Below are 144179 nucleotides of genomic sequence, written 5' to 3' on the forward strand. Positions count from 1 at the left end.
AAATCTTGGAAACAACATATGAAGGCACGAAACTTGTTAAATCTGCCAAACTTCAAATGTTGATTTCAAGATTTGAAGAAATTAAGATGTACTCCAAGATGAGTGACCTGAGGAACTCCATGGTGAGTCTTGGGAAACCAATCTCGAATGTAAAACTCATCCGAAAGATTCTAAGATCTTTGCCCGAACGTTTCAGAATCAAGGTGACCACCATTGAAAAAAGCAAAGATCTTGAGGAGATGAAGATTGAAGAGCTGGTGGGATGTCTTCAAACATATGAGCTGTCTCTGCCCCCGGTCAAGAAGTTGAAGACCATTGCTCTAAAGGCCTCCAAGAAGAAGGTAGAAGCATCATCTGAAGATGACTCTGAGGATGAAGAAAAGGATGTGGTTATGTTAGCCAAAAATTTTAGAAGACTGATGAAAGATGATCGGTTCAAAAAAAAGTTTTCTGAAAGAGTAAAGAAATCTCCCAGAGAAGCTGAACCTGAGGAAGAAGATAAGAAAGATCCCAGAGGACTCCGATGTTTTGAATACTCAGGCTTTGGGCATATCTGGGCCGATTGCGGGAATCTTAAAAAGGGCAAAGGGAAAGCATACAATGTGACTCTCAGTGATGAGTCAAAAGAAGAAGCTCCAAAGTCTGAAAAATTTCTACTCTTTGTAGCCCCATATGTTGAAGAAGAAGACTCGTATTACTCGGAGCATAGCGATAATGAGGAAGAGCTCAAGGAGGCCTACAAGACACTCAACATAGAGTATGAGAAGCTGAGGGAAGGCCGAAAGCAGCACCTTAATGATCTGAATAGTTTGCAGACCGAGAAGAGTTCATTGCTGTTCAAAGTACAAGAGCTCAAGGAAAAGCTACTAGAGACGCAGCTCCAGCTAGAGATAGTCACTAATGAGAAGCTGACTCATATGCTGTCTATCCAGAAGAGCCTAAATGACAAAACTGGCCGCCGTGTATATTAGTCAAAAAAGGGGGCTTTCATGGGTCCGATGGCTCTTTGACTGGTGTGCCTGAAAATGTTCCTTCTTCCTCAAAGATTGTGTTTGTGAAACCTACAGTCCCAGAGCCTCCTCCCACTGTTGAAGATAAAAATAAGGAAAAGGTCAACGATGATGTTCCAGGCACTCAGGAGCCTCATTCCATCAGAAGACCTCCCATTTACCATCACTGTGGTCTCAATGGGCATGTTCGCCCTCAGTGCTCCCTCCTGCAAGCACAAAAGGCTAAAGCCAAGAAAAAGTGCCCAGACAAGCTCATTATGGAACTAGACCTGTAGTCCAGCATCAGACTCCATAGCATCAGGCGTCTTACCAAGCACCATAGGGACAAGCACCAAGGCATCAGTATCAAGCCCCTTGGTCTCATGCTCCTTAGCATCAGCGGCCTCAGCAGCGGTTTGTACCAGCCAATCACAGTGGCACCTACAAGAGCAAACCCAAGCAGTTTAGAAGGCCTCAGAAGATGAAAAAAGAGCAATACTCCAGTGAGCCTCCTATCTGGAAGCAGAACATGATGGAATGGATGATGCAGTCTTGCCAGCAACCACCCACTGGAAGGCAGGCTTGGGTCGAGAAGGACAGTCACCCCATGAGGGGGACCCGACACACCTAGCAGATTCAGGTGTTTATTCCTAGGATTTGGTTTGTGATCCTATGGCATCAGGTTTGATTGCTTATCTTAACTTGATACATCTTTATATGCAATCTAGGAACCAGTTGTGTTTGCCCCCTATGTCTCTTGAGAGAACTTTGCATGTATATTTTGGGGAAGACAGAAAAAGCAGGTCGAACGACTGTTTTTCTGTATTGGCATCATCGAGCTTCCATAGGTTTGATCTTGCCATTGCATATGATGTCATTTCCATATTTCTTGTTGTTTTTGTTTTAAATAAAAAAAAAATGGGGAGAATTTGCAAGATATTTTTTCTCTTGGCTTATCAGATATCTCAATTCTGTAAGCATTAATCTACCCTGCTTAGATATAATTGAAAGTTTATGACTATATCGGCCAAGTGTTTTTCCTGTTTTTGCAAAAGTAGGATAGCTTCTTTCCTCACGCGATGAAAAAGTGCACTATCCCGGGCTCCCCTAAAGGTACATCTTTCCTTCTCTGACCTTTTGCTTTTAGAAATTTTGGATAAGAGAAGAAGTCCTTGATAAGATGACCAAATTGACCTCATGCTAGTTGAACCTAGAGCCTAAAAACTCTGGCACTCCCTACAGTTTGCAGCACCATAAGAAACAAGCAGTTAATCATATTTATTCTATGCCCTAAAAAATATATTCACTGCTTATGTGCTACATTTGCTTTATGCCTTGCCCTCTGCGTGCAAGTAAAACATTTACGTTGTCCTTCATGGTTCAAGTAAATCACTTAGGTGCTGCATCTCAAGGGGAGTGTATCTGATGAGGGTGGGTAGGCCCTAGCAAGTTATAAGGTTTGACTTTTGGCTAATCTGTCACTGATTTTCTCTCTTGTCTAGAAAATCTAGTTGTTCTATGTCATGTCATCAAAAGTCATACCTTGTGGGAAAAGAGTCTTCACACACACACATGCATTGAGTGAGTTGAGTTGTGTATTTGAATTTTCTATGACCAAGAAAAATATTTGTGCTAATTGAAATCTCAACTCTCTTTTATATCTCTGTTTAGTTTTGAGATGCTCTATGATTGTGTTATCAGTTGATTATACATGCATGTTTTGACACTGACTTGAGAAAATTTGATCTCTGTCAAATTTTACTAAGTTTTTTTCTAGTGTTTCAGTGTGGAACGTCCGGACAGTCTCTCTTGGAGTCCGGACGGGTGGAGTTCTGCAGTTCGGATGGTGCCCTTTTTGGAGTCCAAACGGACGGCGTTTTATCGTCCGGATAGGATCTGTTCCACGTCCGGACATGAGCTGTCACCTTCGGGCATACAAGTAATTTAATTCGTCCGAACGAGCGTAACCATTTTGCACATTTTCGAGGCAGCACGCATCCAGACGGGGACCCCACAGAGGTTATAAATAGCCCAGATCGCCGCTCTCACTCCACCATACCCCACAAAATCCCTTCTTTTGACATTTTGTGAGTGACTGATTTTGGTGCTTTTTAGAGTGATCTCATCCCTATTTTTTTGTGTGTACATTCTCACATTCCAGGTATATTTTTTAGTCTCTTCCCTTTTCAGTTTATTTTGCAACTGTTAGATTTTTTTTTTTGGAATATTTTTGGGATGCATATATCTGCCATGCTGAAATTCTTTGGACTTAATTGTGATATTCTTTGTCTTTATATTTACAAAAGTCCTTTTTACTGCTGTTATTCTGCCAAATTTTTGTTACCCTAACAAGAATATTGTTTTTGGATTATTTTTTGGCAAAAATTCTTGTTGGTTCTTTTGCAGAATCATGTCTGCTATCAGCTTCCAGCGCAGGGTCCGCTAGAGGACAGAGGAAGAGCAGAGTGCATTCCAAGCCAAAATCATGGACCGCAATGTCCTCGCTGAGCGGAAAGTGGTTCGTGCTGACATCATGGTGCCTCCATTGGATAGCATTTATGAGACTATCCAGACCTACAATTGGGGGTATCTCTACAAGTGTGCCTGCATCGTCTTCACCAAGCTAGTCAGGCTCTTCTATGCCAACCTTGAGGTGGCTCAGGATGATGAGCGTGGGATGGTACTGCAGTCCACTGTTGACAGACACATCATCACTGTAGATCCCCAAATCATGAGTCAGTTCATCGGAGTACCAGTCCTTGATCTACTTGCCAGTCCTTACAATGAGGTGGTGCTTCCTCCCTCTATGGACGATCTCCGAGAGTTCTTCCATGCCATTCCACAGGGTGTAGGGCGTCATACCAACATCAGGATTGGTACACTTGCTCCGGCTCATCGTATGTTGGCCAAAATTGTTCAGTACAATCTCTGGCCAATTGCCAGGCGCAGTGTTCTGATACTAAAGAGGGCCCAGTTTGTTTATGTTGTTCATCTTCGCTTGCCTTTCTGTCTTTGCAAGTATATTCTGGGAGTCATGCTCGAGGCTCGTGATGAGAGCAATACCGGTCTCCCCTTTGGCTGCCTAATCACTCAAATCATCCTTCAGTCGAGTATCAATGTTGATGGAGAGCCTAGGATGAAGATCCAGCAGCCCCTCAGCAAACAGACATTGATGAAGTCGAATGCGCAGCTGCGATGAGATGATTCTGATGATGACATGCCTGCTGCTATGCATGTTGCTTTTCCAGACGTGGCTTCATCCTCTCATACCATCCAGCCATCTGAGCTAAAGGCAAATTATTCTCAGATCATGGAGGCCTTAGCCACCATTAAGGGAGGAATGACCACCATGCAGCAGTCCATCTCCTCCTTGTAGCTAAAGGTGTGAGCTATCAACAAGCAGGTGGAGCAGACTCATTGTGATCTTCAGGAGTGCCTTCGAGTCCATCACCCTAGCAGCTGTGATGATGAGGATGATGCAGCTCGGACTATCCACATGCCAGAGGATGTTTGATTTTATTTCCCTCTGTTTTTATTTTGAGACTTGTTGTTATTTTCTACTATTTTGTTAAACACTTAAACTAATATTACTCTGTTTCTCGATTCCTTCTGAGATCGTTAGGGAGAGTAATTTCTATTACAATTGGTTTTTATTACTCTGTTTGACCCTTTGTCCCTTTGTGACAAAAAGGGGGATTAATTTTTATTTTTGGACCGGGAATGTATTTCCAAACCAGTCAAGTGATTTTTGTCACAGAATGGCCAAAGGGGGAGTTTGTTAGTATTTTGGCCTCATTCTGTGTTTGGACAAAATCACTTAGGTGTAAAGATGCTGTAAACAAGGATTCCACCTGTCAGAGCATTTTCAGAAGACTCTGCACTGCGAAAAAGATAGAAGATTTTAGATTCCCTGTCAGCCGTCCGGACGACATGTTATCTCGTCCGGACGCCCATCTGTCCATTGCTCCATTCGTCCGGACGATGTGTCATACCGTCTGGACGCCAGACAGACCAGTATCATCCGTCTGGACGACGTATCTTTTCGTCTGAACCCTCCACTGTATCGAGAAGCTTCTGTTCCAGCATGCATTTGTCCGGACCTCTCAGCATCCCGTCCGGACGTCCATCAGTGATCGATCAGCTTCAGATTCTTTCCAAGTTCAGATATGGGAAGATTGATACACCGTCCGAACGACGTGGTTTCCCATCCGGATGCACTCATACATAAGGCAAGAATCGCAATTCAAATATCACTGTCCGAACGTCAGTCAGCATTAGTCCGGACGTGCGCTCATCAGTTAAGGAAATTGCCGACTCGACTTCAACCATCCGGACGCCTGCCTCTCATGGTCCGGACGCACGCATAGCATATATGGAAATTGCGTGTTGAAGAATTGCCGTCCGGACGTTCATCCCCCTTGGTCCGGAGGCGCGAAGCCTTATATGGAAATTACTTGCAGCGGACGTGCGACCGTCTGGACGTCAGTGTCTCACTGTCCGGACGCAACTCTTAAACAGGAAAGATTTTCAGGGAAATTTTTGGAAAATCCTGTCGCACAGTTGTTCGTCCGGACGGCAGAGGTTCACCGTCCGGACGACGTTCGTACATATTACAGCAATCGCCCATTCTGCACCTCAGCCTATAAATAGAGGCCCATGGGCATAGAGAAATGCAAGAATTCGGTTTGAATTCCACAAGAGCTCAGAGAAGTTCAAGATCCCCCTGAAGCCGTTTCAAGTGTACTGCGCTACATCTGAAGTCTATCTTAGAGGTCGACTCTAAGGTAAAGGATTCCATTGAAGACCCCTTCAGGTAGGAGACCTGGTTGGGAAGCATTCGTGTTGGGTTACGCGTCAGAGAGTAAGGTACGACCATTGCATCCGGTTAATGTGAGTGTTACTATCTTGTATCTAGCTTTGTCTTCTGAATAGTGGAATTCCTGGGTTTGGTTGCCCCGGAGTAGTTTTTCTCTTGATTGAGTTTCCACTTCATCAACAAAAATCTGTGAGTCTTTTATTTTCCGCTGTGTTTAATTTTCGTTGACACTTGTGCACACACTTTACTTTTAGAAGTCAATTTCGATTTTCAGGACGGATAACTGTGCAATTGGCTTTCTATATTCGCTTGAAATTCTTTCTTGAATAGGGCTACGTCTAGATGTTGTTGCCTTATTATCCGGACGGTTGCACTTCAGCTACATGCAATTTGCATATTAAAGCTTGAGCATCTAGACCATGTAGTCTGACGTCCGGACGATTGAACTTCTTCTGCATGACTTGCCTTATCAAGGATAGCGTCCGGACGGAATGGCCATGTCATCTAGACGGTTCCAGCTATCTTCCCATATCTATGTTTTCGAAAGAAATCTTTTGACTTGTCGAACACTGAAAGGCGTCAGGACGTATTACTGAGACGTTTGAATGGATGCAATCGAGAGTAGTTCGAAGCTTCTTGACACAGAGGAGCGTCAAGACATAAAGTTCTCGTTGTTCGGATGGACGATGGTTGACAAATGAGCGTCCAGATGGAAAACCACATTGTCCGGACGGATGTAAGGGAACTGAACTACACTGTTTAGAATCTTGGACAGAGTCTTCTTGAAGCTCATAACTGAAGTATAGACTTTGAGCAAGCATCATTATATAGAAGTGATCTTATCCAACAGAATGCAACCAATCACAAACTAATAGTAACGATAGGCATGAGGTTCTGTTTTCAAGTTGAGTTTCTCAACCATGGTTGTAGACACCACATTCTCACAACTTTTCCCATCAATGATGACATTACACACCTTGCCACTAGAGGTGCACTTGGTGTGGAAAATGTTGTTCCGAATCAAATCTTCTTCAGCGTAAGTGGATTTCATGATCCACATATGTCAAGTCTTCCTCGGACTCTTCATCAACTAGTTCATCCTCAACATCGTCTTCCAAGTCTTCCTCAACAAGTGAAAGAATCTGGCGATTCAGACAATCAAAAGCAATATGTCCAAAACCATGACATTTAAAGCATTTTCTACTTGAGTTAGAAATATTGGAGTGATTTGAACCTCTTGGAGCTTCACTCTTGATTGGTGGTTTGGCTTCACCCTTAGCTAGTTTAGCAACTGCAACCTTGGGATATGGAGTGGCCTTAGTAGTAGAACTAGTCCCTCGGTTGGTGATTCCTTCTTGATTGAAAGGTCGATAGGTATTCCTGCGCTCTTCCTTTCATTTTTTTTCCACCTTAACTACTAGCTTACAAACATCATTGTAAGTTCAATAAGGTTGTAATTGTACAACATTTTCGACTTCGAAACGTAACCCTCTAAGGTAACGAGCTACCATTTGCTCTTCTGGTTCTACAATATCATAACACATCATAGAATGATCAAATTCTGTTATGTTTCCTCCACAGAAAGCTCGTTTTGTCGAAAGCATCTTGCCGATAATGATCTGGTAAATACTTCTTGAAAGCCTTCTTTCATCTTTGCCCACTTCACAATGCGGTTTTTGCTTTCATGTTCCTGTTGTTTCTTAAGGTCCTCCCACCAAATAGAATCATGCTCCCTCAACTTGACGGCAACAAGCTTCACCTTGTGATGTTGTGGAATATCTTCGTAATCAAATTTTTGCTCAATGGTGTTTAGCCAATCAATGAATTCATCGGGCTGCATTCTTCCTTCAAATACTGGAATCTCCACCTTAACATCATAATAGTGTTGGACACCATGAATTGGAGTGCTATCACTCGAGGCGTGACTACGAGCCTAGTGAAAAGGATTAACAGTCTCTCCATCGTCGCTGGAAGCTTGAACATTCAAACCATGAGGAAAGGCATCATGCTCAGAGGCTTCATAACGTTCTAAACGTTCTTGGAGCTGTTATATTTGTCTTCTCAAGTCGTCCATTTCGATATCTCGCGGGTGTCTTTCTAGAGCTGCTAGGATTTTGTTAGCCTGAGCACGACAACCATGAACAACCATAGAAATCAAAACTTTGAGCAACCTTGGCTCTGATACAAATTTGATACCGGACAGAAATGGAGATGGAACCAACTACACAAACTCACACTCAAAATGAAAGATAGAAGTTCACCACCCGAGAGATAACACCAAAGGGATATAGAATATCAACATCCAAAGGAATACAACAAGGGATACAGAACTTTTAGAAACTCACCACTCTAAGGTTGGTGTTTAAAACAAAACTCTAGTCTGCTTTACACTTGCACACACAAGTATTATATAAGCTTTGAACAACCATCTAAGCATAGGATAAGCATCTAATGTAGATAAACAAGTAATAATGACAAAAAACAATCATCAATTAGTGTAGAAGATAAAGGGACAAACAACCACCTTAAGGCATATTCCCGAGAAGCTTGACCACTCCACGTAAAACAGTCATAACTTTCGGTGTGCAACTCCAAATGGACTGAAACCTTTTTTGTTGGAAAGGTAAGTGAAAAGTTAAGTTAAATTGACTCCTAATTTAACCGTGTGTTTGTGCAACAAGTAACAAAAAATAAAAAGTACGGAATTAAAAGAGACAGATATTTTATTAACGAAGTGGAAACTCAATTAAGAGAAAAACCACTTCGGGGCAGCAAAACCCAGGAAATCCACTATCATAAGACAAAGCTAGTACAAAGACAGTAAAACTCACATACCTGATGCAACGATCGTATCTTGCACTCTGACATGTAACCCAAAGTGAACACGTCCCAATCAAGTCACCTATTTGAAGGGGTCTTCTATGGATTCTTTACCTTAGGGCTCCTCCCTAGATAGACTTTAAACACGAGCACAGCAACAGAACAACGGCAACAGCTTGAGAGCTAGCGGATCATCACAATATCTCCCTAAACGCCCTCTCTAAGCTATAAAGAATTCAATACCGAATTCTATAAATAATACATGCCTAGAGGTCTCTATTTATAGTCTATAGAAGACCTAAATCGACTCTGAATATGATTTCTCTAGGCCATGTTTGAACAGAAGCATAGAGTGTCCGTACGGTCAACTGTGCACCCGCCTTTCCATAATCCGCTTCACGCTTTCCATATTAAGTCTGCATCCGGACAGTGTTACCCTGACGTCCGGACGGTTGCAATTCTTCTCTACGTATTGCCTTATTAAAGACCTCGTCTGGATTGTGTTGCCCTATTGTCTTGACAGATGCAACTGACTTCCCATATATGTGTTTGTAAAGGAAAACCTAATTCTTCTCGAATCCTGAAGTGTGTCCGGATGTGTTGCCATGACTTCCAAACGGATGCAACCTTGAGCTATTTGGCTTTTTGACACAGATAGGCATCCGGATGCATGACTAGGCTGTCCAAACGGAATCTTGGGATTCAACTTCTTTGAGTTTGAATATGAATAGAATCTTCCTTGAACATCTTGAAACATTTTTCTGAAATGAAGACAATGAAAGATATGGCATCCTTGAAAATGACAGCAACATTACATGATAGTGATTTTGTCAACAAAATGCAGCCAACACAAACTAACAAACTCCCCATTTGGCCATTCTGGGACAAAATCACTTGACCGGTTCAAAAATACATTCTTGGTCGAAAACAAAAAATACACCTCATTTTTTTTCAAAAGGACAAAGGGTAAATATAGTATATTAAATCAACAGACAATAAGTTCTAAAATCCAAAAATAATAGGGATAACAGAGAAGTGTCAACAAGTAGCCCAAATAATCAGAAGTATGTAAAATAACTGATAGAGGAAGGAGCAAGAATCCTCCATGTACCAAATCTTATTGATCCATTGAAAGCAAGTGATGGAAAGAGATCTGTAGAATAAGCTGGATTTGTGCTACTTTGGCTTCTAGCTCCTGAAGTCGGGAACCATAGACTGAAAAACCTTCGGTTGCTTGGTTTTCCAAAGCCTGAAACTGGTTATCTGCCAAATGAAATCTTTTAAGCAACTGGTCTGCAAGATAAGTGATGAGATTCACCACTGAACCTCTAACTGGTGCATATCTGGAGGAAGATTCTACGAAAGGCTTTGCATGAGATGAGGAACAAGCTCATCTATATCCTGAGACCTTTGTGTTAGTTTGTGATTGACTACATTCTGTTGGACAAAATCTCTTCTATGTAAAGTTGCTTTTTAATTAGGGATGGTGTTTGTTAGTATTTTATGTTGGCAACATTCTGGATGACAAAAATACTTTATGTAACTGTTGCATTTTAAACAGGCATATTGATTTATTCAAAGTCTTCATGTTATATGGACAGTGTTCGTTTCAAGCCATGTGACTTGTCACAAAGCTCTAGAAGATGTCCCTAAAGACTCCATGCATTTTTAAAGTCAGATCAACCGGTTCCTGTGCAACTGTCCCGACAAGCCTTTGAAGGCGTCCGGATGCCCCTCAGTGTCTAGAAGCTTTAGCATTGAAGACATCCGGACGTTAGAGCAACACTGTTTAGATGATAGGTCAAGTTTCTCCAATTTCTACACGAAGTTGGATTTCAGTCGACACTATTTGGGAAGTTTCTGCAAGACATCTAGACGACGTGGCAACATGTCTGGACGCTACCCAGCGTTCCAGAATATTTTGGGTTTCCTTTAGGAACCCGAAAAGGAGTGGCACTGAAGACCGTCCTGACGCTCGGCCAAGCAGTTCGGACGTGGTCCTATTATGGGAAGAATCATGCTGTTCTGAAAAGGCGGTCGCAGTAGACCGTTTAGATGAGGCTAACTTCCGTCTGGACGCTCCACAACTAGAGTCTGAATTTGTCTAGAATTAGGTTTTCTGAAGCCTATAAATAGATGGATATAGGCTTGTTATTTGTAAGAATTCAGTATAGAATTCCATAGTGCTTAGAGAAGATGTTTAGGGAGATTTGAAGATCTGCTAGCTCTCTAGCCGTTGCTGGTGTGTGCTCAACAGTTCGTGTGAATTCTATCTTAGGTGTTGGCCCTAAGGCAAAGGATTCCATCAAAGACCCCCTTCAAGTAGGAGACTTGGTTGGGAAGCGTTCACGATGGGCTTCGTGCTATTGTTAAAGGTATGACTACTGCAATAGGTTTTTTGAGTACGAGTGCTTTGTAACTTGCTTTGTCTTTGGATAGTGAATTTCCTAGGTTTGGCTACCCCGTAGTGGTTTTTCTCTTCATAGAGTTTCCACTTCGTCAACAAATATCTTGTCTCTTTTATTTTCCACATTTAAGATACTTTGTTGCACACTAACACACACTTAGTATTTAGAAGTCATATATTTATCTTTTCAATTCGTATCAGAGCTTGGTATACTCTGTTTAAGATTTATTTCTTAAGTGTGATCTTTTTGACTTCTATTCTTTTATAAATGCCTCACTCTCTTCATTGCATTCCTGCCATTGATGACACGAATTATGGGTATTGGAAAGCTCGTATGTGCTTCTTTTTAAAATCTATTGATGTTTGGGAAACTGTAGAAACTGGTTGGATTAAACTAGAGACTACAATTGCTGAACTATCTCTTGCTCAAAATAGTGCACGACTTTCCAATGATAAAGCCCTCCATGCTCTATGTCAAGCGCTTTCCCCAACTGAATTCGCAAGAATTTCAAATTTTGAATCCGCAAAAGAAGCATGGCAAATCTTAGAAACAACATATGAGGGCACCAAACTTGTTAAATCTGTCAAGCTCCAGATGTTGATTTCTAGATTTGAAGAAATTAAGATGTTAGAGAATGAGACATTTGGTGATTTTTACACCATGATCAACGACTTGAGAAACTCGATGGTGAGTCTTGGGAAGAGGGTCTCTAATGTAAAGCTCATCAAAAAGATACTAAGGTCTTTACCAAAGCGTTTCAGGATCAAAGTGACTTCAATTGAAGAAAGCAAGGACTTAGATTCTATGAAGATTGAAGAGTTGGTGGGATCTCTTCAAACTTATGAGTATTCCCTACCCCCAGTCAAGAAAGCAAAGGGGATGGCCTTCAAAATGACCAAAAGCAGAGTCTCTTCTGATGAAGACTCAGACAATGAAGAAGAAGATGAATTAGCCATGATCACTCCCAGTGAAACCAAGCCAAAAAAAGAAAAGACAGAGGATCCTAGAGTTCATAGATGTTGTGAGTGCTCCTATTTTGGGCACATGAGAACTGAAAGTGCAAATCTTAATGAGGCTAAGGGGACGACATACATTGTAACTCTCAGCGATGAGTTTGAGAAAGAAGAAGAATCTCTTGAGAATTTTCTAGCCTGTGTGGCACCACATGAAGACCAGGATGATCTTCACTACTCTGAGCACAGTGATGAAAAACTAAAAGAGGAATATTGTGTCTTGTACATGGAACTCATAAAGCTGAGAGAGTCCAATCAGAAGAAGGTGATGAAGATGAACACTATAAAGATGGAAAGAAACACATTACTTTAGAAAATCACGGACTAGGAAGATAAACTGATGGATGCATAGTTACAGTTGGAGAAGTTCTCAGACAACAAGCTAGCTCAGATGTTGACAGGTCAGAAGTGCGCATCTGACAAAACTGATCTCGGGTATGTAGCTACTGATTCCTCCAACATTGCTTCTACTTCTAGAACTGTGTTTGTGAATCCCTCAGGTTCAAAGCCTCAGAATGACAAAGGTAAAGCTATTATGGTTTCTTGTGAGAATGATACTACTACACCTGCGAAATCTAAGCATTCTACAGAGAGAAGCCTACCTACATGTCATCATTGTGGGATGGTGGGACATATTAGACCAAATTGTGGTTAGTTAAAATTCCCAAGAACTTAGAATAAGAAGAATGGTCCTAAGAAGGAAAACGTTGTTGAAGAACATTCCAAGATAAAATATGTTCCTCCACATAGGAGACAACTTACTCAAAAGTTTGTCCCTATTTGCCATCATTGTGGGTTAAGTGGTCACATCCGACCCAAGTGCCCACACTCACTTTTTAAAAGGTCTAAAGTGAAGAAGGAGTTGCCAAAGAAAGATCCTACTAGCACTAGACCTCCTAGGAAGCATCAGGCTCAAAGGAAACTATCAAGGTATGCTCCACCAGTGCACAAAACTCCCATATGTCACCAATGTGGAGTAAATAGTCATGTCAGACCCAGGGATCCTCAGCCTCCGAAAGACCCACCTAGAAAGTCTGGACCTCAAGCAAGATATCCTTCTCCAAGACATTAGCGACAAGAGTACAGGTTTGTTTCTATAAAACAGGCCTGGTTGCCAGAGAAGAACAAATCTCAGCATCATGAGGAAAAGCCGTAGACGCCTAAAAAGGATTTGTCCAGTGAAGAATTGTCAATTACTGGCAGTTTTATGCAGAGCTTGATCAGATATATAGAACTGCAATCGAAGGATGGAGGACAGGATAGACACACTCACTTCCCAAGGGGGAACGGACCCACCTAGTAGGTGAGGCCACATATGCCTAGGATTGTGGTTCCTAAATCCTAGTGCATGTCAGATACACTTGCATTCCATCTTTTATATTGTCATATCCTATGCATGCTTTGCATATTTGTCTATCCCTATATAGTTTCTCTTGTTGTCTTGAGAAATTTCTATTGGTGTTTCATAGGGATGACAAAAGCACGTCAGGCGACTGTTTTTCTGTCTTGTTACAGGTAAACCTCTCTCCTTGAGGTCAGGTTTGCCCCTAACCTACATGCTTGGACTAATTGTCTTTTCTTTTCCTTTTATGCATGTTGATTTTTTTTTCATTTTTTTAAAAAAAGAAAAAAAGAAGAGGGGGGATTTGATGCAAGGTTTCTTCTAAAGGTTTCAGCTCTCTCAGGTATATTTATCTATTTTCACAGTTCTCTATGCTTTGATAGAATATACATTCATATGCTTAAGTTTCTACGTCAAATATGAGCTGAGTTTTCCTGCAGCATCTTTACTAGATAGCTGTTTTCCTCATGCAATGAAAATGTGCACTATCCAAGGCTCCCCTAAGGTACATTTTTTTTTTGTATCTCTGATTTTCTGCTTCTGGAAATTCTTTTAGAGATATTTTTTATGTACTAAGATTGTCAAATTGACAAACTCGCTAGTTGAACCTAGCCCCAGAAATTCTGGCTTCCTCTCTAAGTTTTAGCACCTCAAAGAAACAAGCAGTTATACTTCTAAGCTTATTGTTACATGAATAAATTCACTGCTTCTATACTGATTTAGCTATATATCTTGTCCTTCATGGTACAAGTAAAATTGAAAATATTGCTGCTTCTTAGGGGGAGAGTATCAGATGAGGGTGATTAGGCCTTAATAAGATAAGGTTTGACTTTTAACTTATCTAACTATGAAATTCTCTTTTTAGAAAATTCAGTTGCTTTAAATCTTATCAGCGAAGATCATACCTTATTGAGAAAGTCTTCACACACACACACATTGCATGAGTTAAGTTGACTATTGAATTATCTCTACCTGCGAGAAATTTATGCTTATTGAGTACTCAACTCTTTTCCATATGCTTGTGTATTTTTGACCAGCTATCTGACTATTTTCACAAGTTTGGATACATGTGTGTGTTGATTTCTTGTTGAAGACCAAACCTTGTTCTATTCTCTTGTTTTTGTTTTGATTTGTGGTTATGGTTTTTCTCTTATTGTAATACCTGGAAAACATCATGCTTAGGATAACGATATTTTCATGCATGTACATAGGTATAAGACCTAATTATTTCTAGTTATAGATTAAATAGAATTGCGAAATATGATAAGTAAAATATATTATTAACCAAAGTCAATCGAGTGACTTTGGAAGTGAAGTTGATCGATCAAATATTAAATCGATCGAGCGACTTAATAATTGCAGGTAAATAGGATCGATCAAGCGATTCTAGGTCGAATTCGATCGACCAACCGAAGAGTCGATCGAGCGACTTAATTATCCAGTGCGATGCAGTTTACGTGTAAGCTGCAAGTGTCAATTTTTCTACCTTTGATTCTTAAACCCACAGCATGCCTTTGGTTCCAGATGATTATATCCCCATCTAGTTAGTCTAGTTAGCCCAATTTGGTTCAATACCTACTAGATTTTATATATATCAAGCAATCATTACCTATAGATTTGAAAATAGTATCCTAGGGGATTTGGGCTACAATTTTGGGGGATTATTTGGCTTCAATCTGACCATTGAAGGGGATTGTACTGGTTTAATCTCTACCATCCAAGATTGCTATATAAGGAATGCATGGATGACCAATTTTCATGAAAGAAGAACCAAATTCCAGCAAACACTCTCATGTAAACCTGCTGTCTCTCTTTTCTTTTAGTGCAGAAACTCTACGCTTGGAAATCTCATTGTTTCATCAAGTTTTTAAGCACCTTGTAATCCAAAACTAAGCCCTAATTGCCCACTTTTTACCTCAAAATCAGTAGAAAACAAGTTAGAATAAACCCTTGTCTTCAGACCAAAAAAAAAAAAAACAGAGTATATGTAGTAGAGTTTCTGGTTTGGACAACAACTCTTAATCACCATTTGGGTCACTTTGAAGGAGCTTCAGTAAGTGAATTCTCCCTTCAACTCCTCAGATAATTAGTCTTTTTCTGTTTAAAACCATGGCTTGTTCTTCCTTTTTTGAAGAAACTAGAAAAAGTTGTATATGTATGAATATTCATAAGCCTCTTTTGTTGTTAACAGAAAATTTCCAAACAACAACCAGCAAGCAAATCAGTAAGTTGAAGCTTGTTTAAGACATGGGTGTGCTGGGAAGATTGTGAATTTATTAGCTTAAGATCAAGTACCTATATATATAAAGTGTTTGTGTGTAAGTATGTGAGTTAGTTTAATATGTATATATATATATATAGATATACTAGTTGGAACTAATAGTTAATGAAAAGAAGATGTTTGATTATAATTATAGTAGTGTCATTTCAATACTCAAATAATTTAAAATGACATTCAATATCCTAGTAAAGAGAACAAAATGTCAATACCGTTATGTCATTCATTTTTATAAATGGAAGTATTAGTATAATTTAAAGTGACTCACTTCAGTATTTTGGGTTGTTGTCTTCTCTCTGTATCATGTGCTAAATCAGATTATGACGAGAAAGAATATCAGGACTATTCAGACCCTTAGATGGATCTTGATACTAGTATTTGAGGCTAGACTTCCTCTTTTTTGCGTACTACTGTGATGTAATTCATTAACCTAATTTCAGAAACAATATTTATATTTCTATCGTTATATAATTGTTAAACTCTAGATATTTGGTTTGTATAATTATATATGCCCTGTGAGGCATGACTACTACTTTTGTATAATTATGTTAACATACTTTATATAACTATTTGGAGGTATTTCAATAGAAGCTCTGAAGTGTTATTTAATCTCAAGTCTGTATTGTATAAATATATATATTCCGTTGCCAATATTTAACTCTGATGAGATCATAATATCACGTGAAAATTCAAAAAATTTCACTTACGCTTTTTGTAAAAGCGGAGCGTTACACTTGTACTCTGTTTACCCTTTGTCCTTTCGTGACAAAAAGGGGGAGTCCTTTTTGTTGTTTTTGGACCGAGAATGTATTTCCAAACTGGTCAAGTGTCTTTTGTCCCAAAATAGCCAAAGGGGGAATTTGTTAGTATTTTATGTTGGCAACATTTTGGATGACAAAAACACTTTATGTAATGGTTACATTTTAAACAGGCTTATCGGTTTATTCAAAGTCTTCAAGTTATATGGACAGTGTTCGTTTCAAGCCATGTGACTAGTCACAAAGTTCTAGAAGATGTCCAGGAAGACTCCATGCATTTTCCAAGTCAGATCAACCATTTCCTGTGCAACCATCAGGATAGACCTTTGAATGCTTTTGGACGCCCATCAGTGTCTAGAAGCTTCAGCGTTTGAAAAATAAAATAATGACTACTAAATTAACCAAGTGTGTGTTTGTATGCAACAAAATATGTTAAATGCAGAATTTAAAGAAGACAGGATATTTGTTAACGAAGTGGAAACTCTGTGAAGAGAAAAACTACTCCGGGGCAACCAAACCCAAGATATCCACTATACGGAAAACAAAGCTAGTTATAAGACACTCGTACACACATACCCTTATGCAGTAGTCATACCTTTAACTCTGACACGAAGCCCAACGTGAATGCTTCCTAACCAAGTCTCCTACTTGAAGGGGTCTTCAATGGATTCCTTGACCTTAGGGCTGATCCCTAATCTAGACTTCACAGGAACTGTTGAGTACACACCGACAACGGCTTGAGAGCTAGTTGATCTTTGATTCTCCCTAAACACCCTCTCTAAGCACTATGGATTTCGATACAGAATTCGTACAATTTACAAGCCTAAGGCCCTCTATTTATAGGCTTAAAGAACCCCAAAATATGCACAAATTAGGACTTTGACTGTCGAATGTCCAAACAAAAGTTAGCTTCGTCTCGATGGTCTTCTGCGACCGTGACTGAAAAGGAATTCCAAAATTTCTCAAATTTCTGCAGGCCGTCCGGATGCTACTCTCTTTCTGTCTGGAAGGTGGGCTGTCCAGACATTTCTATTTGCCATCTAGATGTTTAAGTTGTAGCATTTTTTCTTAGCTTTCCAACGACAATAATTTTGTCTCAATCCGATACTCGAGCAGAGAGTTATGATAAAAACTCTGAGACGTGTGTAGAAATGTTCTTGGAAGCCTGAAATGCGTCCAGATGGTGTTTCCCTTCCGTCTTGCTGTTTCCCGATCCGTGTCTGATCATGAAATTCAACTCAGTGTAGAAACTAGAAAAGCTTGACCTAGCGTCCGGACGGTGTAGTCCGGACACCTTCAAAGGCCCATCCGGAAGGTTGCACAGGAACCGATTGTTCTAACTTTGAAATTGCATGGAATCTTCGTGGACATCTTCTAGAAACTTGTGACCATACACATGGCATGAAATGAACACAGTTCAAATTACATGAAGACTCTGAATAGAAACTAATCATCCTGTTTAAATTGTAACCATTACATAAAGTGTTTTTATCATCCAAAATGTAGCCAACATAAAATACTAACAGCATTGAAGACATCTGAATGTCAAAGCAACATCGTCTGGGTCAACCTTCACCAAATTCTACACGTAGTTGGATTTCAGTCGACAGTATTTGGAAAGTTTTTGCAAGACGTCCGGACGACGTGGCAACACGTCCAGACGCTACCCAATGTTCCGAAATATTTTGGGTTTACTTTATGAATGCGAAAAGGAGTGACGATGAAGACCATTCGGACGCTCGGCCAAGCGGTCCGGTCGTGGTCCTATTATGGAAAGAATCCAGCTATTTTGGAAAGGCGGTCACAAAAGACCGACCAAACGCTCCATAGCCAAAGTCTGAATTTGTCTAGAATTAGGTTTTCTGAAGCATATAAATAGATGGCTCTAGGCTTGTTATATGTAAGAATTCAGTGTATAATTCCATAGTGCTTAAAGAGGGTGTTTATGGAGATTTGAAGATCCTCTAGCTCCCTAGCCATTGCCGATGTGTGCTCAACAGTTCGTGTGAAGTCTTAGGGGTCGGGCCTAAGTTAAAGGATTCCATCAAAGACCCCTTCAAGTAAGAGACTTGGTTAGGAAGTGTTCACGATGGGCTTTGTGTTATAGCTAAAAGTATGACTATTGCAATAGGTTTTAAGAGTACGAGGGCTTTGTAACTTGCTTTGTCTTTGGATAGTGGATTTCCTAGGTTTGGCTGCCCTAGAGTGGTTTTTCTCTTCACAGAGTTTCCACTTCATCAACAAATATCTTGTCTCTTTTATTTTCCACATTTAAGATATTTTGTTGCACACGAACACACACTTGGTATTTAAAAGTCATATATTTATTTTTTCACTGTTTATATTTAGAGTCTACTTGTCAGTTATATGCTTCAAGAAGATTCTGTGCGGATTTCGAGACTGAGAAGTTGAATTCCTTGCATCAGTTCAGACATCCCTGTCAACCCTTCGGACACTCATCAGTCAAGCAACATTCGTCAGGACGACTATGTTAGACTCCGATCAATGTCCAGAAGCTTCGAACTGTTCAAGGTTGCATCCGTTCGAACGTCTTAGCAACAGATCCGGACGCGATTCAGTGTTTGACAAGTAAAAGGATTTCCTTCTCAGACACAGATATGGGAAGACAGCTGCAACAGTCTGGATGACAGGTCTACACCGTCCGGGCGCTATCCTTGATAAGGCAAGCTGTGGAGCAGATTTGCAACTATCTGGATGTGAGGGCAACACCGTCCGGACGCCAGTCGTTACTAAGAAAATTGCGTGCAGCTGAAGTGCAACCGTCCGGATGCTAGGGTAACAACGTCCAGACGAGGCTCTATTCAGGATAGAATATCAATGATTTTGGAAAGCCGGTTGCACAGTTGGCTGTCTGGATGCTCTCAGCTACCGTCCAAACGACGCCTAGAGAAAATCATTCTAGACTCGATTTAGGTCTTTTGTAGCCTATATATAGAGGCCTCTAGGCATGTAATTTGTAAGAATTCTATATTGAATTCCTTAAAGCTTAGAGATTATAAATTAGGAGTTATTGTACGGATCGTTTTGCTCTCAAGCCGTTACTGAAGTGCTGTTGTTGTGCTCATGTTGAAGTCTATCTTAGGGAGATGACCTAAGGTAAAGGATTCTATTGAATACCCCTTCAAGTAGGTGACTTAGTTGGGAGGAGTTCATGTTGGGTTATGCGTCAGAGTTCAAGGTACAACCACTGCATCAGGGGTATGTGAGTGCTACTGCTTTGTAACTAGCTTTGTCTTCTAAATAGTGGAAATCCTGGGTTTGGCTGCCTTGGAGTGGTTTTTCTCTAAATTGGGTTTCCACTTCGTTAACAAAATATCTATCTCATTAATATTCCACATTTTTATATTTTGTTACACGTTGCGCATACACAATTAAATTAGAAGTCTCTTTATTTTTCAATTGGTATCAGAGCTTGTTACACTCTGAGAAGATTTATAGCTTGAGTGTGATTCTGTTTGACTTCTAATATTTTTATCATGTCTATCAATCTTAAATTGATGGAAAAAGGTGAACTCCAAAGGATGTGTGTCGAATTGTTTAAACAATTTGATTTTAAAAATTCTAGCATTGAGCATTTATAAAGACTTAAAAATTTTGAAATTGAAAAAGATGTGTTTATTGAAAAAATTAAGTCTTTGGAAGATGCTCTAATGAATTCAAAACTTCCTTTGGACAAACCTTTTTATTCTAGATTGAGTATTGATAGTGTTGCATCTATGTCACATGCTATGTCTGCTCATAGAACTATGTTTGTTAAACCTAGCATGTCTCAACAACATACTCAATCTACTTGTGGGGATAAAGGGAAAAATATTAAAGGTGCTAGTCGTAAAATTTTTAATTCTATCCCTACTTGTCATCCCTATGGCATTAGTGGTCATATCTACTCTAATTGCTTTCAAATTCATTCTCATAAACCTTGGAATAAACTGCATGTACCTAGGGAAGGTAAACCAGGTATTGAGAATCAAGTCAAGAATTTGAGTGATCAGGTTAAACTCATTAGTGAAAAGCTAGGAAGCCTAACTCCTAATTGTTAGTTTGTGATTGGCTGCACTCTGTTTTACAAAATCACTTCTACGAAATGATGCTTTTTATATAGGGATACTGATACATTCAGAGTCTACACTTCGTTTATGTGCTTTAAGAAGACTCTGTGCAGAATTCAAGACAGTGGAGTTCAAGTCCTTTGCATCCGTAAGGAAGATGTGGTATTCCGTCTGGACGCTCATCTGTTAAGCATCATCCATCCGGATGACAAGAACTTTTCGTTCAAACCCCCATCAGTGTCTAGAAGCTTCAAACTATTCCAAGTTGCATCCGTCCGGACATTTCAGCAACATGTACGAATGTCCTTCATTATTCCTTTCCAAACACATATATAGGAAGATAGCTGCAACCGTCCAGACGACGTGATTATTCCGTCCAGGCGCTATCCATGATAAGGCAAGTCGTACAAAAGACGTTCAACCATCCGGACGTTAGTCTACACTGTCTGGACGCTCAAACCTTATTATGGAAACTGCATGCAGCGGAAGTGCAACTGTCAGGACGCTAGGGCAACACCGTTCGGACGCGGCCCAATTCAGGAATAAATAATTAGTGAATTTGGAAAGCCGGACGCCGCCTAGGGAAATCATTTCAGACTCGGATTAGGTCTTCTATAGCCTATAAATAAAGGCCTCTAGGCATGTAATTTGTAAGAATTCGGTAGTGAATTCCATAGTGCTTAGAGAGAATATTTGAGGAGTTGTTGTGCTGATTCTCTCACTATCAAGCCGTTGCCATTGTGCGTTGCTGTTGTGCTGAAATTGAAGTCTATCTTAGGGAGGTGCCCTAAGGTAAAGGACTCCATTGAAGACCCCTTCAAGTAGGTGACTTGGTTGAGAGGCGTTCTTGTTGGGTTACACGTCAGAGTTCAAGGTACGACCACTGCATAAGGGTATGTGAGTGCTACTGCTTTGTAACTAGCTTTGTCTTCTGAATAGTGGATATCATGGGTTTGGCTGCCCCGGAGTGGTTTTCTCTTAAATGAGTTTCTAGTTCGTTAACAAAATATTTGTGTCACTTAAATTCTATTTTTATAATATTTTGTTACACGATACACACACACACATTAAATTAGAAGTCATTTATTTTTCAATTGGTATCAAAACTTGGTACACTCTGTTTAGATTTAATTCTTGGGTGTTATCTTTCCTGTTGACTTCTATTTTTATTTCACTGTCTCAAAATCTTACATATATTCCTGCCTTTGATGGCACGAACTATGGCTATTGGAAAACTCGTATGCGTTTCTTTTTAAAATCCATTGATTGTTGAAAAACTATTGAAACTGGTTGGATTGAGCTAGCAGTTGCAAGTATTGAGCTTGCAAATGAACGAAACACACAATTGTCCAATGATAAAGCCGTCCATGCTCTATGTCAAGCACTTTCATCGTCTGAATTTACTAAAATTTCAAACTGAGGAACTGCTCAAGAAGCATGACAAATCTTAGAAACAACATATGAAGGCACAAAACTTGTTAAATCTGCTAAACTTCAAATGTTGATTTCTGGATTGGAAGAAATTAAGATGATGGATGATGAGACATTCGGAGAGTTTTACTCGGAGATGAGCGACCTAAGAAACTCAATGATGAGTCTTGGGAAGACCGTCTCTAATGTAAAACTCATTCGTAAAATTCTTAGATCTTTGCCTGACCGTTTCAGAATCAAGGTAACTATCATTGAAGAAAGCAATGACTTAGAAGAGATGAAGATTGAAGAGTTGGTCGGATCTCTTCAAACCTATCAGCTGTCCCTGCCCTAGTCAAAAAGGTGAAGATTATTGCCCCCAAAGCATCTAAAAAGAAAGCCAAAGTCTAATTTGAAGAAGACTCTGAGAAAGAAGAAAATGTTGTCGCTATGTTGGCCAAGAATTTTCGAAGATTAATGTGGAATGATCGGTTCAAAATGAAATTCTCCAAAAGATTGAAGAAGGCTCCCAGAGAGTTTGAACCTGAAGAAGCTGAAAAGAAAGACCCCAGAGGCCCAAGATATTTTAAATGCTCAAGCTTTGGGAATATACAGGCTGATTGTGGGAATCTCAAGCAGGGAAAAGGGAAGGCATATAATGCGACTCTCAGTGATGAGTCTGAAGAAGAAGAATCTCCTGATCAAGATAAATTTCTAGCCTTTGTGGCTCCACCTATAGAAGAGGAGGATTCTTACTACTCAGAGCACAGTGATGAAGACGGGGAAGAACTCAATGAGGCATATAAAATCCTCTATGTAAAGTTCAAGAAGCTGAGGGAGATTCTCAAGTAGCATATCCATGAGCTGAATAGTGTACAGAAAGAGAATACTTCATTGTTGCTTAAAATACAAGACCTAGAGGAGAAGCTACTAGAGACACAGCTTCAATTGGAGAGGGTCATCGATGAAAAGCTTACTCATATGCTGTCAATCCAGAAGAGCCCAACAGACAAGACCGGAATCGAGTATGTAGCTCCTCCCTCTAACATTCCCTCTACTTCTAGGACTGTCTTTGTCAAGCCCACAGTCCCCGAGCCTCCATTCACAGTTGCTGACAAAGGGAATGACATTATCAGTGGAGATATTCCTGTCACTCAGAAGCTCCCCACCACTAGACGACCTCCCATATGCCATCACTGCAGCCTAAGTGGGCATACTCGACCCCAATGTTCCCTTCTCAAGGCTCAAAGATCAAAGGTCAAGAAAAAGATGCCCAGACAAGCAAATTTTTGCACAAGACCTCTAGCCCATCATAAGGCTCCAAGGCATCAGGCCACCCAGTATCAAGCTCCATGGCATCAAGCTCCAAGACATCATGCCCCACGGTGCCAGGCTCCCCAGCATCAGTAGCCTCAGCAAAGATTTGTTCCTGCCAATCAGAATGGCAAACCCAAGGCTAACAAATCAACGCACTTGATGAAGAAGCCGCAAAAGATGGAGGACAATCAATTCTATAAGGAGCTGCCTATTTGGATGCAGAGCATGATACAATGGATAGATCATTAGATGAAGTCCTGTCAACAACCACCAAAAGGAAGGCAGGCATGGGTCAGAAAGGAGGTAAACATTCACCTCTTGAGGGGGAATGGACTCACCTAGTTGGTGAGAGTATACATGCCTAGGATTTGGTTCCTAATCCTAGAGCATCAGGTTTAATTGCATTGCATGATTTTCTACTTGTTATATCTTTGTTTGCTTTGCAATTTAGGAACCACTGTCAATTGCCCCCTATTTCTCTTATTGCTCTTGAGAGAACTTTGCAGGTACTATTTGGGGAAGATAGAAAAAGCATGTCGGGCGACAGCTTTTCTTTATTGGGAATTTTGATCTTGCCTTACATGCTAGTCTCATGGTTGTTTACCTTTATAGCATGTTTTTATTGTTTTTTCATAAAAATAAATAAATAAAATTAGGGGAGAAAATGCAGAATTTTATTTTGTTTTCTTTTGATAGCTTTTCAGATATTGCATGTATTTTTGCTTGATATCACAATTCATTGTGCATTGATTAAATATGCTTATATATTATTGAAAGTCTATGCCTGAAGTCTACAAGGTTTCCTGTGCATTTTAATGCTAGATAGTTGCTTTTCTGATTCAATGAAAAATGTGCACTATCCAACGCTCCCCTAATGTACATTTTTTTCTCTCTTACTTTAGCTTTTGAAAATTCTGATGAGAGAGATTTTTTTTTTTTTTTTTTTGCTAAGATGGTCAAATTGACCAATTTGCTAGTTGAACCTAGAACCTAAAAATTCTAGCATTCTCTCTAGGCTGCAGCACCAAGTGATAAAAAGCATGGTATTAAGAAATAAATATGAATAAATAAAAAGATCCACTACTTTTGTGCTATAAATCTATTCTTGAACTTGTCCCTAAAGAAACAATCAGTGACCAAATCATTACGGAAACAAGCGGTCACTAAAGGACTAAGTAAAAGAAAAGTGCTGGATCTTAGGGGGAGTGTATCAGATGAGGGTTGCTAGGCCCTAGTAATAAATAAGGTTTGACTTTTGACTGATCTAACATTGATTTTTTCTCTTATGTAGAAAATCCGATTGCTTTAAATCATATCAACAAACATCATACCTTATTGAGAAAGCTTTCACACACACATGCATTGCATGAGTTGAGTAATCTATTTAAAATTTCTATCTGCAGGAAAATTTGTGCTTATTGAATACTTGACTCTCAATTATATCTTTGCATATTTTTGATTTGCTATTTGACTGTCTTATCAGTTATTCATACATGCATGTTCTGAAGCTAACTTTAGGGAAAATTATTTTTTCTGCAAATTTTCCTCTGTTTTCAACTTTTCAAGGTGAAGTGTCCGGACGGACTTAGCTTAGAGTCCGGACGCAGGTAGTCCTGTCAGTTGCTAGTCTATCAAGTGAACCGTCCATACGCATTAGTATCACGTCGTGACGCAAACCTTATAGGTTTTAATCCGTCTCTTTGCTTTCTCTACCATCCGCACACCACTGCATTTGTATTGATTTATCATGCCATGTTGTGTGTTTTTCTCAAGGATTTCTCCTTAGATTTTGGCATTCTTTGCATATCTCTTCTCATTCCATGGTATTTGCTGTGTCTTCCTTTGTTCTTTTAAGTTTTTGTGCTTTTTAAGAATATTGGAATAATTGTTAATTGGAATATTTTCTTGAGATATAGTGCATGAAAATCCTTTTCTGTCTGTGTCTTAGGTTGATATTGATATATCTGGGTCATTTGGATTGCGATATTTTCTTTTATAATTCTTGCGCATCCAAATTGCAAGTTTTCATAATACCACATTCTTTTAAGAACTAACAGGAACTAATATTTCTTTGTGGTATTATTTTTGGATAGATTTCTGTTAAATCTTTTCAGGAATATGTTGTCCAGTAGCTCCCAGCACAATATCTGATAAATGGATCCTTTGGAAACTAACTGTTGTTGAAGTCGTATGTTCAAATTCCAAAGGTCTCAGGATTTAGATGAGCTTTTTCCCCAGCTCATGCAAAGTCTTCTGTAACCTCTTCCCCCAGATCTGCACCAGCTAGAGTTTCAGTGGTGAATCTTCTTTATCACCTTGCATACCAGTTATTTAGAGGATTTCATTCTGTGGATGATCGGTTTCAGGCTAGAAGACTCAAGTGATTGAAAATTTTCAGTCTATGGTTTCCTAGATTTAGGAGCAAGAAGCTGAAGTGGCTCAATTTCAAAAGATTTGGTGTCTTGAGGTTTTGTTTTCCTCTTTTGGTTATTTAAGTGTCTGTTGAGACACTTTACTATTATCCTTGTTGTTTTGGATTTTAGTAATTGTGCTTTTTCTATATGTACTATGTTTACCCTTTGTCCTTTCGAGACAAAAAGGGAGCGTATTTGTAATATTTGGACCGGAATTGTATTTTTAGCCGGTCAAGTGTTTTTTGTCCCAAAATGGCTAAAGGGGGAGTTTGTTAGTTTGTGATTGGCTGCATTTTATTGGACAAAATCATTTCTATGTAATGAAGCATTTTATATAGGGATGTTGATACATTCAGAATCTACACTTCATTTATGCGGTTCAAGAAGACTGTGCAAAATTCAAGACAGTGAAGTTCAAGTCCCTTGCATCCGTCCGGTTGATGTGGTATTCCTTCTGGTCACTCATTTGTTAAGCATTATCAGTCCGGACGACAAGAACTTTCCGTCTGGACCCCCATCAGTGTCCAGAAGCTTCGACCTGTTCCTAGTTCCATCTGTCCAGATGTTTCAGCAATATGTCCAGACGCCCTTCAGTATTCGACAAGTAAAAGGATTTCCTTTCCAAACACAGATATGGGAAGACAGCTGCAACCGTCCGGATGACGTGATTATTCCGTTCAGATGCTATCCTTGATAAGGCAAGTTGTGCAGAAGATGTTCAACCGTCCATATGTCAGTCTACACTGTCCAAAACGCTAGGGCAACACAGTCCGGACGTGGCCCTAATCAAGAAAGAATAATTAGCGAATTTGGAAAGCCGATTGCACAGTTGTCCGTCCAGATGCCGCCTAGGAAAATCGTATCAAACTTGATTTAGGTCTTCTATTGCCAATAAATAGAGGCCTCTAGGCATGTAATTTGTAAGAATTCGGTATTGAATTCCTTAGAGCTTAAAGAGTATATTTTAGGAGTTGTTGTGTTGATCAGCTCGCTCTCAAGCCATTGCTGTTGTGTGTTGTTAATGTGCTACAATTGAATTCTAACTTAGGGAGGAGCCCTAAGGTAAATGATTCCATTGAAGACCCCTTCAAGTAGGTGACTTGGTTGGGAGGCGTTCGAATTGGGTTATGCATCAGAGTTCAAGGTACGACCACTACATCAGGGGTATGTGAGTGCTACTACTTTGTCACTAGCTTTATCTTCTAAATAGTGGATTTCCTGGGTTTAGCTACCTCGGAGTGGTTTCTCTTCATTGAATTTCCACTTTGTTAACAAAATACTTGTGTCATTTAAATCTCACTTTTACATTATTTTGTTACAAATTGTGCACACACACATGGTTAATTAGAAGTCATCTATTTTTCAAACTGAGTTTTTTTGCTAAGGCGAGTGATGTCAAGAGTGCTTTCTATACAAAATAGCCTATATTTGTACTCTTGTACAAAGAGGCATCTTTTAATACTAATAAACTTGACGAATCATTGCCTAGTGTTGTTGTCTCTTTGTTGCAAGAATATGAGGACATGTTTCCTAACGATGTGCCTAATGGATTGCCACCTATTAGAGGAATAAAGCATCAAATTTATTTTGTGACAGGTGCGTCAATTCGTAACCAACCAGCCTATACGAGTAATCCGAGGGAGACAAAGGAACTTTAGAGGCAAGTTGAGGAGTTGATGGCCAAAGGACACGTGAGGGCTAGCATGAGTCCGCGCGCGGTACCGGTGCTACTTGTCCTTAAGAAGGATGGAACTTGAAGAATGTGTATTGATTGCAGAGCTATCAACAACATTACGATAAAGTATAGACATTCCATTCCTAGGCTAGATGACATGTTGGATGAATTGCATGGGTCATGTATTTTCACAAAAATTGATTTGAAAAGTGGGTATCATCAAATTCAAATGAAAGACGTTGATGAATGGAAAATCACCTTTAAAACTAAATATGGATTGTGTGAGTGGTTGGTAATGCCTTTTGGTCTAACTAATGCACCAAGTACATTCATGAAGTTAATGAATCATGCATTGCATGTGTTTATAGGCAGATTTGTTGTGGTCTTTTTTTTTTATGATATCTTGGTGTATAACAAGAGCTCAGATTAGCATATTGATCATTTTCATTGTGTGCTTGATGTTTTGAGAAAAGAAAAACTATATGCCAAAGATAGGGTTGGCCATGGGGCGGGGGGGGATTGCGGTTTTCCCCCTTGGCACCGCCCATGGCCACAGGTTAAAGAGTGTATCCTTATGGTTGCGGTTTGTGCGATGTGGGGTTGTGCAGGTGTGGGTTATACGGGTATCCCCGATTCAGGCCAAGTGAAGAAGACTTCGTCAACGATGAACTGTAACCAAAAACCAAAGCTTTCGAAAACATTAATCACTGCTAAAGAGGGAGTGACATTTTGTTTTATTTGTGCTTTTTTTTCGAATTATTTTCTCCGGAAACAAATGGAGAGTGAAAGAAAGAGCTGACCTTTTGCTTTTTGCTCATTTGGGATGCCATTTTCGGGGATTTCAAGCGTGGGTGAGATCTAAGAGCAAGGTGGTAGGTAGCTCTACAATTTGTAAACCCTATTCATGGAGGAAGCGAGAAGAAGCGAAGAGAAGGGAAGAAGAGAATGGAAGAAGATAGACAAAGAGAAGAAAACGAAGCGAAGAAGAAGAGAAATGGAGGCTGGAGGCGCTAGGTTAGAAAAGTAGAAAAGGAAGTATCTAGAAGACAAGTCATTAGGTTTCGTTTTGTTTCTTTTTTTTGTCATACGGGGCGGGTAGGTGCGGGTGGGCGGGTTTTTGCCCACCCTTAGCGAAAGAAATGTTCCTTTTGCTTGGACAAAGTTGTGTTTCTTGGTTATGTTGTTAGCGCAAAAGGAATTGCGGTGGATGAGGAAAAGGTGAAGGCTATCAAGGAATGGCCCACACCTAAGTCAATCACGGAGGTCAAGAAGTTTTCTGGGTTTGGCTAGTTTTTATCCGCGATTTGTCAAAGATTTCAGTACACTAGCTGCACCATTCACTGAAATTGCTAAAAAAATCTATGGGTTTTAAATAGGGTAGTGTGCAAGATCATGCATTTATTGAGATTAAAGAAAGGTTATATAGTGCTCCTTTATTAGCATTACCTGATTTTTCTAAAACTTTTTAAGATTGAGTGTGATGCCTCAGGAATAGGTATTGGAGTTATTTTAATACAGGAGAAGTGGTCAACAACCTATTTTAGTGAAAAGCTAAATAAGGAAGCTTTGAACTACCCGACATATGACAACGAGCTTTATGCATTGGTGAGAACATTGGAGAGTTGGCAACATTACCTTTGGAATTTGTCAAAGCACTTGAAATGAGAACTTAATAAAAGAACTTGTTTGGATGGTAAAAAAAAAGCTGAGATGGTGAAGAAACTCAATGAAAGTGTACGACAACACAAAAGAGAAAAATGAGCAATATGCAACCAAAGCCAACAAAGGCCGTAGACAAGTCATCTTTGAACCGGGTGATTGGAATTGGGTGCATATGAGAAAGGAAAAAAATTTCAGCCCGTAGGCGGTCCAAGCTACATCCTAGAGGGGATGGTCCATTTCAAGTCCTTGAGATAATCAATGATAATGCTTACAAGTTGGATCTTCTAGGTGAGTATAACATTAGTGCTACATTTAATGTTTCTAATCTTTCTCTTTTTGATATAGGTGACAATTCGAGGTCGAATCCTTTTGAAGAGAGGGGGAATGAAGAGAATCCACAAGCACCATTAAAGGATTCATTGCATGTTCTAGTTGAGCCTATTACTAGAACAAGATCCAAGAAGATCAAAGAAGCACTTAATGGGCTGATTCAAGAGATTTAGAGTGATTCTAAAATGGGCATTCCAAGCTTGGCCCAAAGTGAAAAATAGATGACTTCTAATTTAACCGTGTGCGGGTACAACGTTTAACAAATTAATGTAAATGCAGAATTTGAAGAACACAATTATTTTGTTAATGAAGTGGAAACTCAATTAAGAAGAAAACCGCTTCGAGGCAGCCAAACCCAAGAAAATCCACTATCAGAAGACAAAGCTAGTACATAGACGTAACACTCACATACCCGATGCAGCAATCGTATCTAATACTCTGACTCGTAATCCAACGTGAATGCCTCCCAACCATGTCTCTTACTTGAAGGGGTCTTCTATAGATTCCTTTACCTCAGGGCTCCTCCCTAAGATAAACTTCAATAAATGAGCAATAACACAACGGCAATGGCTTGAGAGCTAACGATTCAACACAATATCTCCTATAATATACTCTCTAAGCTCTAAAGAATTCAATACCAGATTTTGTAAAGAATACATGCCTATAGGCCTCTATTTATAGGATCAGCAGACCAAAATTGAGTCTGGAACAGATTTTTCTAGGTGGCGTCCAGACGGTAGCTAAAAGCGTCTAGACGGACAACTATGCAACTGGCTTTCCATTATGCGCTTCACGTAATACCATATCAGGGCTGCGTCCGAACGGTGTTTCCCTAGCTTCCGAACGATTGTACTTCTGCTGCACGCAATTTCCATAATAAGGACTGCCATCTGAACGGTTGCAAGTCTTCTCCACGTCTTACCTTATCAAGGATAGCGTCCGGATGGTGTAGACTCAACATCCGGACGTATGCAGCTGTCTTTCCAAATCTATGTCTATGAAGGAAATCCTTTTTGCTTGTCGAACATTGAATGGCGTTTGGATGGTATTGCCACATCGTCCAGATGGATGCACTTGAACGCTGGATTCTTCTCAATCTCAGAAGAGCGTCCGGACGTGTTGCTGAGACGTCCAGACAGATGCAAGCTTATAAATTAGACATTGATAGGCGTCTGGACCCATGTATGGATCGTCCGAATGGAAGCTTGGGATCCGACTTCTCTGACTTGGAATCTACACAGAATCTTCTTTGAATCTCTTGAAGCACATTTCTGAAATGAAGACTTTAAAATAAACGATATCCCTAATAATGTAGCAACAATACATAAAAGTGATTTTGTCAAACAGAATGCAGCCAATCAGAAACTAGCAAACTCCCCCTTTGGCCATTCTGGGACAAAAATCACTTGACCGGTTTAAAAATATATTCCCCTGTCCAAAACCAAAAAATACTTCCCCTTAAAGTCTCAGCAGGACAAGGGTAAACAGAGTATAAATAAAATCCAGAGTTATAAATGTTTTACAATAATCCAAAAAAAAATTGTCTCAAAATAAGTCAAAAACACCAAAAACAAACAAAATAATGAATCCTCATCAGGATGATGGTGCTTGAGACATTCCTGGATATCAAGCTGGCACTGCTCAACTCGAGTGGTGATAGAGCGAACCTCCCACTAAATAGACCTGATCTCTCCCTGCATGGAACTAAATGCAACCAATAGCTGAGCATACCCTACATCATACTGTAGAGGAGAAGCAGCCTGAGAAGATAAGGCTCCTGTAGGTATCTCAACCTGGACTGGTGGAGGCTGAGGAACTTCATTTTGATCTTCAATCCTCAATTAGGCATTTGACTTCATGAGAGACTGATTGCCAAGAGGGTCCTGAATCCTCATCTTGGACTCTGCAGACACATCTATCCCAACCTGAAGGATGATCTTCGTGATCAAGCATGCAAATGGAAGCCCTATAGAATGATCATCTCTGGACTCGAGAATGATAGAGAGAATATGCTTGCATAAACAAAAAAGGCAATCTCATGACCAAGGCATAAAGCAGTTGGGCCCTCTTCAAAATCAGCTCATTCCTGTGGACAGTAGGCCAGAAATTGTGGAAGACAATTTTTTTTCGAGCAGACATTGCGGGGGAGAAAAAGCACGTATCTTGATGTAAGCATGTGCCCAATCCTTAGGCTGTGGATGGGCATTAAAGAAGTCGCTGAGCTCTTTTAAGGTGGGAGGTTCCACAACCTTTGTGAAGGGACTGGCAGGAATAGGCAGTACAGGAACATCAAGGATATCATTGATGTTAGTATTTTGGCCTCATTCTGTGTTTTGGACAAATCACTTGTGTGTAAAGATGCTTCACAGGGATTCTACTATTCAGAAATGCTTCAGAGTCAGAAGATTTTCAGTTCCCTGTCAGCCATCCAGACGATCGAGCCATCCCGTCCGGATGCCCATCTGTCACTATTCCATCCGTCAAGATGACATGCCATACCGTCCTGATTCTAGACAGACCAAGCATCATCCGTCCAGACGACGTGTCTCTCCGTCCGGACCCTCCACTGTGTCGAGAAGGTTCTATCCAGCTTGCATCCGTCCGGACGTTTTAGCAACACGTCCAGACGCCTCTCAGTACTCGAACAGTCTTAGATTCTTTCCAAGTTCCAATAAAGGGAAGATCGATCAACCGTCCGGATGATGTGGTATCCCGTCCAGACGCGTGTCTCCTTAAGGCAAGAATCGCAATTCAAATATCACCGTCCGAACGTCTGACAGTTGTGGTCCAGACCGCGTTCATCAAAGAAGGAAATTGTCGATTCAACTTCAACCGTCCGGACGACTGTCTTTCATGGTCCGGACACATGCACATCAGATATGGAAATTGCGTGTTGAAGTTCAGCCGTCCGAACGCTCATCCCCCATGGTCCGGACGCTCGAAACCTTATAAGGAAATTACTTGCTGAGGACGTGCGACTGTCCGGACGATGTGCCATCCCGTCCAGACGAGGCTCTTAAATAGGAAAGATTTCCTTACGAAATTTTCAGAAAATCTTGTCGCACAGTTGTCCGTCCGGATGGCCCATGTCCACCATCCGGACGGCGCCCAAGTATATTTGGCTGACACTCATTTGAGCCCCAGACTTATAAATAGAGGCCCCTGGGCTTTGAGAACTGCAAGAATTCGGTATTGAATTCCACAAGAGCTCAGAGAAGTTTAAGATCCCTCTGAAGCCGTTTCAAGTGTGCTGCGCTACAATTGAAGTCTATCTTAGAGGTCGGCTCTAAGGTAAGGAATTCCATTGAAGACCCCTTCAGGTAGGAGACCTGGTTGGGAAGCGTTCATGTTGGGTTACACGTCAGAGAGCAAGGTACGACCACTGCATCGGTACATGTGAGTGTTACTATCTTGTATTTAGCCTCGTCTTCTAAATAGTGGAATTCCTAGGTTTGGCTGCCTCGAAGTGGTTTTTCTCTTAATTGAGTTTCCACTTCGTCAACAAAAACTATGTGTCTTTTATTTTTCGCTGTGCTTGATTTTTGTTGACACTTGTTGCACACACTTTATTTAGAAGTCAATTTAAGTTTTCAACTGATAACCTGGGGATCAATCTGAATGACATGCCCCTGAACATTAGTTTGAAAGATGATCCCAAGGTCCTCATCTTAAACCATCTCCAGATATCCATAGAACTCTCTCACTAGCCTAGGATAAACTATGCAAGCACAGTTATACAGATATCCCCAATGATTGTCCCTGATGATCTCAGCAATGAAATCTAAGGGAGCCACACTAACGTCTGCTCTAAGCACATTCCTCACTAGAATAGCCTGCATGTTCTCCACTTTTGCTAAAGTGGCATTTATAGCATCCTCTGTCTGACGGACTCTGCACTGAGAGTTGTTGGCAGACATAGTTCTGCAAAAGAATATCAAAAAATTTGCCAATAAATATCACCAATGAAATTAGATACTATTAGTCCCCAAAAATTTCAACATTATGACAGCAGAAAAATTGGACTTCCCAAAAATAACAAACACAATAAATTTCTCAAAACAATCCAAAAATCTGACAGAAACAAATATCCAAATCTCAATAGCATAAAATAAAGACAGATCAATGCATTTTGTCTTTCTTATCTCAACATCATCCCAAAATATACCTTAAAACAACAGTTAAAAAGAACTGAAAAAACAATAAAGGGCATAGCAAAATATCTGGAAATGAGATAGAATGTAGAAAAGGACAAAATATGATGAAAACTCGTGAGATAGCATGAGAAAAAGCAAGCCAAAATACCAAAACTCAAGGAAAAAATTGAGAGAAGGAAAGAGGTATGCAGCGGCTAGGGAGAAAGAGATGCGATTTAAAACCTGTAGGTTAACCATCCGGACGCATTACTTATCCCATCATGACACGGGCTACCATGTCATCCTTTGGCAGAACCGCGTGCATTCGGGCATGTCACTTGACCGTCCGGTCGTCTGAATCACACCCGTCCGGATGCAAGAGAATACCGTTCGGACACTTCTCATTGAAAATCTGAAACTTGAGGAAAACTTGCAGAAAAATATATTTTCCAAAAAATAGCTTCAGAACACGCATGTATAATCAACTGATAAAACAGTCAAATAGCATTTCAAAAATATGCAAAGACATAATTGAGAGTTAAGAGTTCAATTAGCACAAATTTTGCTGCAAATAGAAATTTTAAATAGATTACTCAACTTATGCAATGCGCGTGTGTGCGAAGACTTTCTCAATAAGGTATGTAGTTCACTAAGATGACTTAAAGCAACTGAATTTTCTAAACAAGAGAGAAAATCAATGATAAATCAGTCAAAAGTCAAACCTTATTTTACTAGGGCCTAGCCACCCTCATCTGATACACTCCCCCTAAAATGTAACACTTTTCTTTTACTTAATCATTTAATGACCGTCTATTTCCGCAATGATTTGGTCACCAACTTTTTCTATAGGGACAAGTTCAAGAACAAATTTATAGCACAATAAGTAGTGGATCTTTTTACTTATCCATATTTATTGATTTTTGAATGCTTTTTATCACTTGGTGCTGCAACCTAGAAAGAATGCCAGAATTTTTGGTCCTAGATTCAACTAGCGAGTTGGTCAATTTGACCATCTTAGCAAAAAAAAAATCACTCTTATCAGAATTTCTAGAAGGTAAAAGTCAAAGAGAAAAAAATGTACCTTAGGGAAGCCTTCGATAGTGCACAAAATCATCGCATGAGAAAAGTAACTATCTAGCATTAAGATGCACAGGAAAACTTAGCAGATATCAGACATAAACTCTCAATCATATCTAAGCATATTCAATCAATGCACAATGAACTGAGTTATCAGGCAAAAATACATACAATATCTGCGAAGTTATTTAAAAGAAAGAATAAAAATCTGCATCGTCTACCCCAATTTTTATTTTAATGGAAAACAACAAAAACATGCTTCAACGGTAAAGAAAATAAAACTAAACCTAGCATGTGTGGCAAGAACAAACCTGTCCTCCAGGAGAAATGATCAAAATTACCAATACAGAAAAACAGCCGCCCCACATGTTTTTTCTGTCATCCCCAAATAGTACCTGCAATATTTTCTCAAAAACAACAAGAGAAATAGGGGAAAAAAATAATGATGGTTCAAGGCTTGCAAAGTAAATAAAGACATGTCAGGTAGAGAATAATGCAATGCAATCAAATCTGATGCTCTAGGATTATGAACCAAATCCTAGGCATATGTACTCTCACCAACTAGGTGAGTCCATTCCCCCTCAAGGAGTGAATGTCTTCCTCCTTTTTGACCCATGCCTACCTTTCCTGTGGTGGTTGTTGACAGGACTTATAGCGCCCCAGATTTTAAGTCATATAATAAAATGTCTTCAATTAGAATTTAAGACTGAATAAAATTGACAAGTCTAGAATTGACGTTCAATCCACAAGACTCAACACTCGAACGGCTTAATATTGTAGGAAACAGTATTCACATCCAGCAGTTAATAAAATACATGGCTTTAAACACAATATTATTATCCCCGATAAATAATAAGGAATATATGAATATTTATAAAAATAAATATTCATTAGTCTTATTATTTATAAACCATGATTTTATAAATAAAGAATAATATTATTAAACTCTAATAATATTACAGGATTAATAAATAGACAGACTGAATTATTCAATGGACTAATTGATTTAATAATATTGATGAATAAAATTATTGTGTAATATATATATATATATATTTGGTGTTATAATATTATTAAGATAATAATATTTGCAATGAAATGAACTAGACTCAAAACGGACTTATATTATAATGAGTTAGATTAAAATGGTAAAATTTTGATGTGAAAATATCTATGGTAAAAATGTAATTAGTAAGTTCTAAAGAAATATCTATAAATTAACTCAGGTTAAATTAACTAAAATAAAACTTAACTATTGGTCAATCATAATATCTCAGGATATTTTATCATTAACTCAGATTAATCTAACTGAGATAAAAACTAACCCTGAGTTACAAAATATCTATTGATATTTTATTAAACTTAATGACTAAGCTTTAGTGAAATAATATCTTAATTCTATATAATCCGAACCACTCTCTGTTCAGTAATTCTCACACTTGGCTCCTCCTTTTTATTTCTTCTTTTTCCTTTTCTTTCTTCTTTACTTTTCACTTCGTTTTTGTTCTTGTTTGCCCGAGAGACACAGAGAGAGTCAAGAGGGAGAGAGAAATCAGAGAGAGAGAGAGAAAGAGGCTAAGAAGAGTGGATCCGTGAGGAGAGACCCGAGAACCCGTGACCTGATCATCGGTGGCCGATCCTCCATGAGCCGATTTTTGGTGGTTCAACAACGGGTTGAGGCAGTGGCGAAGTCCGGTGGTCGGAGGATGCAAAATCCGACGAGGCAGAGCCGACTCCTAATGGCTTGAAGGCTGGTTTTCCGGCGAGTTTTTCAGCGAAATTATAGACGATTTCCGGTGGATTTTCTAGGAAAAATCCTCTAGGTAATTTCTGGTTAATTTCTAGTTGTTATTTTGTTGATTATGTGTTGATTGAAAAATGGACTATTGTGGTTCTTGTTTGTTGTCTATTCGGTTGGGTTCTGTATGGCTGATTGTGATAATGAGTTTTCTAATTTAGTATTTGTTGAACCATGATTATGTGTTTGATGTTTTCTGATTTGGGGATTATTGTAGTTTTGAATTTTTGAAACCCCTGTTTTGATGGTGGCCGATTGTTGATGAATTTCAGTGGGCTTGTGTGTGTTGTTCCGGCCAGTGGATTGTTTTGTGTGTTTTGGCCGAGAAATGTTTCAAGTGTGTTGATGATTTTTGGCCATTCCACCATGACTGAATCTAACCGAATGTTCCCTGTTTTAATAGTTTTTCCTGATTTGTGATTGTTTTGTGTTGTTAGTTTTGATGAGATTCTTGGTTAAAGAGCTCATTGGGTATTATGCTATTAAGACCATGTATTAAAGGCAGATTAGGTATTAAGTTCTTAATCTTTTAATGTTTATAGTTTTAGTGGATTTATTAAGTTTTGGCCATGTACTTTATTTTGGATTTACTAATTTTGAATGAGAGTGAGGTTGTTTTCAAAACTAGTAAAACATGACTATACGATATATTTGTGTTTTATTAACTGAATTAGAAATGATTTTTAAGATGGGATTTCCCTATGTTGGTTGTTTGATGTTTTGGGTATTCTAGGAATTATAAATAATGTTGGTTGTTGTTTGGTTAAACCCGTATGGGCATGTTTCCTGTTTTGGCTAAAGTTAAGTGTATTATGGATTATGTTAACTTTTGGAGCTAGAATTATCCCCTGTTTTTAACTTAATGATTATGAAAATTGGGTATACTGTTTTGCGGTGATTTCTTTAATATTATGTTGGTTGAAATAATTGTTAGTTTTAATATGTTTTAAAATAGATGTTTTTGTTAGAAATGTTGGTATTTTTACAGAAAATGGGTTTAGGTATTATTGTTGAAAAATAATATTGGGACTTAACCATGTTATGTTAAGTGTTAGTAAATGTAAATGATTTTCCAATTAATAGATAATTGTTTCTATGTATGTATATATGTGTGATTAAGTTCATGTTTAGGCATGAATTTCTGAAAGTAATGATATTGACCTTGTATGCACATATATATGTATTTGATGCAGATGATGAACTGAGACTGCACAAAAGGACTATGAGTATAAAATACTTATTGTGGGTAGGACTGATTTCAATAGTGTTATGTTTATGTTTTATTTTAATTGGATGCGTGTGAATGATTATTGCATACTGTGAATAATAATCCTATTAATATTGGGAGTAACGTCTCCCAAAGGTTCAGGATAGGAATAGTGCCTGAACCGAAAACCATAATAATCATATTGGTTGGAACGGCTCTCAAAGTACTAGAGGAGGGAGGTCTCTGATAGTATGAAAATATGTTAATAAAAAGTAATATAGGGGAAACGGCCCGGAGGATAGCCACTAATCGAGAAACGGCCCATGCGAGTGGAGTGAAAGAACTAAATTGAACTGCTTAAGACTCTGCATATAAAACTGTCATCCCATTATTATGTTATCTCTTTCCTTAAATAAAGCATAATACGTTATATTGTTGAATGACGGTTAACTCACTTATGGAAATATGGGGTTGTGGTAATAACCACCATCTCATAGATGATTGCGCAGGTTTTGAAGATTATGAATTGGATTAACTGCTAGCTTAAGAGTTATAAAGCTAATGTAGTTCGGTTCCATTACTTTGTAATTATTAATGTTTGTGCTATTTTATATGTAATATGTTTAGGGATTTACTTGTATGTAGTAAGTTTCCATGTATGCTTTCGTGTCATACATGACACGTGTTTCATTGTAATCATTGTAAATGACTTTTAATGAATGTCTATAGGAGTTTCAGTCAACTTTATGTATTGTGTTATGATTCCCAAGTCTTTATGTAAAAATTATATTCCACTGCTATTTTTATAACTCAGATGACGTCATAACGTCAGGGGTAAAATCAAAATTTTCACTTACGCCTTTTTACAAAAGGCGGGTCATTATAGGACTTCATCTGGTGATCCATCCACCATATCATACTCTACATCCATATAGGCAACTCCCTATAGAATTGATCATCCTCAAGCTTCTACAGCTTCTTCATGTAGTGCCTTGATTTGTTAGTCTTGGGTTTGCCATTCTGATTGGCAGGAACAAATCGTTGCTTATGCCAGTGATGCTGAGGAGCCTGATGCCGGGCAGCCTGATGCCATGAAGCCTGATACTGGGGAGCCTGATGCTGGGCCAAAGGTCTAGTGCTGAATGTAGCTTATCTTGGCAACTCTTTCTTGACCTGTGATCTCTGAGCTTTGAGAAGGGAGCACTGGGGTCGAATGTGACCGTTTAAACCACAGTGGTGGCATATAGGAGGCCGTCTAATTGTAGGGAGCTACTGAGTGGCCTTTGCAGTAGTTGGAATATCTCCACCAATAACTTCATTTCGTTTATCCATGACGGTGGTTGGAGGCTTAAGGACTGTGGGCTTGACAAATAAAGTCCTAGAAGTAGAGGGGATATCAGAGGGAGAAGCTACATACTCGAGTCCGGTCTTGTCTGTTAGGCTTTTTTGGATTGACAGCATATGGGTTAGCTTCTCATCAATGACCCTCTCCAACTGTAGCTGTGTTTTCAGTCACTTCTTCTCTAGATCCTGTATCTTGAGCAGCAAGGAACTCTTCTCAGTCAGTAAACTATTCAGCTCATGGATGTGCTGCTAGCGAGTCTCTCTCAACTTCTCGAACTCTGCATAGAGGATTTTATAGACCCCTTTGAGTTCTTCCCCATCTTCATCACTGTGCTCAGAGTAGTAGAATTGAGAATCCTCTTAGACTTCATGTGGAGCCACAAAGGCTAGAAATTTATTTTGAGCAAGAGTTTCTTCTTCTTCGGACTCATCACTGAGAGTCGCATTGTAGGCCTTCCCTTTACTCTGCTTGAGATTTCCACAATCAGCCAGTACATGCCCAAAGCCTGAGCATTCAAAATATCTGGGGCCTTCTTCAATCTTTCAGAGAATTTCCTCTTGAATTTATCATTCTTCATTAATCTCCCTTAATTTTTGGCCAGCATTACCACAGCATCTTCTTCATTATCAAAGTCTTCTTTAGATGAGACTCTCGCCTTTTTCTTGGATGCCTTGTGGGCAATAGTCTTGACCTTCTTGACTAGAGGCAGGGAAAGATCATATGTTTGTAGAGATCCCACCAACTCTTCAATCTTCATTTCTTCTAGATCCTTACTTTCTTCAATGGTAGTTACCTTAATTCTAAAATACTCAAGCAAAGATCTTAGAATTTTTTGGATGAGCTTTACATCCTAGACGGTCTTCCCGAGACTCACCATCGAATTTTTCAGGTCGCTCATCTTAGTATAAAACTCTCAGAATGTCTCATCTTCAAGAATCTTAATTTCTTCAAATCTAGACATAAACATTTGGAGTTTGGCAGATTTAACAAGTTTTGTGCCCTCATATGTTGTTTCTAAAATTTGCCATGCTTCTTAAGCAATTTCACAGTTTAAAATTTTTGCAAATTCAGACGGTGAAATAACTTGACAAAGAGCATGGAGGGCTTTATCGTTAGCAAGTTGTGCATTTCTTGCAGGAACTAGTTCCAAAGTTGTATCATTTGGCTTAGTCCAACCAGTTTCAACAATTTGCCAACAATCAATAGATTTTAAAAAGAAATGCATGCGAGCTTTCCAATAGCCATAGTTCGTACCATCAAAGGCAGGAACAATATTAAGATTTTGAGACATAGCAAAATAAAATAGAAGTCAAAAAGGAAAACACACAAGAATCAAATCTAAATAGAGTGTACCAAGCTCTGATACCAATTGAAAAATAGATGATTTCTAATTTAACTGTGTGTGTCTGCAACATGTAACAAAATAATGTAAATGCGGAATTTAAATAACACAATTATTTTGTTAACAAAGTAGAAACTCAATTAAGAGAAAAACCATTTCGGGGCAACCAAACCCAGGAAATCCACTATCAAAAGACAAAGCTAGTACATAGACAGTAACACTCACATACCCGATGCAGCGATCGTATCTAGTACTCTGATACATAATCCAACGTTAACGTCTCCCAACCAAGTCTCCTACTTGAAGGGATCTTCTATGGATTCTTTTATCTTTGGGCTCCTCCCAAATATAGACTTCAATAAACGAGCACAGCAATAGTACAATGGCAACGACTTGAGAGCTAACGGTTCAACACAATATCTCATAAAATATACTCTCTAAGCTCTAAAGAATTCAATACCGAATTTTGTAAAGAATACATGCCTAGAGGGCCTCTATTTATAGGCACAGCAGACCAAAATCGAGTTTGGAACAGATTTCTCTAGGCGGCGTCCAGACTGTAGCTGAAAGCGTCCAGACAATTGCGCAACTAGCTTTCCATAACACGCTTGACACAATACCATATCAAGGCCACGTCCGAAAGATGTTGCCCTAGCGTCCAAACGGTTGCACTTCTACTGCACACAATTTCCATAATAAGGACTGGCGTCCGGACAGTGTTGCCCTGACATCTGGATGGTTGCAATTCTTCTCCATGTCTTGCCTTATCAAGGATAAGGTCCGGACGGTGTAGACCTAACGTCCGAACGTATGCAACTGTCTTCCCATATCTGTGTCTGCAAAGGAAATCATTTTACTTGTCGAACACTGAATTGGGTCCAAACGGTATTACGACGTCGTACGGATGGATGCACTACCTAGATATCCAAGAGCCTCCATCTGTCGACCTAGATAAAAGAAAGGAAGGAATTGGTGGGGAAATTCTGGTTAATGCAAAGGCTCCTCAAAAGCTTCTCCTCACTAGAAGATCTCCTATATGCCACCACTGTGGTCTAAAAGGGCACATCCGACCCAAGTACTCCCTTCTCAAAGTTTAGAGATCAAAGGTTGAGAAAGAGTTGCCAAGACAAGCTACATTCGACACTAGACCTATGGCCTGGCATCAGGCTCCCCAGTATCAGGACCCACCGCATTAGGATTTTCAGCATCAACAACATCAGCAGCAATTTGTTCCTGCCAATCAGAATTGCAAACCCAAGAAAAACAAATCAAGGCACTACATAAATAAGCCGCAGAAGCTTGAGGATGATTAATTCTATAGGGAGCTGCCTATGTGGATGCAGAGTATGATACGGTGGATGGATCACCAAATGAATGCCTATCAACAACCACCACCAAGAAGGCAGGCATGGGTCAGAATTGATTAAGCCTTTCACCCCTTGAGGGGGAATAGACACACCTAGATAGTGAGGTTACATATGCCTAGGATTTGGTTCCTAATCCTAGAGTATCAAGTGTGATTGCATTGCATTGTTTTCTTTGACATATTTTTGCTTGCTTTGCAATCTAAGAACCATTATTATTTTTCCCCACTATTTCTCTTATTGTTCTTGAGAAAATTCTGCAGGTACTATTTGGGGATGACAGAAAAAGCACGTCAGGTGGCTGCTTTTCTGTATTGATAATTTGATTCTTTCTCCTTGAGGATAGGTTTGATTGTGCCACACATGTTAGGTTTAATTTTGTTTCTGAAAAATTAAAATGACTTTTAATATAAACAAGTGTGTGTGGAAAAATGTGTGCAACAAAATATCAAAATGCAGAATTAAAGGAGACAGATATTTTGTTAACGAAGTGGAAACTCAGTCAAGAGAAAAATCACTCTGGGGCAGACAAACCCAGGATATCTACTATTCAAAAGACAAGACTAGTTACAAAGTAGTAGCACTCACATAACCTTATGTAATGGTCGTACCTTGAACTCTAATGCGTAACCCAACACGAACGCCTTCCAACCAAGTCTCCTACTTGAAGGGGTCTTCAATGGAATCCTTTACCCTAGGGCCAACCTCTAAAATAGACTTCAGATCAATGCAGTAACAACACATGTTGACAACGGCAACGGCTTGAGAGAGATTAACTCAGCACAATAACTCTAAAATATAACTCTCTAAGCACTAAGGAATTCAATACCGAATTCTTGCAGTTCTCAAGCCTAGGGACCTCTATTTATAGGCTACAGGTTCAAATGAGTGTCTGGCTTGATAAACCTAGGCTTCGTCCGGACGGTAGACATAAGGCGTTCGAACAGACAACTGTGCGATCGGCTTTCTAAAATTTCGCTGAAATTCTTTCCTGATTTGAGCCGCGTCCGGACGGTGTTGCCTTGTCGTCTAGATGGTCGCACCATAGCTGCACGCAATTTTCATATTAATGCTTCGTGCATCTGGACCATAGGGATGATCATCCGGACGGTTGATCTGATGCACGCAATTTCCATATATATAGCTTGGGCGTCCGGACCATGAAGTCTAAATGCGCTACTTGCCTTATAGATGAGAGCGTCCAGATGGGAATCCACATCATTCGAACGTTTACAGCGATCTTTCCATATCTGTGTTTTTGGAAAGAAATCCCACAGCTGATCGAACACTAAGTGGCGTCGAAACATGCTGCTGAAACGTCCGGATGGATACAAGCTAGAGCAGTTCGAAGCTTCTCAACACAGAGGAAGGTCCAGACGAAAATTTCTCATCATCCGGACGGATGATGCTTTGGATAGTTGGGCGTCTGGACGGTATATCACGTCGTCCGGACGGTTGCAAAGGATCTGATTTCTCTTACTTGTAGATTGTGCAGAATCTTCTAGAAGACCACTGAATAGCTAAATCCCTGTTTAAATGCATCATTACATAGAAGTGATTTTGTCCAACAGAATGCAACCAATTACAGACTAACAGTTTCTTTACCTTTGAAGCATGTTTTTATTGTTTTTTTTTTCAAAAAAAAAAAAAAAAAAAAAAAAAAAAAAAAAAAAAAAAAAAAAAAATTGGGGAAGAAGATGCAAAATTTTATTTTTTTCTTTTAATAGCTTTTCAGATATTGCGTGTTTTTGCCTGATATCTTAGTTCATTGTGCATTGATTGCCTATGCTTGTATATAATTGAGAGTCTATGCCTGATATCTGCTAAGTTTTCCTGTGCATGTTAATGCTAGATAGTTACTTTTCTCATGCAATGATTTTCTCAAATTGACCAACTCGCTAGCTGAACCTAAAACCTATAAATTTTGACATTCTTTTTAGGTTATAGCACCAAGTGATAAAAAGCATTAAAAATCAATAAATATGGATAAATAAAAAGATCCACTGCTTATTGTGCTATAAATCTGTTCTTAAACTTGTCCCTAAAGAAACAGTCAGTGACCAAATCATTGCTAAAATTGACAGTCACTAAAGGACTAAGCAAAAGAAAAAGTGTTGCAGCTTAGAGGGAGTGTATCAGATGAAAGTGGCTAGGCCCTAGTAAAATAAGGTTTGACTTTTGACTGATCTATCATTAATTTTCTCTCTTACTTAGAAAATTTAGTTGGTTTAAGCCATATTAGTGAACTTCATAGCTTATTGAGAAAGTCTTCACACATACACGCATTGCATGAGTCGAGTAATCTATTTAAAATTTCTATCTATAGGGAAATTTATGCTAATTGAACTCTTAACTCTCAATTATATCTTTGCATATTTTTGAAATGCTATTTGACTGTTTTATAAGTTGATTATACATGCATGTTCTAAAGCAAACTTTAGGGAACATAATTTTTCTGCAAATTTTCCTTCAGTTTTTGTTTTTCAGTGTGAAGCATCCGGACAGTATTCTCTTGAGTCTAGACGAGTGCAGATCAGACGACGGACGGTCAAGTGGCACGTCCGGACGCGCGTGATTCTGCCAAGTGCTGATCTGGTAGTGGACGTCCAAACAGGTAAGTTGCGCGTCCGGACAGGTGCCCTACAGAGTTAAGTATCGCATTTCTCCCTAACCACCACATACCCCACTTCATTCTCTCAATTTTTCTTGAGTTTTTTGTGCATTTTGCTTGCCTTTTCTCATGCTATCTCACAAGTTCTCAACCTATTTTGTCTTTTCCTTCTTTTTTTTTGACTTCATTCCAGGTACCTTGATATTTTTCTTATATTCTTTTCAGTTTTATTAACTGTTAGAATATTATTTTTGTGGAATATGTTTCAGATAAATATTGCATAAATTGTTTGTTTTCTCTGCTGCTGAGATTGAGATTTTTGTTCTGTTAGTTATTTGGACTGTTTTTGGGATATTGATTATGTATGCAATTTTTGGGAAGTCCATTTTACTGCCATCATAATGCCGAAATTTTTTGTGGGACTACAAAAATTTCATTGGTATTATTTTTTTTTTTTTTGCATCTTTGTGGATATTTGTTTTGCAGAACCATGTCTGCAGGCAGTTCTCAGCGCATGGTTCGACCAAGGACAGAAGAAGTTCGAGCTGCCTCCTTAGCAAAAATGGAGAACAGGCAGGCTATTCCAGAGAGGAATGTACTTAGACCAGATGTTATGGTAGTTCCCCTGGATTACATTGTTGAGATCATTCGAGACAATCACTGGGGATATCTTTACAACTGTGCGTGCACAGTATATCCCAGGTTGGTGAGAGAGTTTTATGGGTACCTGGAGGTGATTTAGGATGAGGACCATGGGATCATACTTCAGACTTTAGTTTAAGGGCACGTTATTCAGATTGATCCTTAGGACATCAATGCCATCATTGATGTTCCAGTTCTACCTGTTTTTGCCAGGCCCTTCAACGAGGTAGTAGAGCCTCCTTCATTAGAACAGCTGAGGGATTTCTTTCATGCCCATCCATAGGGCCATGAGCGAGCTCATGCTTTTATTAAGATAGGTGTCTTTTCTCCCCTGTATCGACTACTTGCAAAAATTGTTTTACATAATCTCTGGCCCAGAGCTCGTAGAAGTGAGCTTGTGTTGAAAAAGGCTCAGTTTTGTATGCTTTGTGTATGAGGATGCCCTAATGCTTATGTAAGCACATCCTCAACCTTATTCAAGAGATGAGAGATGAACACTCTATAGGGCTTCCTTTTGCATGCTTGATCACAAAGCTCATTGTTCAGTCTCAGATTGATGTCTCTGTAGAGCCCATGATGAGAATACAGGACTCCCTTAGCAGTTAGACTCTCATAAAGTCCAATGCCTAGCTGAGGTAAAAAGGTCAAGATGAAGCTCATCAACCTCCACCTGTTCAGTTTGAGCTACCTACAGGAGCTTCCTCTTCTCAGACTGCTCCTCAGCCTTCTCATTATGATGTTGGATATGCTCAGATTATGGCTGCATTGAGCTCTATTCAGCGGGAGGTCTATTCTATCAGTACTCGAGTTGAGAAGTGCCAGCTCGATATCCAGGAGTGTCTCAAGCACCATCATCCCGATGAGGATTGATTGTTTTTCTTTTTCATGTTTTGTTGATTTATTTTGAGACATTTTATAGTTTTGGATATTTGTAAAACTTTTATAATTCTGGATTTTATTTACTCTGTTTACCCTTGTCCAACTGAGACATTAAGGGGAAGTAATTTTTTAGTTGGTTTTTTCTATACTCTACTTTTTTTTTACCCTTTGTCCTTTTGAGACAAAAAGGGAGAGTATTTTTTATTTTGGACCGGTAATGTATTTTTAAACCAGTCATATGATTTTTGTCCCAGAATGGCCAAAGTGGGAGTTTGTTAGTTTGTGATTGGTTGCATTCTGTTTGACAAAATCACTATTATGTAATGTTGCTACATAATCAGGGATGTCGTTTATTTCAGAGTCTTCATTTCAGAAAAGTGCTTCAAGATGCTCAAAGATGATTCTTTGCAGATTCCAAGTTAGAAAAGCCGAATCCCAAGCTTCAGTCTAAACAGTCATGCATCCGGATGCCCATCAGTGTCAGAAGTTTTGAACAGTTCAAGGTTACATCTGTTCGGACGTAGAGGCAAAGCATGTTCGACAAGAAATTAGATTTCCTTCTCAGACACAGATATGGGAAGACAACTGCATCCGTCCAGACGACAGGGCGACACTGTTCAGACACTATCCTTGATAAGGCAAGACGTGGAGAAGAATTGCAACCGTCCGGACATGAAGGCAACATCATCCGGATGCAGTCCTTATTATGCTTTTTACGTGTAGCAAAAGTACGACCGTCCGTACGCTAGGGCAACATTGTCCGAACGTGGCCCTGATATGGTATTGGGTGAATCGAATTATGGAAAGTCGGTTGCACAGTTGTTTGTCCGATCAACCTCAGCTTGCTTCTAGAAGCCGCCTAGAGAAAACCGAATCAGTGTCTATTTAAGTCTTCTGTAGCTTATAAATAGAGGCCTCTAAGCATGTACAATTTATAGAAAATCGGTATTGAATTCTTCATAGCTTAAAGAGTATATTTTAGGGAGAAATTGTGAAGATCCGCTATCTCTCAAGCCGTTGTCATTGTGTGCTATTGTTGTTCTCGTTATTGAAGTCTATCTTAGGGAGGAGCCCTAAGATAAATGAATCCATAGAAGACCCCTTCAAATAGAAGACTTGGTTGGGAGGCATTCACGTTGGGTTACATGTCAAAGTGCTAGATACGATTACTGCATCGGGTATGTGAGTGTTACTGTCTATGTACTAGCTTTGTCTTCTGATAGTTGATTTCTTGGGTTTGGCTGTCCCGGAGTGGTTTTTCTCTTAATTAAGTTTCCATTTCGTTAACAAAATAACTGTGTTCTTTAAATTTCGCATTTACATTAGAAGTCATTAAATTTTTCAGTTCACACTCGAGAATTTAATCTAAACAGAGTGTACCAAGCTTTGAGACCAATTGAAAAATAAAGACTTCTAATTTGTCGTATGTGTGATTAAATGTTCAACAAAATATTAAATGTGAAATTTAAAGAATACAAATATTTTGTTGACGAAGTGGTAATTCAATTAAGAGAAAAATCACTCCGGGCCAGCCAAACCCAAGATATCCACTATTCATAAAATAAAGCTAGTAACAAAGCAATAACACTCACATACCCCTGATGTAGCGATCGTACCTTACACTCTAACACGTAACCCAACGTGAACGCTTCCCAACCAGGTCTCCTACCTGAAGGGGTTTTCGATGGAATCCTTTAGCTTAGGGCTCCTCCCTAAGCTAGACTTCACACGATCAAATCACACAACAGACAACTCTTAGAGAACTAGCACATCTCCTCTAAGCTCAAAAGAATTCAATACTAAATTCTGTAAATAGTACAAGCCTAGAGACCTCTATTTATATGCTTTTGAAAACTTAATTCAACACTGATTTGGAGTTCTCTGGGCGGCGTCTAGATGTAAGCATAGAGCGTCTAGACGTAGGCATAGAGCGTCCAGACGACAAATTGCAACTGACTTCCATAACCCGCTTCACGCATTTCCATATTAAGGACTGCGTATGGATGGTGTTGCCCTAGCATCCATACTGTTGCAAACTGTCTTCACCAATCCATGTCTACTATGTAGTTCAGAATCTTCTCAAACACTAAGTAACATCCGGATGGTGTTGCCCTATAGTCCGAACAGATCATGCTGTCTATGCCGAGCTGTTTAGAAACTTCTCAAACTGAAGGGCATCCAGACTCTTCATTGGGCCATCTGGATGGTCAACTGAGGATCTGACTTTTGCTGAGTTGTAAACTGTGCAGAATCTTACAAGAGTCTGGAAATTGCCTTCTTGATGCTTGTGACACTGATATTTGTCATATGAAGGCCTTTCCATAGTTGAGATTTAAACTCTGAATAATCTGGAAAACTCTGGATAAAATACAGCATCCCTGTTTCAACAGCACACTTACATGGTAGTGATTTTGTGAATAGAATATAGCCAATAAAACTAACACGACCCTCGACCGAGACCATTCACCTCTATATCAGGCATGCAGATTTGAGTTTTCTGAGCTATACAAAGTGTGTTTTGAGGCTAGGGTTTCATTATATGCGTCCTCAACCCCAAGAACGACCTAGCAGCACTTGGACAGAGAAAATAGATGGAGTAGAAAAAATGGAAGGGAAGATGAGATTTTGAGAGGAGATTAAGAGAAGGAAGTGTGCTTGGAACATGAAGACTTAGAGAAAGCTTCATGGGTAAGATTCTAACAACATCCCCTTTCAATTTATTGAGGTTTCTACTGATTAATGGAACTTATGTTTACTATTTCATTATTTAAGAGATATGATGGGTATGTGTTGGGTTAATGGGTTTGTTGTTTTAGATTTCTAGGATGAATCTTAGGGTGATTGATGTTGTTTATTAAGTGGGTAGGTTATATTTTTGTTAAGCATATGTTATTTCATTATGTTATCATGATTAATCAACTGTTTAGAGAGATTAAACTTAGAACCATGTGTTTTAGAGAGGTATTATGATAGATTTGTTGTTGGGTTAGTAGGTCTAAGTATACAAGTTAGATATTATGAGTTTGATGTTGCTTTATGAGAATATTAATGATGCGTTAGAGATTAGATGTTTATGCATAGACATTGATATGTATGAAATTTATATTTGGGCTTAGAATCGTTCGGATGGTCATGTTAGGATGGGTTAAGCTACGACCTTTCAGAAATTGGGGTTTTCCTAGACTGACCAAACGTTCGACACAAGTACCAAAAGTTCGATGTCGATCATTCGACACAATTATCGAACGTTTGAGGTCATGCAGTATCATCATTTTGCCCTCAAAATAGGTTTAAGAGTATTTTAACTTAGATTAAGACTGATGATAGACCCTTTCACAGGTTTGGATGTTGTGGACTGTCAGGGGATTTACCCAGTGGAAAATCACAACTAAAGTGAGTAAAACTCACATGGATACTTATTATTATTATTTTTCCGCTTAGCACTAATATTTTTTATTTTAAAACATGCATGTTTACAATTCACATGAAAAGTCATTTGTATTACTGTAAACCCTATTTTGTGAAAATGTGTGATTAATGAAAAGATAATTAAATTATGAGATTATGAAAGCATGCATGTAAAATACTGTGAAGACTAAATTGCATCGTATGACATGGTACATTATTCCGTGGAGAAAAATGGCCATGGGCTTATAATAAGTGACAAATATTATATATTTGGACCCCTTAATTCATATTTGTTAAACCTTTAGCTTTGTTATTTTCTAATGTTTTTTGTTAGTTTTTGTATTTTGGTATTTTACAGATCATGGAGAGAAAACAGTAGTTTTAAAGTGAAAAATGCAAAGTTTGGAGAGAAAACAATAGTATTAAATTTATGTTCTTCTTTTTCTTCTTCGCTTTTATTATGATTTCATTTCAAGAGTTGTTGGTGTTTCTAGTCAAGAGAGGCTAAAATCCTCAACTAAGGTTGAGGATGAAACCTCATCAATGATAACACCTATGCTCTTGTCATGATATTCATAAATTCAATATTCTTATATATATTCAAATTCCATGTCAATTTATTGAATCATATTCTTTAGATTGATGATTTTTATTTGATGTTTGTTGTAATTTAATCGATGGATACATCGATTGATTTCTTTGCGATTGGGGTATCTATTGTGATTTCCGGATACAATAGATGATTTCGATTAAAAAATGGATAATCGTTGTGATTTGTTTGAGTTGAATTCTTCAAATATTTTCATACTTTGTTACTCAAGAATTTGAATATCGAGCTTATTGATTTGAATTTATGAATAAAATGCAAGAGTAGGGTGTTTGATTTGATTTGGTGAATTCTGATACCTTAGTGATTTTATAAATTGTTTTTATTCAGTTTTATTTTTGTTTATTATTTTGCTTGACAAATCTTTCAAATATTTGGCTCTATGTTAAAATAAAGTTAATTTAAATAGAAATTGATTTTTATTCTTCACACACACTTCCCTGCGGATTCGACCTCGCATTTCCATGTACTATGCTACATATGATTCGTGCGCTTGCGTGTTAAATAAATTTGCACATCAGCTTACTATTATATGGATTGTTCTTTATGGTCAAAAGTTTATAATGTGTTATGATGAGCCTTGGATCTAATGGTTGTTTGTGACCGGCATACCATGGTTGAATGGGGTCATGATTATAGACACTATTAGCGGCGTGGACCACCCGAGGTCAGACTGTGGATGATGGACGATAGCTTACGTATTCAAGGCACTAGTGTTCTATTATAAGTCCCTTGGGATAGCAGAAACCTTGCCGGGAAGGGGTTAATATCCTGGGTAAACCATATGAAATTGAACTATGACATGTTTCTCTTATTATAGCATATATTATATCTATATTGCATCCATGATCATTTTGTTAAAAGAAGAACTATAATTTACACTATTGTATGTGATATATAAATTACACAGTTCACCACATGATAACCTATCACCATGCGTATTATTACTCACTAAGTCATGGACTTATGCTTGTATCTTTTTCACCTATGATATTGGATTCGAGATTGACCTCGAAGCAGATGCGGTCGTTTGGCATAATGATATCAATTTGGTTGATGCTCAAGGACTTATTTGAGGAGTTTGAAGGCCGCTCACGATAATTTGTACTTTTGGGTGATGTGTAAGCTTAGTATTTAATGCTAAATTGTGTATTAGGGTTTAGTTTTGATTGATGATATGTATAGTGTGATTTCAGTTAATGTAATGACTCTTAGTAGATGTTTTGGTTGTAACTAATGTTGATAAAATATTTTTATGTTTCTGCTACGTAGTATTCTCTTCTTGAGGAGTAGTAGATCCCTGAGTCTTATTCCTTGTGGAATAGGATTGGGAGATGAACCGTGGAGTTAATTACAAGTTAATTAATTTATCTGGGCAATACAATTTGTGTCGCCATGCTTGTTGGCGACACTATTTTGTACAATAAAGGTGGAAGTGATCTCATGGCTCTGCGGCACACTAGATTGGATCCAACGTAAAAGTGCGATGGAACGTCCCAATAATGGCCGTTCGATCAAAAATTTAATTCCAAAGTCAAATACGTAAAAATGCGATTTTTGAAAGAAATTAAGAATCATATTTGAAATACTAGTTTTTGGTAAAATTTACAAGTGGCGTGTGACTTTTGAAGGACATATTTTTGCATGTTTAAGGGCTGCCTGATTCTATGATATTGTGAGAGAGATTTTAGTAAAATTTAATTTAAATTTTGAATTTTGAAAATTAAATTTTAATTGTTTGTTTCATTAAAGGAGATTTTCTTTCCATTTTAGTTTTGTTTTGAAATTTAAAAAATTCAAGAGTTAGTTTTTTTTTAAAACAAAAATATCTTTAGGGTAATTAAGGAGAGTGGGATGATTATAAAACATTTAATAAAAAATTTGAAATTTTGTTAGAAAGAATGAAATCATAGTTTTTAGGTGAATTTGGCCGATCCCATTAAACCGTTCCGATATATGTTACTATATTTATCAAGATCCTTTCTAATCATAACATTCCAATTTAAGATCAAATAATATTTGTAATCAATAATACATTAAATTTGTATTTGATCTTCTTATGAACTTGAACTTTTAATTCTAAAATACACTTGTGTTTAATCTAGTGATCTAATTGGCTGGACTATAATAGTAGTTAATATGTTACTCGTATAATTTCGGATTATATGAATCACATTGTCATTGTTACATATATAATATATTCATACATATATTAAGGAACCATATATTTACATGACATTATGTGCCTATGATGATCATATTATCCAGTAATTATATGAACATATGACATAATGTTAAATCATATGATCATGTGATCCAAATTCGAATGATAATATTTAATTTGTGATCATCACAAACACATTGTTGACTTCAATACGAATCACTTAATCTGAGAATATTTGAATCACATTGTCATTGTTACATATATAATATATTCATACATATATTAAAGAACTATATATTGTATTCGTATGAATTTGTATACATGTGTGACATTATGTGGATATAATATTATACTTATAATTATGAATTATGAATCATATCATATCATATGAGATTATCTATAATAAATAAGAGAGGTAATATTTACCTTTTTCTCTCATGAATTACCAGTCACGTCAACATGCCATCATAAATTGACACTCTCACGACTCGACCACATCGAACTACCATTTAGTTACCAAAACACCCCGCCATTATGGGATCTCATTAAATCGGATGTGATATTCTCTTTTTAGACATTAAATTTTGTTTAAAGACAGAAATATCCTAAAAAAATAACTTAATAAAATATATCAATATTAAAAACATTGAAAATTCAAATATATAAAACCTCAAAGTTTAAATTTTTTTTTTTTTAAAAAAAAAAAAAAAAAAAAAAAAAAAAAAAAAAGAAGAAAAGAAAGAAAGAAAGATAGGGGGTGGCTGCCACTGTGGGGTAGGTGGCCGCGCGATCCCCTCCCCCCTCCCTAGGCTTGACAATTTTTGACACGACCCGCGAACCTGGCACAAACACGATATAAAAAAATAGGGTTTGGGTTTGGCCTTATCGGGTTCGGGTCATAATCGGGTTAACCCAATTATGACCCGATTGTTATTCTTTTTATTTTTTTATTTTTAAAACTCGTTTTGGTCCAAGGCAAAACCGCAAAACCCTACCCGCATCACTTTACCCACATCACTTTCCTTTTCAGTGTTTTCACTTCACCATCTTCACGCCGCACGCCTCCCCTCCTCGGCTCCTTCCACACTTTCAGTCTTCCACCATCACTTTTCTTTTCACTTCACCGTCTTGACTCTTCACAGGCACAGCCGCATAGCTTCACCTTCAGATCAGACGTACTCACGAGTTTACACTCACGGCTTCACGCGGCCTTCACTTCCGGGTTCACTGTTCACACTCACGGCTTCACGCCGTCTGACGTTCAACGGCTCAGTACTGTGTCTTCTCGAGTTTTCAGTTTGCAAACTTGGGGGCCCTAGATTTGGCGCTTGTTGGTTGTGAACACAGTTTCCCGTGCGATCTGGGTTTGGAAACCATGGTTGGATTGTGTTGTTTGGTTCTTTTCTCCTATCTTGTGACTGCAATACGGTCAGTGCAGATTGGGGTTGTGGGGTGGGCATGGGTTCATCGGGTTCGTGTCGTGTAACCCAGTTCCCAATTGGGTCGTGTCCGGGTTACACATTTTGACCAGATTAATAATCGAGTCGGGTTCATGTTGAACCCGATTGTGTAATCGAGTCAATTAGGTCGACACGAACCCGACCTGCAAACCCGAATTGCCAAGCCTACCCCTCCCCCCTTGGCCCCATCTGAGGCAGCTCGCTGGAAACCCTATTGCAAGCTTGGGTGGCCGCACGAGCCACCCAAGAGTGGCTGGCACCACTTCTGGGGTGCCTCGTAGGCTACTATGTGCTCTAGGGTCTCCTGCGAGCCACCCCATATGGGGTTGAGGGTGGCACGCGACCACTCGCCATCGCCTTCGAGACACCCTAGCAGCCACCCCTTTTTTTTTTTCTTTTTTTAAATAAATTGTTTATAATGTTAGGGTATTTGTGTCATTTCAAGTTTTTTAATGACTGATGGAAAGAAGGTTTTGGTAAGTAAAAGGTAGTTCGATGCAATAGGGTGGTGAGTGTGTCAATTCATGGGGGCAAGTTGACGGAGACTAGTTGTTCATGGGGGAAAAATATAATTACCACTAAATAAGAAGTATGACAATAATGTATCATATTTAAAACAACTCATAAGTGTCTAATGATAATACTTAGATGAGATCATATGAACTAAGTATTATTATATGATCGCACAATTCATTTGATCTTATATCTTAAATCATGTGATCTAATGATTCATAAATATCTAATAATAATACTTAAATCATATGTTCATATTCATATGATAATGATATAATGATTAAATAGGGTAATATAAATATAAATACTGAGTAACCTATATAAATATAATATACACTCCTTAATTATTAATATACATACTTATATCTAGATATGAGCAAGGGAGTCGGGTTGAGTCGAGCTTTATACAAGCTAAGTTTACGAGCCCTAAACAAGTCGGTCGAGTATTAAATGAGCTAGGCTCGTAAGCCCCAATTGAGTTTTTTAAAGCGAGTCGGGTATGTATTACTTACTAATCGAGCGGATTTCTACAAAGGTAAGCGAGTTTCTACAGTACCAAGCTTGATTTCGAATCGGGTTTTTACGATGCGGATTGTCGAACGGACCGATTTATTTATGGCCCCTATCTTTTAACCCTTATAATTTATTATTCATAGGGTGTTGGATCATCTAGAGATGCTTTTCTAAATAGTCCTAATAAGCAATATTGTTGGGGCGTAACAATTGAAGCACGGAAATTAAAGAAAGAGGAAAGTAGGGAAAAAAGATATTGAGCTTGGAAAACCAATCTTATATATCAATAGTTCCAATAGTGGGAATTGTATTTTATTTCAGGTAACATAAAAGCCAAACCACTTTATTTAATCAACACTACTTTATAGCATAAAACGTGATAGATGATCACATCCATTTGTATTATGAGACGACTTTGATGAATGCGTCATGAATTTTTAGACCTCCCTTCCATTTCCCGCTCCACACTTCATACAAACTGAAGTAGAGCGTATTATCAGCTTCAGATTGGCCCTAGGGACATGTGATCTTCAGTGCCGTTGTTGATTAGGAATTTCATGTGGTTCCCCTTTATCCGATAATGTTTCTCTTTTCCAAGTGTACCTTTCCTTTTTCCCAAACTTAGCCATCACATAAATAGGACACCCATTCCAACCAAACGCGTTTGCTGTCAGGAATACCTTGAACCCAACTTCATATGTCTTCTTAGCATCCTGCTCCAAGGCCTGTGGGATTTCAACAAATAACAATTTGGCCTAATATGACCAATCTTCCCACAATTATAACACTTAGGAATAAACTTACCTTGTATTCCTGATTTTTTAGAGTTAGGCATCACATAATTAGTTAAGCAAGAATTATCTAAACAAGATGTGTCTTCTATCACAGGATTAATATCAATAAAATCTAATTCAGAATCAGATGCATGTGAAGTAAAAGTACTTAAATCATTAATAATTAAATCAGGCTTGTTAGAAATATCTGTATGAATACAAAGCATGCTTTTCAAATTATTACTAGAGAATTTTTTCAAGAGATCCTCTGATTCTTTTAATTTATTCTCTAGTGCATCAATAGTATCAAAAAGCATGGTATTCTCGGATTTCAAAAAGTCAATCAAAATATGTGATTCAGATAATTGTAAAATCAAAGACTTTTTTTCTTGCTTAATCTTCTTGAGTTCTTTATTGGATTTCTTAAAGAGTTTACCTATCAAACGGGTATCATTAGAGAAATCATAAAAATCATCTTCAGAGAACTTAGGAAGATTTATGTTAAAAGAAGTCATGGATCAAACTTAAGAAATAAATCCAAACAGAGTGTACCAGGCTTTGATACCAATTGAAACATAAAATAATGACTTCTAAAAGAACCAAGTGTGTGTTTGTATGCAACAAAATATCTTAAATGTGGAATTTAAAGAAGACAAAATATTTGTTGACGAAGTGGAAACTCTGTGAAGAGAAAAACCACTCCGAGGCAGCCAAAGCCAGGAGCTCCACTATCCAAAAACAAAGCAAGTTACAAAGCACTCGTACTCACAAAACTCATTGCAGTAGTCATACCTTTAACTATAACACAAAGCTCATCGTAAACGCTTCCCAACCAAGTCTCCTACTTGAAGGGGTCTTTGATGGATTCATTTACCTTAAGGCTGACCCCTAAGATAGACTTCATACGAACTGTTGAGCACACACCGGCAACGGCTAAAGAGCTAGCGAATCTTCAATTCTCCATAAACACCCTCTCTAAGCACTAGGAAATTCGATACAGAATTCATACAAATTACAAGCCTAGAGCCCTCTATTTATAGGCTTACAGAAATCCTAAATTTACTCAAATTCGAACTCTGACTATTGAACGTCCAGACGGAAGTTAGCCTCGTCCAGACGATCTTCTGCAACCACCTTCCAGAATAGTGCAATTCTTTCCATAACAGGTCCACGTCTAGACGGTCTTCGCTGTAACTCCTTTCCGTGCTCGAAAAGGAAGTCCGGAATATTCTGAAATAATGGACATCGTCTAGATGTCTTGCAGAGACTTCCCAAACAATGTCAACTAAAATCCAATTCCGTGTAGAAATTGGAGAAGCTTGACCTAGCATCCGGACGGTGTTGCTCTGACGTCCGGACGTCTTTAACGCTGAAGCTTCTAGACACTGTAGGGCGTCCAAACGCTTTCAAAGGGTCGTCCGAACGGTTGCACAGGAACCAGCTATTTTGACTTGGAAACTACATGGAATCTTCATGGACATCTTCTAGAAACTTATGACCAATCACATGACTTGAAATGAACACTGTTCATATTACATGAAGATTCTGAATAAGAACCGATCAACCCCCGTAAAATTGCAACCATTACATAAAGTGTTTTTGTCATCCAGAATGTAGCCAACATAAAATACTAACAACTTGTATAAAACTATCACCATCATTGCTTTATAGATATATATATGTTCAATCTATGAATATGAATCGTGATCATAGACATTAATTGCATATACATATAGATATAAAGTTATATTGAATTGTGCTTTTCCTTTTCTAAATAATCTATAAGCATCATATTATTGGAGACAGTTGACTCACACAAATACAGTATGGGATTGTGGAAGTATCCGCAATCATATATTCATTGGTGCAGGTTCTAAAGATGAAGGATTGGATTATGCTAGCATTAAAGATTTATAACTAATGACAATGTAGCTGATTATATTTCTATGTAATCATTAATATTTGTATTCCTTTGGTATGTAACATGTTTAGAATGTTTGTATTTAGTAGGTTTTTCATGTATGCTTTTCATGTAATGCTTATGTGTCACTGTTGACACATGTTGTGATGTAATTAGTTAAATAAACTCATATTAAATGTATAGAAGTATTTCAGTTAGCTTAACGTGTTATAGTACAAATTCCTAAGTCATTAAGTTGAAAAATATATTCCACTGCTAAATTTTAATTCTGATGAGGTCGTAATATCACGTGAGAATTCGAAATTTTCACTTATGCCTTTTTGAAAAAGGCGGGGCGTTACACAGGTTGTAGAACTGACTGATTTATTTACAGCCCCTGTTTTTAACCCTTATAATTTATTAAGTCTATTTTATTCCCAAGGTTTTGGATCAACTGGAGATGCTTTCCTCAATAGTCCTAATAAGCAATATTCTTGGGGCGTTACAATTGAAGCACAGAAATCAAAGAAAGAGGAAAGTAGGGAATGAGAAACGCTAGCGATACTTACAAACTCTTACAAAAAAATTTACAAACTGACATGGCATGCATGTGGCATTTTATTAACTAAAAAAGTTAGACACTGAGGATTCCACATCCACACTAAATCTAGGTGGAAGCTTCCCTGGGCAGAGCTTCCATGGACGGCTGGCGATGAGCTTGGGACAGATGGACGGCCATAAGAGGGGAGAGATCCCGAGAGAGGACGGCGTGCGGGCAGCCCTGTGGTCGAGGTCGAGCACACCGGCCGGATCTGAGATCCAACAAATTTTGGCCAGAGATCCGGCCGGAAACCCACGCACACCTGCACAGGTTTCGTTGGTCCGGCTGGAAACCCAAATCTGTCCAGAGATCCTGCGTTCTCGAACCCAGATCCGACCGAGAATCAATCGTCCATTCCTGTACCCAGTTCTGGCCGAGCATTGAGCGTCCATTCCCGAACCCAAATCCGGCCGGAAACCCACCCCTGTCACCGTTCCCTTGCTTCGTCCTCGTTAGCCGTTCTCCATTCTCGCCGGTGAATCTGGGTTCAATCGGATCTACTAGTCGGGCTTCCACCGAGCTGGTCAAGGTCGTGGTAGGCCGATGTGTTGGATTTTCGACGATGTTTGGGTTCAACCGGCCGGCGACTGGAGAGGAGAACGGGCCTGGAACGGAGACTATAAGGGAGAAGGGTATTTTTGTATTTTAACATTTATTCCATGTAGGACACCACATCAGTTTGTAAACTTCTCCTTATAAAGGTTTGTAAGTATGCCTATCATTTCTCATATGGAATAAATATATAAAAGATATTGAGCTTTGAAAACCAATCTTATATCTCAATAATTCCAACAGTGGGAATTGTGTTTTATTTCGGGTAACATAAAAGCCAAACCACTTTATTTAATCAACACATATAGCATAAATACATGATAGATCACATCCATTTGTATTATGTGTCTACTTTTTTGATGAATGCCTCGTGAATTTTCAGACCTCCCTTCCATTTCCCACTCCACACTTCATACAAACCGAAGTAGAGCGTATTTTCAGTATCAGATGTGATCCTCAGTGCCTGTTCAGAAATTTCAAAAGGCATTTTTTCCGCTTTATCCGTTAATTTTGCTCTTTTCCAAATGTACTTACCCTTTTTCCCAAACTTGGCCATCACGTAAACAGGACACCCATTCCAACCAAACGCCTCTGGTGTATAGGATACCTTGAATCCAACTTCATACGTCTTTTTAAGCTCCAACTCATATGAACCGGTTATCTCCAGCCAAGAAACCTGTATCAATTCTGCAAGATCCTCCCTACCAAGAAACAAAAGCAATTATATATTGCAATAATATATATTCTTTTCTTTTTTTTAATTTGTTGTTGTGTCACTACAAAAAATTTGATCACTAGCAGCCAACAAATTTGGCTGCTAAAGAGTGGCCGCTAATAGTCCGACGCTAAAGGCTATTAGCGGCCACTTTTTTTGCTTGCCGCTAATAATTGTTTTATAGCAGCCACCAAGTTCGCCGCTAAAAGTAATTTTATCCGCCGCTAATAATTGTTAACTGAGTCTAAAATCGCCGTTAATACTAGACTATTAGCGGCGACACGTATGTGGCCGCTAATACTATTAAAAAATTGAAATATATATATATATATATATATTTTAAAAAAATTAGGTCCATTTATCTTCACTGCATTAATTAAATCTCTATATACAACTAATATTATTAAAAAATGAAAAAAAAAAATATATATATATATACACACAAATAAAACTAAATACAAATACATCATAAAAAATAAAAAAATAAAAAAACAAAGAAGAAAGTGATGCCGGCTCCTTGCGGTATACCTGAAAACCAAAAAAAAAAAAAAAAAAAACAGAAGAAGAAGAAGAAAGTGCCGCACAACTATAGAAGAAGAAAATTCTATCACCAGTTCATGCCCAAATACAAAGTGACACACATATATTTGAAATCAAATCAAAAAACGCATTTGCTTAAAAAAAATATAAAATAAAAGAAATGAACTTACTCAAGGGCAGAAGAAGGTTTCTCATTCTGCTCGTACAATGCAACCTTCATAACTGAAAAATAAAACAAACCAAACAAAGAAAAGAAAAAAAAAAACAGATAAATATTAAATATTTATTAATTAGCAAACAAAACAAAGTCAGACAAAAATTAAATACGCAACTCAACTAAAAAATCATAAAAAGTATTCTGGAAGAGACCTTTGGTGAGAGCATGAAGAACTACATTTGAGGCTTCTTGGAAGGCTGAAGAGATTTTAGATCTGAGAAAAAGAGATCGGAGAGAGTGAGAGAGATCAGAGAGAGTGAGAGAGCTAGAGAGAGGACCTACCGGTGACGGAGAGCGGTGGCCGACGGTGTCTGTGATAGAGAAAGAGAGAGAGATGAGAGATTTGAGAATGGAGATGAGAGGGAGAGAGTAATGAAAGAGAGAAAGCCAAGAGAGAGGTTCTATCACAAAAAAGAAAAAATGAGAGAAAGAGATAGAAAGGAGAGATAGGGAGACTTCTAGAAAGAAATAAAAATTAAGTAAATAAAAAAAAAATAAAACCAAAAGTTTCTTAGTCTTGGGATATGGCGCGCGCGGGACACGAAAGTTTCGTGTCCCGCCTAGCCCCCCCCCCCCATTTTATTTTGAATATATATTTGTTTACTTTTCTTAATTTTTCATTTTTTTTTTTGTTTGCTTTTTTTAGAAGACAAAAAAAATATTATTATTTTTCGTTTTTTTAATTTAATAGAAAACAGGTTTTTCTTTTATCCTTTTTGTTAAATTGTTTTCATACTTTTCAGTTTTTTTTTTTTTAAAAAAAATATCTTTTTCGTTTTTTAATTTTTATTCTTTATTCTTTAATTTTTTTTAATTTTTTTCAAAAAAATTGGTTTTTTTCATTTTCAGTTAATTTTTTATTTGTTTTTTAAAAAATCATTTTTTTTTCTTGTTTTTTTTTAATTTAATAGAAAACAGCTTTTTCTTTTTTACTTTTTCGTTTGTTTTGTTTTTTTAAAAAAAAAAAAAAAAATTGTTTCCATAATTTCCAGCTATTTTTTTAAAAAAAAAAAAAAAACTTTTTTCGTTTTTCTTTAATGTTTTTAATTTGTTCTTAAAAAATAACTTTTGGTTTTTTTAGTTTTTTTTTGTCGAAAAATTGGTTTTTTTTTACCGGAGTAATACACCAAGATCGATTGGATGATTCTATCGATCATGTTATGATCGACCGCACGTTAAATCGAACTGATAACTGTGTCAAGTTTGATTGATCGGACATTCATGTCACAATAGATCGGACCAATGCCTCAGTACAGAAAGTACCACAATTGTTAGTGGACTCGTACTTATTAGGATTGATTGAACATTCGATCGAACTAATTAATGCATTATGATTGATCAGATGGTCTATTGATCCTATTGTTTTATCACGATCGATCAGATAGGATTGATAGATCGTCCTATCAATCGTGATCGATCTTATGGATCGATAGATCATCCTATCGATCGTGATCGATCCATAGGATCGATAGATCACCCGATCGATCATTAGGATTAATAGATCATTCAATCGATCGTGATTGTATCGATCAATAGTATCGATAGATCATCCCATCGAAAAGTGATAGATCAATAGGATCGATAGATTATCCGATCGATCGTGATCGATCAATAGGATTGTTAGATCATCCGATAGATCGTGATCGGATCGATAAATCATCCGATCGATCGTAATCGATCAATAGGATCGTTAGATCATCCGATCGATCGTGATCGATCAATAGGATCGATAGATCATTCAATCGGTCGTGAAAGATCAACATGATTGATAGATCATCCGATCGATCGTAATCGATCAATATGATCGATAGATCATCTGATCGATCGTGATAGATCAATAGGATCGATAAATCATCTGATCGATTGTGATTGATCAATAGGATCGTTGGATCATCCGATCGATCAATAAGATCGTTAGATCATCCAATTGATCATATCCGATCGATCGTGATAGATCAATAGGATCGATAGATAATCTGATCGATCGATAGGATTGTTAGACCATCCGATCGTTATAGTATCGATCCTATCCGATCGATCGTGATAGATCAATAGGATCGATAGATAATTTGATCGATCGATAGGATTGTTAGACCATCCTATCGATCGTTATAGTATCGATCCTATTCGATCAATCGTGATCGATCAATAGGATTGTTAGATCATCCGATCGATCGTTATAGTATCGATCCTATCTGATCGATCGTGATAGATCAATAGGATCGATCCCATCGATCGTGATCGATCCATAGGATCGATAGATCATCCAATCGATCTTGATAGTATCGATCAAATCGATCAATAGGATTTATAGATCATTCGATCAATCATGGTAGATCATCAATCCTATTGATCTATAGGATCGATAGATCAATAGAATTGATAGATCATTCAATCAATCATGGTAGATCATCAAATCGATCATGATAGATTAATAGGACCGATAGATCATTCGATCGATCATGATAGATCAATAGGATCGATACATCATCCGATCAATCATGGTAAATCATTCAATCGATCATGATAGATCATCCGATCGGATGATCTATCAATCCGATCGATTATGATATATCAATAGGATTGATAGATCATCCGATCAATCATGAAAGTTCAATAGGATTAATAGATCATCCGATCGACCATGATAGATCAATAGGATCGTTAGATCATCCGATCAATCATAGTAGATCATCTGATCGATCATGATAGATCAATAGGATCGATAGATCATCTGATCGATCATGATAGATCCATAGGATTGATTGATCATCCGATCGATTAATAGGATCGATAGATTATCCGATCAATCATAGTAAATCATCTGATCGATCATGATAGATCAATAAGATCGATAGATCATCCGATCAATCATTGTAAATCATCCGCTTGATCGTGATAGATCGATAGATCATCCGATCGATTATGATAGATCATCCAATTGATTGTGATTTATCGATAGGACCGATAGATCATCCGATCAATCCTGATCAATAAATATGACCAATAAATCATCCGATCGATCGTGATCGATCAATATGATCGATAGATTATTCGATCGATTTTGATAGATCAATAGGATTGATAGATCATTTGATCGATTGTGATAGAGGTCGACTGATCAGACTTCACACAATAAAGGTTTGATCAATTAATATGATTGATAAACTATCTGATTGACCATAATGCATTAATTATGAAAACAAATTTTTTAAAAATAAAAATAAAAATGAAAAACTAGTTTTCTATTAAATTTTTTTTAAAAAAAAAACGATTTTTTTTTTTTTTTTGAAAGAAAAACCAAAACTTAACTTTTTTTTATTTATTTAAAAAAAAAAAACCAAATTCTCGAAAAACAAAATTAGTTTTTACAAACAAATTAAAAAAATTAAAGAAAAACAAAAAAAAAATTAAAAAACGAAAAATATTTTTTTTTTGAAAAAAAAAACTGGAAATTTTAAAAAAAAAAAAAAAAAAAAAAAAAACGAAAAAAGAAAAAAGTAAAAATATTATTAGCGGCCACTTTTGGCCGCTAATAGTTTTATTATTAGTGGTTACTAAAGAAAATGATTTTTTTTTAAAAAAATAAAAAATAAAAACTGGAAATTTTGAAAACATAAAAAAAAAATAATAATAATTAAAAAAAAACGAAAAAAGAAAAAAGTAAAAATATTATTAGCGGCCATATAAAAAAGTGGCCGCTAATAATCAATTATTAGCGGCCACTTTTTTGGCCGCTAATAGTTTTATTATGGGATAATTGTACCGTTGGTCCCTGTGGTATACCATAATTATTTTTTACTCCCTATGGTTTAAAAAGTTCATGGGACGTCCTCGTCATATGCAATAATTACAAATCGATCCCTGGCGTCAAATTCTGTTAAAATTTTTAACTGATTCCGTTAAATGCTACGTCAGCGACACGTGTCGCCAATAAGATGGCGACAAGTGTCTACCGTAATAAAAATATATAAATTTATTAATAAATAAATAAAAATACTTTTTTTTTAAAAAAAAAAATTCAAAACAAAAAAAAAACAAAACAAAAAAAAGCTGAAGGAGCCAGCCACCCCCAGTGGCCGCAGGGGTGGCGCGCAGCCACCCCCAAGCCACAGGGGCTGGCCCGAAGGCCACTTCCAGGCCACTGGGGTGGCTCCGCGCCACCCCCGACCACTGGGGGTGGCTGCGCGCCACCCCCTGCGGCCTGGGGGCGGCCAGGCCACCCCCAGAGGGGTGGCCGACCCCTTCAGCTTTTTTTTTTTTTTTTTTGAATTTTTTTTGAATTTTTTTTTTTTTTTAAAATAAGTATTTTTTTTTTTTTAATAAATTTATATTTTTTTATTACGGTGGACACGTGTCTTATTGGCGACACGTATTGCTGACGTGGCATTTGACGGAATCTATTAAAAATTTTAACAGAATTTGACGTCAGGGATCGATTTGTAATTATTGCATATCACGAGGACCTCCCATGAACTTTTTAAACTATTGGGAGTGAATAATAATTATGATATACCACAGGGATCAACGGTGCAATTATCCCTTTTATTATTAGTGGTTACTAATGAAAATGATTTTTTTTTTTTTAAAAAAAAAAAAAACGAAAAAAGTAAAAATATTATTAGCTTTTTTTTGGCCTCTAATAATCCATTATTAGCGGCTATATAAAAAAGTGGCCGCTAATAATCAATTATTAGCGGCCACTTTTCTATATGGCCGCTAATAGTTTTATTATTAGTGGTTATTAATGAAAATGATTTTTTTTTAAAATAAAAACTGAAAATTTTGAAAACACAAAAATAAAAAAAATAAAAAAAAATAAAAAAAAGAAAAAACACGAAAAAAGAAAAAAGTAAAAATATTATTTGCGGCCATTTAAAAAAGTGGCTGCTAATAGCTTCCTCGAAAACTAATTTTTTATTTTATTTTATTTTATTTTTTTAAAAAAAAACAAACGAAAAAAAAAAGAAAAAAGAAAAAAAGAAAAACTAGTTTTCTATTAATCTTTTTTTTTAAAAAAAAAAAAAGAAAAGGGAAAAAGAACAATTTTTTTTTTCGTTGATAGAAAAATCAAAAATTAACTTTTCTTTTTATTATTTTAAAAAAACCAATTTTTTTTAAAATATGTTTTACAAACAAATTAAAAAAATTAAAGAAAAAAAAAATTTAAGAATGAAAAATATATATTTAAAATAAAAACAAAAAAAAAATGAAAATTTTGAAAAAAAAAAAAAAAAAAAAAAAAAAAAAAAAAAAAAGAGTAAAAATATTATTAGCGGCCATATAAAAAAGTGGTCGCCGCTAATAGTTTCCCGAATTTTTCCGCAACTCCCCGCCAAGTTATTAGCGGTCATTTTTAGCGACCACAATTAGGTGGCCGCTAATAGTTTACAAATAACGGCGACTATTAGCGGCTAATTATGTTTGGCCGCTAATAGTGTATTATTAGCGGCCACTATGTATTGGCCGCTAATAATGTGACCGCTAATGATCAAATTTTTTGTAGTGTGTGGAGTACTAAATAGCTAGGTTGGTACCCTTTGAGATTTTAAAACAGAAGTTATCATCCCTACGTATGTACAACTATTAAGAGGCTGTCTGAGATTGCAATAATTAACAAGTTTGGAGAAGTTGGCTATGTTCTACAAGCAACATTCATAATAAGGTGTTCATGGTCTCTATGAGAAGAGAGAGTACGTATTGCTTTTGGAATTAATATTGAAAAAGTCTTCAAAAAAAGATTGTCTATATTCTGTCTTGAATCAAAATGCATTGTTGCTACTTACCAATGAAAAAAGAGATCGATCTAGACTCTAGAGTATGTATAATTATTGTGACAGAATGAACTTAATTACAAGGATCAGTTGAAATCTGAAACTTAAATCACAGGCTATATATATATATATGTTGGCAAAGCTGCCTATTCTTCGTCCTTTTTTGCATTTTAGCTTTTCCTAAGCGGCAATTCTACAAATTTGAATTCCGTATTCGAATGCGGAACATTTATTGAATTCTAAAAATAGATTAAAATAAAATAAAATTTGCAACTTACTTTGGTATGTGCCAGTAGCGGGAGTCTTTGCCCCATACGATATTGAGTCGTCTTGGAGAAAATCTATACCCGTTGGGTACCTGTAGTGATCGAAATATGGTCGTAATATTAGCAAATAAATAATATATGAGTAATGCTACATATCATCTTTTTGTCCTCATTTCATCCTCCCAAAATTGATGTGGCTCTTAAAATCACCATTGAATTTATGATAGATCATTATTAGATTTTGATCCAATAGTGATTTTAAAAGCCACATCAATTTTAGGAGGATGAAAGGAGGACAAATAGATGATATGTAGCATTACTCATAATATATTGTGAGTGCATTTTGTGTAAAAGTTTCGACACTTGGTAGCTTATGCATTTTCTCTCTATTACAAATTTGTATTTTAAACATTCATTTCTACAGTTTATAACAATAGAACTAAGCATACCATAAAACTAAAAGAATGGAAGAAATTATAATATAAATATTTTTTTTAATTAATTTTTAAATATAAGAATGTTGGATTGATGTGAACCAATTAATACAAAACACAGGAATTGATAGGTTGATTGTTTCTGTTAGATATATGGAAGGTTAGAATATATGGAAAATATATTATATTTTCCATATATTCCATATTTGGTTGATATTGTAATATTATCTATTTATGAGTTAATTGTAATCAAATCATAGGGATTTGATTACCATATTTGATGGGGATTTGATTACTTTATGAGAAATGATCCCTACACTCATTTCTCACAACAACTCCACAACAAGCTGACGTGGCTAGTAATATTTTATTATTTTTTTGGTTTTCTTTTCTTTTCTTTTTGTAAAAAAATAATAAAATATTACCAACCACATCAGCTTGTTGTGGGACTGTTGTGAGAAATGAGTGTAACGATCATTTCTCTTACTTTATTTGTATTCACTTTAAAGAGCATAATGTAGCCATCTGAGTGTTGTAAAAAAAAATAATAAAATATTACCAACCACATCAGCTTGTTGTGGGACTGTTGTGAGAAATGAGTGTAACGATCATTTCTCTTACTTTATTTGTATTCACTTTAAAGAGCATAATGTAGCCATCTGAGATTTATTCTATGGATGTAGGTCATAGACCGAACCACGTAAAATTATTTTGTCTTTTTTTTTTATTATTATTATTCCACTATTTGTCTTTAAGTTTTCCATCCTATTCAGTTTTCTTTCAGTTTCGAGTGAGCCAAGAACTCTTAAAAAACACAATGAGACTGTATTTTACTTAACAAAATTCAACATAACATATATTCCATAATCATTCCTTTAAATACATAATAAAGCTAGCAAACTCCCTATAGGAGTGTAACTCTATTCTAGATAGAGTTATCCCATACATTCAGCTAGATAACCTATTGATATTCAAAGATAAAACTTTAAATGAAAACAACTACTATTACTCGTCTTCTCTCACTAGAAGAGATAAGACTCTTATTCAAACTACTACTTCTATTTAGACTAGAAAAGCTATTTAGATAAAGATATAATCCTTACAGATTAGGATTACATAATTCCCTCTCACTAACATTTCCCTTGTCCTCAAGAGAAAAACAAGGAAATTGTGTCCATATTTCTTTTTTCCTTTTTCTAATCCATACAAAAGCTTGTCGTTGCTTTAACTCCCTTGCACCACAGTAAAGAATAAACCCAGGGACTGAATAGTGCAGATTTTCGTCTGAGGGTGATGCTTTTGTTTTATTTGTTGGTAGTACGGGCTGAAGAGATGGCGACATGGGCTTATGGTGCTGCTTTCTAATCCATTGGCAGCATGGGCTGAGGAGATTGTTGCAATGCGGACCCTTGCAGTGTTGTCAGCATTGCTGGCTCCAGTGATGTCTGAATCTGCAACTAGGGTGGGCGGATCTGCGGTTGGTCAAAGTGGTTTGGTTGAACGTCGACTTGGATGGATCTTTGTTGCTTCAGCAACTCTTTTCTTCCTTTTTTGTGATGGTGGCAGCCGGTGGGGTACGCGTTATGGGCAATGATTGGCTTGCTGGAGCGGGTCATGGTGGAGAAAAACTTTCAATTTTTCTCATATGCTCCTCCATCTTTTTGTTGGTTTTTTCTTTCCACAAGAGAAATTCTAATCGCATCTTTTCTATCTTTGTTGGGTCCTCTTCATTCCAGAAAAATTGAAAAGACATGGTGATGGTGTGGGACGAAGAACTCTTGTTCTTTGATTTTCCTATGTTATCTAATATCTGGTTTCTTTTGAGGGAAACCGGTCCTCTTGGGTAAACAATTCTTGCTATTCAAAAGGAAATTGTCTGGCTCTGATTCTAATTGATATGAACCAATTAAAACAGAACATAGGAATGGATAGGTTGGCTGTTTTGAGTGAACCAGGGACTCCCAAAAAACACAGTGAAACTGTATTTTACTTAACAAAATTTAACATAACATTTATTCCATAATACTTCATTTAAATACACAATAAAGCTAGCAAACTCCACATAGGAGTGTAACTTTATTCTAGATAGAGTTATCACATACATTTAGCTAGATAACCTATTGATATTCAAAGATAGAACTGTAAATGAAAATAACTACTATTACTTGTCTTCTCTCACTAGAAGAGATAAGACTCTTTTTCAAACTACTACTTCTATTTAGACTAGATAAGCTATTTAGATAAAGATGTAATCCCTACTGAGTAGAATTACATTATGGGTGTAATCGTGTAAGTGTATAATTAACAACATGCTGACATGCATTATGCATATACAAAAAAAGGATGCTTAATTACCTCTGTTGCAGGCACGGTGAGGTCTGCTTCATAATGAGCTTTTATAGCCATTTGTACAAAAGCTTTTCTTTCTTCGATCTTCTTTTCGCTAGCTAGGGAAGGGATCGTTTGAGAAGGTATGAATATATATATATAGAACGTTTGATATATATATATATTAAGGAAGAAAAGGAATATGTCTGCTTGAGAAGCTTAGGAAGATATTAGCACTGTCTTCCACAAGTACTGAATTAAAAAGTGTAGGAATCAAGTGAATGACAGGCGATGCCTTAGTTGTATGAAAAAGAACATTTCGCATATATACGCTATTCCATCATATCTAAAGGGAAGAATAAAAGAGGAAGAAAAAAAAAAGCCTATCGATCCGGTCTATATCAGAAGACGTGTAGATCGAATTAACGAGTTGCATGTCTAGCTAATCTCTACAATGGGCCTAGCTAGCTGCCACTTGATTAAGTAGTGCCTTTATCAAATCCAAGCTTTTTCTAGAACAATTCAATCGATCTGTACGGATGAATGGTTGATAAATTTCAAAGTCATGAAAACAACTACCGTTTCTGTGAGGGAATTTTGATCTATCTATCAATTGGCTTCAAGAAAGTAAGTAGATCGAATACGTAACTTTATTATCACACGTGCTAACAAGTGGAATATAGGGTTTGTTTGGCAAAGAACAGAACAGTACAGAGTAGTGGATTATTAGTTTTAAAATTAGTAAAAAGTGATGATGTGATATAAAATAAAAAGAATTTGTATAAAAATGTGAAAAATTTTGTATTGTAGTAAATTTTTTTTATTTGAATAATAATAAAAAATTATTGATGTAATATAAAAAGTGAAAAAAGTGAGAATATTTTGATGTTGATTGTTATTGGAAATTTGAAAAAGTGAAAAAAAAAAAAGAAAAAAAAAGTATATCTACAATGACAAGCACTACCCTGTAATGTCCGAGCACTAAACAAACAATAAATACATGCGCGCAATTGCTGAAGTCAGTCCATCTCCTTTTTTATATGCTGCAAATATAATTACTAGCAATCAAATGTTTGCTCCTCTTTTTAGGCGACAACGAAATTAATGAGGCAGACTCTAAATTATTCTCTAAGCAATAAATTAGGGTTTTATAATATATATAACAAGTTGAGCGAGCGAGTCAAGTTTTATACAAGCTAACCTCGCAAGCCCTAAACGAGTTGGGTGAACAAGTTGGGTCGAGTCTTAAATGAGCTAGGCTTGCAAGCCTCAATCGAATTTTGTAAAGCGAGTCGGGTATATATGTATCACTTACTAATCGAACAGATTTTTATAATAATAAGTGAGTTTCTACAGTATCGAGTTTGATTTCAGATTGGCTTTTACCGAGCAAGTTGTCGAATGAACTGATTTATATTTTACGGCCCTTATTTTTAATCCTTATAATTTATTATTCTTAGCGTTTTGGATCAACTCGAGATGCCTTTCTAAATAGTCCTAATAGGCAATATTCTTGGAGCGTTACAATTGAAGCACGGAAATTAAAGAAAGAGGAAAGAAGGGAATAAATATATAAAAGATATTGAGCTTTGAAAACCAATCTTATATCCCAATAATTCCAACAGTGGGAATTGTATTTTATTTGGGGTAACATAAAAGCCAAAACACTTTATTTAATAAACACTTATTGCATAAATACATGATAGATCACATCCATTTGTATTATGGGTTTATTTTTTTTTGATGATTGCCTCGTGAATTTTCAGACCTCCCTTCCATTTCCCGCTCCACACTTCATACAAACCGAAGTAGAGCGTATTTTCAGTTTCAGATTTGATACTCAGTACCTGTTCAGGAATTTGATATTGATCTTCCGCTTTATCCGTTTTTAATGTTGCTCTTTTCCAAGAGTACTTTCCCCTTTTCCCAAACTTGGCCATCACGTAAACAGGACACCCATTCCAACCAAACGCGTCTGGTGTCAGGGATACCTTGAACCCAACTTCATACGTCTTGTTAGCCTCCAACTGCAATGAACCGGTTACCTCCAGCCAACAAACCTGTATCAATTCTGCAGGACCAGTATCCCCCCTACCAAGAAAGAAATTAAAGCAATTATATATATATATATATATATATATATATATATATACTTCTACTTTTTCTTTCTGCTTCTTCTTCTTTTCTTTTCTTTTCTTTTTTTTTTTTTTCAAAAAAAAAAAAAAAATAGTTGTTGTTGTTGTGGTGAGTACTAAATAGGTTAGAACCCTTTGAGATTTTAAAACAAAAGTTATCATCCCTACGTACAACTATTAAGAGCCGGTCTGAGATTGCAATAATTAAGAAGTTTGGAGATGTTGCCTGTGTTCTACAGGTAAAATTCATAATAACGTGTTCGTGGTTAATTTCTATGAGAAGAGCGAGTACGTATTGCTTTTGGAATATTGAAAAACTCTTTAAAAAAATATTGCTTTTGTCTCCCTCTGTTCAAAAAAAATCCAGCCTTCTCTGCTACGCTTAGTGAGGTCCCTCCCTCCTCTTCTGGTTCCCTTCCGGCCTTGGTTCTCTAGAGTTTTTCTTCTTCGCTTAGGTCTTTTACTTTTGGGGTTTTCTTTTGTTGGGTGTAGATCTCAGTGGTTGGGTCTTCTCCGCCCTGCTCATGACCTTGCCGTCTTCTTGATTTTGTGGATGGCCACGCCGCCGTTCTGTGTGGCTGTTTGATTCTTGCGCTTCTTGGGTTGTAGATCTACGGGTTTTGAGGACTCCTCGCCGTGCACGTGCCTCACCGGAGGACTTTCCTTAGTGGTCCGGCTCTTCCCCGCCGTCCACACTAAGCAAGTGGCAGCCACGCGCCGTTCCGGCGTATGTGGCCGTGGGTGTTTCTGAATTTTGGGTGAGATCTGAGGCGTTTGGGTCCTCTCCTCCAACTCAGGCGCCTCTCTGGTGATTTCTCCGGCAATTTTCACTTCCTCCGATGGTCTTTTCGGCTGATTCCGCGCTGGTGCGCGTGGCTCCACGCGCCACCGCCTCTTTTTCTTTCCTTTTTTTTTTTTTTTTTTTTTTTTTTTTTTTTTTTTCTTATAGCTCTGGCTTTTCATTTGTATTTCGTATTTTCTTTGTATTTCAGGTTTGCTTGTATGTTGGGTTTGATTTTCATTTGTATTTTAGGGTTTGGGTTTTTTTTTTTAGGGTTCGAGTTTTCTTGTGGGTTTTGGGGGGATTCGTTGGGTTGAGATGCTTTCGCAGCAGGTTTGGGTGTTTGAAGAGAGCTTTTTCTGTTTTTTTGGCTTTGGGTGTTATGGATGCTCCTTGTGAGTTTCGGGTTTTAGGGTTGATTCTTGTGAGTTTGTTTGGGTTTTTTCTTTTGTGGGCCGGCTTTAAGTGTTCTTGTGTATAATTCCAGTATACTTAAGGTCATCTTACGCTTTTTAATAAAAATTTCTTATTGGCTTATAAATAAAAAAAATAAAAAAATAAAAAATAAAAAAATTGCCTATATTCTCTCTTGAATCAAAATGCATTGTTGCTACTTACCAATGAAAAAAAGAGATCTGGAGTATAATTATAGTGACAGAATGAAGTTAATTACATGGATCAGTTGAAATCTGAAATTTATGAGAAATGATCCCTACACTCATTTCTCACAACAGCTCCACAACAAGCTGACGTGGCTGGTAATATTCTATTATTTTTTTGTTTTCTTTTCTTTTCTTTTTGTAAAAAAATAATAAAATATTACCAGCCACATCAGCTTGTTGTGAGGCTGTTGTGAGAAATGAGTGTAGGAATCATTTCTCGAAATTTAATTCATGTTTTTGGACGATTTTGTTTTTCCAAGAAAAATCACAGGCTACGTTGGAAAAGCTGCTTATTCTTCGTCCTTTTTTGGAATATTCTTAGCTTTCCTAAGCGGCAATTCTACGAATTTGAATTCCATATTCGAATGCGGAACATTTATTGAATTCTAAAAACAAAATAAAAATAAAAACAAAAACAAAAAGCACGCGAACAAAATTTGAAACTTACTTCCCTGCAGGTATGCGCCAGTAGCGGGGGTCATTGCCCCATACGATATTGAGTTGTCTTGGATAAAGTTTATATCCGCCGCCGCCTTCTAACTGTAGTGATCGAAATATATATATGGTCGTAATATTAGCCAAATATAAAAAATAAAAAAATTGTGAATGCATTTTGTTTATCCTTGTGTAAAAGTTTTTGACACTTGGTAGCGTATGTATTTTCTCTCTATTACAAATTTGTATTTTAAACATTCATTAATTTCTATGAGTGTGAGGGATTTTGAGTTCATAACAATAGAAGTAAGCATACCATAAAACCAAAAGAATGGAAGAAATTATAATATAAGTATTTTTTTTTAATTAATTTTTAAATATAAGAATGGTGGGTGTCCACGTGTAAGTGTATAATTAACAACATGCTGACAGGCAGATACAAAAAAAGGATGCTTAATTACCTCTTGTTCTTGCTCGAGGGGGTCTGCATCATAATGAGCTTTTGCAGCCATTTGTACAAAAGCTTTTCTTTCTTCGATCTTCTTTTCGCTAGCTAGGGAAGGGATCGTTTGAGAAGGTATGGATATATATATATATGGAACGTTTGATCTATATATATAGTAAGGAAGAAAAGGAATATGTCTGCTTGAGAAGCTTGGGAAGATATTAGCATTGTCTTCCACAAGTAAAGTACTGAAAAAGTGTAGGAATCAAGTGAATGACAGGCGGTGCCTTAGTTGTATGAAAAAGAACATTTCGCATATATACGCTATTCCATCATATCTAAAGGGGAAGAAAAAAAAAAAAAAAACCCTATCGATCCGGTCTATATCAGAAGACGTGTAGATCGAATTAACGAGTTGCATGTCCAGCTAATCTCTACAATGGGCCTAGCTAGCTGCCACTTGATTAAGTAGTGCCTTTGTCGAATCCAAGCTTTTTCCAGAAGAATTCAATTAAGTGTGCGATAGCTATATAGCCTTCTGTACGAATGCATGGTTGATAAATTTCGAAGTCTTGAAAACAACTACCGTTTCTGTGAGGGAATTTTGATCTATCAATTGGCTTCAAGAAAGTAGGTAGATCGAATATATATAACTTTATTATCAAACGTGCTAACAAGTGGAATATAAATACATGCAATTACTGAAGTCGGTCCATCTCCTTTTTTATATGCTGCAAATATAATTACTAGCAATCAAATCTTTGCTCCTCTTTTTAGGCGACGATGAAATAAGGCAGACTCTAAATTATTCTCTAAGCAATAAATTAGGGTTTTATAATATGCAGAGATCAACAAAACTAATCAAGTTTTCTTATCATATATATATACTACTCCTACCATGATTAGGATTATAGCTCTCTACCTACCGTTTAATAACCACATTTGTGTTAATTTTTTTTCCCTATATACACTACAAAAAATCATGCTATTCGTCACGTGGCTACAGTAGCCGTTATTGTAGTCACGTGGCCATATAACCACGTAGTCTAGTTGGCCACGTAGTTATATGGACACGTGGAATATGTGAACATGGCCACATGGCCACGTGGGATTCAGGCACTTGGCCATTGGGCCATGTGGATTTGGGCACGTGTCCATATTGCCACGTGGAATCCGAACACGTGGCCACATAAAGACGTGCCCAGATTCCACGTGGCCACATGCAGCCACATTTTACTGTGTATGTGGTCGAGTGGCCATGTGCAATAGAACCACATGGATGCATGGCCAAGTGGTCATATTGCCACGTGGAATCTGGGCACGTGTCTATGTGGCCACGTACCCATTTTCCACATGGCCACATGGAGCCACGTTTTACAGGGCATGTGGCCGAGTGGCCACGTGCAAGAGAACCACGTGGCCATCTAGCCATGTGGTATCTGACCACGTCGCCAAATGGCCACGTGTCATATATCCACGTGATTAAATGTGGTAATTTTGTAAAAAATTACAAGGTTTTTTTTTTTGGCCATTAGAAAAAATAATCCAATACTTTACATATGATATATTCTATGGTTTAAAAAACTTGTATTTGATATATTAATACTATGGTTTAAAAGTTGTTTAAATGCAACTTTTAATTAATACTACGTACATATTTTGATATATTCTATGGTTTGAACTATATCCCTAACTTAATATTTATAAAGCATGCATATATACGTATGGCTAAGCTAGGGTTTATATGTATATATATTATATATATAGCACTAATTATATTATAGTGCTATATATAGTATATATACATAGAGTTGTGTACTACACATATAAAACATATACGGCTTGTAATCCATTCCTCCAAGCAAGGCTGGCTCTTCCACTAGGCGACTTAGGCGGTCGCCTAAGGTCCCCAGTTAAAAAAAAGGCCCCAAAAATAGTATTGGATACTCGATCTATGGATATGAAAAAATTAAGATAGTTGTTAAAAAAAAAGAAGCCCAATTATAGTGCACAACAATTTTCCAAAAGAAAGGAAAAAAAGAAAATGCATTAACGACTTTCCTTTGAGAGACTTTAAATCCTATGGAAAACTCAACCGTAAGGCCCAGAAACACAAGATTTTGCCAAAAAAAAATTAATACAGTGATTTTTCTTTTCCTTTAATAAATTAAAGAACTCTCGCATAGATTGAAAAACCAACCGTCAAATGCATTAAGGCCTCTCCTCCACTCCATTAAGCAGTTCTCTCGCACCAGTTAAAGTCGGCAATGTATACTCCACTCCACTCTGGCTCTAAAGAGTAAAGTCGCATTGTTTTCCTGTGCAGAGTTTGATGGCTCTTCTTTTGTTGATAGTCATTAAATGGCCGGCTATAGTCATTTCTAGAGATGAAGACTAAAGATGTGGTTGTTTTTCTTTGTTTCACAGCCATTATATATATATTTTTCTAAACAGTAAGAGAAAGGGGTTACTTATAAAATAGTATTACATTTTTTTTCAACAAAAACTTATATTAATAAACTAATATTTGGCATATCGAACTATGAAAGACGCAGTTTATTATTGTTTGTATAAATTAGTTACTAATTATTAAAAATAAATGTTTTATGCAAATTAAAAGTGTTACATTATTTTATTATAGAGTGCAGTGTCTTTAAAAAATCAGGTTTAATTCTATTTTTTTTAGGTTAGCTTTTTATTAATAATATTTTCAATTATAAATATATGCTAGAAATATGCATTAGTTACAAAAAGCTTTAAATATAGAAGAATATATATATATATATATATATATTAAATATAAAAAAGAGAGCCTCATTGAAAATTGTCGCCTAAGGCCCCACAATATATCGAGCTGGCCCTACCTCCAAGTCCCTAGCCTTGTAGCAAGAACCATACCTGGACTAACACAAGTTAACTGTCTATTGGTCCCACTTGAGTAAGGCTCCTTGCTACGGCCGCTGACTCCCACTATAAGCTGCTGCAAAATGCTAATGGCCATCCTCACCAATCTCAGCTTGTGAGTGCATCTCATGAACGGATGTTATGTGTTGGCTTTGTGGTCCCGATCATTCCAGCGTGAGCACAAAGATAGAAATTTGCATGCCTCTATCGTTATATAGATCCGGTTCAATGTTCAAAACTTGGTTGAATTATGACTCGTTAACTCCATATCTGAATATAATAATCCGACCAGGGCCAATATTTCCTAATCCGGCCTAAACTCTTATAGAAGTTAATCAAAAGCTCCCTAATTAATAAGGGCCTTCATCTCCAGTATCAGACATACGCTTAGATAACGAATCTAGCATTTCAACCCTTTGAGACTGTGTTCGAACAGATGCCTATACTTATATTTCAATGGCCATTGCCTTGAGCTGACCACCGCAGCAATTGATGGTATGTCGGACTATCCTGGAGGGTCTTGTACGAGAAGGAGGGCGAGTTTAATTCCCTTCAACTCTCCACATAGTACACAAATCTCGTATAAGTCATTGTATACTATATACATATGTTAATGGTATATTTTATTGATTGAATCCTACCCCTAGTTTAATGCTAAATATAGTATATATATACGTATAGTTAGGGTTTAGATTTGTGTACTACGTACACATATAAAATATATTCTTCATAAAATATATATGTCAACTTGGGGGTTAATACTATGTATATAATGTATATAGACAACTTATATATCCTAACCCTAGATTTGTACTATATATAGATATATATTTAAACTTTATACTTTAACAAATTAATACTACTTAATTAATTCAACATATATACTTTTTTGTGTATATTTTATTTATTGAACTCTAACCCTAGTTTAGTGCTATATATATAGTATATATACTTAAGGTTAGGGTTTACATCCGTATAATATATATTTCTTTAAGAATATATGCCAATTAACTTTCATGCAATACTATATACATAATATTGTACATATATTATTTATATACCATAACTCTAGATTTGTACTATATATAACATACGTAGGGTTAGGGTTTACATTAATTTGTGTACGTACTATATTAACATTTTTATATTTTATACTTTAACAAATTAATACTATATAGTTTATTTCAACTCTCGACATTTAATCAAATCTCATATAAGTCCTTATTTATCTTAATACATGTGTTAATGGTATATTTTCTTTATTGAACCCTAACTATAGTTTAGTGCTATATACATATCAACATATATATTTTATTTGCATTTTGTAAAATTAATACTACTTTATATATACCAACATATATATACTTTTTTGTTGGTATTTTATTTATATATGTGTATGTATATATAGTTAGAGTTTACTTTGGTGTACTATAAATATATGTGAATTTTTTATTTTTAGGGCTTACGTTTTGGGTTTGAGGTTTAGTGTTATAAATAGTATACTATATAGTATACTTAGGGTTAGGGTTTACATGGGTTTATTATATATATCTTTAATTTGTAATATATAAATTAATCAGTAACGTGGCAAAACGTGGCAAAATGACATGTGGCACAATAGCCACGTGTTTTATCTCACGTCACACAATAGGTGACGTGTATTATATATACACGTCGCCAAGTCTCCACGTGGTCAATTCCACATGGCAAATTGCCCACGTGGCTTACTGCCACGTGGGGAATTTTCGGCCAGATGGCGCGCGCGGGACATTTCCCCGCGTGCCACCTACCCAATAAAAAAGAAAATAAAAAAATCTAAAATTTAAATTTTGAATTTCTTTTTTCCTTTTATAAGCAACGTCATGTTGACACTACTTTATCTCTCTCTCTCTCTCTCTCTCTCTCTCTCTCTCTCTTGCAACACCACCTACTCCCACCACCGCCGCGCGTCCATCCTCCAACTGGCAGAAAAAAAAACCTCCCGACCAGTACTCCCTCTCATTCTCACTCATTTTCTCTCTCTCTCTCTCTCTCTCTCTCTCTCTAACCGGCCAACACATGCCCACCGTCCAGCAAGCACCTCGGCGACACCTCCGGTACGTCTTTCACTCTCTCTCAGTTCCCTCTCTCTCTCTCTCTCTCTCTCTCTCTCTCTCGGTATCCTTTGGCATTTTTAGGGTTCTAAAATTTTCCCTTAATTTTTCCCACATTTTAGGTATATATACTGGCCGAGTGAAGCTTAAGAACATTATAATTTGTTCTCCACCGTCACTGACTCTCCACCGGCCGACCTCTCCCATTGCATGTTTTTTTATTTTTTTTGTGTGTATTTTGTTTTGATAATTTTAGGTTCTGTAAGTATATATATATGTTATTGAGTTTGATTAATGGTATATTTTCTGATGATGGGTACGAAAATTATTGTGTATTTTTTGAATTGTTTTTTGGTTCTGTACGTGTATATATACATGTGTTCTTGGTGTTTTGTTTTTTTTGGTTGAATGTAGGAAAATCTGTAGTGTGTTATTAGGGTTTATGAATAACTCTGTAATTTTTTTCCACTAATTTTTTCAGATTTTTCCTTGTTCTGTGTATTTCTGTTCATGATGTTATCATTTTTTAATTTTTTTTTTTGTATAAATCTGTTTATGTTTCTAAACAAAATTTGGAAAAAAAAAAAAACAAATTTTATATACATTCCAAATTTACAACAATATTCGCAATCAACATTTCATTCCACAAACATTAAAATTAAACATACAGTGACAACCACAAGAGAATTTATTTTTTAAGTTTAATTGTTGATGTGAAAATAATATTTGCAAGAAACAATAAAAAAAAAATATTAAATCTGTTCACAAGAGCGACGACCATGTTTTAATTTTTATTTTTTAGTTTGATTGTAGATGTGAGAGACTATAGATTTTTTATGGTGCTATGAATAAATATGGGTTTCGGTATTTTTGAAAAAATAAATAAATAAATAAACCAAATAGATCTGCCCTAATTTGAAATTTACAATGAAAAAAATGTTCAACAATTTTTAACAAACTTCAAATTTAAACACGAGCGACGACCACGTGTTTAATTGTTGGTGTGAGAAAATTATAGATTTTTAAGGGTGCTATGAATATATATATGAGTTTCGGTATTTTTTTAAAAAAAAAAAAAAAAAAAAAAAAAAAAAAAAAAAGAAAGAAAGAAAGAAAGAAAGAAAGAAAAAAGAAAAAAAAGGTGGTCAAATAGATTTGCCCTAATTTGAAATTTACAATAAAAAAAAAAAATGTTCAACAATTTAAAACAAACTTCAAATTTAAACACGAGCGACGACCACGTTTTGAACATTATTTTTTAGTTTAATTGTTTATTTGAGAAGATTATAGATTTTTTAGGGTGTTTTGAAATGTATGAGTTTTGGTAATTTTGAACAAAAATTAATCTTTAAAAAATAAGACGAAATAAATTTGCCCTAATTTTAGGGTGATATGAATATATATGAGTTTTGGTAATTTTGAACAAATAATAATAAAAAAAAAAATCAAATCAATGAGGTAAAATTATATCTATAAAGATTATATGAGTTTTGGGATTTACAATAATATCGGTGTCTAAAACAATTTAATATGAATATATGATATGGAAAATATAACTATTATTTATGCATTCCCATTAAAAAAAAAAAATAGAAACTACAGCTAAACTTACGGAGCGGAATTTTACTTGCCCAAATTTAAGACTAATTTTTGGACAAAGTTTAAAATTTCCATGCGATTTTATTCAATTTAAGCGCTTTAATTGTTTAAATTAAAGATCTTAATTTGTTTCGGTATGTTGATTCGCGTACAGACAAATATAGCCAAGTCCTGGATGTCAGCACGTAGGAGTACGACACGGTATAATGACGGGTGTAGAGCGTTTGTAAAATTTGTCGTTTGTAACTGTACGGCCGCCGATGGTAAAATTTATTGTCTATGTAAGTACTGTCGAAATAACCAGTGTCACCCCCTTGATTGCGTTCTTACCCACCTGACAGGGGGTAGGGGAATGTCCCCTGGATACATTTTGTGGTATATGCACGGTGAGACCGCGATTAGCAGACCTGTTCCTGGCCGGTATCGAATCCTGTGGCCGCAGATGCGATGGCTGGTAGCACAGAACAGGGTGGCGACATGCACGCCATGTTGCGTGATGCCTTCGGCATGCACAATGTTAGTGAAGAAGCGGATAGCCAGTCGCAGGCAGTTAATGAAGGAGCAACTGGAGGTGACACAATGAAGTACTACAAGTTGCTAAAGACTGCCGAGAAACCACTTCACCCCGGTACCAAGCATAGTAAATTGAGTGCTACTGTACACATGTACAACTTGAAGTGCGTTGGAGGTATTAGTAACAAAATTTTCTCTGATATTCTCGAGCTTATGAATCAGTTGTTACCTCCTTGTGATGAGACCCTACCAGGTAATACATACGAGGCAAAGAAGTTTCTCAGTGACATGGGGCTCGGGTATGAGAAGATTTCGGCATGCTGTAATGACTATATGTTGTTCTGGAAAGGCAATAAGGACTTAGATTCATGTATCTTGTGTGGAGAATCTAAATGGAAGGATGACAATCATTTAGACGAGGATGGTGAGCCCATATCATTGAGGAAAAAATATCCAGTGAAGGTGTTGCGGTGGTTTCCACTCATCCCACGGCTATAGAAACTTTTCTTGTCGAAGCATACTACGCCTTATATGAGGTGGCATGCAGAAGGCCGCACTAGGGATGGCGTATTGAGGCATCAGGCCGACGGGGAAGCATAGAAATCATTTGACATGTTACATCCAGATTTTATGGCAGACAATAGGAACGTGCGGCTTGGTTTGACATCTGATGGATTTAATCCTTTTGAGAACATGAGTATATCTCACAGCACATGGCCCGTAATGCTCGTACCGTACAATTTGCCTCATTGGATGTGCATGAAACAAACGTCATTCATACTATCACTGGTTATCCCTGGCCCGAGCTCACCTAATATGGATATCGATGTCTACCTTCAGCCATTGATTGATGAGTTATAAGAACTGTGGAATGTAGGGGTACGCACATTTGATGCTTCAAAGAAAGATAATTTTAATATGCGAGCTCAGTTGATGTGGACAATAAACGACTTGCCGGCATATGCAGATTTGTCCAGGTGACCTAACAGGGGTGTGAAGGTGTGTCCTTACTGTATGCATTCGACAAAGTCTAAATATTTGAAGAACGACAAGAAATTTTGCTATATGGGTCACAGGAAATACTTGCCAATGGAGCATCTATGGCGGCTGAACAGGAGAACATTTGACGGTATTGAAGAATTAGAATGTGCTCCAAATGTGCCATGCGAGGATGAGATCCTTCAATAGTTGGACGGAATTGCATTAAGGGATGAGAACGCGAGTAAGAAGAAACGGAAGAAGCGGAAGACGGGTGCAGCAGATACTGATGATGTAGTGTGGATGAAGAAAAGTATCTTTTTCAGACTACCGTAGTGGAAAGGCAATTTACTTTGGCACAATCTTGATGTCATGCACATAGAAAAAAATGTCATAGACAACATACTTGGCACTATTTTGGACATCAAAGAGAAAACGAAGGACAACCTGGCAGCCCGACAAGACTTGCAAGAAATGGGGTTGAGACATAAATTGCATCCGTTCATAACCGCAAATGGTAAAACATATTTGCACGCAGCTTGTCAAGTGATGTCCAAGGAGGACAAATCACACTTTCTGAAGGTTCTTCGAAATGTGAGAGTCCTAGACGGATATGCCTCGAACATTTCTTGGTGTGTTCGACTCAAGGAACGTACGATTTTGGGGTTGAAGAGCCATGACAGTTACGTACTGATGCAGCAGCTCATTCCAATTGCATTGTGTCTGTCATTGCCAGATAAAGTGGTTAGACCTCTTGTGGAGATGTTTGCATTCTTCAGAGGCATATGCTCAACCAAGTTAACATAAGATGAGATGGACCGACTACAGAGTGACGTCTGTATCACTTTATGCAAGCTGGAACAGGTATTTCCAACCGGATATTTTACCAGCATGGTCCACTTGGTCGTACATCTTGTGCGCAAATGTAGACTCGGCGAACCCGTACAGAGTATAGGTGGATGTACCCGGCAGAAAGGTAAAATGTGAATATATATATATATACATATATATATATATATATATATACATATATATATGTATATATATATACATATATATATGTATATATATATACATATATATATATATATATATATATGTATACATACATATATATATATATATATATATATATGTATACATATATATATATATATATATATATATATATGTATACATATATATATATATATATATATATGTATATATATATATATTTTAATCATTTCGAAATTGGTTTGACAGTATCTAACTAATTAAGTTGATGTGCATGTGTGTACACCAGGAGCCTTGGGGGGTTCAAGTCTATTGTGCGCAATAAAGTGGCCCCTAAGGGGTGAATTACGGAGGGTTACATAGCGACCGAGCTAGTGACGGTCTGTTAGCGGTATCTAGATAACGCACCAACCTTCCACAACAGACCCCAGAGAAATCCTGATGGTTCAAAGGGTGCGGGAATGCAAGTAAGCTTGGACCGTTTGACAATGTACCAGATTCGCTGTTTCATTCTGTTCAACATTGACCAGTTCCTTCAATTGTGGATGTAAGTAGTGTTTATATAGTATGTTTCATCAAATACGTACTTAAAATTACTAATTAGTACATAATTATATCCGGTGAATGTAGGATGCACAAGAACGCGCTTAGGCGATCATGCACTAAGGGTCGTATTACGGACGATCTTATTGAAGCCCAATATCATGAGTAGTTCTGCGAATGGTACCATGCATATGTAAGGAAATAGTGGTATTTCAGTATATATAATATATCATGCGTGTTCAATGTAGTTTAAGTATCGATTTACCAAAATAATTAACCAATGTGGTTTCTATTAATTGTAATACATACATAGGTCAATGGACTGGACGATCAACGTTTGAAGAAATTGGGTCATAAATTGGTTATGCATTGTAGAGGGCTGAAGGAGACAGCCGTCAAGTATACTAGGTACGTGGTCAATGGCAAACTGTTCTGCACGGTTGCCCATGATGTGGGAAGGAAGACTCAGAACAGCGGCGTATGTGTGCCAACTGTTGATAGTGAAACGTACTCCAGAAAGTTAGCCGATATAGTTGAGGTCGAGTATTATGACAAGACTAAGTACGTCCTATTCAAGTGTAATTGGGCGGACCGAACGAGAGATAGAGGATTCAGGATAGATGATTATGGCCTAGTGTTTGTCAACTTCAATCACCTTATCCACAGGGGAGAGCTGATTATTGATTAGCCTTACGTGCTGACATCTCAGGTTGACCAAGTATTTTACGTTGAAGATGAAAGGAACCCAGATTGGGTTTGTGTCATGAGGACTAAACCGAAGAACGTGTACGACACTGGTCAAGGTGAAGGGAGTCATGATGCAGGTGCAACATATCATGAGTGCGAGCCGCTCGTATTAACCACTGGTAACATATATGATATGAATGATGAATTCGAGCACGACAGGCCCGATGTAGATCCGATTGAAGCGCCTGTTGGATGAATAAATATTATTTGCTGGTACAATCCACTTAAATTCAATTACATAAATTGTGACATATAGTAGTTAATAAGTGCGATCATTCCAAATTTAATAAATCTCATTGTCTAATTTGCATTTTCCTTACTAATATATAACTGGGTAATTATACTTTTCACGTGTTTAATTCGTTGCCTAAATTTGTTCGCAGGTTTCGATGGACCAGAGACCTCCTCCTTGTGCGTACCAGGCACCATGCATGCCCGTGCCGTCCATGTCCACGTCCACGCCACAGGGGCCATTATATACTGCGCCACACCACACAGATGGCGCTTGTAGACCATTACTGCCGGACACGGCGGGGACCCAACCGTATTTTGACTAATTTATTTATTTATTTTTAAAAACTTAGGGTTATGTTTTTTTGAGTTTATATTTCATAATTGTAACGCCCCGAATTTGAGCCTGCAAATTCGTAAGCAGAAACCTCCGGTTTCCACGTGACATTACTACATCAGAGATAAACTCTCGCAGCGGAATATTTTTTTTTTTTTTCTTCTAAAGCCTTAGGAATTGATAGCATAACACATTTAGAGCTGACTGAAATACCTCGGTACATTTATTAAAAGTTACTTATGTTATCTTTACAAGTCATATGCACACTAGGTGCATCAAAATTAGTGCCACAAACAACACATAATCTTATAACATAAAACATGCTAAACATGACACCGTTATACATATTTACATGCCATAAAACAAAACATAAGCACAACTAGTAATTTCTAAACTAGCACATAATCGCTCGTTGAATGGTTTCAAAAACCATCAAAACTGGCATATGGGTCCATGCCTTCATTCTCCAGATCTACATCAGTAACTATGCAAATATGGCATTATCATATTTGCATAGACAAACAAGTGAGTCATCTATTTTCATATCTACGTTACCATCAATCTAATAACAGTTCATATAGAATGCAAATGTAAGGGTTGTATAAATATGCATCGTAGTAACTATTTAGTTTGTGTTTTAGGATCATCTTACTTCAGACCTCTCGTTCTAGGTTATCTGAACCCGTTCACGTCTTTTGCCTCACACTTAAAGTCTTACCTGTTTGCACTGGAATCCTACTGGTCCCAGCATTAGTTATATATTAGGCCTTCGGATACCCCTGGGTCACTATGAACCCCCTGGATCCACTGACTAGCCTTCCTTCCCCTTGCTACTACATCAGCTTGTTGATGGCTATCTCATCAGCCGTTATATTAATTGGACACAACATGCAATGCATGAACAACCACATGCAATAAACACACACCACACAGTCCTAATGAAACATAGAATCATTCCTCAGTAAGTACATTCATACTTACACTCTTCCCCGTGTAGTCCTTAGACTTCTTTTTTGTATAAAAATCCATCCATACAATAATATACAAATCAATTATCTATCAAACAAATCATTGTTTATAGACCCTCATCTCTTTATATTTATTATTATCCATCACTTCATTATATTTGAGATGATCACTTACGATAATCGTAAAACCTTGGTTCATAATTTGATGACGAAGCTATATGACCAATACCACCAAATATGAACTTGAAGGATTAAAATATATCATAAGGACAATAAGAGTAAATACGATCAACTCATGAAGGTCGTAAGATCAGTCATGAGGACAGTGAAATTTAAATACGAAATATAAATACAATCAACTCATGAAAGTCATAAGATCAGTCATGAGGACAATGAATTTTAAATACGAAATATAAATACGATCAACTCATGAAAGTCATAAGATCAGTCATGAGGACAATGAAATATAAATACGAAATATAAATACGATCAACTCATGAAAGTCATAAGATCAGTCATGAGGACAATGAAATTTAAATACGAAATATAAATACAATCAACTCATGAAAGTCATAAGATCAGTCATGAGGACAATTAAATTTAAATACGATCAACTCATGAAAGTCATAAGATCAGTCATGAGGACAATGAAATGTAAAAGCAGTTTATATTACTCTTTACTTTAATTCTTTTATCTCTTAAGCTTATTGGGTCTTTTAAACAATTCATAAAAAAGTAATGAAATCAAATAGTAAGGAAGAAGTGTCAAGATTTACTTACCAATTTGATTTGGAGAGAAAAATAACTTCAAGAACACCGAAGTGGTTGTGTGGTAGAAGGAGAGAAAAAGGGAGAGAAAACCAAAGCACAAAGCTTTCAAGGAAGTTGTCTAGGATTTGTGTGGAAAAACAAGGAGCCTTGCATGCTTATTTATAGGAGGAAGGTAGGGGTATTTAGGTCCAAAATGTAATAAAAGAATTAGCTTATTGGATAATGTCTTGTAAATTTAGAATTTAGAATTTTCGTCCAACTAGAGGGCAGCCTACTCCGAGAATTATTTCGATGGTCAAACCTACTCCGATTGACGTGAAATTTTGAGGGTAGATAGAGGACTTCATGACAAACATTTTCTCTTTTTGGTTCGTCTCATTTTGAGTTCGTTTTGACGTAGTTTCGGTCAAGTCAAAATTTCTGTCTATAAAGCCAAAATATCTTTTATCCACTTTTTGCGTTCACACTTGCTTTATTGATTTTTTCCTCCTTTTCATGATTACTTTTGAGATATCCTATCCTTTCATCATTACTCTTGTTTTTTATACATAAATGTTTCTAGAAGCATGGAGATATTATTCTTGACAGTTTTTCGTTTAATATCGACATTTGGGTTATTTAGGCTCGGGTCAAAAAGTCAACTGGTGGACTTTTTGCTAACTTTTGCCATATGGTAGATCTTTCTTTTGTAAGCACAACGGTTTTTGAATTATCTAAATCTGAGTTCATTTGACCTATTTTCGGTTCAATCAAAGTTTAAAGCTTAAATGTAACTTTTAAGTTTTTAAGGGTTTTTAGGTTTTGATCTTTTAATTTTTCGAAACAACTTTAGGTTTGCTTATAAAAATATGTGGATATTGTCTCCTCAACAATATCAATGATTTCTTAAGAGCTTGAATTTACTGGGCGTTACAATAATGTTTAAATTGCATGTGCAGGAGGAGTTTTATTTCCCCGTATCTGTAGATGAGTGCAAGGCACAACACGAAACGTGGGCTGATATGGGACGTAAGCACCATTCTTGGAAGTCAAAATTTAGAACACAGCTAGATATTTGTGATGGTGACACGTCATAAAGTATACGTGCAAGAGTGCTTACTAAAGTTTTTGAGAAGTATGACAGAGCAAATGTGGAGTACCTGCTGAGGGATTGGTGTACTAAGCAAAAAAAGGTACGTAGGTCTTTGATTTTTTACGATGCTATTATGTGTATTTTCAATAACTGTTCAATTAATTTTATGTCTCATTTAAATGTGTCAATGCTTAAATATTATGAAATGTTCATTGTGTAGGTGGCCTGTGAACAGATGAAGCTGATGCGAGAGCAGAACGACCTCCCTCAGTGCTTGGGTTCAAAAAGCTATGCCAGGTTCAATCACGATGAAGTATGGACATATATATGTAGATGTAATAATAAAAACAATGTTCCCGTTTGTTATTTATTTCATTTGGATGGCAACAGGAAACTACATCTGGCACAGGCCCCCACTCGAGCGGAATTGTTCATCAAGACGCACACGAGGAAGGACGGGACTCACCCAAACGATCGTACACGGGTCCTATGCGTATGCTACTGATCTGTTTTTTTCTCTATTTCTAAGTTATGCGTGTGATAACATATATATTGACTACATGTATATTATATATTGACAACATACAGGAGAGGATGATATAGAGTTTATCAAGTGACCCTGCTGCTACTCAGAGCGTGTCCCTAGACACAGTGCGTTGGGCACCGAACGACGTGTACAAACAGGCGCTAGGGAGGCCTGAATACGCGGGGAGGGTTTGGCAAGTTGGGCTGAGCGTTACTCCTATACGGGGGACGTCTTTCTCATACCGGTCTTGCTCACAGGGAAGACCATCCCAGTGTACATCTCGGAGCTGCTCTGTACACGAGGGTAGGATTGCGACAATGGAGACATTGCTACAGGCTCAGACCGAGAGGAATGAGGCTTTGGAGCAACGCAAGCGACATTTCGAGACGTTAGAGTAGCGTATGCAGCACTCCGAAGCCATTCTCACCTCCATGGAAGTATCACATATGAGCCTTGGTGCCCAGCAGTCTCCACCTCCAAACGGAGGTGGTACATCGTCCGTTAGTAGTGCATCTGCATGTATGATTACAATTGTGTAAATTGTTTATTTTTAATCAATGCTATCGACTTGATACGTATATAGATTAATTTTTGAATGTTTTTATTATTTGCAGTTAATGCAACGATGATTGGTCCACTGTTGCCCCTTGGGCGACAATACTCTCCATCACCGCTGGGCCAGCACTCTCCCGTTGGGATACCATTGCCCGCTACACCGTCCCTTATGCAGCAATCACCTATTGGCGAGTCCACGCCTAGTACGGGAATCCGTGATCCCCAAGAACGACGACCTGAAGAGTTGTAGAATTTTTGTAGTTCTGTTTTGTTCTTATAATAACAATAATGTTTCGTTGATAATTAATTTGTTGTTGTTTTGGATTCAGAATTATTGATTTGAAATTTGAATTTGTGTTTATGGTAAATTTCAAGTGTTGTCCTAATAATTTGGTGATATTTTGGGAAAAAAATTGGATTTAATCAAATATATATATATATATATATATTTTTGGGTTTAAAAAAAATTGAAAGTTTCACCACGTGGCTAAATATGGCCACGTGTCTGATTCCACGTATCACGGCAGCCACGTGGCTAATGCTAACCACGTGGGAACAAAACATGTGGCCGACTATGGACACTTGGAACGAAATCCACGTGGACAGCGTGGCCATGTTGCGAAATGCACATTTTGTAACAACCGGATCTGCCACGTCGACTACACGTCGCCACTAACACGTGGCAACCTGTTAGCCACATGAATGAGGGTCATTCATGTGGCTAACTGTAAGTGGCTAAAAAACATGTTTTTTGTAGTGATATTTTTGACGACGATAGCCTACTTAAACCCAGCTTACTCCAACACAAGGCTTCGGTCAACCCTGTTACCTTGAAGATTTTCTTAGATTTAAATCGTTGCTATAACAAGGCAACATCATGAATAACCTAATTGACACTTTAAATATAAGGAAAATTAACCAAAAAAAAAAATGTGGCTAAATTTTGACCCTTCACTAAATCAGAACTTGAATTTTACCTTGGTTATGGTCAAACACTCAATTGTCAAATTGATGATTCCGTCCAATTGGATTGTTAAATTTTTTTGGATTTTAATTATGTATTTGGATTTGAATTATGTAATAGGTAAGTAGAATGCTGTTGTGAAGAAGTGTATTTTGGGATTTTGTATTTGGATTGTGCAGGTATTTGTATTATGGATTTGTTTAATCATTTCTCTCTCTCTCTTTCTCTTTTTCTTTTTGTTTCGTCTACAATGTCACTATCTCCATAACTCTGATGAAATTGCATAGAGTATGCAGACAAAGGCATGTCTACAATGCAAAATGCTAAAGATACAAACTTGAAGTATCCAGACAAAAGCATGTCTCTCTTATTTGCCTTCATCACTCAATCCCGCACTGGCCGAGGACTACAAAAACGGACCAATTCTTGACGGTTTTAAAAACTATCTAGAATTAAATTTTTAATGACGCTTTTCTAAAAAGTGTTAGGAATTAAAAAATTTACAAACAGTTTTTCGAAAACCGTCAATAAAAAAAGAAATCACGACCGTTTCTTTTAAAACCATCGTGAAATTTGTTAACGGTTTGAGACAAACTGTCTGTAAATGTAAATTTCCAGATGGTTTGGTCCCAAATCGTCTGTAAATTCACTCAAATTCTTCCTTAAAAAAAAAAATAAATAATAAAATTCAAATTCAGTGTGAATGGAACGCTTTAGCCATTTTCTTTCTTCCCCAAAAGCTTTTCCCCCAATCTTTCCCTCCTTCCTCTCTCCATCTCCTCCCTCAACCCCGCCACCCACGAGCCTGCCACCGTAGACCACCAGCTACCACCGTCATCGGTACGTCCAACTCCATCTCTGGATCTCCGGCCAAAACGTATCTTGGATTTTAATTATGTATTTGGATTTGAATTAGGTAAGTAGAATGTTGTTGTGAAAAGGTGTATTTTGGATTTTTGTACTTGGATTGTGCAGGTATTTGTATTATGGATTTTGTATTATTAATGACATTAATATATATATATATATATATATATATATATATATATATATATATATATATATATATATATAAAGCAATTATTAATTCTGGACTGTTTGGGCAAAACCATCTAGAATTAATTCTAGACGGTTTTGCCCAAACCGTCAGGAATTAAATTTTCCGACGCTATATTTCGGACGGTTTCAAACCGTCTAGAATAAACCATTAGGAATTGATTGCTTACGGTTTTTCACCTAGTTCTGGACGGTTCAAATTGTAGATATGGGCTTTTCCATTGTTTGATTTTTTTATTTTTTTTTCTCGAGAAAAGTTGTCTTTTGGAAAATTTAGGAAATTGATTTTGGTCGAGTTGCCGTGTTCTCTGCGATTGGTCCAGTGGGTGTTTGCAATTGTGATTTTCCTTTCTCGGTATTATTTGATTGCTAAGAAACGGCTTGAAAAGTAGAAAAAATTTCAAGAAGTGAAATTGCGGGCAATGGGGTTTCGTCTAAGGTTGAAGAATACTGATGCTCTAGCTTTTTGTCTAATTTTAGTTGAATAAAAAAATTTAAAAATAATTAATTATTTTAATAAAGTAGAGAAAAGTTTAAAGAAACGATTGGACGAAGGTTTTTAAAAATATTAGCTAAACTTGCAAAAATAAGTTTGGATTAGCCAATTTGCCTAAAAATTTACATAAACTATCCATAATCCTCTTTTGTCAGCTCGATCCCTAGCTAACCTGTACTTTGAATGAAGTTGACACCAACGGACGGCCTGAAAAGAAGTATTCCTTCCGGGCAAGTGAAGCAATAACTTTATGTCACTGTATTCAGATTCTAATCTATCCGCGGCCGTTACTTGCGTAGGCTTTCTGGAAAACATGAGTTAGAGAATAAAAAAAGAAACGAAAAAAGAATAACTTTATGAATAATAATGTTCATAAAGTCTGTAAAGTTGAGGGAAAGTGGATCCCGACACAGAAATATTGATAAGCATATATATTAATAAGCCTAAGAAACTTGCATTCCTATGAGCTCAGCAACAGAAAAGGAGCACTGCATGGGTCGAACACCGTACCTATTTACATTCAAAACCACTTCTAAATTCTAATTGTTTGACCTTTCAGACAACCAAACTTCTAGATGGTTTCTTGTGCCATGAAAACATTTCACAATCATTAGTTTCCCTTGATTTACGTTAAGGCAAACCATGAAAATCCGTGTTACGTGACTAACAACAGCTTATCTTTGGCTTTGCATGGAAGGACAGATTGTGCATTATTATAAAGAAGCATTAATGAAAAGCTAGGCAGAAAATTATATTCAAATTTTATGTTTGTCAAAAGATTTAGGTTCCCTCTAAGTTCCTACAGATCTTTCCCGTTACGAAATTGTTTTCCTAACAAATTAATATCCTACTGCTAGTTTTTCTTAAATTAGCAAAATAGGCAAGAAGAAGAAGCTTGATCCGACTTCTTTTCCAGTCAATCGTCAAATTACCCGCTCAATTAAAAATTCTCATAACAATTTGGTATTAGAGCCTCGTTGAATGGTGAATCAAAGGGTGGATCGCGCTTCAAGCAGCAAGTTGCTAATCTCGGAACCATGTTACACATGATGAAGATGAGATGGAAGAAACTAATTAGTAACAATGTGGATAGCCTTGTCTCAAAGGGAGGCACTATACCCGAGGAAAGCACAACAGCACGAACCCGAGCTGGAGGCAAAAAATAATAGTGGTTCATCCAATTCAGCAGCTCCAAAGCTAGCTAAATTGGATTTTCCAAAATACAACGGCATTGTAGACCCAACGAGCTGGGTTTATCGAGTGGAATAAGTCTGAGTTCCAACAAACTGAAGAGGAAGATAAACTTTCGTTGGCTGCGTATCACTTAGAAGGAGAAGTCCAAATGTGGTATCAACTCTTCAAGGAGTGTGATGATCGAGGAGCTGATTCTGTGGGAGACATTGAGGCAGGTCTTTACTTGCGCTACGGACCAACTCCATTTGAGGATCACTTTGGTGACCTCACCAAGTTTCAATAAAAATTATCTTCAAACCTTGCGTCTATTAAAAGGTTTAGGTTCCTCTAAGAGCACTCCAAATGGATTATGCATCTCCTCTTTTAAGCTAAATTAATGGCTAAACAAACTCTTAAAAAGTCCACCCATCAGATTATCTATTCAAAATGCAAAATGCATTTCTCTTCCATTTGTGAACGGTATGTAAAGTTACATTATTCACGAATGTATCTATTTATTTATTGTTTCTCTTACCCACTCTCTCTCTCCGATACTTTTCTCGCACAAATCACAATCGTTGCTCAAACAACATGCTAAAATGTGCTACTTTCATTTCTAAATTACGTGAGTTATAGTCCTTTTGGGAGTAAAGGTGATGCAGTGTAGGAAGAAAAAAACACGCGCACACACAAGCTGTGGCCTTGGCGTCTCACCAAGCCAAGGAACGGCTCATCTCAAAACAAATAGAAAGAGGCTATATTATCTCCTACTAGTGTGTGTGATCAACCAATCAACTAAAATATAAAATGCGGAACGTAAAGAACATAGATATTTTGGTGACAAAGTGAAAATTCTTTGTACCAAAAAGAAAAACTACTCCGGAGCAGACAAACTCAGGAAATCCACTTTTCAAAAGAAAAAGCAAGTTACAAAGCAGTCGTACTCACATACCCCTGATGCAGTAATTGTACCTTGAACTCTAACACGTACCTATAAGTGAGCGCCTCCTAACCAAACCGCATGTCTAAAGGGTTCTTCAATGGACTCCTTTAACTTAGAGCTCCTCTCTAAACTAGACTTCAACGGTTAATCAAATCGCACAAATAAACTCCAAGAGAACTAGCAAATATTACAATCTCTACCTAAACACCCTCTCCTAACACACTAAAATTCAATACTTAGTTCTTACAAAATAACAAGCACAAAGCCCCTTTAAATAGGCTTCAGAAATCCTAATTCTAATCAAACTCGAATTTCAATAGGCGGCGTCCGGACGATGCTTGTGGCATCTAGACCATCACTTGAATCTTCAATAAATCTCTGAGGCGCGTCCGTACCGGTAATCCTAGCATCCGGACGATAGCACGAAAACCCTTTCTTCGTTCCCAGTCATCACATTTTCGTCTAGACCCTGTGTGAACGGAGACTTATTACTGACTTCAGTATCTGTTGGGCCGTCTGGACCTTGAGCTACTGACTTTAGCATCTGCTGGGCCTTCTGCACCTCTTTTGGACCTTGAGCTACTAACTCCACTGTTTGCTGTAGCATTCAAACACTGAGTTTCTGACTTGGGCGTCTGGACCTTGGCAATTGGGCGTTATGACAGTTTGTAGGAAAAACCGACTTTCTGAACTGTAAATCTTCAAAATATTTCCTTCTCCAGGATGTTTCCTTCTTAGTGATATTCTGTGCAATTTTCTTCCTTTGTTCACCCCTTTCCATATTGAAATAAATCTTCTGCAAATATGCTTCTGGAAACTTCTGTAAATGCAGTGTCCATGTTATAGAAATCCCTGTAAAGGAAATTCCCTGATATGGAAGTGTTTTTGTCAAGACAGAATGAGCTAATTAAAATAAACTAACATATTGCATGCATAACCCTAGGAAACCTAACCCTAAGTTTGGTGGGTCAGGGCTAAGCCCATTATTAGTGCAACTTAAGATGGGCTGATTATAGATCCAACACTTTATTGGAATACAAATAACTACTTAATACGTGACAAATCTCCAGGCTCCATCAAAAAGGATGAAGCATTTTTTTCTAGACTGAAGGACAACGACCTTTAGCAAATGAAGTGAAAAAAGAAGGGGCCAAAAAATTACTGTTTGAAAAATAAGAACGTTTGAGAAAAAAAAAATGACGAAATAAAAAAGGAATAAAAAAAGATTAAAAAAAACTAATAATAAAAATATTATTTAAATGATATAGAGAAAGAATAGATAATCGGATGTATAGTATCTTTTAAAACTCGTTAGCTAAACTAGATAAAATAGATATTGATTAGCCATTTTGCATATAAAAATGCACACTTCCAATGGATTATGCATTTCCCCCTTTTAGCCATAATGACAAAGCAAATCCTTAAAAAGCCCCCCATCCGATTATGTAAACAAAATGCATTTTGCATTTCGAAATGGGCAAGAACGTCTGATCATTTATTTGATTCTATCTGATTTTTGAAATGGGCAAGAGCATAGAAAGCACAATCGCTCAAAGCGAAATTGCAGATACTAGAGGACTCCATGTGCAAAGCACAATCACACCCAACCATGCCTTCAATGGATAATTGGTTTGATGCATGTTTTGAAAAGTGGTTAACTAAACTAGCAAAAGTAGGTTTCCGTTAGCCATTTTGCATGGAAAAATGGCTAAACCATTGGGAATGCTCTAAGAATCTATCCCATTACAAAATTATTTTTGAAAAAAAATAATATACTGCCACTAGTTTTTGGTAAATTAGCAAAATAGGCAAGAAGAAGCTTGATCCAGCTTCTTTCCCGGTCGATCGACAAACTACCCACTCAGTTACAAATTCTCGTAATAATCACACACCAAACATGAAAATCTAAAACAAATTAAGTTTTTTGAGAATGGAATCGACTCTCCTAAACGTGTTTTCTGAATTTAGTTTTATGTTTTTCAAACTATCCAAACATAATTTTCTAAAGTTTTTTCATTTTTGTTTTCAAATGGAGAAAATGGCAATGAAAGACTTAACAATGCCTTCCCTTATAGTGTGAAAATGATGTGATTTTAATCCTACAATGATTAGTAACTAACTATTAGATTTAAACAAAACAATATAAACATATAGGATTTACTTTATGCACACAAAAAACATACGCACGCAAAGACGCAGACATATTAATAGTAATTGAGTCGATAGATGGATGGACAAACAGAGAAAGAGCCAGATAGATAGATAGATTGATTGAGAGAGAGAGAGAGAGAGAGAGAGAGAACTAAATACTTATTTTCAGTACAAGAAACTACTTTAGAATAAGTACTACACAGTGGCTGAAGATGACAAGACACCGGCAATTAGTAATCAAGCCATCTTTTGAAGAGCAATGGATGCAGAAAACAAATCTTCGGCTGTCACTGGCTTATGTAGCTGCAATCATGAACAAAGTTCTCAATTAAGGTGGCTGGAAGAGCCTGTGAAATCCCTTCGCTCAAATAATGCTAACTTTGTTATTTTATAGCAACAAATTGATTATGGAAGAATGGAGAAGATTCATAATTTTCACGGGTTAAGTAATTCAAGAATCTGGAAAGAAAAAAAAAAAAATCTAAACTTATGACCATAGACATCTTCATAATCCCAAGTTAAGAATATTTATGAATAAAATTATTAACTATGAGGTAATGTAAAAATATTAATGATTTTCAATGCGGAACAAACGTTAGAAAATGGTTTCAAGATCATTTTCAAAATGTTAGCCAAACACCAAAAAAGTCAGTAGTTTTCGCTAAAAATATTTTCAATCGAAAATGTTTTGTCAAAACAAACGCAAGCCTAAAAGGCATAAAACATTTTCCAGCCACAGCTCATCTCTTCAAACCCCCCTTCACATCGAGCACCCACACCATGGCACACTCTAGACACCATCCCTCTTCAGTTGACAGTAACCTACACCGAAGCCATCCCACTAAAACTTTGAATGTCAATAATTTCATATTTTCGGAGCGAAACAAATAGCAGAAAATGTTTTCCCAAAAAATATTTTCAATTGAAAACATTTTACAATAAAATATATTTTACCTCAAAACAAACCAAGCCAACAATAAAACATCTATATTATTTTCCAAACACCCATCTTTATATGAACGTCTGAAACAACCCTGATTTGTTTTTCACATATTCTTTCTTTTTCTTTTTTTGGGAAAAATATAAAAAAGTCTCATAAACTAACAGTCGATTTTAGAATAGCCATTGAATTTTCAAGTGCACTAATGTGACCAACTAAATTACCAAAGTCTGCCAAAAAAACCACTTTTGTTTTATTCTCTTAAAAAAAAAATAAATAAATAAAAACCCACATCCCCCGATCCATGTGGGTGGCCGCTCGCCACCCCCGCCCACCTCTGGAGTGGCTTAAGGCCATTCGAGGTGCAAAGGCCACCCCCAATGGTGGCCCGAAGGCCCACCCCAAAGAATGTCAGGGGTGGCACGTGCCACTGCCATCTCAAGGGGGCGGTTGCGGGTCACCCCGGCTTTCTCTGGGGTGGCCTAAAGATCCACCATTGGGGGTGGCCCGCGGCCACCCCAACCAAAGGGTGGTAGTCGAGCTACCACTTTACCTCTTGTTTTTTCTTTTTCTTTTCTTTTTTTAATTAATTAATTAATTAATTAATTAATTAATTAATTTTTTTTTTTTTTTTTTTTTAGTTTTTTAGTTTTATATATATAGTATTAATAGTGACACATGTCTTCATTTTATTGATGCTAACGTGGCACACTAACGAAACCCGCCAATTGTTTTGACAAATTTTGACTGCAGGGAGTGATTTAGTTTTATAATGTATATTTTTAATATATTGATATTGGTTTTAGTAAGAGTGACATATGTCATCTTTTTATTGGTGTTGATGTTGACACTAACAAAATATGTCGAGTATTTTGACGGAATTTGACTACAATGACTAAATTGTTATTTTTTGCCTAACTTGAAGACCTTTGAATTATTTTTTATTCTGCAATGAACGATTTGTAATTTAGGCCAACCACATGGATTGATTTTGCATTTATCTTTTTCTTTTTTACAAAAAAAAAAAAGAAAAAAAAAAAAAGAAAAAAAAAAAAAAGGTTTTGTTTTGTTTTGTTTTTTAGTTTTTAAGATAATAGAGGTATTATAAGAATATTTCGACAAAAATGGCTTTTTTGGTACACTTTTGTAATTTGATGGGTCACATTAGTACACTTGAAAATTTAGGCGGCTATTCTAAAATTGATTGTTAGTTCAAAGAGTTTTTTTTATATAAATTTCTTTTTTATGTCTGTTTCCCACCTATATATATATATATATATATATATATATATATATATATATATATATATATATATATATATATATATATATATATATATATTTTCTTTATTTGAACAGCACAAACAACCAAATTTTGAGTTCGTATCAATTTATGCCTAATTGCTCCGCCTATAGTTTCTCGAATCATATTTTCTAAACAAACCATAACTACTGATCCCAACTTGGCAGGCTAAAGAAACCAGGGTCTTAGTATCATCATGTAACTAGTAACAAAATTAACATACAACTTAAATAAACCCAAGTAACATATCAGTTCCCGTGCACATTTAACCACAGCTTGTTTAGTAAAGGTCAAAATTTGATACGAGATCAATATGCAAGTTAAAATTGACCCGAGTTTCATATCTGTTCCAACAGATATATACTCCAAGCTTGTTTAGCATGTCAAGATTTTATTTTCATAAGCACAACCTGTTTTTTGCGTTGAAATCTATATCTCAGTTCTTAACACTCAAATAATAGAACACATGACAAATGGCATTTATCTACGTGTCAAGTGTTCCATCTCTACGATAGGGATGGAACAGAAACTTACTACTTTCGCAACAGAGAGCCAGTGAAAAGAACGCAAAAAAGCATCATCATGTGAAGGGAGGATGTCATGATTCCAATATGTCACATTAAGAAATTTTGCATTCACCTCCCACCTGTTTGAGTTCCCTTCAGACATGTCGGAAGATTTTCTCTTCCCAAGATTCTTCTTTCCCAGGACAAAGCCTGCAAAAGAATAATTAGAAAAGAGGAACTCTTTTAGAAAGAAAAATGAAAATGTGAGGTCAAACATAACTGGGATGGGTCATTAACTGTTAAATTTTAAAGTGTATTTTCTAAAATCCACAGTTATTAATTTTCTTCTTGTTTTGAGTGATGTAGTGAGGAATTAATGTAATTTTAAATGTTGGGGGACACATGTCATTTTCTTCTTCTTAGCCTTTACACCATACTATCTTCTACCTTGGTCATCTAACCATCACTACCCTTATTCAACTTACTTCATCTTTTAATACATCCTAACACCTTCCCAAGGAACATTATTATCATTTCATGTACAAATTCGTTGTTCTTCCTTGGTCACGTGAAAAGTCATGCTTCTCTTCTTAGTTAAATGTGAGAATGCTTTAGAACCCTTCCCTAACCCTTATATATACCATATGCATGCTTCCAAGTCTCTTAATTCCATCATATCTCACCAAAACCCTCTTCTATCTTGTGCAATTGTTGTCAAATTCAAGTTTTGTCTATTTTTGTATTAGTTCATAAATAAGAAGTACATTTTCCCATTTAGTTTTGATCTTTCTTCTTCTTTTGGTTGTGAGTCTTTGGGTTAGTGTAACTTTGTTGTGCTACTTGAGAATGGGTTGTTCCTAATATTTGAACACCGTATTTCTTTACATGATATCAGAGCTTCAAGGGTGGTGGTAATTCATCCTTGGTGAAGAAAATCAATTGGTGGTGTGGAAATGTATTCGGGTGGACGGTTTAACAATTTTGGGGTTGAGGTGCTCAACCATTCTAACTACAAGATATGGAGGTCGTGCATGGAGTCTTATCTTGCTGGAGAAGACTTATGGGAGGTTGTTGGTGGAGGTGATGTGAATCCTCCAGAAGATGCTCCGGAGAACGTTGATAACTTGAAGAAATGGTGGATAGCGAATGCAAAGGCGGAATCTATCTTGAAGAGATCTATTTCCCATGGGCTATTTGAGCATATCATTAGGTGTAAGTCAGCCAGAGAGATTTGGACTACCCTTGATGGGTTGTTCAATAAAAAGGATGTTGCTCGATTGCAACTAATGGAGAACGAGTTGACAAATACAACTCAAGGTGATCTCTCTATTTCTCAGTTATTCTTGAAGATTAAAAATCTTTGTTTGGAGATTTCAGCCCTTGATCCAAAAGAACCTATATCGGAGGCACGAATGAAGCGTCATATTATTCGTGGTTTAAAGAGGGAGTATATTCCCTATGCTACGTCTATTCAAGGATGGGCTGTTCAACCCAAGTTGGTAGAGTTTGAAAGTCTTCTCACATCACAAGAATCATTGGCTCGACAAATGGTGGGATGCTCCATTTCGGGAAGTGAAGGAGATGCTCTCTTTTCTAATAAAAAGAAAAATTTCAGCAAAGGAAAAAATGATGGTTCTAGCAAGCATGAAGATGGTGGAGAATCATTCGAGAAGCGAGATGAAAATAAAAAAGGTGTCAAGTGTTATCAATGTGGTAAACTTGGACACATAAAGAAGAATTACTGTGTGAAACTCAAAGGAGGATATGTAGCCAAGAAGGAAGGTGAACCTGAACATAAAGAAGAGTGGGGAAAGTACTTTATGACAGGAACCACTACGATTGATGCCTTGTCATCAATCAATTATAAAAATGATTGGGTCATTGATTCAGGTTGCGGGCATCATCTCACAGGCGACGAAGCCAAATTCTCAAGCTTCCGAGATTACAAAGGAAATGATGCAATCGTCACAGCAGACAACTCCATTCATCCCGTTGAGAAGGAAGGGGTTGTGACTATCAAAGATGATGGAGATGAACAAATCACACTTAAAAGTGTGTTTCAAGTTCCCGGGACAAAAAAGAACCTCTTTTCGGTGGTCAATGCCGTTGATGCTGGTCACTATGTCTTGTTTGGGCCAAAGGATGTGAAGTTTCTTCAGAATATCAGAATCTTAGATGCAGATGTCATTCATACGGGTAAGAGAATTAAAGACTAATTTGTTTTAGCATCCATGGTTTCTTATATTGATAAAATGAGTACAAATGATGGAGCATCAATTTGGCATGCTAGATTGGGACATCTTAGCATGGATAAATTAAAAGTTATGGTTCTAAAAAATTTGGTGAATGGATTGCCCATGTTGACTACTTTTGGTAGGAATGAAGTATGTGAGGGTTGTCAATATGGAAAAGCACGTCGTCTTCCATTTGATAAATCTCTTTCACAGTGCAAATCACCTTTAGAACTTATTCATGGTGATTTGATGGGGCCTTGTACTACACCATCGTATTCGAGTTCTCTTTATATGCTTGTACTTGTTGATGATTATACACGATTTACGTGGGTATATTTTATGAAAGAGAAATCTGAAGTATTCTCCATGTTCAAAGAATTCAAGACAACTGTGGAAAGTGTGCTCGACAAGAAGATCAAAAGGTTTCGAACCGACAATGGGGGAGAGTTCACTTCTATCAATTTTCACAATTTTTGTTAGGAGCACGGCATTCGAAGGGAGCTTTCGTGTGCATATACACCGCAACAAAATGGTGTGGCGGAAAGGAAGATTCGGCACTTGGTGGAGACTTGCAAGAGTTGGCTTTATGCAAAGAACTTACCCAAAGCCTTATGGGCGAAGGGTATGGCATGTGCCGCTTATATGATTAATCAGGTGCCTCTTAGCTCGATAAACATGAAATCACCATATGAGCTAATGTTTGAAGAAAAGCCTAGTGTCAAGCACTTCAAGGTTTTTGGCTCTATTTGTTATGTTCATGTGCTGGATGCAAAAAGAACTAAATTGGATGCCAAGGCTCATTAATACATCTTTATTGGATATGATGAAAGAAAAAAAAGGGTGGAAGTGCATGGATCCCAAGACCCATAAATTTATTGTTTCTCGAGATGTTGTATTTGATGAAGTCTCTTCATATTATAAGGCGGAAGGTGCTATTATTGGGAGTACTAGTGGTGACACTAGTGTTCACAATCAGCCGCATACAAAAATCAATTTACCATTGTCACCTAATGCTCCTATGCCATCAGACAGCTCTTCTTCTTCTTCTTTTTCACCTATGGAGGAGCAAATCCAATAGGGGGAGTAGTGTTGATTGCCATAAGCTAGAAGGACAGCATGTTGATGATGAAGCAGAAAGTGTACCACCTCTTAGGAGATCTAAGAAGAAAGTCGTATTGCCGGCTCAATATAGGGATGGAAATTTTGTGAGTACGAACTCATATTTTCTTGCTAATCCTATTAATGATTGTGAACCTTCTTGTTTTGATGAAGGTACAGGTGTTAAGGAGTGGAATGGTGCTATGAATGATGAGACGAATGCTCTCATAAAAAATCAAACATGGGATCTTGTGCCAAAGCCTAAGGAAGTGAAGCCTATCACTTGCAAATGGGTTTACAAAGTCAAACGTATTCTTTTACAATCAAAATGCTTTAAAGCTCGTAACCAATCCGGTTTGTCACGCAAGGACAAAGCATATTGAGATTGAGCATCATTTTATTCATGAAAATGTGCTAATGGGTTTAATTGAAGTTTTGGAGGTGAGAAGTAAGGACAACGTTGCTGACATCTTCACCAAGTCACTTTCCAAAGGTCCGTTTGAATCCTTAAGAGAGAAGCTTGGTATCATTTCTAGAAAATCACTTTAAGGGGGAGTGTTAAATTTTAAAGTGTATTTTCTAGAATCCACAATTATTAATTTTCTTCTTGTTTTGAGTGGTGTAGTGAGGAACTAATGTAATTTTAAATGTACGGGGACTCACTTGTAAATGATGGATGACACATGTCATTCTCTCCTTCTGAGCCTTTACACCATACCATCTTCTATCTTGGCCATCTAACCATCACTACCCTTATTAAACCCACTTCATCTTTCAATACATCTTTACACCTTCCCAAGGAACATTATTATCATTTCATGTACAAATTCGTTGTTCTTCCTCAGTCACATGATAAGTCATGCTTATCTTCTTAGTTAAGTGTGAGAATACTCTAGAACCCTTCCCTAACCCTTATATATACCATAGGCATGCTTCCAAGTCTCTTAATTCCATCATATCTCACCAAAACCCTCTTCTATCTTGTGCAAGTGTTGTCCAATCCAAGTTTTATCTATTTTTGTATTAGTTCATAAATAAGAAGTACATTTTCCCATTTAGTTTTAATCTTTCTTCTACTTTTGGTTGTGAGTCCTTGTGCTAGTGTAACTTTGTTGCACTACTTGAGAATGGGTTATTCCTAATATTTGAACACCGTATTTCTTTACATTAACACAACCACAATACCAGAACAAAGGAAAACAATAAATAATGTAGATAAATTACAAGAATCTACTCAAGAAAAACACATCTTACAAAACCAAAGTGAAGTACATTCATAGAATCACCTTAATAACCATACCAAGGGTAAGAAGCTCAGCGAGGAAAGAGCTTAGAACCGTATAAAGTGCAAAGAGATGATATACGGGCTACCAAATAGGATTGAATGATATCAGTATAGCAAACTCTAAGAATAGCAAACTCTAAGAACCGTATAAAGTGCAAAGAGATGATACACAGGCTACCTAATAGGATTGAATGATGTCAGTATGCCCATTGAGAGTCTAGCATTTTGACCATGTTGTTAATTCTCCATACCGGTAGAGTCATCATCAGAATTTCTTTTATCCTCTTTCTACTTCTCCAAAAGTCTACAAACTTCTAAAATGTTGACAGTAAAAGAGTAACAGTGTGGCAGTGTTCAGGGGCAATAAATTGAGACCGTGTCCCCCAATGGAATGTCCAAACTATTTAAGCATGCAGCAATCAAGAAAGAAGCTGTCAACTCTTTCACGGGCAATGAACCAAATAAGTGCTTTACTCTTGGATAGACTACACCATCATATTAATTTTGGCAAGGAAAGAGAGAAAACTGCAGCATCAGCATATAAAGAGAAGAGAATTACAAAATAAATCATTGGTAGATGATTTCCTGAACTTGCTAGCCATTAGGATCACGCCTTAAGTTGGAATTTTGATCGTACCCACCAGGAAAGATTATTGTAAATACCAACTATAAAAGCATTAGGACTCAAAGTAAGCCAATACATATATATATATATATATATATATATATATATTGTGCATCAAGTCCACAGAAAGGATTTTGGCCATTAGAGATCTAACCATGATATGATCAGCTCAATTGAAAGTGGTAGAGAGACCAATCTCAGAGTGAGCATAAAACCGAACATCACATATCCTAAAAGGCATAGATGGTATAAAACATCATGTGTCCAAAAAGGCATCTCCTCAAACTGTTGGGTCATAAGGAAATAAAACCATAAACACTTGACAATTGCAAAACACACACACACACTCAGAGACCTCTATATACATAGAAAGAAAGAAATAATCACAAACCAGAATACCCCTGTGGAATTGGAATGGTCGCTCCCTGCAACTTCCTTCCTCTGAAATACGCTTACTGCAGCTCTAACCCCCCCACCTCAATCCCTTACATTTACCAAAGAGCACAAATGTCAGAAAATTTTAAAACAACATAACAAGAGAGAGGAGAGCTGGTGGAGCTTACCTGTGGGTTTGGGTTTGAAATAGTGGGAAACAGAGGAAGGGCCGTCGTGCTTGATGGAGCAGGGGAGCTGGTGGACCTTACCGCCCAGATCCACCAAATCGGCGCCACCTTCATTTTGCCTCAGATCTATTATTGTGCTCTCTTCGCACACCATGACTTGCAGATTTCTTTTTCCTCTCTTTTTTGAATTTTTTAATTGCATTATTGGTGGATTAGGATTAGGTGTATAATAACGGACCGAGAGGCCCGACTTGAAAGAACTGGCGGACAAATTTTGTGTGTTATATATGGCAAGCTACTAATTTCTTCTATCCAACTTACATACGAAATTTTCCTATTTATTTGTGAAAAAAATAAATAAATAAATAAAATTAAAAGAAAGATCGGTTTCTAATATCACACTCTACTCTTACATTATTTAATACTTCAACGAGCTTTTACCTGGAATACAAGAAGAAAAATAGATTCCCGAAAGTTTTATTACTGAATCACTTTCAAATGGTATATTTAAGATTCGGTCACCAAACCTCTATTTCAGTATTTCTCCTACCTGTCCTCCTTGCTTAGCCCTTCCTCTAAGGGGTTGTTGTGTAACAAGTGGATAATGTCAAGTGATAATTTTCAAAAAAAAAAAAAAAAAAAAAAAAAAAAAAAATCCTGGGCCAAATCCTGTTTTCAGAAAACAAATAAAACAAATTTGAGCAACCGAGAAGTGCTACTCGAGTAAAAGACGAGAGGAAGAGAGTGAAAAGTAAGGATAGGGAGAGGAACATGAGCATAATGAGCATTCTCAACAACTTTTCAAACAATTTTCTTAAATATAGAGAATAAAATTATTTTTTCTCCCTTATCAAAAAGAGCAATAATTCACTACCACCTAAATATACGATTTTTCACCACCTTATATATGTGGTAAAGTGGTCCCCCACTTTAATTTATTTTTAAAAAATAAAAAAAACTCAAAAAGTAGTGAGGGACCACCTTGCCACATATGCAAGGTGGTGAAAAGTTGTATATTTAGATGGCATTGAATCATTATTCTATCAAAAAATAACTCACAAGTCACACGCTTTCATTTACTTTTCTCAATATCAATTAAATATTATTTATTTACTTTTTCTTTTATACTTTTTTATTATTTTATTATTTTATCAATACTTTTGAAGTCTCACCCTCCTGGCTCACTCTGTCTCTCAAGTCTCCGGCGCCACTTGCTGCAGGCGGAGCGGTGGTGCTTGCAAATTGTCACCGAAACAAGGGACCTCGTTCTGTGAGTGAAGGTACCAAATGACAAACAAGGTCGGCTTCAGTCGCCATGAGGGTTCTAACCAGAAGCACGCTCCATCGCCTCACATCGACTCCCAAACAATCAACAATTATCCCAACACACAAAACCCAATTATCTTTCACAACCTTCAATTCCTCAACCCAATCCCTTCCAAATTCTCCAAGCAATCCCATTACAGGAAACAGATTTCCCTCGCCAATCTCCTCCAGGTACGGCTTCCCGTCATCTCAACTCCACAATTTCCTTGCAAAAAACAAATTTTTGTTGTATTCCAATTTGTGGGAGATTGAAAAGTCTCAGGGTATTCTCTTAAAACTCAAAATTCCACAGAAATCTTTGGTTTCGTTGATATTTGATTGTCCTGGAGGGGGTTCCACCCTGCTGAATTCTGGAGGGAGACGTCGGCGCCGGCGAGCGCAAGGGCGCGGGCAGAGATAGCGTCGTTGAGGGAGTCGCTCCTGAATTCTGGTTGCTGAGTCGCTCCTGAGCCAGGGAGTCGGACTTGGTGTGGATCCTATCCGGATCAGCGAGTTTGGGCATGGTGGAGACGAGTCGGGACAACGAGTTTGAAACGCTCATCCATGATTATTTGGATGATATTAGAGGAAGAAGAAAGGGCATGGGCGTTGGGAGACGTGAGAGACTGAGAGGATAGAAGAGAGAGAAAGTGTGGATTTTTTTTTTTTTTTTTTTTTTTTTTTTTTTTTTGTTTTTATTATTGTTTGTGGGATATAAACCGAGATTTCAATGCATTAAGAAGTATCGTTCATTTCTCATGGAACATAAAATTTTAAGAAAGTTATTGTAAATAACTTTTTATGATTTTCTTGAAATTTAAATAACAAACCTCCTTTAAGGAAACGGATGAAAATGAAGCCAGAGATAAGCCAACCAATAACTTACCATATTAGATTAGATAAAAGCCTTGAATCCGTGTACCGAAAAAGGCTTTAGTTTAAGTCCTTTCCTTCTGAAAGATTTGATGAAATGGCCCAGCCCACCCAAGAGCGCTTATGCCATATGGGAACTCATGGCTGGAAACAAACAATCCTTATGGTTTTGGTTCTTTTGGGGTTAGTTGATGGTTGTTTATCAATTCATTTCATCTCTTGATTATCAGTGTAATGTCTGTTTGTGAGTTAACCATCATGCACTTCCTGGTTTAATGCAGGAATTGAATCGCAAGAGAACTCTCCTTGCGTAACTGTTAGTAGATTAAAGAGTAGTTCTCTTTTCCTTTCTCATTTTAATAAGAAAATTAAGATAAGCTCTTTCCTCTGCTTACACTTGAATTAAGGAATAGCTTTCTACGAAGACAAGTTCTACCAAGGCCAGGATCTGAAAGGGAAGATTCACTTCCCGAAATTCCTAGTGACATGATTCCTTCATAAGCTACTTGGTGAATTGTTGTACTGTTAGTACAATACTTGGTGGGGATAATTGCCGGGTAGCGGACTACTGGGTCATCCTGATGAGGAGTCAAGGAAGTGAATTGTTGTACTCTCAGTACAATACTTGGTGGGGATGATTGCCGGGTAGCAGACTACTGGGTCATCCTGATGAAGAGTCAAGAAAGTGACTCGGCCCCGTTTGAAAATCTCCCTTCCCTTCCCTCCCCTCAGAAATTTTTTTGAATAATTGAAAAATATAATTGATGTTTGTAACTTCGTTACCCAGAAGATTGCGAGGGCGGTGGGTCGGATCAAGATCGGACCATGTGAAAAGAGCTAACTAATATAATACGTTTTGAAAATTAGTTCTGGTATATATATATATACCAGACCAGTAACCACTCAAAATAGTCTTAATTCAACCAATTACGAGGCTATGAATGTGAATCAGGATCAAATAAATTTTGGTACATACAAGAGCAACGACGAAAAATATCAAAGACAATCTAAAGAATAATCTAAGAAATATAGTAGATGTGTAAAAATTCAAGTACTCAAAAAGGGAGAACTGCTTCATCCTGCTTGTATGTAACATTTCTTAATTATCAATAATCGATACATGATACATGGAAACATGACCAACTGCAAACTTTAATCAACAATTGTACCCAAAATCTACAGAGTCAAAATCTATCCTCTAACATGTATGAATCTGAAGCTTTCTTAAATGTCACCATCAGAGTTAAGGTTGTTCAGCTCAAAACTTGGGTCCACCTTTTTCCCTCCTTTGTATAGGAGAAACTTTCAGCCCTCAGGATCAGTGAACATAGGGCTATCAAGTTCACCCATACTTGCAGAAGCAAAAGACTCAAAAGATTCCATTGTTGAGAGGGAAGAAGCAGTGTCATCCGAATCCGTGACAATCTCATCAGGTAGAATTATGTGATCTTCATCGAAATCGGATACATCTGACCCAGATGCTCCTAATAGCAGTTTGTTTATTGCTGACTTAGCAGTTTCAACAAACCATTCATCCTCAGGGAGTGCACTAATGACATAGCAGTTTGAGTTTCCAATGAAAAACAAGGGTGGGAAGGGGGAAAAGGAAATGAGAGAGAGAGAGAGAGAGAGAGAGAGAGCACAAAGTACCTTTGTGGGTCTATGCCTCTAGCAGAGAAGGTCCTGATTGCGCGAGCGATTATGGCTGATGCAATCTGGTGCACATGCCGAGATGGGTAGCCGGCAAAACGTGCAATTTCAACAGTGAAGTGCATATCAAGAATTAACTGCCAAGACAAAGTCAATTTTCAGAGAGAGCGAGAGAGGTTTCAGAGAGAGGTCATTCAGCCCAGTCGATTTACGAAGATACATGAATTGCTCTCAATTAAGGGTCCTCCAAACCATTTGAATTGAAATGTCTTTCTCAAACTACATGCACTAACAAAGTTAACTTCAAGAGAGTCGAATTAACAATATACTGCACTAAAGGACTTGTAGACATGTTGTGAGGCACCAGAAAAAACAACATCAAACCCTTATATATTTTGCATAAATTGCTAGGAGGAATGGATACTTCAAAACCTTTGGATTGTTGGTATCCGGCGCATATCAGACATGCAATGACTCAGACATGGCCAGATACGTCCAATACCTGTTCAAAAATATAAAAGTAATTTTGCATCTCGGGCACAATCTGGAAACAGTCATGGCCCAAGAAGGATTTGGCTGCTATATATATATATCACAATCACTGTCCACATTCCTTAAATCTCACTTTCTGTTTCTTATGTCTCAGACGTGCTGCCACAAAGAGCGATTGTGCCCCTCTTTTACAATTGACTATGGCCCTCGGCTTCAATAACTCTGCTTCAGCACAGTGATTGGGGCTCATTGTAAGGGGTTCTGTTGGAGGTCGTGCACCATCATGCTTTTGCGTTGATCAGGGCTCATACCACTGTCAGACACCACGTCCAACTCCCCATAACACCGTCCTAGTCCTACGGTACCCTCTCTCCTTTCAGTTCCTTCGTTTATTTTTTAAATTTTTACCTCCTTTGACTTTCCTAGTTGTTAACAAATTCAATTGAAAATATGTTTGCTTCCTCTGTTATACTTGCCCTGAAAACAAAATCCTCCGTTGCTTTTAATTCCTTGATTCTTTAACAGTAGACTTGAAATGAATTATAATAGTATACTATTGCAGGTTAATATCTACGAGAAAATTATGGATTCTTATTCTCCTAGCAAATATGTGACTGGTGATTCAGATGATCGTGCTCCTCTTTGGAAATATGTCACTAAATTGAAACAAAGAAGTAAAGAAGTTGGAAACAGAAGCTTTAGACCAACTATTGTCAAGGTGTTTGCAAGGGATCCTATTCTAGAGTGAAGGCATATTTGTTAGAAATCAACAATGGGATAAAAAGCACGTCCTAATGTGTCACTAGAGCATCCTGGAGAGATACAAAGTATGGAAGGAGAAGCCTAAACAAGTCCCATGACACCTCCTTATTCTAGAAAATTTAGCTCGAATGCCTCCTTTGACCTACTTACCTATCTTGATAACATTGTGTGGATGGGACTTCTAATGGAGGAGAACGGGAGGTTTCTGCGTAGGTGGTCTGTAGAGTCAAAGGATTTCGAAATGGAGGTGGGGGGAGGCGCTGCAGGCTTGAGGATTCGTGAAAGATGTCACGGCTTGATGAGGTACATTCTCCTAAATAGAGACCAAACAGCATGGCTCCTTTGAGAATCTTATGGTAGTAAGAGACTCAAGGGTCATCTGGAACCAATCCATACTTGGTTTTCCTAGGATTTTTTTTTTTTTTTTTATTTTTTTTTTTTATTTTTTTATTTTTTATGTAGTGTCAATTCATTAATAAAGCGTAGAAGGACACAACCCTAATACATAGAAAGTATACGAGAGTACCCCTAATAGGAACAAACAGAAAATAAATTTAAAAAATCTGTATAAGTAAAAACATTCAAGCTATGCTAAGATGCTATCCAAATATACAATGTGCTGAGCAAACACTTAGTTCCACCATCGATATCTCTACATCTTCATAGTGTCACGCATTCCGCTCCCACCAAATACACCACATTAAACACAAAGGAACTAACTGCCAAACTTTCTTTGCTGGACCATACCCAAACGACACGCCCCAACTAGTCAGCAATTCCAGCACCATTTGTGGCATAACCCACTCTATCCCAAATAAAGTAAATGTTACTCCATAGATTTCGGGCAACTTCGCAATGAAGTAACAAATGTTCTATAGACTCCCTACTCTTTTTACACATACAGCACCACTCTATCACCATGATATTCCGCTTTCGCAAATTGTCATGCATCAAAATTATACCTAAAGTTGTTGTCCATACAAAGAAAACCACCATTGTCGGAGCCTTAATGCGCCATATTCTTTCACGGAAATAAAGGGTCATCTTTCCCATTTAACACTTCATAATAGGACTTCACTTCAAATAAACCACTTTTGGTGAAGTTCCAAATTAACATGTCATCCTCTCTATGTCGAACCGAAATAGAATAAAGCCGAGCGAAGAAAAAAAGTACCATCGTCATCTCCCAATCCTAAACTGGACGCGTAAAAATAACATTCCACTGAATAACTCCATTTTGAACAACCAAGTTTTCTGCCACCACCGCATCTTTATTCCTCACAATACAAAACAAATCTGGAAAACATTGCTTCAAAGATCTCTCTCCACACCACCAATCATGCCAGAAACTTACATGAGACCCATCCCCAACCTCAAAACGAACAAAGTTCCTAAACTTATCACATCCCCTCCTAATATGTTTCCACACACCCACTCCAAAAGTACCCAACACTTCTTTTGAACACCACCCACCCTTTAAACTCTCAAATTTGACATCAATCACCAATCGCCATAATGCCTCTCTCTCCCTACCATACCACCACAACCATTTCCCCAAAAGAGCTCGACTAAAATGGATGAAATTGTAAACTCCCAACCCACCCGAATACAATGGAGTACAAATCTTGTTCCAATTCACTAAATAAAATTTGGCCTCATCTCCAATACCACCCAAAGAAAATTCCTTTGAAGTTTATCAAGACGATTAGCCATGCCCACTGGAATAGGGAACAACAAGTCATACGTTGAAAGGTTGGAAAGAGTACTTTGAAGAAGAGTCAACCGACCACCCTTCGACAAATACATTCGCTTCCATCCAACCAACCTTCGTTCCATTTTCTTAATGACACCATTCCAAATAGGCACAGCTTTATAAGAAGCACTCAACAGCAAACCCCAGTAATTCATAGGCAAAGATGCAACTCGACATCCAAGGAGTTGAGCCAACCCTTTGACATTCTCTACCTCTCCAATAGGAACAATTTCTGATTTTTCTAAATTAATCATCAATCCTAAATTTGCCTCAAAACATAAGAAGATACACCGCAGATGTCAAATTTGTTCTTGCACACCACAAAAAATAAACATGTCATCGGCAAACAGTAAATAATTCACAACTAAAGCTTCAGAATCCTTGTCCCACTGAAAACCCTGTCAAGTGACCTTGATCCATTGCAGCAATCAAGATCCGGCTCAAAGCCTCCATAACCACCACAAACAATAAAGGTGAAAGTGGATCCCCTTGTCGCAGCCTATGAGTGCTATTAAAAAAACCCAACGAGGTTCCATTCACAAGAATAGAAAATCTCACTGTAGAAATACAAAGTCGCATCCAATGTTACGGTCCTCCGTAACGGGGGATGGACGATGGTAATTTGGATGAGGGTGCATGTGATAGTAGGGTATTCGAGGTATCCTGGGCCTCCTAATGTTAGGACTATTCGAGAAACCCTAAAAAACTCCCAAAGCAACAACCAGAGTTAAATATAATTTTTCTTCTTCTTTTCTTTATTGATCACTCTATTAGGTTTATATAGAGATGATTAAATAAGGGAAATATAATACGTAAATATTAATTCTAACTCTAATGGGAAACAAGTCCCTTATTTCTTTCCCTAAAATCCTCCTTACTCTAATGGGCAACAAGTCCCTTATTTCTCTTCTTAAAATCCTGCTTACTCTAATGGGAAATAAGTCCCTTATTTCTCTCCTTAAAATCCTGCATTTATTCTCCTCGTAGGATTCTTGCTTTATGAGCATTTATCCTACGTTTACAATGGGTCCTCTTGCCTCCTCTTGCCTTAATCAGCCACTTTCTTCTCCACGTAGTATTCTTTTCCATCTTAGCCATGTTGTGCAGCTCTCAAAACTTTCCTTGGGAGAGGCATTGTATTCGGCAGCTCACTTCTTTCTTTCTTAGTCATGGTGTAGACCCGTAACATCCAAGCTCTCCATTTCTCCCCAAAACCACACCGCTGCAGCAAATAGAGTAAGTCCCAATTCACATGATCATATGCCTTTTTCCAAATCCAGCTTACACAGCAGCACAAATTCCCCCGATCGAATTTGACTATCCAAGCATTCATTAGCAATAAGCACTGAATCCAAAATTTGTCGACCGCCAATAAATGCAATCTATGTTTGAGATGATCTTTCCCAATACTGACTTAAACTTGTTCACTAGAACTTTGGAAATAATCTTATACATCCCCCCACCAAACTAATAGGGCGAAAATCTTTCACATCCATAGCACAAGTCTTCTTTGGAATCAGAGAAACAAAAGTAGCATTTAGACTCTTTTCAAACTGACCTCGATTATGAAATTTTCCAAAAACAGCCATAAGATCAAATCCCTGACCACAACCCACACCTCATTCTCCTCAAACTGTTTTTCTAACCAAATACTTTCATCCGCATCAATGGCCCCCAAGAACATTGTTCAAAATACAGTTTGTTGTAATACTGTACTATATGCTCCTGGATCTACACAAGATTCTTGGACGTTGCACCATTTATATTCAAAGAGTCAACATGATTGAATTTACGATGTGAGTTGGCCACTCTTTGAAAAAAATTTGTGTTCTTGTCCCCCTCCTTCAACCACAAAGCTCATGATTTCTGTCTCCAGATCATTTCATCAAATAGAAGAGTTTTCTCCAGCTCTCTCAACATATCTATCTTTCGAACCCTTTCGTCTTCCTCTAAACAACAACAGTCTTCAACTAAGTCCAGCTCTCGAATGCCCTACAATAATTCATTCGTTTTCTTCCCTACATCACCAAACACTTCCTCATTTCATTTTTTCAAATCCGTCTTCAAAGCCTTCAACTTTTAGCCAAAATGTAACTTGGTAATCCATAAAACTCATAGGACAACCACCAAGTTTTAACCTGATCTACAAAACCATCCGATTTCAGCCACAAGTTTTCAAATTTAAAATACCTGCTCCCTCTTCTTGGCGTCCCACAATCCAACAACAAAGGAAAGTGATCAGATAGAAGTCTTGACAATCTCCTCTATGTCACTTTAGGAAAACGTTCTTCCCACTATAAAGAAATTAAGAATCTATCAATTCTGGACCATGTTTGATCTTCCTGATTATTTGACCAAATAAACTAGCCACCTTCAAGCGATAGATCCACCAAATTCTGCATGAATATAAAGTCTAAAAACTCTTCCATTATGACAGAAAAGCCGGCAACACCTAACCTCTCACTTGGAAAACGAACGACATTAAAATCTCCCCCAATACACCATGGCATCTCCCACCAACTCATCAACCCAGCTAACTCATCCCACAATCCCATCCTATCCCTGTCATCATTCGGACCATACACCCCCCCAAATGTCCTGTTAAAGCAGATAAATCCTAAGTGATATCTATCACGGTTTATAGTTATCAAAGTAGCTTTGTATTTATCAAGAGTCCTACTTAGAGTTTATATTTGACTGTAGTTCTATAATAATAGTATATCTCGGTTGTATATCTAATCAGCTATCATAGCTATAGAGTTTCATTAGGATAGTATCTTAGTGTTCTATTAGGTTGCTATTACCTTGACAGCAACGCATGTATAGAGTTAATCTCCTATAAGGATTGTGCTTGTATTTCCTATATATATGAATATAAACCACATTCAGTGGTAAGGAACAAAAGAGGTTTTACACAGAATTGTTATAGTTCTATTATGGTATCAGAGCTATTTTATTGACTAACGTCGTATAGCTCCATTTTTCTTTTTTTTTCCCTCTTGCTGCGATGTCGACCCCTGAACCCACTACGCCTTCTAAGGTTTCCAACCCACCGCCGTCTGCTCCTGTTCTCCTCACGGTTCCAAACATGAATCCGTCGCTACACGTTAAGCTCACCAAATCCAACTTCATCTCCTGGAAAACTCAGGTTGATGCCTATCTCCGAGGCCAAGATGCCCATGGTTTTGTCAATGGATCCTCTGTTTCCCCTCCGCAGACTATTTCGAATCCCATCACTGTTGATGGTGCTCCCGTTTCCATCTTGAATCCCAACTATGTCACCTGGTACCAGCGGGATCAACTTATTCTAAGTGTGCTGATTTCCACTCTTTCCGAACCCCTAGTCTCCCACGCAGTTGGGTGTGCTACGTCTTGTGCTCTGTGTATGTCCTTGGAGAAGATGTTCACCTCCCAATCACGAGCTCAGATGATGCAAGTTCATTACCAGCTTGCTACATCCAAGAAAGGTAACTCTTCTGTTACCGATTATTTCCAGAAGATGAAACTTTTGAGTGACACCATGGCTGCTATTGGTCAGCCTTTGAATGATTTTGAAACTGTGTCATATATTCTTGCTGGGTTGGGATCCGAACATGATCCTTTTGTCACCTCTATTACCACCCATGTGGATCCTCTTTCTCTTGAGGAAATCTATGGTCATCTATTAGCCTATGAACTTTGGCTGGAACAACATCTATCCACTGTAGACATCGTTCAGCCTTCTGCAAACTTTACTTCTCGATCTCAGGATGGTCGTGGTCGAGGTTTCCGTGGCCGTGGAAACAACTATCGTGGTGGAAATCGAGGACGTGGACACCCTTCAAATGGCCATGGCCGTGGCTCTTCTTTCACCAATACCACATCCTCTCAACCTCGACACACTTGTCAGGTATGTGGTAAACAAGGTCACACTGCCATACGGTGCTATCGCCGTTTTGATCAAGAATTCCAGGGTGAGCTCTCCACCAATCCTCAGGCCTTTTACTCCTCACCGAATCTGATTTCTGATGACAATTGGTATCCCGATACTGGAGCCACGCATCATGTCACCAATGAGATGAATAATCTCAATGTGTCTTCTGAGGAGTATACTGGAGCAGACAAGATTCGTGTTGGCAATGGTTCAGGTTTGTCTATAACTCACAAAGGTTCAACCACTATCTATTTCTCGTACTCAATTCTTACTACAAAATCTTCTCCTTGTTCCAGATATATGTAAAAATTTACTGTCTGTTAGTAAATTTGCCCTTGATAATAACGTCTTTTTTGAATTTCATTCTACTCATTTTTTGATTAAGGATTGCCTCACACAGAGTCTTCTGCATCAAGGCCCTCTTAAGGATGGTCTCTATCAACTCCAACATCTGAACCTTTCATCTCAGTCAATAAAGCATGCTCTTCTTGGTGTGCGAACTTCAGCAAACACTTGGCACGGGCGATTAGGACATCCTGCTCTTTGTACCGTCCAGCGTGTGCTTTCTACTTTTCGTCTTCCAGTTTCAGCAAATAAAGCTACTCCTTGCTCGGCCTATCAACTTGCCAAAGGACATCAGCAACCTTTTTATGTTTCAAATTCAGTTTTCAGTACTCCTTTAGAGTTAATTTATTCGGATGTTTGGGGTCCTTCCCCAGTTCTTTCAATCAATGGAAATAGATATTATGTTTCGTTTATCGATGCTTTTAGCAAGTTTACTTGGTTGTTTCCAATCTCCCACAAATCTGAAGTTATGAATGTCTTTGTTAAATTTCAACTTATGGTCGAATGGTTGTTCAATACTAAAATCAAAAGTGTCCAAACCGATTGGGGGGGTGAATACCATTCCCTCAACAAGTTCTTTCAATCCATTGGCATCATGCATAGATTGTCTTGTCCTCACACTCATCAGCAACAAGGTTGTGCCGAGAGAAAACATCGTCACATTATTGATACAACTCTCGCTCTCCTTGCTGCCAGTGGTGTTCCTCAGCGTTTTTGGGATGAGGCGTGTCAAACATCTTGCTACCTCATAAATCGCCTTCCCACTCCAAGTCTGAAAAATATTTCTCCATTTCAGAAACTCTTTGGTAAGCCCCCTGACTACTCTTTATTAAAAGTTTTTGGGTGTCAATGCTTTCCAAATCTGCGGCCTTATAATACACACAAGTTTGATTTCCGCTCAAAAGCTTGCATATTCATGGGTTATAGCTCTCATCACAAGGGGTATCGCTGTTTTCATCCTCAAACTGAAAAAAAATTTGTATCACGTGATGTTGTCTTCCACGAGTCAATTTTTCCTTTTACCAACTCCACCTCTAGTGCCACGTCTCCCTCGGCCAGCCCATCTTCTCCAACTGAGCCTTCCATAATTGCCACACCAGCACCTCTCTCTTTGTTTTTTCCGCCCCGTGTCAGTGTCTCCTCTCTACCTCGTGTATCCTCCCTTTCTAGTTTACCTCCGGCTGATCCTATTGTGCATTTAGACTCTCCTGTTTCTCCATTACCTGACACACTTGCAGGCTCTTTTATATCTCCTGCTGAGACACTTACAGGTGCGGATTCCTCCATTGCGCCAGTCCATCCACGGATTCATCCTATGACTACTCGGGCAAAGAATAATATTGTTCAGCCACGAAAGCTACATGATGGGATGGTCCGATATCCCATTGCCCGGGCATTACTCACAGTCCAAGATGATACTTTGGCCGAACCAACTTGTTTCTCCAATGCTAATACCATTCCATAATGGAGAGCAGCAATGCAGACAGAATTCAATGCTCTTCTCCAAAATAAAACTTGGTCCCTTGTTCCTCCTACTACTGCCTCAAATGTCGTTGGTTGTAAATGGGTCTTTAAGTTGAAAAGGAAAGCGGATAGCACTATTGAAAGACACAAAGCACGTCTGGTTGCCAAGGGATACCACCAACAAGCAGGCCTTGATTTTGGAGAGACATTCAGCCCGGTTGTGAAGCCTACAACTATCAAAACAGTTATGTCCATAGCCTACTCTGCTGGCTGGGTTATGCAGATTGATGTCCAAAATGCTTTTCTTCACGGCTTTCTCTCTGAAGAGGTATATATGCAACAACCTCCTGGTTTTATACATCCCTCTCTGCCTCATCACATCTGCAGATTACATAAAGCCCTTTATGGGTTAAAGCAGGCCCCTAGAGCGTGGTTCTCTCGGCTAAGCACCAAGTTACTTGATCTTGGTTTTATTGGATCCAAGGCAGATACATCCTTGTTTACTCTTCACTCTCCTTCGGCAACTGTTTTTATTTTGATATATGTCGATGATATTATAATAACATCCTCAGTTCCTTCAGCTATTGATGCTCTCCTTCAACAGCTTAAGCTGGAATTTGCTGTGAAGGAACTTGGAGATCTCAACTATTTTCTTGGTGTAGAAGTTCTCCACTTGCAATCTGGATTATTGCTCTCCCAGCGTTGTTACATTCTAGATTTACTCAAACGGATCAACATGTTGGAGGCCAAACCCATTACTTCTCCTATGTCTACCTCTCATACACTCTCAGCATTTGTTGGTGATCCAATGGATGATCCAACCCTGTTTCGTAGCACGGTAGGCTCTCTTCAGTATCTCTCCCTCACACGTCCAGATTTAGCTTTTGCAGTCAACCGGGTGTGCCAGTTTATGCATCGTCCAACAAAGGTCCATTGGCAAACTGTTAAATGCATTCTAAGGTATCTCAAGCATACTGTCACGCATGGTCTACTTCTCACCCGGACGAATTCATCTCAACTTCAGGCCTTTTCTGATGCTGATTGGGCGGGATGTCTAGATGATCGGAAATCCACGGGTGCTTATTGTGTTTTTCTTGGGACAAATCTTGTCTCTTGGAGCTCAAGAAAACAACCTACTGTCTCTAGGTCCAGTACAGAAGTGGAATACAAGGCTGTTGCAAATACCGCTGCTGAGCTCTTATGGATTCAAGCTCTTCTTCGTGATCTTGGTATAAAACTGCATTCTCCACCAAAACTGTGGTGTGATAATATAGGAGCAACATATCTCTCGGTAAATCCAGTGTTTCATGCAAGAACAAAGCACGTGGAAATTGATTTTCATTTTGTTCGTGATCGAGTGGCAGATAAATCTCTTCAGGTTCTCTTCATTCCGAGTCAAGATCAGCTTGCCGATGTATTGACCAAATCGGTTGTTGCCACCAGATTTCGAGACTTCTGCTACAAGCTCCACGTGCGCTCTCCCCCGTTGAGCTTGCGGGAGGGTGTTAAAGCAGATAAATCCTAAGTGATATCAATCACGGTTTATAGTTATCAAAGTAGCTTTGTATTTATCAAGAGTCCTACTTAGAGTTTATATTTGACTGTAGTTCTACAATAACAGTATATCTCGGTTGTATATCTGATCAGCTATCATAGCTATAGAGTTTCATTAGGATAGTATCTTAGTGTTCTATTAGGTTGCTATTACCTTGACAGCAACACATGTAGAGTTAAATCTCCTATACGGACTATGCTTGTATTTCCTATATATATGAATATAAACCACATTCAGTGGTAAGGAACAAAAGAGGTTTTACACAGAAATTGTTATAGTTCTATTATGTCCATACAACATTATCGCTAGTATTGCGCAGAGAACAAGCAATTGCATATCTTCCCACACACTCCTCCACTTTCTCCACCACTCGTCTATCCCACATTAACAAAATCCCCCCCGATGCTCCACTTGCTCCCTTATAGCACCAATCTACATAATGGCAGCCCCATGAACTCTGCACCACCTCCCTTGATATAATTGCCATCTCTGTCTCCATTAAGCATACAATATCTGCCTTCCAATCCCTTATGGTTCGTTTGGGTATTGAATTTTTAGAATTAGAATTGAATTCTAATTCTATTTACAAATATCGAGGTAAAAAATTGTGTTTGGGTGTTGAATTTTGAGATTGAAAAATATTATATTTTAATGGTAAGAAATGATTGGAGGTTTAAAAAGTTGTGTATAATGATTGGTATTTTGAAAAGTTGTGTGAAATAATAATTTAAATAATAATAATTTATTATATATTGATTATTTAATTAAAAAAAATAAATAATTTTTTTTTAAAAAAAATAATTGAAATCAAAATTAAAAATTAAAAAATAAATAAAAAATGAAGCAAAGGGTGGCTGCCGGGGCAATGGGGGTGGCCGCGCGCCACCCCTAGAGGAGGTCGGGGGTGGCCGCGCGGCCTCCCCCAAGGGTCGGGGGTGGCCGCGCGGCCACCCTCAGTACTCGGGGGAGGCCGCGCGGCCTCCCCCAAGGGTCGGGGTGGCCGCGCGGCCACCCCCAGTACTCAGGGGAGGCCGCGCGGCCTCCCCCAAGGGTCGGGGGTGGCCGCGCAACCACCCCCAGTAGTCGGGGGAGGCCACGCGGCCTCCCCCAAGAGGGTCAGGGGTGGCTGCCAGCCGGCAGCCACCCCTCTGTTTTTTTTTTTAATTTCATTTTTTTTTTTTTGATTTAAATTATTAATATTTTATTATTTAAATGTGGGACCCACGCGTTTTTTTAGTCAACTTTTCCTGCGCGTGGGTCCCACCATTAATCTGAAAGACAGCCTTGAGAATAATAGAACTCGGGTTTTTATTCGGGTTTTTTGCGGGTGTGATGCGGGTTTTTCGGATTTTGAACAAATACCCGAGAAGAAAACTTATTCTTCTCTGTATCCAAACCAACTTTTAGTATCCCCCTAATCTCCAACCTTTTCTTAATCTCTAATCCCTCTGACATTCCACATTAATATTTTAGGCTTCATAAAAAGCGAGATGAGCCCCTTCCCCTATGTCGACCTCTAACAGATTGTACGTCCTTCTCATAATTAATAGACCAAGCCAGCCTATCTAGTTCCCGCTACCCTTTTGCCTCTAATGTAGACGGATAAATATTCTTAGATTCCGCAATTGATAGGTCTCGGGCAACTTCCATCATCTCAAACAATGCCAACAATTTGTCCTCATAACTCTATCCACCACCCACCTAGGTGACACCCTAGGGTGATGCCCGTCTCCTCCATCCACTGCCAATGGTGTGAGTACCAGCGGTTCACACCTCTCCAATTTCCCCTTTATATCCTCTTCTTCATACTGTAACAAGAGATCTTCAGGTAGGTAGTCCTGCATATCCAAAGAAAATTGATACATAACTCCCTCCTCCTCTCCCACCACACCCATGGATGTAGACCCAATTTCCATTCTACCCACCTTGCTCTCTCAGAAAAAACTCTCCACTTGCTTCCCCACTGAAAAAGCTTTGGTTGTGTAGCCTTCCACCTTGACATCTTTTGCCAAACAAGGCACCAGCTCGAGATTGTCTACTGCATGCCTCTGAACCACTTACTCTGAGTCAGACCCAGAATTTTCCATCACAGCAACCAACGATAAACCGCTGGATGCATGTGGAACTGGCAGTATGCCTCGATCAGCTTCTGACAAAACATGTGCAAGTCCCTCTTCAACGACAGAACCCATCTCACCCAAACTGGAGGCCTCTTCAACTTCATCCAAGCCAAACCCAAATTGGTGAGAACATTCTGGTGCCGACCCGTGTGTTCCAACCACCATCTCCTCCGGCTGTGTTCTGGCTAGCAGCGAGACATACGTTTTTCCTCCTCCATCACTCGACACACCCTTAGTTACCGGAACGGTGGCCTCATCCCCAACTCTATTGTGGACCGTAATCTTCTCTTAGCTCCGGGTAGGTCTTGCTTCAGCCTTGGCCATCCCCTGCTTCACTCTCCAAATAGCCATAGATTGTGGATTGCGACATTGTAGACCAAGCCAGATAATCCTGACTTTGGACGATGGGCCACCTCTTCCTGTCCCAATTTGGGTTGTGAACTAGAAGCATACCCACATGGGCCTTTACCTTTGACCCCACCAGGCCCACAATCTTTAGTCCCCTCTTTCAATTCCAATTCACAAACACTTCAGCCCAGCCCAAGATGCTCCATACACCTGTCCACATCCTTCCTGAGCGTTAAAAACAAGTTATGTAACGCTTTCTTAGTTAAATTTTCCTTCTTCAGCAAACTTCAACGTCCCTAGCCATGAACGAGCAACGTGATCGCCAGGCGCAAGTCTCTCCTTGTTTCCAAACTCGTTCGAACGTTACCAGGCTGGATTATGGTTTTACAACGGTTTTAATGAACACAAATCGATAGGGTTTGATAGGCCATGCTTACGAAAGATGAATTGCTCTACATCCTAGTTTGGTTTAATTTAGGTAAACAATTCATGCATTGCCGGAAGATAAGTTATATTTATCCATTGATTGCGTGTATACTAATTAAGCGATTTTATAATTCATACCTAAGGAAGATGGATCGTACCGCATCTTAGTAATTAAGTGGACGATCCATGCCTACCGAAGATGGGTTATTATTATTTCTTATTAAAAATGTTTTCTTCACGACATTGTTGAGTCCTTGACAAACACACACAAATCATATCATTCATATATATGAAATTCCCATGTTAATTACGGTTTACAATCATTATGATGTTAGTAGTGAAGTCAGTCTCCTGTACCTTCTCCATCTTATCTTACTTTCGCTTTTACGTTTCTATTTAGTTTCAATTGTGTTAGGTTTTTAGTATTGGCAAATTCGGTATCAAAACGTATTTGGTTGTAAGTTTTAGTCTACTAGTTAAATCAGTGAAGAATTTTATCCAAGACTAAATCCAACTCAAATTGGAAGACCTAGAAGATGTTAAGCCTAATCAATCAAGGAAATGAGCAAATTGGAATTTCACTAAGTATAGTTAAAATCAGATTTATCAATTTCAGATTGAGTACGTCCCCGTATTTTAACCATAACTTTTAACTTCAAGTATCGGAATGTGGTGAAATCAGTGATGTTGGAAAGCTAACACAAAACGCAACAAATACGTTGAAATATGTTTTCCCTAATTCGGACATTTACTATGCCAAAATCACTCCGCAATATAGGACCAAAAATCTGGGCGAATTTTTTTGAAATCCTATTCCAACTCGAACTAGGTTTTCTTCAGAGGTCTATTTAAAGGGACTTTCATGCACGAATTTATTAAGAATTCTGCTCTAGAATTCAATATGTTGAGAGAGGGTTTTAGAGCTGGACTATTAATGTTAAATCTCTCTTAGAGTTTTGGTTATTGTTTAATCATCAACCTTGAACAATTGAAGGTAACTGGAGTTCCGGTTAAGGAGATCAAGAAGAATAACTCTCCAAAGGATCTAGAAGAAAAGCAGACAAGTGGGTCACTCTTTGTAATTCAAGAATGTGACGACTACAAAGGTTTTGTGAGTATTAACATCTTGTAATTCGAGAATTCTTCGTTATTGGATTGATTTCCCGGGTTGGCTACCCCGAAGTAGTTTTTCTCTTAGAGTTCAAAGAATTTCCACTTCGTCATCAAATATATGTGTCAATTGCTTTATTGCTTTTCATATTTTGGTGATTGTTTATTTGTTGTTGATTAAATTTTTAATTCCGCATTATATTGTCATACACCTATTCAACCCATCTTCTAAGTGTTGTTTGGAGTCTAGTTTATATTTTCAATTAGTATCAAAGCAGGTTCATTTTGTTAAGGAATTAAGTTTGAGTGTGATCCTAGACTCCTCTCAAAGATGTCTCTATCTCTTAATTATGTTCCTACTTTTGATGGATCTAATTATGGCTATTGGAAATCTTGTATGAGATTTTTTCTAAAATCAATAGACGTTTGGTCTATCGTCAAATATGGATGGACCCTACTAGATACGGCGATAAGTAAATGGACTGTTCTTCAAAAACAAACTCGTGTTGAGAATGACAAAGCTATGAATGTCATATGCCTAGCACTTTCACCAGCAGAATTCTTAAGAATTCTCAATGTGAAACTGCCTAGGAAGCATGGGAGATTCTAGAAACTACATATGAACAAAACTTGTTAAAACTGCAAAACTTCAAATGCTAGTTTCTCAATTTGAAGGAATCAGGATGCTACAGGATGAGAGACATTTAATGAGTTTTATATCAAACTCAATGCTATTCGTAATTCTATGATCAGTCTTGTTAAGAAAATCATGAGATCACTCCTTGAAAGATTTAGAATCAAAGTGACTACTATTGAAGAGAGCAAAGACTTTGACACTTTGAAAATTGAAGAGCTAGTTGGCTCTCTACAAACCTATGACTTCTCTTTGCCTTAACCTAAGAAAAAACAAGTTCATTGCTCTCAAAACTGTTAGAAAAGAGACAAATGACTCCTTTGATAAGGAATCACTGGATGAAGAAGACCTAGCCTTGATTGTTAGGAAGTTTAATAGGCTCTTCAAAACCAAGAAAGGAAATTTGAGGAATACTTACTCGAAGTTTACTGAGAAACCCAAGGATTATTCTAGTGCAACAACTATAGGTAGGAGAGAAAGAGAAAAGAACCCTCGTGGCATCCAATGCCATGAGTGTGGGTGTTATGGTCACATTTGGGCTAAATGTGCCAATTTACAAGGTAATGCTTTTAATATTACTCACAGTGATGAATATGACAAAGATGATCCTGAAAAGGGTCTCAATTACTTAGCTTTTACTACTTATAAGAGTCCTCATGAGTCCAGTATGTATGCTACTCCAGAGCCTCATGATTCATCTGAGAATGAATCTGAAGAGGAAGATGATCTCCAAAACACTTATAATAATTTGTTTGAGAAGTTTTCTGAATTAAGACAGCAAAATAGAAAGAAATTGAAAAAGCTTAGCGAAATTGAACTTGAAAAGACCAAATGGCTTGAAACCTTGAGTGATTCACATGCTTCTTGTAATACTCTGAAATCTGAAAATCAAGTGTTGATAGCTAAAGTTAAGTTTTTGGAGAATGAATTGAGTGAATCGAAAAATCACTTGAAATTTTTTTTTAGTGATAAGCTTAATAAAATGTTGCATGATCAAAAATATTCTTTGGACAAATCTGGAATTGGCTTTGTAGATAATTGTTCATCTATGCCTTCTACTTCTGGTGTGAAAAATGTTTGTGGAAAGAAGGTAATGTTTGTTCTTGCTTCAAGTGATAAGGGTAAGAAAGTTATGGTTAACCCTTATGTTTCTAGACCTAAGTCTACGATTGTGCACCCTCCTAAGAAACAACCTTCTCAAAAGTTTGTTCCTACTTGTTATCATTGTGGCCAAGTTGGTCATACCCGACCTAACTGTTTCAAGTTGAAACCCTGTGAGCATAAGAATGATAGTCTCTATCTTACGAATAGTTATAAGGGGTTGTGCAACATGATTAGGATTGTTTTGACTAGGTTAGATAAGTTGGACAAGAGTCACAAAACTGCACCTAGTGTTAAAAAGGTCTGGGTTAGAAAGGTTGATACCATTCACTCTTTGAAGAAGAGTGGTTGTAGTCTCACTTAGAGTTAGGTGGTCACATGGCAAGTCTAAGATCATTTTTCATGCATATTCATATTCTAGAGCATGTAGTGTTCTTTCCATTGCATTTTTTTCTTTTGTTTTGCATATGCATTACATTAATTTTGTGTTTTATTTCCAGTTTTCCTTAAAAAAAAAAAAAAAAAAAAAGAAGAAAAAAAAAAAATTGTTATTGCCTTCTTCCTAGCTTTGGCTTATGAATCTTAAAAGTTCATTAATTTTTCATGTGTATTCCTTGAACTCAACTCATAATTATCTTTGGAATGTGTTTATTGTGCATGAGTTGATTATTCTTTTAATGGACTAAATTCTTTGCTTAAGCATGAGCTTTTGTAGTACACTTCTCATATGCTAATCTTTTGTGCACTTTAAAGCTTTTATTTGAGCTAAGCTTGACTGCAAGGGTGATGTTTGTTAGGCAACCATGTGAGGTTGACTAGCTTTTTGGTCAAATTAACCAATTCGCTAGTTGAACCTAGGACCTAAAAATTCTTGCATTCTTCCCATCTAATTTAAGCACCAATGTTTAAAGGCACTTTCTCAAAAAGAAATATATGAACTAAAGTTCAGTGTCAAATTATTGCTTAACATGTCGTTATAGAAACAATCAGTGACCAAATCATTGCAGAAAGTGACAGTCATTAAAAGACTATGTTTAAGTTTGTACTATGTCTCAGGGAGAATGTATTGGTTGAGGGTGACTAGGCCCTAATATGATAAGGTTTGACTTTTGACTTGATGTGCTTGTCAACCTTCCTCATAAGGATTTATAAGCTTTTGCTTACTAAGCTTTTCTCCTCACCAAATAAGGTTTTAAGCTTGCTAAATAGAATGTTATCACATACAACACACAAGCATAGGTTGAGTGGAACATTTTTCTTTGCTTTTGTTAAAGAAAAATTTGATCCATTCATCTTTTGATTCTCATGCCTACTTTGCACACTATGAGGTTTATTGTGTTGGGAATTCATTGTTTAACACATGAGCTAATTATGTGTCTTTCTTGTGTACTATCTGGATATTTGATCATTCTTTGAGAGGGAGATTTCTTTTTTCTATAAAATGATTAATTCTGAATATCGTGTGTTCTACTGTTCATGATCTTGCATGGCACTCATTTTACATTCGGTGCATTGCTCATGATCATAGTTGGAACTAGAGGAGGGTTTCTAGATGTGGTAATGTCTAGTTCTTAGAGAGGTCTTTTGTTTGTGTACATCAATCACTCATGTGATGTACATGGGTGATAAATTTGGCTTGTTTGAATTGCTTATTACAGGACTCTATGCTAATTTATTATCTTCGTCATTTCGTGACAAAAAAGGAGGAGAAAGTTTTGGTTTCGTTTTCGGTCATTAATGTCTTTGGTAAGGGGAGTAGTATCTTTTTGATAGATTAACATACTAATGTGTTTAATGGATATCTATTCAATTATTCATATTTATGTTAATATGAATTTTAGTACTTCAATTCTCTATTTGTTTAATGGTTTGTTCATGTTTCAGAGAACGGGTTAAACTCATAATTTCATCTAAGTTTATGTTGGATTTTTAGTTTTAGTTTTTAACTTGAGCTTTTTGTTGTAATTGGGTTTGTCGCCAAATTACCAAAGGGGGAGTTTGTTAAGTTTTTAGTATTGGCAAATTCGGTGTCAAAACTTATTTGGTTGTAAGTTTTAGTCTACTGGTTAAGTCAATGAAGAATTTTATCCAAGATTTAATCCAACTCAAATTGAAAGACCTAGAAGATGTGGTTAAGCCAAATCAATCAAGGAAATGAGCAAATTGAAATTTCACTAAGTGAAGTTAAAATTGGATTTGTCAATTCCAGATTGAGCACGTCTTCACATGTTAACCATAACTTTCGGCTCAAGCATCGGATTGCGGTGACATCAGCGGTGTTGAAAAGCTAAAACAAAAGGCAACAAATATATCTGAAATAGGTTTTTCCTAATTCGGGCATTTATTATGCCAAAATCTCCTCGCAATATAGGACCATAAATCTGGGCAAATTTTTTTAAATCCTTTTTTTTTATAAGTAAGAAAACTTTATTAATGAAAGCGTAAGGCGTCCCTAAGTACACAGTAAGTATACACAGGAACCAAAGCTAACCCGCAAAAACCCAATAAAACCCAATAAAACCCACAAAACCTAGGTCCCAGAAGACAAAAAAAACACCAAAAAACAAACTACAAAAGGACTCAACTAAGAACAAGACAACCCACCACCCGCCAAGGCACAACTAGCCTACATTAAGTGTGCCTTGCCTTTCCTACGCCTAGAGGGATCTTTCATGTCGCCATAATTGATGGAGCTATACAAATTCAGTGGCTCCCTTTTTCCTTTAGACTTCTAGCGCGCAATTATCAAATCCCGCTGAAATCCTCTTCCATGGCATCCCGAATTGCCATGGCCTCCTCCCCAAAATCCCCATCCATTGCCCAATCCAAGAGCAATCCATCCCAATAATGGGTGAAATCCTTTTTTTTCTTTTTTCTTTTTTTGATAAGTAAGAAAACTTTATTAATAAAAGCATAAAGCGCCCCTAAGTACACAGAAAGTATACACAGGAGCAGCCAAAGCTAACCCGTAAAGCCCAACAAAACCCGCAAAACCTAAACCCCAGAAGTTGAAAAAACACCCAAAAACAAAATACAAAAGAGCCCAACTAAGATACAAGGCACCCCACCACCCGCCAAGGAGCACCAACCAACACCTGCCCAACTAAGATACAAGGCAATCCACCACCCGCCAAGGCACAACAACCTAAACCATGTGTGCCTTGCCTTTCCTATGCCTGAAGGGATCTTTCGCGTCACCAAAATTGATGAAGCTATGCAGATTTAGAAGCTCCCTTTTTCCTTTAGACTTTTGGCGTGCAATCATCTTATCTCGCTAGAAATCTTATTCCATGGCATCCCAAATTGCCATGGCCTCCTCCCCAAAAGCCTCATCCAACGCCCAATCCAATGGCAATCCATCCCAATAAACATCTTCCTCCTCCCAATCCACAATCTCCCCGTTATGATCAAAGCCAACAGGCCAATTCCGGGATTGGGAGAAACCATTTCCCTCAACGGAAGGAGGATTGATGCAATCCTTCGGAGGGGAGGAAGGTCCTACCACCACGACATTGTTGACCTCCTGAGACAAAGCGGGAGGGACTGAAACTATCGGGGGAAGGTTGAGAAATCCCTTCCTAAAAAGGCCCTGCTTCACTGGAGGCTCTGTCTTCTTCTTCGCAGGAGGCACAACACCCGTAACCTTATTGAGAACAAGACCCCCAAACAACTTTGAAGCTTCCAGAGACTTTGATAATAACCCATCATTCCATTTCACAGAATGACCTACCCTAAGCTCCCTAGCCCTCCTGTAATAATGCTGAAAATGATGGATATGCAGCAAGGGGGGGGAAATAACGAATCTTCTCCCCCAACACAGAAGCCCCCTGAGAGAAGAGGAACAAAAACGGAAGGCCCTGGACCACACGAGCTACTGGAAAATTCCGAACTCACTAACAGCCCAGCCGGAGCCGGAGGAGCAACCCGAATTGCCGTAGCCGACAACTCTGAAGCCAGCAGAGGGGGGAAGATGAGAAGGGAAGTCGACTTGACTAGAGAAGATGCTGGGCCGGTCTTCAAACAGCTAGACGACCTACCCCCTGGAGAAGAAAGACCCAAAAACACCCTAGAAGATACCTCCAGTGACATCTCCGGCATAAGTCTCGACAGTCGAGAGACTTTGGATTTAGGCAGGAAATGGCCCAAACGAAGACCATTGCATTTACGACCCAGGCCAAACATTGTAATCCGGCCTAGAAACTTCCTTGCAGCCCGGCCCAATACCATGTTAAAACCTATGACCAGCTTACTCCACATGCGCAAGTTTGAAATTTTGAATTTCAAATTCGAACGTCGGAGAGGCTTCTTACCCAGCGGACGATGAGGCTGATCTTTGTCCAACAGATCAACCGTATGAGTCTATTTAAAGGGACTTCCAAGCACGAATTATTAAGAATTCTACTCTAGAATTCAGTGTACTAAGAGAGGGTTTTAGACCTGGACTATTAATGTTAAATCTCTCTTAGAGTTTTGGTTATTGTTTAACCATCAACCTTAAACAATTGAAGCCAACTAGAGTTCCAGTTAAGGAGATATAGAAGAATAAATCTCTAGAGGTTCTGGGAGAGAAGCAAACAAGTGGGTCACTTGTTGTAATTCAAGAGTGTAACGACTGAAAAGGTTTTGTGAGTATTAGCATCCTGTAATTCGTGGATTTTTCGTTATTGGATTGGATTTCTTGGGTTGGCTACCCTTGAGTGTCTTTTTTTTTTCTTTTTTTTAGTTCAAAGAGTTTCCACTTCGTCACCAAATATCTATTTCAATTGCTTTATTACTTTTCATATTTTGGTGATTGTTTATTTGTGGTTGAAAAAAATTTTAATTCCGCATTATATTGTCATACACTTATTCAACCCCCCTTCTAGGTGTTGTTTGGAGTTTGGTTTATATTTTTAAATTGCAAAAGAAAATATAAAACAAACATCTTTTCTAAATTAGACTAGAATTAATCTTGATGATTTAACAACCAAAACCTATGATCTTTGAGGTTCGCATAGACTTATCTTACAAAGATTTGTACTATTGCAGTGATAACTTTATTATTGATATATATACATACACTCAAATCCACAATCACTTACAAGCATGGAGCTCGTAAAAAAAAGTCTTCAAGCCAAGGTCATTACTGACCAATTGTCTTCTTCTAGGGAAGATGTTGAAAAAGCTGCAACTACTGAAGAATTTATTTCCAATGATGTTTGGTATAAGGTTGATTACATTCTCTCTTTGACTGGGCCTATCTATGATATGCTTCAGTTGGCCAAGACAGATCAACCTATTATTCATGTGGTGAATGATGTGTGATGCAATAACAGAGAAGGGAGCAAGAAGGGGAAAGATCATCCTTTCATGAGATGGTATATGCTATACTCCTTGATCAGTCAACTAAAAGTTGCACACCGCTTGATTGCATGGCTCATTTCTTGATCCCTATGTAACTTCGTAAATAATACAAAGATTTTCTGCTCTTCGCTCTTTTCAAATGCATCATTTTTTTAATTAGGTATTCTAGCAACCAATGGACTCGTGAAGCATAAAACCATGTTCCTCAACATAGGGATGAGGAAATTTTTGAAGAGAGGATAAGTGTATAAGAAGATACTTTCCAAATCTTGAAGAAAGAAAGACAGTGAATGTGTAGTGTGCTAGGTTTCCTGGATCAATGGGTGTGTTTGGTACCTTTAACTCCTTTGCAGATAGGTGGGGAGAATAGTTAGAGCTTGGAGCCACTGCTTTGGTGGTATGTCCATGGGTCTTCAGCACCTATGCTTCTCAGACAGCCTTGTTCATCATCCATTGACGAGGAAATTGGGTACATATTCGACTAACACCCATTGAGGAGGAACAAACTGACTCCTAAACATACTGAAGATTTAGTATGAGTACATACTAATCTTCGAGTTTTATCACGGAATAGTGAAGACTTTAGGAGAGAAGCAAGAAAGATGTGCCATTTGAAGATGTTGGGTTGGATAAGCCATTTGGAGGTGCCAGGTTGCTTGAGATTGCAAACCCTTCACTAGAAAAACTGGACACTTGGACCATTCTTTTCACGGATAGTGATGGTGATGACAGAAGTGATACTGTCACAGTTGGATCATCTTAAAGACAAGACTTCTATTTTCTACTAGTTTTCTATTTCGTGTTTGGTAGATGGTTAATCTGTGATGTTAATTGAAATTTATTTGTACTCCATATATGGATTATAGACTTTTTTATATATATAAATAATTTGTTTCATTGATAAGTGCAAAAGGGCACAACCTTAGTACACAAGATATATAAAGAAGCCCCCCCCCCCCCCCCCCCCCCCCCCCCCCCTCTCACATACTAAAAGAACAAAAATCCACAAATTCAAAGAAAATAGAAAATTTCGAGAGATATTACAAGCCCCAATCCAACTAAGAAGCAATTTGACCAGAATGTTCTTGAGCTCTTCCCTCGTCTTCTCTTAATCTTCAAAACATCTAGCAATCCGCTCTTTCCATATACTTCACATTAAGCACAACGGTGCTATCATCCACACATCTAGAACTGTGCGACTATCCACTTGACTTCGCCAACAATCTAACAACCGTACTACCCTTGCATGCAGAACCCAATGAACTTCGAATAGGATAAAGTTCGCACTCCATAATTCTTGTGCCACTTCGCAATGGAGTAAAAGATGGCCAATCGATTCCCCGCTTCTCCTACACATGCAACACCATTTCACCACTATTACTATCCAATGTCAAAATCTTCACAAGCTGCTGTCCAAAAAAAACACACTCACTCTCAAAGGGACTTTAACTTTCCCAACACTCCTCTACGGAAAAGAAGAACCCCCCCAAAGTAGACAACTCATGAAAGAACGACCTCAACTCAAATTTCTTCCTCTTGGAAGGAATCCAATATAATACTTCAAAAAATGCAAGCGCCTAATCTACCTCCCAATCTTGTACAGATTTAACAAAAGACACATTCCACTGAATAACACCATTGGAAGACAGCATGTTGTCCACAACCCACGCCTCCTTACGACAAGAAATACTAAATAACTCCGAAAAAACTTCTTTCAATGCCTAATCCCCACACCAAGCATCATGCCAAAAACGAATCTTAGTTTCATTGCCCACTTCATATCTAATATATCTCGAGAAAACACCCCACCCCCTCCGAATATTTCTCCACTCCAACAACAAAAGGCCCCGCTACCTCCTTAGAACACCAACGACCACTCAAACTATCATATTTCGCCTCCACAAGCAAACGTCATAACGCCTCCCTCTCCGTAGTATAACATCATAACCATTTACCCAATAAAGCTTGATCAAACTTCTTACTCCCAAACCATCATATTGCATAGGAGAGTAAATACTCGACCATTTTACTAGATGGAATTTAAACTCCTCCTTGATACCTCCTCATAAAAAATCTCTTAGTAATTTCTCAATCCTACTCGCCACACCCAACTGAATAGGAAACAAAGATAGATAACATGTGGGTAAATTGGATAAAGTACTTTGGATCAACGTCAACCTCCCTCCCTTGACAAATATAGCCTCTTCCAACCCGCCAACCGCCTTTCCATCCACAATACCATTCCATATAGTAATTGACTTGTATGGCACCCCCAAAGGAAGTCCCAAATATGTCATTGGTAACACTACCACCTTACACCCAAATATACCAGCCAACCTTTCGACATCCTCCACCTCACCAATAGGAATGATCTCTGACTCCGACAAATTAATCTTCAACCCCGAGCCCGTTTCGAAACATAAATAAATAAAAAAGACATTTCAAATTACGAAGATGTTCACCATTAACCTCATTATATTAGAGTATCATCTGCAAATAACAAGTGCGACACTACCATTCCTACAGCATTTCTCGATCCCATTGTAAAATCATCCAATTGACCCCTATCCAAGGTGGCCGACATCATCCTACTCAGAGCCTCCATAACCACTACAAAAGTAAAGGTGATAACAGATCCCTTTGTCTCAAACCCTGAGTACTGCTAAAGAGACCAGATGGGGCTCCATTTATTAAAACTGAAAAGTGAACCGTAGAAATACAAAAGGCAGGATCTTCATTTCTCCCCAAAACTGCTTCTTTCCAACAAATATAACAAGAACTCCAAATTCACATGATCATATGCCTTTTCTAGATCCAATTTGCATAATAAACCCAATACTCTTGATCTGAGTCGACTATCAATACACCCATTTGCAATCAGAATCGAATCCAGAATTTGTCTCCCCTTAATAAAGGCATTCTGTGAATTTTATATGATTTTCTCCAATACTTGTTTCAATCCGTTCGCTAGCACCTTAGAAATCATTTTGTAAACAACACCCACTAAATTGATAGGACGAAAAATCCTTAATATCCACCACACTAACTTTTTTTGGTATGAGAGATATGAAAGTAGCATTGATATTTTGCTTAAATCGCCCTTTACTATGAAATTCTCTAAAAAGTGCCATTATATCCTCTTTCAAAATCTCCCAACATGTTTGAAAGAAACCCAGAAAGCCCCAAGCCCCAAGGTTTGTCTCCATTCAGATTTTTAACCACCTCAAAAACCTCACTCTCCTCAAAGTCTCTTTCCAACCAAGAACCCTCCTCTTCGCCAATGGCTTGAAAAGAGATCATTCATCTTTGGCCGCCAGCTATACTGTTCTAAATACAATTGCATATAAAACTGTACTATATGCTCCCTTATCTATGTAAAATCTGATGACAATGACCCATTAACAAGTAAAGAATCGACAGTATTATTTCTTCTATTTGAGTTTGCCACCCTGTGAAAAAACTGTTCCTATCTCACTCTCTCAACCAAAGAGCCCGAGATTTCTGTCTCTAGCTCACTTCTTCATAGAGGAGCAACCTCTCCAACTCCCTAACAAGCTCATCCTTCCGCACCTTTTCCTCCTCATCCAACCCTCTCCCTTCCCCAACGACATCTAGCTCTCGAATATCCTCCAATAAAGCCTTATTTACTTCCCTAAATCCCCAAAAATTTCTTCATTCCATTTTCTCAAATCACCTCTCAAAGCTTTCAGTTTGCATGCCAACACATAACTAGGACAGCCCTCAAATCATCTTTCATTTCTATTGCATATATCACTTTATGGAGTTTGAATGTGTTTCTTTCCTATCTATTAATGATTTTAAATTACTTCAGATATGTTTTTAAAAGATTTGATACTTGTTATTAATTTTTTAAACTAAAATTTTTATTTGATAAGTAGTAATTTTATAAAAAGCAAAAAGGCGCCCCTAAGCATACAGGAAGTATACAAAAGGACACCAAAACAAGAAAGAGGGGGGAAGGGAAAAAAACACCCGAAAAACCCAAACAGAAGGAAACCCAAAAACCCCTACAAAACCAGCCCACAAAACCCAGAGACTAATACATCACATTAGGCCGCTTTGCCTTGTCCCTGCTAGAACCACAACCTCTGGCATCATAATTAATCGAGCACTCTAGGTTCTTCACTTCACGACTCCCTTTAAACTTAGAAGAGGAAACTGAAGCCTCTAGACAATGCTCCGCATCAATTAGAGTCATGAAGTCTAAAAAGCCCTTAACATTCAATATACCTAAAATAGATATTTACTAATCAATTGATTGTCATATTTCCGCTGTATCATATCCTAGATTTTCAAGAAGTATTGTATCACCATATCCATATCGTATCCTACCTGTGTTCCGCATCACGTGCTTTATATATAGATTGCCAACAGTCACTTGAAACAGAATAACTGAAAACTGTAGAGACTTGGTACTAAAACAAAAAATTAACGAAGAGTCTATAGGATGAACTTTAAGAGAACATCTTATTTATGCATTATTAGAAATTGGTTCTACGTTTATACGTATATTTAAAGAAATTGACTGGAAAAAGGTACACTTTGGAAGGAAGGAAGTACCTGCTGCAACCCAAGTGGCTGAAGAGGAGCTGAATCATGCTCAAACACTCCCCAAAATTCTTGTTCATCAGACAACCACATTACAACTGTCTCTGTTAGCCTAGCTAGCAAAATTTTCTGTAGTTTCTCTTTCCCAAGTAACACATCTCCAGCCACAGTCGCTAACTGCTGCAGCTTAGCAAATAATGCCTGTAATAGTAACACAAATCTCCATATTACCTCCGTACAAGATAATTGGTAGTAAGAAATGTGTACATGAAAAGACTTTGACTTTACAGGAAGAGAAACTCAAGTCTTAAGGAGAATTGCAGAGCACTGATACCATACAAAATAAGTAATACACATTAAAGTTTCTTAAAATGTGGCCCAAAAGCAATCAACAGAAGGGGAAATTTGAAAAAAAATATAACCAGCCTAACCAGCGTATGCATGCCTGCTCTCCGGTACTAAAATCGAAGGAACACATTGAAACACATTTAAACGCGGTGAAAGGAGCAAACACATGCAACAACAATAGCTCAACTCAACTCAACTCAACTAAGCCTTGATCCCAATTAAATTAGATCAACCAATCGGGGGTGATAGAAATACTACAAAATCACATAATTTATGTGTTAAAAGGAAAACAAAATTATCAAATGGAAACCTTGGACACAAAATGTAGTAACCAAGACCCACGGAAAAACATTCCAGCATAAGAGGAAGAGGGATGACCTGAAATGGAAGTGAAGGCAGAGGGTCAGAGTCCCAATACAGATCCTCTCCTTTCCCATTCAAGTAAATCCGTGCATCTAATCGTGTTTTGCCTTCTCTTGCATAGATGAAATTCAAAACATACTGCCGACAGAAATGATCTTTAAGCTTATCAAATGAGTGCTGAAGATGGCGCCTCCAATCCTTCAATTCTATTGTAGTGCTTGCACTAGGCACAATGTTTTCAATGGGTCCACTTTTTGGTTCATTGCTTTCATTCTGCTGCTTCCAAATGATCATTACAGAATTCGGTAATAGTTCATCTAAAATGGTAAATGCTATTCCCAATATTGCAAGCTGTTCTGAGTCAGTTTCAGCTCTAAAGGGAATGGCTTCTTTCAGATCCGTAAGACTGTCATCATCAGAAGGGCCTGGTAGCGCTTTGATCAAAGCATCCATGTATTTATCAAACAGCTGTGAGATTCTACTTAATACATTTCCGCCAAAATGCATAACAGCCAAGGGGGTTAGCTGTTTCAATATATCCTGTAAAAAAAATTTGAAGTCCAATATTATGTTACAAAATATTGGGTCACCACAAACTATCCGAGCAGTTAAGTATCAGAAAATTTCTTGATACTGACGCTGCACAATTACTTCTTATGCATGTAAGCACCTGCAGATGTGCATGTACAACATGTAGATAGAGAGGCAACAATATGACCTCCAAGTCAACCTTTGAATTCAAAACATAGCACCATGTTTACTGATTATAATTCAATTCTGAAGCACGCACATATTGGACACACTGGTGTAGACACCAAGCTTTAATGGAATATACAAATAGGTTTTATCCAATCATTGGGCTATCTTGTGGTCGTTTCGAGGACAGATTGTTGGCTTTGTTTGAGGAGATTGAAGCGGCCAGAGACCTCTCTTTGGCAGAACCTAAGACTAAGTATTCGCCTGCACAAGGGGTGAAAGGGCAGAGGGAATTAAATAGGCTGGCCTGGTCTATTAATTATGAGAAGAAAGGGGTTCATTCTGATAGAGGCAGGCATAAGGGTAGGGGCCCATCTCGCTTATATGACGCCTAAAATTTTGACGTGGAATGTTAGAGGGCTTAATGCGATCAAGAAAAGATTGGAGATTAGAGGGCTTCTAATGGTTTGGAAGGCGGATATTGTATGCTTGGTGGAGACAAAGATGGCAGTTATCTCAAGGAAGGTGGTACGAAGTTTATGTGGTTGCTTTCATGTTGATTGGTATTACTTGGGTGCCAACGGAGCGTCAGGTGGGATCTTGTTAATGTGGGATAGAAGGGTGGTGGAGAAAGTGGAGGAGTGTATAGGTAGATACACTGTTGCTTGTTCTTTGAGCAACACTGGAGATAATGTAGTTTGGGCTTTTGGGGGGGTTTATGGTCCGAATGATGACAGGGAAAGGAGGGATTTGTGGGCTGAGTTAGCTGGATTGATGAGTTGGTGGGAGATGCCTTGGTGTATTGGGGGAGATTTTAATGTGGTTCGTTTTCCTAGTGAGAGATCTAATGGTGCTGGCTTCTCTACAGCTATGGAAGAGTTCTCAGACTTCATATTCATGCATAATTTGGTAGACCTACCCCTTGAAGATGGCCAGTTTATTTGGTCTAATGGTCAGGAAGATCATATTTGGTCTAGAATAGATAGGTTCTTAATTTCTCCGGAGTGGGAGCGTTTTCCTGAAGTGTCGCAGAGGAGATTGACAAGACTTTTCTCCGATCTTTTTCCTTTGTTATTGGATTGTGGGACAACTAGAGGAGGAAACAGGTATTTTAAGTTTTAAAACATGTGGCTGAAATATGAGGGTTTTGTTGAGCAGGTTAAAAAGTGGTGGATGTCTTATGAGTTTTCTGGTTTGCCAAGCTTCGTTTTGGCCAATAAATTGAAGGCTTTGAAGCTGATTTGAAGAAATGGAATGAAGAAGTGTTTGGTGATATAGGGAAAAAGAAGAAAGAATTATTAAAGGGTATTCGAGAGCTGGAGTTAATCAAAGAACGCCGTTGCCTAGAGGAGGATGAAAAAGTTCGAAGGGTAGATATGGCGAGAGAGATGGAGAAGACCCTTCTTTTTGAGGAATTGAGCTGGAGGCAAAAGTCTAGAGCTTTGTGGTTAAAGGAGGGAAATAAGAACACAAAAAAATTTCACAAGGTGGCCAACTCACACCGTAAATTCAATCAAGTGGATTCTTTGAATATTAACGGTATAATTTCCAGAAATCCTGCGGAGATTAAGGAGCATTTAGTTCATTTTGACAACAATCTGTACTTGGAGAATTGTTCTTGGCGGCCTAGGGTGGAGGGTCTATCTTTTTTATCCATTGATGCGGATGAGAGCATTTGGCTAGAAAGAGTGTTTGAGGAGAAGGGAGGTGTGGGATGTAATCAGGGATTTGAATGGAGATAAGGCGCCGGACCCTGACGGATTCACTGCGACGTTCTTTCAGAAGTGTTGGGATTTTTTAAAAACTGACATTATGGATGTTTTTGCAGAATTTCATGCTCGAGGCAAGTTTGAAAAGAGTTTGAATGCTACTTTTGTCTCTTTGATTCCCAAGAAGACTGGTGCCATGGATGTGAGAGATTTTCACCCTATTATTTTGGTAGGGGGGATTTACAAGATTATTTCAAAGGTTCTTGCAAACAGATTTAAGTCCGTGGTGGGCAAGATTATCTCCAAACTCAGAATGCGTTTATTGGTGGTCGACAAATATTAGACTCTGTGCTTATTGCAAATGAATGTGTGGATAGTCATATTCGATCGGGGGAACCTGGACTCCTGTGTAAGCTAGATTTGGAGAAGGCTTATGATCATGTGAACTGGGACTTCTTGCTTTATTTGCTGCAAATATGTGGTTTGGGGGAAAAATGGAGGGATTGGATACGTTTTTGTATTTCTACGGTGAGATTTTCTATTCTTGTAAATGGAACCCCATTGGGTTTTTTTAGTAGCTCTCGTGGTTTGCGACAAGGAGATCCTCTTTCTCCTCTGTTGTTTGTGGTGGTTATGGAGGCTTTGAGTCGGATGCTGACTACCGCATTGGATCAGGGTAATTTGACAGGGTTCTCAGTGGGTTCCAGAGATTCCAAGGCCTTAGTTGTGAATCAATTTAGGAAAATCAGAAATTGTTCCAATTGGTGGAGTAGAGGATGTCGAAAGGTTGGCTAATCTTCTTGGATGTCGGGTTGCTTCTTTGCCTATGACCTACTTGGGTTTGCCGTTGGGTGCTTCTTACAAGTCCACCTCTATTTGGAATTGTGTTATTGAAAAAATGGAAAGGCGGTTAGCGGGTTGGAAGCGGATGTATTTGTCGAAGGGTGCCCGGTTGACTCTTATTAATAGTACGCTCTCCAACATCCCCACATATTACTTATCATTGTTTCCTATTCCAATGAGGGTGGCTAATCGTCTTGATAAAATTCAAAAGGATTTTCTTTGGGGTGGCATTGGTGATGAGACCAAATTTCATCTAGTGAATTGGAACAAGATTTGTACACCTTTGCATGCAGGTGGGTTGGGAGTTCACAATTTCATCTAGTTCAATCGAGCACTCTTAGGTAAGTGGTTGTGGAGATATGGTAGGGAGAGAGAGGCTTTATGGCGTTTGGTGATTGATGCCAAATTTGAGAGTTTAAAGGGTGGGTGGTGCTCGAAAGAGGTTTCGGGTTCTTTTGGAGTGGGTGTATGGAAACATATAAGGAGGGGGTGGGAGAAATTTCGCAATTTTGTTCGTTTTGAAGTGGGGAATGGATCAAATATTAGTTTTTGACAAGATTAGTGGTGTGGGGATAGATCCTTGAAGCAATGCTTTCCAGCCCTTTTTAGTATAGTAAGGAACAAAGATGCGATGGTAGCGGATAATTTGGTGGTTCATAATGGTGTAATTCAGTGGAATGTTCTCTTCACACGTCAAATCCAGGATTGGGAGATGGATATGGTCCTTTCTTTCTTCGATCGACTTTACTCCACTTCGGCTCGACATGGAGAGGGTGACAAGTTAGTGTGGAATCCCTCTAAAAAAAGGTTCATTTGAGGTGAGATCCTTCTACGAAGAGCTTATTAGGAAAGATGGCCCATCTGTTCCATATTTTCCTTGGAAGAATATTTGGCGTGTTAAGGCTCCAACAAGGGTGGCTTTCTTCGTATGGTCAGCTGCTTTGAGCAAAATATTGACGCATGATAACTTGAGTAAGAGGAATGTTATAGTAATTGAGTGGTATTGTTTATGTAAGAAGAGTGGGGAGTCTATTGATCACTTGTTACTTCACTGCGAGGTCGCCTGGGATCTTTGGAGCTACGTTCTTATTTTATTTGGGGTTGAGGGGGTTATGCCACGAACGGTGTTGGAGTTGTTGAGTAGTTGGGGGGCGGCGATTGGATGTAGTTATGCTAAAGAGGCTTAGCGTTTAGCTCCTCTGTGCTTGCTGTGGTGTATTTGGAGGGAGCGGAATGCTCGACTATTTGAAGATGTAGAGACATCTATGGTGGAGCTACGGAAGCGGTTGCTCAATACATTATATTTTTGGATAGCTCCCCATCATAGTTTGAGTGTTTTTAATTATGTAAACTTTTTTAAATTTATTCTCTGTTCATCCCTTTTAGGGGTTCTCTTGTATACTTCCCGTGTATAAGGGTTGCGCTCCTTTGCGCTTTTTAATAAATTGCAATTACTTATCAAAAAAAAAAAAGGTATGTCCATACAAGTCAAACATATAATGTGAGATGTACGCCTGTAAATTGAATTGACGTAACTAATTGTTATGCATCAATGCTTCAAAAGCATAGTGACATGAACTACGGCAGAGAAAGAGCCACCTTTAGAAATTCAATGAACTCCAGACAAGTCAAAGTGATGCCTAACCTTACCATGTCAATACCCAATTCTTCGTATCACAATATAATCAAATAACTATGGACCAACAGACCAAATTTCCAAAGAGTAGTAGGAACTAAGGCTTCAGTGAATCATCCTTAAATGACATATATTTCCGCTAGCATTTTGCTTTTCCATTAAATTTAGAGAGAGAGAGGGCAACATTTGTCAAAAGTGACAAAGATGAAATTGTATGGCCCATTGAGTGGATTGTGATCTTCAGAGGTAGTGTGCCTTAGTTGTTCTCTTTAACCAAAATAATAATAATAATAATAACAATATTTTCCAAAACCAGCTAATGAGCTTAATTTTTTAGGTGTGCTATATGAGTAATACTTGTCAATAACATGTGTAAATTATAAAGTGCTTGCTGTGAGAACAAAGACAATTTATTGCTTAAACAATAGCCAAATCATACTACAAGAGACCAACTTACTTCAACAATGTACGTAAATCTCTTTCCACTATCAACAAGAATGCTCTCCGATGATGTAGCAAAAGCAGACAAAGAAGCTGCAAAGTCAGGAGAGAATAGCAAGCTCTCATCAAGCTCCACCAAATCGAAAAGTAGTCTTCTAGCCCGTCTGAAATTCAACTCTAGAACTTCTTCAATGTAAGGTCGCAAAAGCACCAAAAGTAATTTTGACAGTTTCAGGCCTTGTGATTCCAACATTGAGCAGTAGTTGAGACTGGACTGGATGCAAATGCTAGCGGCCTGTAAAGCAGAAACTGTCTCAGAAGAGGGTGCATTCTCTTTCACCAACCGTACAAAGTATTCGATTTCCCACTCAGCCCATTGAACAACTCTGTTGGTATAAATCGGATTGTCACCAAATACTGAAGCAGACTCCTTTGTTGTCAATGAGATTGCAGAAAATACAAGCTTAGATAACGTGGCCGAAAATGTTCTCGGACAGACATAACATGAAGGAAGAAGAACCTCAATGCTCTTTTGGAGGCGCAACCCATAAGATTTTAGAAGTAACTGATTTGCCAAAGGACCTTTTCCAAGTTTTATCAAACCAGATAAGGCCTTCTTCATCTCCAGAACACCAACAGAAGGCTGTTCAATAATCTGGACTAGTTGATCCTCAAGCATTGCTTTTCTTTCCAAAAAAGCAGATTTGTACTCTGATACTTCACCTACTGAAGTATCTCCCAAGCCGTTCAGCTCTGAAGAATTTCTCTCTTCAGCATCTAAAGCCTCTAATGCTTCTTCAACTTTATGTTCAGCCAAGAGAATATCAATATTATACAAAAATATCATCTGCTTGTCATCCGTTTCACTTGGCAAGGGCTCTGGAAGTTCAGAAATTTCAGGATCTTGCTGAGTTTCATGGTTGTCCCCATTAGATTGTTTCCACTCTTCCAGTTCACAACATACACCAGTCATCAAATCCTGCACAAGGATCCCTTGAGCTGAGATATGCTTTCGCAACTCAATCAATTCATGTTCCATTTCCACGGCCTCTTCAGATATCCTACAATTTATCACTAAGATCAAATCACATGTACATAGATCTGACATAATGTTAATTGACCAAATGATTAAATATATTAGAAAGTCTCTGTTCTGACATCTAGGTCTGAAATTGCTTTGAAACTTCAAATGTATGTTCCTTATTATGCCATTGAACTTAGGAATAGATTCCAGTTTCCTTGTCATTATGGTAAAACCCTTTTCTTTGGCCTGACTCAAACTATGACAGGACTACTACAGTAACATCCCCAAAGTCCAGTGCCATTAAAATCTGTCAAGAATGTTCCCCCATGGAGAAAAAAAACATAATTCTCTCACTCTGGATTAAATTAGCCAGTGTCAAGCTTCCAACACAATCAGTTTCAGTTTATTATCAGATATCTAGTTTAGTTATGAGTGCACCATATGAGTTTCTCAATCTTTTTATTTTTTTTTAAGTAATCCAGTTTCATTAACAATGCAAGGTTACACAGGATGTATACAAGAGAAACACCTATTTAAAAAATAAATAAATAAATAAATAAGAAAGAAAGAAGAAGATCAAGAAAATTGCGAAAAATAGAAATATGAAAGTGATCATAGGCAATCACTCAATGGTATAGGGTAATAAAGAAAAAGGTCTTTAATTCCACCACCGTCGTCTAGCGGTCTTCAAAGCCACAGTCATTTCTTTTTCTCCAAATATACCACATTATGCAGGACGAAATCATCTTCCACAATGCCGTACTATGAAAACCATCAAACTGACCTCTCCAACATGCAAAGAGAACTTACACACAAAATAAAATAAAATAAAACTTGCAAAGAGATCTACCACTCGTCTAGGCATTACCCAGTCTAACCCAAAAAGACTAAAAATAGAATCTCATAAAGCGCTAGCAACCTTACAATGAAGCAAAAGGTGATCAACAAATTTTTCACTCTTCTTACACATACAACATCAATCTACCACTATGATACTACACTTCCTTAGATTATTCGTAGTGAAAATCTTCCCTAACACGGCCAACTAAACAAAGAACCTTACTCTCAAGTGAACTTTATTCCGCCAAATACTCCTTTTTTCTTTCATAAGTATTCCGCCAAATACTCCTTTAAGGGAAAGGATTGCTATCATGGGGGGAGATAGGACAATTTAGAATGATCTAACATCAAACAACCCTTTCTTGGAGGGGGCCAACAGAGCTTGTCTTCACTTCTCTGTCTCAATCTGAAAGAGTACAACAAATTGAAGAACGAAGAAAAGAGATCAACCTCCCAGTCATGCGCTGCTTTGATAAAATTAACATTCCACTAATAAGTCATTAGAAAACTCCAAGAGATTTGCCATGAAAGCATCCTTAAAATGAGCAATACAAAATAATTCAGGGAAAGCTGCCTTAAGGAGCCAATCCCCACACCACATGTCATGCTAAAATCTAATCTTTGAACCATCCTCCACCTCAAACCTAGTGTGACTTGAAAACTTCCCCCAAACCCCTCCTCATATTTTTCCAAAGACCCACCTCGTATGACCCATGAACATCATTAGAACACTACCCACCCCACGAGCTGCCGTATTTAGAATCTACAACCAACCTCAAACCTTATTGTTTTCAAAAGAATCAATTCCAAGCACTTGAAAGTTAGGGATTTGAATAAATAACAACACACAAACTATTAGTTGCTGCTTTTCAAGTAAATGAGTTTATTTGGTAGCTCTAAAACTTTTGCATGTTAAGAACTATAAACATTCCCTCAATGGTTGGTCAGAATTAGAAAGGAGCAAGTCTGTGTGAAGGTTGTTGGTCTGTGGCTATAGATACCAATACTCATATTTTATGAAATGACCCTAGCATTCTTCTAGTATTCTTTTTTTAATAAGTAATAAATTTAATAAAAAAAAGCGTAAGGCGCCCCTACGTACACAGAAAATAAATATATGAACAATTAAAGTTGCCCACAAGAAGAAACCCAAATAAACCCTCAACCACAAGACCCTCAAACCCAGAACCCACATGGAGCATACACGCTACAGCACATGAGCCTTGCCTTTCTCTTGCCACTAAGACACGCTTGCATCGCCATACTTAATAGAACTATTTAGATTCGACACCTCCCTCCTAGGTTCTTTGAACGTGCAAGCTTTACAATCAGAAGAAGGTCCTCTTCAATGGCATCCTAAAACTCCAAGGGGGTATCCTCAACCTCCTCACCATCCGATACCCCATTCTTGTCATCGGCGGGAATGCATGAGGAGCTACAACCCAAACAGGAGGGAGAAACGACAGTCACTACAGGCAAGTGAGGACCATCCACAAAACCTTCCTGATCACTGACTTGCACCGAAGAAACCTCCGACAGCTACTGGGGGTGAGGGACTACTGGGGAAGAACATCCTCAAGACCTAAAGGGCCTTGGCTTCAAAAAACCCCACTGGAGAAAACCCAAATCAACACTCACTGTGGTCTGGGTCTTCTTAACAAACTGTGACCTCTGAATCTCGTCCAGCGGAGGGGCCAAACCTTCGTCATTAGGACTTGTCGAAGAGGACTGAATAACCAACAAAACTTGGGGCTTCTTCGCAAACTGCGGCCTATGCACCACATCCAATGGAGGGACCACATCCATCCGAGAATCCTTCTTGACACCCAAAGAATCCCCCTGAATGAAAAGCACCAAAAGCAACAAACCCAATCATGGAACTTACCGTAGCCAAAGAAGACCTCTCTGACTTTACTGAATCTTGCGCAAGCAACATGGCAGAACTGGGTTGAGGTGCCAAAAAAATCAAGAACAGTGCTCGCCGGGTCGAGGCCATCTTGGTGAACCTTCAAAAAAAGCTCAGACCCAACCTCCGGCAACCCCATCACCAAGTCTGCCACCTGAGAAAAAATGCAAGCACCCCCCGAACCTGATGAAAAAGCATTGCTCACCAAGTCAGACCCAAAACCTTCCTCCAGCGAAGAAATCTCATCTTCGGCTTCACGAGCTCCTTCCTGACCCAGAGGACCACGCCCAAGATCTTTGGGCTGAAGAGAAGACCTGAAAATGAGCTTGAACTCCTGACCCGACGACTTGCAAACTAGTTTGAGCTGGAGAATGTGCTTCTTGCTGCCAGCCTTGGTCAAAAATCTTTTGGGCTTAAAACCCAACCCAATTAAACGACCCAGATAACATCTAACCCGACCTAAGCCAATTCGACAAAGCCCTAGAAGCTTCTTCAAGCAATGATTGACAAAACTGCCCTTCATCACTATCGTCTCCTACTTCTTCACTGTTGCGCAGGAAGTTGCTGCCGATGACCCAGAGGACCAAGACTCGAACTCTTTTTTTTTTTTTTTTTTTGATAAATAATGTCATCATTAAAAAGCGCAGAGGGGCGCAACCCTAGTATACATGAAGTATACAAAATTGCACCTAAAAAGATAAAACAAAATAACAGAAAATTAAAAACTCTGCAAACGTAACACGACTCGGGCTATAATAAGCCAAGACCCATACAAATAACGCATTAAGCACATTTCAACACAACTCTACACCAGCATTTCTACATCTTCAAAAATTTTTTTGATAAATAAATTTCTACATCTTCAAAATGCCGAGCATTCCTCTCCACCAAAGACACATAAAGGAACTTGCTTCCAAAATTGTGGAACTTGCTTCCAAAATTGTCGAACTTGACCAAGACCCAGCGAATTGCCCCAACTACTCAACAAATCCAGCACCCGTCACAGCATAAGCATGACCCACTCAACCCCAAACAAACTATAGAAAAAACTCCAAATATCCCATGCAACATCATAGTGAAGTAAGAGGTGTTCAATGGATTCCCCACTCTTCTTGCACATACAACACCACTCAACCACCACTATATGATGCCTATGCAGATTGTCATGCGTCAAGATCTTTCCTAAGGTTGTTGTCCACACAAAAAACGATACCTGTGACAAGGCCTTAACACGCTAAATACTCTTCCAAGGAAAAGAGACAACCTCTTGACTAGCTAAGGCTTTATAGAAAGACTTCACTTCAAAATACCCCCTCTTAGAGACTCCACACTAACCTGTCAACCGCTCCATGCCGAATCCATTGAGAATACAAATGCTCATATAAGGAAAGGACCATCGCCGCCTCCCAATCTTGTGCAAGGCCCGTAAAGACAACATTCCAATGTCCAACTCCATCTAACACAGACAAATTATCTACCACCCAGGCGTCTTTAAAACGAGTAATACTGAACAAAAC

The 144179-nt window shown here is 37.8% G+C and overlaps 3 protein-coding genes, 1 long non-coding RNA gene, 1 other non-coding gene and 1 pseudogene across 11 annotated transcripts in view; 2 read left to right on the plus strand and 4 right to left on the minus strand.

Moving 5' to 3' along the window:
• Positions 1–35924: 35924 nt before the first annotated feature.
• On the plus strand, positions 35925–38259 carry LOC133869918 (uncharacterized). Of its 2 annotated transcripts, XR_009900578.1 has the most exons (3): positions 35929–36335; positions 37504–37556; positions 38015–38259. It is a non-coding gene; the product is annotated as an uncharacterized LOC133869918 (long non-coding RNA). The 2 variants fall into 2 exon arrangements; XR_009900577.1 differs by lacking the exon at positions 37504–37556 and having other exon boundaries at positions 35925–36335.
• Positions 38260–58420: 20161 nt separating this feature from the next.
• LOC133869711 (protein PHLOEM PROTEIN 2-LIKE A9-like) lies at positions 58421–68643 on the minus strand. 3 transcript variants are annotated; one of them, XM_062306776.1, is made up of 6 exons: positions 68493–68615; positions 65716–65795; positions 59946–59974; positions 59816–59877; positions 59617–59668; positions 58421–58892 (listed from the first exon to the last, which is right to left on the minus strand). In XM_062306776.1, exons 2-6 carry the CDS (start codon positions 65749–65751, stop codon positions 58532–58534), a joined length of 540 nt encoding a protein of 179 aa, XP_062162760.1. In that variant the 5' UTR covers positions 65752–65795; positions 68493–68615; the 3' UTR covers positions 58421–58531. The 3 variants fall into 3 exon arrangements, with proteins under 3 accessions (XP_062162760.1, XP_062162759.1, XP_062162761.1); XM_062306775.1 differs by lacking the exon at positions 59946–59974 and having other exon boundaries at positions 68493–68643; XM_062306777.1 differs by lacking the exons at positions 59816–59877; positions 59946–59974 and having other exon boundaries at positions 68493–68643.
• Positions 68644–70067: 1424 nt separating this feature from the next.
• Positions 70068–73099, minus strand: LOC133869589 (protein PHLOEM PROTEIN 2-LIKE A9-like). The gene is made up of 3 exons (XM_062306623.1): positions 72940–73099; positions 72492–72583; positions 70068–70556 (listed from the first exon to the last, which is right to left on the minus strand). Exons 1-3 carry the CDS (start codon positions 72988–72990, stop codon positions 70196–70198), a joined length of 504 nt encoding a protein of 167 aa, XP_062162607.1. The 5' UTR covers positions 72991–73099; the 3' UTR covers positions 70068–70195.
• Positions 73100–94568: 21469 nt separating this feature from the next.
• On the minus strand, positions 94569–103859 carry LOC133868305 (uncharacterized; annotated as a pseudogene).
• Positions 103860–106331: 2472 nt separating this feature from the next.
• Positions 106332–144179, minus strand: part of LOC133868303 (exocyst complex component EXO84C) — a 40553-nt gene continuing 2705 nt past the window's right edge. For all 4 annotated transcript variants that reach the window (XM_062305129.1, XM_062305126.1, XM_062305127.1 and 1 more), the window contains 5 exons: positions 138909–139953; positions 133583–134107; positions 132869–133057; positions 106922–107058; positions 106332–106820 (listed from right to left, as the gene is read on the minus strand). In XM_062305129.1, coding sequence (XP_062161113.1) covers positions 106577–106820; positions 106922–107058; positions 132869–133057; positions 133583–134107; positions 138909–139931 — 2118 coding nt within the window. In that variant the 5' untranslated portion in view covers positions 139932–139953 and the 3' untranslated portion in view covers positions 106332–106576. The remainder of the gene's footprint in view (positions 106821–106921; positions 107059–132868; positions 133058–133582; positions 134108–138908; positions 139954–144179) is intronic.
• On the plus strand, positions 113466–113605 carry LOC133869993 (small nucleolar RNA Z247). Its single transcript, XR_009900614.1, has one exon. It is a non-coding gene; the product is annotated as a small nucleolar RNA Z247 (small nucleolar RNA).

This window comes from Alnus glutinosa, chromosome 5 (genome assembly GCF_958979055.1).
Source record: "Alnus glutinosa chromosome 5, dhAlnGlut1.1, whole genome shotgun sequence".
NCBI classification, from domain to species: domain Eukaryota; kingdom Viridiplantae; phylum Streptophyta; class Magnoliopsida; order Fagales; family Betulaceae; genus Alnus; species Alnus glutinosa.

What these genes read in the sequence shown, in the direction of transcription:
- LOC133869711 (XM_062306775.1), bottom strand. Translation starts at nt 68,543, where the DNA reads ATGGCTATAAAAGCTCATTATGAAGCAGACCTCACCGTGCCTGCAACA. An exon ending in CGCTACTGGCACATACCAAA is followed by an intron (nt 59,878 to 65,715) that starts GTAAGTTGCAAA and finishes TCTTTTTCTCAG; the next exon opens with ATCTAAAATCTCTTCAGCCT. An exon ending in AAACCTTCTTCTGCCCTTGA is followed by an intron (nt 58,893 to 59,616) that starts GTAAGTTCATTT and finishes GTTTCTTGGTAG; the next exon opens with GGAGGATCTTGCAGAATTGA.
- LOC133869589 (XM_062306623.1), bottom strand. Translation starts at nt 72,990, where the DNA reads ATGGCTGCAAAAGCTCATTATGATGCAGACCCCCTCGAGCAAGAACAA. An exon ending in CCCTCGAGCAAGAACAAGAG is followed by an intron (nt 72,584 to 72,939) that starts GTAATTAAGCAT and finishes CGATCACTACAG; the next exon opens with TTAGAAGGCGGCGGCGGATA. An exon ending in TGGCGCATACCTGCAGGGAA is followed by an intron (nt 70,557 to 72,491) that starts GTAAGTTTCAAA and finishes CTTTCTTGGTAG; the next exon opens with GGGGGATACTGGTCCTGCAG.